The sequence below is a fragment of the Grus americana genome, chromosome 2 (assembly GCF_028858705.1).
Source record: "Grus americana isolate bGruAme1 chromosome 2, bGruAme1.mat, whole genome shotgun sequence".
In the NCBI taxonomy this organism is placed as follows: domain Eukaryota; kingdom Metazoa; phylum Chordata; class Aves; order Gruiformes; family Gruidae; genus Grus; species Grus americana.
The window spans coordinates 164,067,000-164,210,664 of record NC_072853.1 but is presented as its reverse complement, the minus strand read 5'-3'; the positions used below and the strand labels follow the sequence as shown (position 1 = coordinate 164,210,664).

Sequence of the window (143,665 nt, the reverse complement as noted above, 5' to 3'; positions counted from 1 at the left end):
CTGTGCATTCATATGCTGTGTACAGATACAGGGAAGCTTTGGAGATGGGGGCACTAGCTTCACCAGCATAAAGCCTGATCAAGGTATACAAGTCACACAATACTACCCTCATGTAATCCTGCTCTGAACATTGCAGCAATACTGTTGAAATGAAACAAAATGGTCCCACTGCAGAAATTCCTCTCTGCACAATACCTTCTTTTGGACTGGAAGAGACAAAGCATAACATAAGCAAGCACCATAGCAACTGAAGCAGATTTTTTTTTTTTTTTTTCAAGAAAGAAGTAACAGCATGTGGTGTGAATCCAAATTAAAGAAGAAAAGTGAATCAGAAAAAGAGATGACCTTGTATTTCATCTCTGATTAATGCAGGCTATTTATTGTTGAATAACACCACTAAAGACTGTACTTTTTGTTTAAGGTACTATTCTGTCTATAAATAGACAGTGCTCAAGGCTGTTTTAAAAAAAACACAGAAATAAAATTTCCCAATTGATCATGTCTTGGACAAATTAATCTCAGAGTGACTTCCACTGGAATAGGGGTCATGGAAGAGAAAGTACATTGAGATTTTAAAGTTGTGTCCTACCTCATCCCAGAATACTAAGATCACTGCTCTTTGGCTGGAGGGAAGCGGTCTCTGTGGAGATGTCTGAGATGACATCCTTTCTGATGAACAGTCCAGATGTTGTTATCGGCATGAGGTCTCACAGCCTCCTGAGATACTTGGTACCATACCCAGATCCAAGAAATCACAGTGTAGGCTTGGTACCTGGATCCCAGCAGAACTACAGTGCTTGCATGAAGAACGTGAAGGAGTCTTCTGGAACAAGGGCTCACAGCAGACATTGTCCTGCCCACAGCAGAAGGGGTTACCTGGGAGTGCTCTGAACAGAAATAGATGCTTGTAGACACATGTGATCTGCCCTGTTTGGGACATCTGCTTTAGGATGGGTTGCAGCCTAGATCCTATCATATGCATTGTGTCCATCTCCACTGACACTATCAGAGGCACAGAGACACTATATTGTAGATGACTGTGTCTTACCCTAAGCTTAATTCTTGCACCTGGAACTGGGGAACCATTGTCATTTGAAATACCCCAGGGTACTGCAGACCTACGCATGGAGCTAGGAGGTACGACTGATAACAGCCAGCTAGGATAACCCAGGTGGGATACCCTAGCGCATCTTCAATAGCAGGAGATGCTGTGTCTGGGCAAATGAATCAAGACTCCTGTGTCTGCGTGGTATACTGTCTCCTTATTTTCCTCCACATGGCATTTTTCTGTTTCTGTTAGTCCCACGGAGCCAAGATCTGTTAGGATCGTGAATTGGCATTGTCTCTACCACTGCTGCCCAAGGACCTCACCACCTGTAACATGCTTCTCCCAGGAGACAGAGTTGTGCTATTTTCTAAGTGTTGTAGAAGTGGAGACGCAGAAGGGCTCAGAGCATTTCAGGTACGTATTTCTGTCTGGATTAGGCATCTCAGTGACTTTGGATGTCACATTAAGATGACTCCTTTCTCACCTGCACAGGTGCAGACAAGCAGCACCACAAGCCAAGTTGCCTCAGAAAGGCCTTGGGAGATGCCAGTGATCAGCCCAGGGTACTAGAGGAACTACTCTGGCTATGAGTGGATCCACCCCATCCTAGCTGAAAGGATCCTTCTCCAGCATCAAAGATGCTGCATACATCATGAAGACCATGACAATGCCAGTTAGAAAATAATTGCATTCCCTGTGGTCAGAGGGCATTTGGTCTGGAAACACTGAAATCCAAATTTGAGCAATGCTGATCTGCAGAGTCACTTTTTCCCCATTTACACCACTGTATTTTTGCCCATGCTATTTAAAACTGTGGTTTAGCAAACTTAGGAGTGTCCATTACTCTGCAACTACTTCACCTACCAGTCCCTGCTCTGCCAAAGATAAATCATTTATCTGCGTGAGAAGGACATAGGAAAAGTGAGATGACACTAAACTGCTCATTATGTGGTGAAAACATGGAAGTACTAATTGGGAGCAAATCGGGGTGGGTGGGGGAAGCAAAAAAAAAAAAAAAGTAAAAAAGGCCCAAACGAAACACGGAGAGAAGAGAGTCCTGAAGATGAGACAGACCAAACCATGGTAAGCAGAGAATAGGATCACAGTTTTCTTACATTCTGGTCACTCACAAATCAGCAGAGCTGCCACTGCTGACCTCATCTCTCTCCCATTCTTTCCCATGAAGTGTTAGCCTGGTCAAACACAGGTTTTCACTTGCGGATCAGGTGGGTTAAGAGTAAGGTCTCAAAGTTACCATCTACCAGTTGAACCTTACTGCTGGATCGCCAGGTTCAACCCTGTAACCACAGCCAACAGACAGCTATGCTCTGCCTGCTCTGCAACAGCGTGTGTAACAGCTATAGCTGACTGAATCACTAGCAACAAGGCTTTATGATCAAGAGTTGTTTGAATGGTTTAACTGGAAAAATCCGTCAGTCGTTTCTACCACTCTGGACCCAAGTTACCCTTGGCAATGAAATACTGCATGAGCATCCACGGCATCCAGCTCATGGCACTTATCTGGGGTAGAAAAGTCTCTTAGTTAATTTCCCTATGCTCCTTCTGTGGTCAACAGAGAACTATTTAACATCATCAAGAGTCCATAACATGAGTTATCTCATCTTAAAACGGGCATCTGAAAGAGATTTTTAGGCCTCTATGAGTGTTCCTCTCTGTTGGCAATAAAGAGGGCTGAGGGGGACGGGTCCAGCTTTAGACATCTTGCTGAGGTTGTCAGATAAATCATGTCTGATCTGTCTTTCTGATGTGGTTGTGCACAGCCCGCATGAGACCTGCTCCACACACAGCTGAGGATCCAAGACACTTATTGAGACCAAATCTGCAATAACAGCAGCAACCACGACCACCACACGAGCTAATCTAAAACTGCATAGCTCTAACGAGCAAGTAGTGCAAGCCAGAAAATTGTAAGTAGCAGCAATTTGCTTGTACTGAAATGTTTTGCTGACTTCAGGCTATAGTAGAGGGAGGAAGAACAGTCCTGAAGGCTTCTTTTTGTCAGTTCAAGGTCTTGTTAAATATTTTCAGTTCAACAGGGCTTCAATGCAGCTAGGAAACTGGTCCTGAAAACCCGTTTTCCCTGGAGCAATGACAGTTGTTTAAAGTGGTTTAAAGAAAGAGAGCAAGAGTTCTCAGGAAAATCCCAACCTCTTTGGTGTGACAGTATGTGCAATTTAAAATCCATTATCCAGCAATACTTATGTTGTGCTTCTTACACCACTTTTTCCAGCGAAAAGCTTATATCAAAGGCTGGCAGCTGTCATAATGCTTTGATCCATGTTCAAATTGCCATTCTGAATTTAATATGAAATTGTTAGCTGAGTCAAAGCAAGAGAAATTTCCCTAACTCCAGCATTTAATAACCTTTCTGTCTGCTAGCCATCTATGGATGGAGGAACAGGGGAACAGTCCCGCTGGAGTCTATTCTTGGATCTATGTTCCTGTGCTCTGTGATAGACATTGGCCTAATCTTTGTGTTTCAGAGAGAAAAGTAAACCCATAATATTAGTGCCACCCCCATCCTCTGAGACTGTTCCCTGACTCACTTTTTTAAAATAAGAGATAAACAGCTTTGACAATATAATCCTATTTAACGCAACTGAAGGACCTGTTTCTCCAGTAGCTGATGAAGCCAGAGCCTAGCTGGATGCACTCACATGCACAACCGTCCTGAGATCAAATAGCCCTACAGTTTGCAGGGCAAGCCCTTGGCAATCCCAGCAGAAATGTTTTGGTTTCAACAAGTGACTCTAACCGGAGCTTGATAAAATCAGCAAACTCACTCCCCACTCACAGTGGTCCATCACTGCGCAAGCTGTGAGTGCGTTTTTGGAGTAAAGGAAGTTTCTCTTCACCAAGGGCAAGTCTTGCCTGACCAACCTAGCAGCCTTCTATGATGGAGTGACTACTCAGTGGACAAGGGAAGAGCTACAGATGTCATCTATCTAGACTTCTGTAAGGCCTTTGACACAGTCCCCCACAACATCCTTCTCTCTAAATTAGAAAGAGATGGATTTGATGGATATACTGTTCAGTGGATGAGGAATTGGTTGGATGGTTGCATCCAGAGGGTAGTGGTCAATGGCCAATGTCCAGATGGAGACTGGTGACAAGTGGTGTCCCTCAGGGGTCCGTACTGAGATCAGTACTCTTTAATATCTTCATCAATGACATAGCAGGATCGAGTGCACCCTCAGCAAGTTTGCCAATGACACTGAGCTGAGTGGTGTGGTTATCACACCTGAGGGATGGGGTGCCACCCTGAGGGACCTTGACAGGCTTGAGAAGTGTGCTGATGTGAAGCTTATGAGGTTCAATAAGGACAACTGTGAGGTCCTGCACATGGGTCGGGGCTGCCTCCGGTATCAGTACAGGTTGGGGGATGAAGGTATTGAGAGCAGCCCTGCGGAGAAGGACTGTTGGATGAAAAGCTGGACACGAGCTGGCAATGTGTGCTTGCAGCCCAGAAAGCCAACTGTATCCTGGGCTGCATCAAAAGCAGTATGACCAGCAGGTCAAGGGAGGGGATTCTCCCTCTCTACTTTGCTCTTGTGAGACCCCACCTGGAGTACTGCGTCCAGCTCTGGGGTTCTCAGCACAGGAAAGACATGGAGCTGTTGGAGTGAGTCCAGAGGAGGCCACAAAGCTGATCAGAGGGCTGGAGCACCTCTCCTGTGAAGACAGGCTGAGAGAGTTGGGGTTGTTCAGCCTGGAGAAGAGAAGGTTCCAGGGAGACCTTAGAGCAGCCTTCCAGTACCTGAAGGGGCCTACAGGAAAGATGGAGAGGGACTGTTTACAAGAGCATGGAGTGATAGGACAAGGGCTAATGGCCTTAAGCTGAAGGAGGGTAGATTAGACTAGATACTGAGAAGAAATTCTTTACTGTGCGGGTGGTGAGGTACTGGAACAGATTGCCCAGAGAGGTGGTAGATGCCCCATCCCTGGAATTGTTCAAGGTCAGGTTGGATGGGGCTCTGAACACCCTGATCTAGTTGAAGATGTCCCTGCTCATTGCAGGACAGGGTTGGACTAGATCACTTTTAAAGGTCCCTTCCAACCCAAACTATTCTTTGATTATAACATTTGAGTAGCTTGCAACTAGTTCCAACACAGCATGGAAAAACCTGCTTGTTCTGACACCTGTCTTGAAAATACATCATGTAACTAAATATTCATTATATTTCCATGTGGATGTGAACATTATAGGAAACAGAGACCATGCAAGAGGACTACAGAGGAACTGTGCTGAACAGCCCCATTTGGGAAAACAGCTAGTCTGACTGTGAAGCCACAGAAGGAACATGGATGTTTTCTGGAAACTACAAGGGAAGGATGGGTCAAGATTCCCCTTGCAGGAATATTCACACATGTTTACACTCAGCTTCCTCACAGAAGTCCAGGAGCCAATCCCAAGAAAAGCACATATAAATCAGGGAAATGAGAAAGCAGCCCATTAAGACTAAGGACTGAGTTTTTCTTGATGCTTAGTTACTAAGAGACAACAGGAGTTTAAAAGAGAAAGGTTTACTGGCTCCTCTCTGGTTTATAGAGCCAACAAATTGACACATCACCCATTTAGCTGTCTGGAGCAAGTACTAAAACATCAGAATGGAACATAAATTAGTCTGGTGAGTCTCTAAAAGGCATCAAGGTTAAAGGACAAAAATGAATGCATTAAACCACTAAGCACCAAGCGAAAACTGCAAAATGCTAAATACAAATTACAGATATGTACAGAAACCAGCCATTCCTCTGCGCTCCTCTGTCCCATCAGGAATGCCTTAATGACAGCAGAACATTCTCTATAAACACCCCTTGCCCAAGCTTCACTTGTCACACTCTTGACTCCTTGTCATCCAGGAGCTGTTTATTGTCCCATGAAGGCCCCGGAGAAAAGCAGGACAATCACAGATTCCAGGATTAGCCTGGTTTCATCCCAGAATGCTACAGATTTGTCTCTTCCTGATCCTCCACTTATATCTTCTGGGAGACAGTAGCCCACTATAAGAAGCTAGGAAGTGCAAAGCTGAGAGAAGACCCATCCTACCTAGGATAGGTTCACATCCTGAAAGCTTTGAGAAGACACTCCCATTATACCACTGAGTTTGAAATCCTTGCAGGATTTGCAGCATTTAACATACTGCAGGATCTGCACTCGAGGGGCCATCAGCTGCATTGAACTGGTGGGAATTGGAGTCTTCTGTTCTCCTCTCATTTGCTTGCGGACATGGACACTGAAGTTCTGCGATCTAGTTCAAGTAGGCATTGTTCTTCCTGTTCCTGACCCACTCCATGTCTCCCCTTTTAGCCTGTCGAAAAAGAGCTGCAAGGCCTCCTTAAGGATAATCCTAGTTGGCATCTCCTCAAAACACCTTTAAAAATCTCTTGAAGGATCCCAAGGGTCCAGATAACTAAGAAAGCACCAAAGAGAAAATTCCACAGCTCTCAGGACAATCCTCTGCAGACCAAATAGCTCCATGAATCATCTGCTGGCCTCCTGAGGGAGCATATTTACCCATGCACCAGTGTTGGGAAATTCACCGTACGGGTTAGAAACTGCTACTGCTGGTTATAGGGAGGGACAGCCTGTCTCTCCCCTAGCTCCAATGTGCTATCCCTGGTCTACTTCCGTGATCTACTTCCAGCGTGGGTGCTATGTGTCAGCTGACTGCCCCTGCTCCAAGACCCCTGAACCCTGGTATCTCCCACTGCAGTTGCAAGCCCTCCTCTTAACCTAAAACTCTCTGAAGGTCAAGCTGGCTCCAGTTTTTCCCCTTTCTAGTGAACTATTTCCTTCTTCACATCCTCTAAGGTCTCCTGAGGAGCTCTCTAAGGAGTTTGCAATGTCAAAACACACTCATAAATCAGTTCTCTGCAGCTTTCCCAAGAATGAGCACACAGGCGCCTCTGTGTCCCTCTGAGTAATTTCCCACCATTCTGTTTGAGAGACATGAAGCTGCTCAGTGGATTCTCAGCCCCCAGAAATTCCTTCTACTCTTTCTCATTGCATTACAGAGTGCACAAGTAGGTGTTTGCAAACAAGACCAGTCAAACACTGAGCTTCATGCTCCCCCCATCCTGACTCAAAACAAGCATCAACAGGGAATTTGACAAGCTGTGCAATGTATTATCTCATCCCTGCAGTAGCTTTCACCCACGTCTTGTCCAATCAGAAGCCAGTTTCCCCACTAAAAATGTCAAACCAGCTCAGAAAAGGATGTTCAAAAATATCTCGTTTCTTTACAGAATCTTATGCTGTTCATAACTCTTTTCAGCAAGTTTTTTTAGATTGTTTCACAATATTGACAGTTCAGTTTGCCCTGTAAAACTAAGCGATCAGTTGAGTAGTCAGCAACAACAAAGCAACATTTCTAAACTTGTCTTCCCGGTCACCAGGGCCTGTTGGTAGCAAAGTGATACCTCACACCTACATAGCTGAAATCAACTAATAATCTCCTGCTGGGCGATTGCTTTCTCACCCATTGCACCGTTCCGGCAGCATTACTACTGAGTAACTCCATGCCAAAATAAATGCCACTGAGAATTATATCTCTCCTTCCCTGGGCTTTTCAACAGAGTGCCTTGAACAAAAAAGCGGCATCAGGAGAGGAAGGGAGGCTAATGAGATATCCATATCTGACCCTGTAATTGCAAGGAGTCTTTCGTTATATGCAGGAAAGCCACTCAACACTGGAGAAGACAAGGAGGAAAGGGCGACCATATGTCTCACCTCCATGGCTGCCAGCACATTTCTGACTCATTAGCAAACCTGGTTCTTATCCAAGATGCTCTCTGTTGTCACAATTCTGAGCAAGACCTAGAGGGCACATCCTTGCACTGGCAGTCCTTGGTTGAGTGTGAGATCCATGCTGACTCCACAGACAGCACTAAAAAAGTCTTTGAGAAGTGCAATCAAAACAGAAATGTGGCTTGGAGTTGCTCTGATAGAGTAACCACTGAAAAACCAAAATCCCACAGCCTGGACATATTACTCTCAAATATAATTCTCAGAAATCTCAGCAATGTCTTTGTATTCATCCCTTTATCCTCTAAATATATCTCAAATTTTAGCACTACACCAGCACAACAGGATGTCTAATGCAGAACATGTGTCCATCTGTATTTTCATCCTGGAAAAATGTAGACTCAGGGTTGAGACAGGATATAAGAAAATGGCTGGTCCGTCACCCCAGTCTCCAGTTTCTTCCAAATGCCAAGTTGCCTGGGGAAAAGTGAAAACCCACTCACCTGTAATGATAAAGGCTGTGCCCAGAATTCCTCTTCTGGTGTCTGGAGGAAACTTGTATCATTCAGCTGCACAGGAGAGACTCTTAAAGCTTTCAGTGAGATAATCCCATGCCAGAACCCTTATGGTGAGACCAAAGTTGGTGCATCTGCCATGGCTTCACTGGAGAATGCCTCCATCATCAGCTGTGCAGCCCATACCCCAATCACTTAGGATAGCAGCTTTGATTTCCCTCACTTGAGCTCCACAGCTCGATACCAACATCTTCTCTATTGCCCCTCTGCCCCCATTGTTCATGCACAGTGTCCATGCTCCTGAGCAGCTTCTTAGCATCCTATCTGTATTGCTGGAAATACTGGAGTCTATAAGAAACCCTGAGGATTTTCCCTTTACCAGACCACAGATAAGTGCCTTCCTGAAGCCATTCCATTTCCAAAGCAGTTGTGTCTTTTGCTGCAGTAAGACCTGCTCTAAGGGAGACATCTGCACAAGGGTAAGTAGTTCTCCCATCTCCTTCTCCCCAAATCCTGACCCCATTTCCAGGTCACATCTATTGGATTATGTTGACAAAATTCAGGTAATTCCATTATCAAGGAAGGGATGGTGAACACCTGCAGGGACCTGCTCATGATAATATCCTGACGTGTCCTCTCCCAGCAAGCCTCAGACCGCTGTGCTAGTGGTGAGTGGATACCTTTTAATTCAAATTATCCTGAGGGGAACAGGATGCCTGTGAGACCCTCCCTCCTTTCCCTTTGCGGGAACTGGGAAGGAAGCCCTGTTTCTTACGCTTCAGACATACTCAAAGTAAGGTGCAGCTTCCTCTTATCCCTGCCCATCCTTACAGCTCCAAACCAAGTCCTGTCTGGGGGTTACCTCCTCTAAGGTTGCTCCTGCAGAGAGGGAAGTTGTTTCTTCCCTACCCAGATGAATTCTTCCCTTGAGCAGTGAGATGCAAGCAGACATCTTTTCCTTACAAAAGGGATAACTTACATGGAAGATTTGTTCCCAACTTCACCCCAGGCCATTCCAAGGCATATACTCAGTTTCCAGGTCTGCTTCACAGATCACATCCCTTCCATAAACCCTGTCTGCACAAATGGGCCAATGCTCATCATTATCAGGTAATAAACCAAACAAAAGTCATCCCTCTTCCTCTCCCACCTGCTTCTGCTTTTTCTCCCCCTATATCCATTACATTACACAAACCTGCTCCAGCAACAGGTTCAGAGCTGTTTCTCAGGATCAAAGCACAAAGCTGTTCCTAAGCAAACTCCATGTGAGGAAAAGTATGTGGCTGTGCACCCCATTCTGGTTTTTATCCCCAGTGCAAAGCCAGGAGCCATAGGTGCTCTTTAGCCACTGTAAATATAAAGGAACAAATCTCCCTGGCCAAAAAAGCTTTTAAATACCTGCTGAGCTAAGAAGTGTGTGTAAGTCACATAGCCTGGACTGTAAGCTGTGGCTTTGCACGCCCTGTTAGCCCAGGTAATAAGGTTCCCACAAACCCTAGCTTGGCCTTAAGATACTGCAAAGGGGTCCCTGAACTAGGCTGAACCTCTTTTAGGACAGCTAGTACTTCACAGACAAACATTGTCTAATATTAGCACTGGGAACGACTGTCATGAATAAAGTTCATAGGCCAGGGAAGAGTTGTAAGTAGAAACAATAACTTTTATTAAACTAACTGGTGCGTCTAGAGAAAGTAGACAAGCTGCTGGGTACACAGGCTGCTTCTTCCTGAAGCAGATGCCTTCAACCTGCTATTCAACCTTCAAAACTGAACATGATTTTGAGCAATCATGCAGATTGTAACCAATTGCTAAATCTGGCAGAAAAACAGGGCTTTCTTGTTTTGCCAAGTTCATATGAAATTCAGGATGCTTGCCAGGGAAGGGGGTAGATATGTCTGTGAGTGTGATGAGTTGGAGTGACAGGGAGAAGCAAAATGTTTCATGTTTATTTTTATCTGGGGTCAGTGTTGACTCAGAAGGAAGTCAATACAAACTTATGCAAACAAACAAAAATAAAAATAAAAATCAGGGTTTCTGGTGGCCTGGAATTGCCTGTGTCTGCAGATGTTGAGGGAAGCTGGCATGCTTGCTGGTCTCATTAGTCACTCAGAGGTTGTGAGGGCCCAATGCCTTTAGCCCCTTATCTGCAAAGCAGCATGGAGCTGGGAAACTCACAGCTTCCAGCACCCAAAGCTTGAAGTTGAGACCCTAGGGAAAGTTCACTGAAACCTAGATGAAATACTTCAGTCTTAGATTGAAGACATTTTTAGACTCAACTTTGTTTCGCTGTAAGTCTCCCACAAGCTTTTAACTTGATCGGCTGTCTTAAGGCATCTTCCATCTGCTTTGAAGCCACCAAAGGAAAAAAAGCTCCCTACAGAGTCTTTAAAGCAATATCCGTACTGTTCTGCACAAGGCTGAAGTGCTTGGACATACCCAGACCAATGATGAAAAAACCCACGCCCGCAGCCAGGTAGCTTATCCCACCTACATGTTTGTAGAGCCCTGAGAAGACCTTGATTCATTGCATTGAGATCCATGCGAAGGGACACAACCCTTTGCTCCAAAACATTTGTGTACCCCAGCTCCAGACCCAGAACCATGAAGGAAGATAAATCCTGGAAGTGCTGAGTCCATATTGCTCCTGGGACCCAAGCTTGCTTATATAGACCTAGCTGGTCTCTCTCTTTTCTCCACTGGAGATATGAAGTTTTCAGGGCTGTTCTGCCACCTTCTAAACTTCAACAGTTTTCTCCTCCCAGGAGGCCCTAGGGAAAAAGAAATCCATGCTCACCTGCCTGTACATGGCCTGGAGACATCTCGCTGGCAGGCAAGCAAAAGTCCAAGGGTAAAATTTAATCCCTACTGTAATTCTTCAATTAATCACTTCATCTGCAATTGGGCTAAAGCAGGTTCATCAGCTGTCTGTGTCAGACCTCCCAGTTCCACTTCCATCTACCAGGCTTCATCTTAATCAGATACAGAGACTGATAAGGGTTAGTCTCCAGTGAAGGGAACTCATTTCTATATGGTAATTAGAGATATATGCATTAAAAATGTAGTTGTACTTCCTCTCACAAGTTTATTGCTTCAAGTGACTCAATTTCAGTGAATCCAATGCAACCTAATGTGTTCATTAGTTTCCACGATGATTTTTCAGAGCTGTGACTGTGCATGAAGCTCTCCTATCTGCCCATTTATATTGTGTTTATCTCTGATGTGAAAGCATGTGAGAACAACACACATGGCCACAGCATCGCAGGATTAGAGAGGGCTCCAAATGATGCCACAGATTTATTTCTATTGCACAATCAGAGGGTGCTGGGATCAGAGCTGAGCTGTGCCAAGCATCATGCAGGAAAGCAGAACAAGGAGACCACAGAGGCAGAGAGCTCACAAGGCAGGATCTGATAAGGTGCAATAGGTGGATAAATGAGGTGGGATGGGAAAATTATAAAGACACAGCACTTCAGTATATAAAACTTCTCCACGGGAAAAAATAATTGTTGCAAGAGGTCAGCAATGCAACTGCTGCCTCTCAGATCATCACACCATCAGGGCTTTGGATGTGGGATTGATATCTTTTAGGAAAGTTCCTGGTAGACTCCCTGCAGAACTGATCTTTCCATATTTCCAGAACTAGAGAGAATTTCACCCTGTTACCCAGGGCAACTTTAATGCTCCTGTGGAAGGGAGTTGCCCCGTATCCACCTCTCTGTATTGGGGGGACATGCTCAAAGGAGAACAGAGCAGGTGAGGGATGTGCCTTGCACAGACTGTCCCCCTTGGGAGCAGAGAGGTCAGGGGACTGGAGCTGCTGGGAAGCCACCTGGTCCAAACTCTGATACCAAAGGGCAGGTGACTCAGAGGAGAAGACAGCAGATCCTGTACACACCTGTAGCATATCTTATCTGAGAGGAGGGATATGATGAAATGTTCATCATTACTGGTTGTTTTACGGATTGGTCAGTGACAATTTGGCTTTCTAGTCTTTACATGCCACATATGCATGTAGTCTATTACATATGTTCAGAACATACATTATCTATTTTATGGGTTTTTTTTATATTATATGCACTCAGAACACTTAAATACCAGCAGAGCCCAAATAAACTCTAATCCAAGGACCCACAAGTGCCACTACTGGCAGAGGTGGCAGACACCTTGCTTGGCAATAGCAGGTTCCAGCTCTGGGCTAAGTCAAGTACTTCTCTGAGTCATCTTACAGAATATTAATGGCACACGTTACTCTTCAAAATGCTTTTCATAGGCTGTCCATGCAGAAAGCAGGGATGAATCTAACAATGTCACTATTTAGGATAAAATTTTCTGGGTTTGATGGGAAGAGAAGACATGCCAGCTCTGGGATTCCCCTCCTGTCACAATTAAATCTACGTGGAAAGACAATTTTGAGAAAATAACAGACTGAAGTAAATTGCCGAGAGTGTGATAGTAGAGCCGGAAATATTTCAATAGAAATATTCTCTTTAAAAATAGCCAACCACAGTTGGGTAAATCTCAGTCTGCTCTACCAAACCACACACAACTCGTGTGAGTCTTTGCTGAGAAACAGCACCAGCTGGAAATATATGAGAGAAATTAAGTCTGGGTAAAACATCCTGGAAAACTTCAAGTTCCACCTCCCCAAACTTTGCAGTAGGCATAGTTCAGATCAGCTTGCGCTTTCCCACACTCCTAGACATCATTTGGAGGTTAGCACAAGGTGGGACATCTCCCCTGTAGGTAGTCTGGACACAGTCATCCTCTTTGGGAGAGGAAAACCAAAGGGTTTCAAAGTTAGAGAGCAGCCTCTAGCCCATTTAATTTGCTAGTCCAGCCTTGGGGACACTAACCCTGCAGTGTTGTTGTCCAGCTGTGTGAGAAAGGGGTGGTTCACCTCTCCCAAGGGCACAATGCACTCCACATTTCCCAGATTAGACTAAATTAGTATCTTCCCACAAAGTGTGATGTTAAGAAGCCAGTGAGAAGGTTTTGGGAATGGTTATAAGGAAACAGTACACCCCGGATTGCTGGTTAGTTAAAAGTGACATAGCTAGTGGGACAACTTTCTCAGCACTTAGAGAAGTGGGCTTTATTCTTTCATAATCCAATTCCTGTAGACATAGTCTTCCAAACAGGGACCCTAACCAAGAGTAAAGGTTTACCATAAGTATGTGTGAGTGCCACAGAGGACAGCATCAGATGAAAATTGATCCCTGTGTATTTCCAGTAATGCTGAATCATGAGAAGTAACTCAAACATCATATTTTCTTGCAAATTCCCTGCTATTGCAGCAGTCCAAATTAGTGCTTGAGAAAGCAAACCTCTGGCTGGGCAGAGCCAGACCTGGCTGGGCACCAACAGAAACAAAGAACCCTCCATCCACACCATGCGTGTGGACAGGCTGCATCAAGAAGATGATGTCCATCTCTTTTATCAGAGACATGGAAGATCTTCATCTCAGGAAAGAGTTAAGTTAGGAGCTTGAGGGTTTTTTCAATTAAGCTGTATCTTTTAAACACAAAGAATTTTAATCATAAAATAATACCTGCAGTGACATTAAAAAATAGGTGTTTTCTACTAGTCAGGATTTTGCACAATAAGACTTTTTGTTTGGGAAGGAAAATAATGATTCTGTTATGCCAACCTTAAAAAAGAGAAAGAGAGAAGGAGAGAAGGAGAGAAGGACAGAAAGAAAGAGAGCAGGAGACAAGGAGAGCAGGAGAGAAGGAGAGAAGGAGAGAAAGAGAGAGAGAGAGAGAGAGAGAGAGAGAAAGAAAGAAAGAAAGAAAGAAAGAAAGAAAGAAAGAAAGAAAGAAAGAAAGAAAGGGATTCTATTTAGACTTCCGTTGACAGAGATGGTTAAAAAAAAATCTTTTTAAATTTAATCATAGTACTCGGTTCATTTTAACTGTTATGAATAGTCTATTCTATTCAAAGATATTAACAACTGAAGAGCATGACTCCCTTCCCCCCACCTTTCCTCCTGTGCATTTATACTTTTGTCAAGGTCAAAGCAATTAAGCTTTACTCTTCCGACATGACCAGCTGCTTGGAAGCCCAGGAGAGGAGCAGGATGACAAGACAGAGTGTGATTTCAAAGGCGGGATGCTGAGGAGAGAGCAAAGAAGAAACACTCAGGTGCCAGTTCTTCAGATGAAATGGTATGCTGGGGGATGGTCAGCCCTTGCTCACTGCAGAATTGTGTATGAAACCTGGTGAATTTTGCCTTTATTTCTTACTTTTAGTGACTACTATTTCAATCAGCAGAGCAATGACTGAGCTGAAGACCTCCAGCACACTGGAGCACTGATAGTACCTTCTCTGGAAGATTTAAGTTCAAGACTGTGACTGTCTACAGAGTAAGGAAACAGGGTGGCCAACCAACATTGCCTTAGAAGTGGATTCATCTCACCTGAGTGCAATGGACTAAGCATCCATGGCCCACCTTCCTAGCCCATGGAGGCCTAGGGACCATCTCCTTAAACAGAGGTTTCGGGTGTTATTTGAGATGACTTAGAGCGTCCTGCCTGGCTGCTGATCCAGAAGGTCATAAGGCTTCCAGGAACAGGTGTCATCTCTGCCAGCCTCATATGAATGTTTCAGACACCCTTATTAGCCTCCAGCAGGACTAGATTCCTTCATTAAGGTGACTGAATCAAGCCCTTGGACTCCAGGGACCATCCCAGGCACTTGGACACTTAACTCATGAATAAACTGCGTTTGGCCTTTGAAAACTCTTCATCTCTCCCAGAAGCTTTCATGTGTGCAGTACAGACAGCTTCAGCTGAGTTAGACACCTCCAGGACCTATTTGTAGTCATCAGAGAGAAACAGGCTCTTCTAGGGCATGAATTATCTAGCCTGGGTTTGGATGAGAGAGATCTTTTTCCAAATGTCTAATCCAGAAAATATTAGCTTATAAATTATTGTCTCTAGCTACGTGCAAACTGCATATTCTCTTCCACTTCCCAGCTACCGTGAATGATTTAGGCAAACCCTTCTGAGACTTCTCTTCCCAAGGGAAGGGTTCATTAATGCCTTTTATCCAGGACTCAGTATTTCTTGACTCAGAAGACCCATAACTCACAAGCCAGGGTTTCCTCCAGCCCATACTGCTTCTCAACAGAGTAGGTGCCTCAGAGGTAAGCTGAATGCCAGGACCAGGTTAAGGTAATGGAAAAGGGGATTCAATAAGATGATTTAAAAAGCCCTCTGAGTTCCCCACCATAAAGTGGAGGTATAAGGGAAGGAGAACACATCAGCCAGGGACTGGAGTTCCCCTCCTGGCTCTTGCTGGCCTTCAGCATTATATTGGTGAGTCCTTCTCTTCTCTGTTAATTTGCTTCCCTCCCTTCACAGGTGAGCTGTGCTTCCTGGGAGGAGAGCGATTGTCTCTCGCTGAGGTCTGCATCCCTTACTGGGTGCTCCCAGCTCTCAGCTGGAACCTGTAAATGTTCTTACACTACAAATAATAAAAACATGCTTGAAAGGTGCAAAAGTCTAACACATCATCCGAGCACACAGACTCCTCAAAGGATAATGCAGAAACCTTTCCCAAATAATTCCATCCCCTGTCCTCATTTCCATCACTTCTTAATATCTCCATTTTTCATCCAAACCTTCCATTTGCCTAAAACCACAGATCTCACGTCTGGTTTAATTCCCTAACAGTGGATCTCATTGGTATGTAAAAATATATCAAATTATGTACCACTGGTTTTAAAGAAGTTTACTCTGTTTTCATTCTAACATTTTTTCCTCCTACTGTCAGGCAGCTATTATTGTCACAGTTGTTTAATGTACAAGTAAAAAGTACTGAAAAATGGAAGAAAGCCTGTGAAGCAGCACCCTGCCAAAACCAAAACCTTGTTTTTCCTTCCTCCAAAACTATTGCAAAACCAACAATTTCTCACCAAGTGCCCAGCCACTGCTTTAAAGGGTTTGGTGGAACACCATTGCTGATTTCCCCTGGTGTAGGAGAGCAGCTGGCCAGCATGAGAACAGTTTTTTTCAGAGTCAGGCACCAAAGGAAAGTCATCTTGTCTAACTTTGGACATCTATGGTATGTGTCTGAGTATTGAGTGTCTTATCTAGTGTCCCCTTTGTGGTACCATGGAGATAAGTGGACATTTGCACAGCATGTGTTCTTTTCTTGAGGTCTACCTTCAGGTGAAATGAATCATGCCTTAGAAATGTCTGAGGGGAGTTACTATAAGGGGATTCACCTGTGTGCTCTGTACATATTTCATTCCCCTCTCCCCAAAATCTCATTTAGGTACCTTCCTTAAGCATCTCCATCCTCACATACCAGATGTTGGCCCAGCCAGGTGAGCTGGACACACACCGTGAAGCACTCGGGGTCTTTCTCCCTTCAGTGGAGAGGTCACTGCCAACAGAGAGTGTTTCAGAGACATAAATAAGGTTTCCACTGGCTGTGCAGAAAGCTCAAGCATTTCAGTGGTCGCTAATACTGAGGGGGGAAAGGAATAGAGGCCACAGGTAAGGAAACAGCAGGAACAAACATGTGATGGAAAAGGGTCCCTCAAGACCCAGTGTGCTCCTCTGGGAGTCACCGCTCACCAGGAATCACAGGCAAAGTGTGTCTGAAACCCTGCTCCTTTCCTCTAAACTCAGCACAAGTCCTGCCAAAATTCCTTCAGTGATCCATCCCTTGAAATGTGAATGATCATGTAAGGCAAAATAAGAAAATTGTCTCTGAAAGCAGCTGGTTAATGTTTTGCCATCCTCCTACATGTTATCTTAGATTTCTCTTTAAGCAGCTAGTTCTAAAATTACACTCCTTGAGGCTTTTTTTTTTTTAATCAGAGAAAAATGTTTCCCAAATGAAATAGATCCCTAACAAATCACCACATTAAATAATGTCTTCTAATGTTCATTATAAATCAGGCTGTTTGTTGAGGAGAACAGCACATGCATTTTTAACTGGAGACTCTTACAACCTGCATACAACAGGAAACATCCCCATAATTCAGATGCATTCACTCTTTCAACTCTTTCTGTATGTTTGTGAGCTGGAATGATTGACCCTCTCTGCAAACATCACCGCCACGATAGACACAACCTGGCAACCTACTGCGTTTGTCAATTGGCTCCTGTTGTGTTCACTGTCTGAGGATCTTGCAGGTAAAACCTGCCAAAGTGAACAGTTTTCTGTCTTATCACAATGTCAAGACCCCACAAGGGTTTTGTGAAAGCAAAGGTTTGCCTTCCATGCTTTCCCCCTCCTGTATTACATGGTATAACTACTTCATGTTTTAGGAACTCAACTCCGTCTCTAGAGTTTTTTGAACTTTGGTAGTGGTAAAAACCTAATAAATGGTGTACCTGCTATCACGGGCCGCACATCTTCATGTCAAGGCCATGATGCTGCAACCGCTTTTACCAGAGGACAGCTGGGATGTGGAAGTTTTCAAGGTATCAATATGGAAATCATACTGAGATTTGCTGATGCTAATTATAAATGCATCTGTGAAATCTGCAGATTAAATTTCTAAATTTGGGTATCACTGTTACACATTTGAAGGGGACGATTCTAAGCAGGATTTTGTCAAGTCCTTACATGAAATCTTGAGACTGAGCCCGTGCAGTCCAACGGATGGCTAGGAGAAAGGATGGCTAATCATGTGGGTTTGATTGTTCGGGGAGAGGGGTTGAAGGTTATGTCTTTCTCTGGTTTATGCCACTGCCATGGATGATTGCAAGGCAGACAGGATGACTGTAATTTCTAGAATGGATGGGTGTAAAACTTGATAAAAAGCTGACTGATTAGAGGCACTTCTCAGCTAATGACCATCAATTAATGCTAATCTCCAATGAGTGGCAAAGAAAATAATGGATTCCTGCAGGCTATACTGTGCCGTCTACACAAATCAAATTGCTTTCCTCTCTGCATGGCTGAATAAAGCAAAGAGTGAGGAGTATCAGAGCATAATTCAGAGACAAGGCTGCTGAATCTGGAGCATCCTGTCTATGTTTACCTTGAGATACTTTGCGCGTACCTGGTCCCACTGCTTGCTCACCCTTTGGCAATTAGGACCCAACGCTTCAGTCTTCCTAAATCACTGGTTACCATGGAAAAAATGTCTTAAAGATACCTTCTTCCCTGTAGCATGTAACATCTGCTATGACATTGTCATCTCCTGGGGTGGTGGACTTCATATTTTCCCTTGGCCAAAGCTGCTACTTATCTTAGTAAGTCTCAGGCTCCTGTCACTCACAGGACAACCACATCCAAATATCTTCCAGGGGGATGGCTCTGGCACAGCAGAACAGCTCTCTACTAGACCAAGGAGCAGGTATTCTGCTGTTTCATGGCTCCTCTTCATCCCCTCTGAACAAGAGACAAAGCTTCAAGTAAGCAATACTGCCTGCCCTTGGGGCAGGCAATGGCAGGACCCTTCTGAGAAGGGGGCCATGACACCGTTACCTTCTTGGCATCAGTCATGCAGGGTTGGCACTGCTGGGATGCTTCAGAGGTGGTTCCAAAGGCTCCCAACAGACCCTACAGCTGGGGACTGGCAGGAGACTCCAACATCCAATCTCCAATACCCAGTGCAAGGGCACAGACTGAATCCTCCAGAAGCTTCCCTCTTCAGCTGGAGTTACTACGGGCAAAGTTTCCATGAATGGGCCTTAGCTCTTACACTGACTGGGGTTTAAGAAGGGAGGGGACAAGACTTTGGCTTGTTCTCCCTGAAAAGCTCCCCTGTCTGCAGCAATGATGTCATTAGTGCTGAGAAATTTCCTTGGAGGTTTCTAGGGGAACCTCTGAAGACAGAAGAATTGTTGGCTGAGAGCTCAGGGAGCCTATAAATAATGTCTGCACCATCAGCTCAGACTGCCCAGGCTGGGCTCACCAGGGCAGAGCACCATGTGGCATCACCTTGGTCCGGCTGGTGGCTCTGAGTAGGACAGATGTGCCACCTGCCCAGCTGTGCCAACTTTTCAGGAGCCAGCTTGCTCCAGAATCGGTTATCAGATGTCTTATCAGCTTCTGGGGAAAAACAATGTGCTATTCCCAACTGGGATCAAAGGAAATGTCTGTATGTGCTGTCTAGCACTAATTAGGAAGTAATTGTTCCTAATGGGTTACGTTATGTTGAGCATGTCAGCTATGATCATCACCATTTTGGAGTGCGGATCATGAGTGCACAAAGTTTAACAAATAGTCTTTTTTCCTACCAACTGGCTGGTACCTGCCATTTGAAATGAGAAGGACGGAGCTGAATATGGATCTTTGTCTGAGAGCACCTTAGGTATATAAAAGAAGCCAGATGGAATGAAATAACACAGAAGAACTGAGATGTCACATACTTGGGAGCTTCTTAACTGATTTTTTTTAGTACCATGGAAATGGGTTTTGCAAAGCCCTTTGCTGCTAAGGTCTCCTTGTTGATCACACATCCTCCAGGGAGACAACGAAAAGAATGAGGAAAGGCTTTACATTTCTTGGTCATCACCAAACACACACAGATAACCAAAATAGCTCCTCTGAAAAGATTAGCACTGCATACCCCACCCTGCATTTTCAGCCTACTAATTATCAGCATTTTTCTCCCTGTCAGCTTACTTACCACGGGACATGGCTTTTGTTGCACAGCGTTAGTACATGAATGCAGTCCAAGACAATGCAGGAGAAGTAGAGTTGACGAGATCATGCTCTCCTCCCACATTCCCGCAATTACTGTGGGTCAAATAAAGAAATAGGAGGCAGTTATTGCAAACGTGGTTAAATGTGACTTGCAAATGCAGAAACAGGGACACGTGGGGCTTCCGTGCAAAATGTCCAATGCACGAAGGCTGAGACAGATGGAGGGAGGCATATTCAGTTGAAAGTAAATATCTGGCAAGTAGCTGTCTCCATCTGCGTTAGCTACATTCAGACCTTCTGAAGTCAGCAGAGATCTAGTCAATTTGGTCAGGGTGTCCTGAGGCACAGATCAGACATGAGCCAAAATAGGCCAGATGAATCATGACGTGAAAGTGACTGTTTTCTCTTTTGATGACAATAGAGTCTACAGTGATTAAGTCAGCTGTATGCTTTGTTAGGATGGACAGTTGCTTCCTATATGTTGGCTTTATTTTACAAGAGTCTTGATATTTCTCACTGTCTTGACCACTTGATTCCTCTATGCAGTATGACTAAACACTTCTGATGTTCCTGAGAACCTCAGTTGTTCTGTTTCACTCACTACTACGCTGCTTGGAATCACGTTATTATGGAGAATCTCAGGTTTCTTTAAAAAAAAAATCATGGAAAAACCTTTTTTAAAAAATCTTTTTAAACAGATTTCATGATTTTAGAAAGAGGTTTAACTCAAGCTTTTAAGCTTTGGCACGTTCAACCAGCATCTCTGTCTTTGCCTCAGCTGACATGAGCTCAAGTCTGACTGATTTCACACATCCTGTTATCTTTGCTTTGGGAAAAAAAAAAAAAAAAAAAAAAAAGAAGTTTTCAATCCACTGATAAAAATATACTGGGAAATTCTAAATCCTGACAAGTATTTTCATTCCTGACTGTTGTTTTTCTCAAAAAGATGTCGAAGTCTACAAGTTACTGATAAGAACCAGCTTGTCAGACTCTTGCCAGAACCAATGTCCTCACTTGGGTCATCCAGTGATTCCCCAGGAAAACGCACTTTTCTGCGCCTCCATCAGTGAGCAGAGAGGCCTCCTGGGTGCCCCCGTGAAAATAACCATTTGTGAGGAAATTTGAATCACACAGAAGTAATTGGCCTATATTTTGTATATGCACACCAGATCAACACTTTCACTTTCACTCATATCAAAGAAAATTCAAATTAGGTGTCTAAATGTAGGTGTTTATTGCCTTTTGCGCAGCCTTGAGATATTCGAGATAGCCACAAAGGGAAGAGAGATATGAGACAGAGCCTTTAGAGACGTGTGCTTCCCTGGAGCAAAAGTTGGAAGCTGCTGGGGCAGACCATCTCAAAAGACATTAAATATTTGTGTTTAATCCACTGAGCCAAGGCCACATTATCTTTCCACACCAGCCTTACAGACATCAATGCGACCCTTTGCAGACCAAGGCTAGGACTTCATCTTCCCTCTCTTTGGCGGTCCAGGTGTCTAACCTAAGCCAGAAGTCCAGGGTCCCCGAATAATAAATGGAGAGAAAAAGGATGTTCTAGAGGACATCTCAGCCCACTTATCTTCAGCACATTATCTTGGGGTGGGCTAAGTCTTTACATCTTTTATTGACAACAAAGGGACCCTAATGACTACTGCAGTGGGTGTGCGAGCAAGACTGCCTCAAAAGTATGAAGTTAGCTCAGGTGATCTGTATCCCAATGTGCTGCTCAGCATGAGCAAAGTTATCAGGATCTGTTCTGTGGCAAGATTCAGCAGACCTGGAAGGAGGAGCCAAGGCAGCAAGAAGGAGAAATATGGAGGCGAAACTTGGAAATAGTCTATGAGCACATGTCTGGGATTGTGCCACCTCTGTGGATTATTGTTGGATAAACAGCCCCATTTGTTTCAGAAACACCATGTTTCCACTTTGCAAAAGCAGCCTGGAATGTGCTCTACTAAATAGACACAGCCCAGCACCCCTCACAAAGAGAAACGTTAGGAGATCATTACCAAGCAAAGTCTCTGACACCTGATTGCCAGCCTGTTTGCTTTGTAATTAACTTTTATTACCCAGCCTGTGATACATCAGTGACCAATTGCTTCGTATGAAGAGCACTGCTCAGTATGATTACACCAGCTACTCTTGCAAATAAAATCACACACTGAGATGCTGTACAGGCTGGTGAGGTTGTATTCATCAGGAGCAACAACAGAAAAAAGGCTACACTGCTTGACTAACCGCACCATAGGATCAGAAGGACAGGATTTATTATGAAAGAAGCCTCTTTCAATGGACAGACTGAGGTGGCATTAGAAACACTGACATAAATTCTGCTCCCTCCTGAAAGTAACACTGGGATTTATTGACTGGGGAGGCTGGAGCTTCTCCATCACTGGAGGTTTTTAAGCAGGTGTTAGACAACCCAGAATAATGTAAGCAATCCATTTCACACAAGAAAGATTTAAAGATAAGCTCATTTCCATAAAGATATCTTCATGCAAAACCCTGAAGGAAAAAGGAATGTAGTGGCACTGCTGCCAGTGCAGGAGTATGTCAAGGTAACAGAAAAGAGAGGGATGCTCCTAGCCAGGATGAGTTACTGATTTCTGTTTAGCCTTTCAGAAAGAACTGATCACTAGCAACAATATAAAACTCTTTTTAAATCATTCTTAGAGTGAATTAAAGCACTGCAGCCTAGGTATTCTAACCTCCCCACCACACGCACTTAGGAAAGTGGATGGAAATTTGGGGTTAAGTTGCAGCACTGTGTTACTGCTTTACAACACGGAGAAAAATTGTTTCCCTGCTCTGGGTCTTTGTTTCACCACTGGTGAAACTGGAGATACTGGCACTGACCTTCGTTTCCCAATCCTTTGTTAGGGAGCAGCAAGAGTGGGGCATCCCTGCAAGGGCTTCAGAGAGGATTCAAAGCGGACCGAGGACTGCAGTGGTTTGTAGTGCCACCACTTTAGGACTGCCTGTAGAGATACCTAAGAAAGACTGAGAAGAGCAAACCCATAGAGATGTTTTCCCAGGCTACAGTGATCTGCAGTCCTGGGACGCCGGAGGGCTCCTCCATATGCAGCAGCTCTGGTTCCTGTAACAGCAGGATCCCACCCTCCTGGGACACTGTCCTGTACAAGCAGATCAGGCATGGGTACTGAAATGTTCCAGTTGCAAGGATGGCACAACCACACACAGGTTCAGCTCATGCTGTGCTGACTCCAGGGGTCAGGTAGGAAGAGAAACGTCTGTATTTCTGGGTCTGGAGGCTGAGCAGACTCCTACCCAAGGAGGGTGCCCCATGACCCTCTTCAGCCTCTGGCACCATGCTGGGTGTAGGACTCAGCATGGGCTGTGGATTGACACTTTGCAGGGCAGACACTTGTGCAGATGGAGGCTACCTGAAGCACAGCACATACACCCAGACAAATTACTGTGACAGAAGATCTCTAACCTAAGCAGATTTGGGGGACTGGAAGATCAGAGTCTATCTTCTGCCTAAGTATATGCTTCAAGATCAATGGAGAGAGCCTAGTTCCACTCCAGCAGAAGCCAGTATTAAAGTTCTCATTGACTTCAATAGCAGAACAACAAAGCTCTGGCACTTCAAAGGATTCTTTTATGGTGCTTATGCTGTTAATAAGCACCATCCGTTCCTTTCAACAAGGGAGCCATCCACTGATTTGCTAACAGCGCTTTGCTCTCCAGGGACGTAGCCTGTGTTTATATAATCATGGCAGTTCGCCTACACAGGCAGAGAGGGGACTAACAGCTTCCTACTGCGCACAGAAGGAACCCTGGAGAAGCAACAGGGGGTTTAGCTTTCAACAAAGGCGTTGTGCTTGTGTTGAAAGTCCTCCCGTTTTCAGTTCTGCCGCACAAACCGCTAACTCAGCCTAGTCCACAGCACAGGAGATGAGTGCTAATGAGACTAAATGAGACTGAGTATGACACAATTAGCATTTGGATCACTTAGGGAGTTGGAGAAGTCCTCTGTAGAGCCCAGAATAGAATGGCTGAAGAGCCTCCAATCTCACCATTTTTAAAGCTGGGACAACTCTTAGAGTGCAATAGCAATTTTTTTGGACTTAAAACTGTAGAAATTGGAGATATTCAAAAGTCATTTGAACATGGTTCTGGGAAACCACCTCTAGGTGGCCCTGCTTGACAGAGGGCTTGGACCAGCTGACCTCCAGAGGTCTCTTCCAACCTCAACCAGTCTGTGATTCTGTGAAATCCCTTTGAGTACAGGAACAAACTACCTGTTGAACTTCTGTCAGTTTTACTGGAGAACAAATTTGACATCACTGTGGACACCCCAGGGTTTTATACATACACACAAAAAGTAAGTGTACGTGTGGACTATGAAAGAAATGAAAGAAGAGGTAGAAAAACAAGTCTTGCTCTGAATCCTCATCTCAGTCCAGAGCAATACCAGATTCCCAGGGAAGCAAGACAGACCCAGGTACCAGCGATGTGCTCACATGCACCACTGCTTTACAGGGCTTCTCTTCAATGAGGGGGAAGAAATATCCTTGATATTTGCTATTATGGAAAGATGACCACTCACCACTGCAGAATCACACTGTGGTGCTCTGCCATATCCAAAGGAGCAGATGCAGGCATGGGGAAGCAGGTCTTGTGCATCATCTATCTAAGGCAAAAGGTGTTCTTAACGGCTCACCTACATTTCACAAGCTGTAATTTGTGATCATTGCTGCTGGTTATATCATCTACCATTGCTGGGAAGAGCGTGGCTCCAACGTCTTTGCGAGTAGTTGCAGGTAGCGGGTAGATGACTCTTCAGCCTCACTTCACCTGGCTAGATAAGCTCAGATCCCTCAACCTCTCTTCAAGGTCCCTCCGAATTGCAGTTCTATCAGGCCCTTAATTTTGTGTTACCTACTGATTTTCTGAAAGTAACTCTGACAAAATGTTACCTAGGTCGTAGGATCTTAGGATCACAAGATATTTCAGGCTGGAAGGGATCTCAGAGGTCTATAGCCCAACCTCCTGCTCACAGCAGGTTCAGCTATGGGAGCAGAGCAGGTTGCTCAGGGCTTTATCCAGCTGGTTCTTGAAAATCTGCAGGGATGGACACAGCACTGCCTCACTGGGCAGCCTGAAGATCATGAACATGCTGGACAATATCGGACTCAGTGGTGACCCTTGGTGCACTCTGCTTATCACTAGCTGCTGGTTGGCCATTGATCCATACCCTTGGCTTATGATGTATGGCCTCCCACTGCAGATTAGTACTAAAACCCCATTTATTTCTCTTGCTGTTGCTAGATGATAACAGGTCTCTTGCCCTACTCTGATGCTTGTGAACAAGCTGATTCCAAGAGCTTCAAATTAATTGCATAGAGAATGAAATCACACATTCAAAGAGCAATGCTACTCAGATTGTTTTCACATCTACTCCGCTCTTGCAAAGAATCAGTGTTGAAAGTCAGCATTTTGTTAATTTTGAAAGCCAGTGCTTGCTAAAGGTTTTGCTTCAAATCAAGGGTTTGGCTTGATCCAAAAAAAAAAAAAAAAAAGGGGGGGGGGGGGGAGATGTGTGAAGATGTTTCTAATGCTATGCAGAGCTATGGCTGCCTGACAGCATGTCATTGCCCACACCGACTGAGCAGCTAACAAGGAAACAGGGCTTTTTTCATTCCCAGCCCTCTTTTCTGACCTTTAAAGCAACCTCTCCTTTGAAGTAGCAGATGAAATGTAAGAACCAGGATGCCAATCATTTTCTCCACCTCTAAAAGAAGTGTAAGAAAGCAAGACAATAAACCCTTAAATGTCAAGGGGTGCCTGAGCAGGCACCCAACAAATCCTTGTGACTACTGTAAGTTCACGCTGCAAACTCCTGCACTCTGGAAATGTGGGCACCTTACCATGACTCCTCACCTGGGAAAGATGCTAAATATTTATAATCAAGTGTTAAAAGCCTCCTTTGATGGGTGTCTCATAATGGCTAACCAGCAGTGATGTGGAGTACAAATAATGGTCTGGGTGTTCCCTTTCAGGGTGGTGGCTTAATCACTAGGATCATGAAAGCTACTGGTCCAAAATGCTCTTGAGCAGGAGGGCTCCCGGACATTTTTTCTTAAAGCATTGGCTTTCACATCCTGCTGTAACTCCACAAGACCCTGTTTCTTCATCAGTAAGTTTGATTTTTAAGGCTGCTTGGCTTGAATCCAAAGGGTTTTCTGGATTCATTGGCTAAAAGCACACCCTAAACATGAGAGCAGCTACGCTTGGAAGACAGAGATTTTAATTCCACTGGCCTTTCACATCATTTAGAGGTAAATTTGTGAACTACTCTCTAAGTCTTTGAGGAAGTCACAAAAGCTGATGAAAGGTCCTGCTTGGATTGTCCTCTTCACCAGACAGTTGGTCCTCTGTAGATAAAAAAACCCTTTGAACATGTGTTGCTACCCTCTAAAAATGACTTTCTTGTCCTTATTAAGTCTTGCAGACTTTAGGTGTGTGGAAATCCTGATTACCCTTTCTCAAGTGGAGTGAATGAGTCTGAGGAGAGGTGATAGAGGGGATCAGAGAGATGAAATCAAATTGCAACTGAAAGAAGAAATAAGTTCCCCATGCCAAAGGGCATCCTCTAAGCATAGACTGAGCATTTCAATGTGGGGTTACTATTCTCCTTGGTTCAGGGGACTGGGTGATGCTCCTCTCTTAGGACGCATTCCTACTGCATCGAGGATGTATCTAGGAGGCAGTGCAAGGAGGGAGAAAAACGTCCTTTAAACTAAAAGGCAAGGAAAGAGAAAGCTCAGCGCAGCAAGCTCTCTCCAGGCAGCCAGAGGGATTTAGTTACACATTTATTAGCAGCTCTCCCACAGCCGTTCACAGCTCTCAGGGCTGTATGCAGCACGGTGCAGTGGGGTTCCCCCAAGCCCTGCATCTTGTGACATGGGCAGCATCAGAGGAGGGATAACACATCCTTGACCTCCTGGTGGGTAAATTCATACCTGCCTCTTTCCTTTAGTCTCCACTGATGAATCTCAGAGAGGAGTGGGGTTGGCAAGAGTCAGGAGGAGAGGGGAGCCAGCACATCAGTGTTCAGTCCTTCGGGCAGGCGGCTGACCGCAGGATTTACGCAGCAATATGTGCGCGTCTATGCCTAAGCCAGGCTTCCTAGGTAGCATGCAGAAACCAAATCAGGAGGGCCCGGGGTGTGATTCATCTCAGCCTAAGGCAGATGTTTAAACTAGAGCAGATGAATCATGCCCTTCAAATTCCTCCACTCACTACCAGGGAGCCTAGCTCTGCTGCAGGTATTTGAAAGCAAAGGCTGCTTCTTCTCAGCAATGCTTACAGCTGAGTTGTTTGCCTACACTGCTCTCCAGGCAGGGAAACTGAGGCACCAGCACAGGACAGGCTCATGCCCGGACTCCACTTTTATAATTTGGACTTGGAAGACACCTACCAGTCCTAGGGATAAATGCTCAGTTCCCTCTCAGTAGGATGTGGGGAATGAAAGACATTAGAGGGCAAGTAGCACTCACTACTCGAGTAGCTACAACTCTATTGTGATTATGGGCAGGGAGGACCTACGGGATTTATCTGTAGAGGAAGGACAAGGCCAGGAGGGTAAGAGCTTTGGAGAGCAGCTGTTGTGTTAGGAAGGCATGGGGAAGGCTGCTCTGTGCTGCCTTACACCAACTTCGGAGATGCTTCTCTGCTCTGCTACTGATGTGCTGTTCAACCTTGGGCATGTCATTTAGACATTACTAGGTTTTTTTAAGTTTTCTTATGATGGGGTTGTCACTTTGGCAAAGAAAGTTGCAACCAAGGTGAAGAGAGTGGGACTCAGGGGATGAAAGGGCGACTGGTGCGAGGCTAGGTCCCAACGTCCTGGTAGCATCCCAGTTCCCTGCTTACCATGTAGCAGATCTGGAGATGTTTGATCCCTGCCACAATGCTGACGGCACTTGGGGAACAGTGAGCAGGGCAAGGAGGGGGTTCTGATTTAGGGACATTACCATAACCCTTCCTTCTCCCCCCGACAGAAGCCCTGCAGTCACCAGCCCTGACAGCAGCTCTCCCCAGGAAAACAAAACCAAACCACAACTGAGTCTTTACACATGAGAAGCCCATCGCTTGTAGGGCAAGACAGGTCACTGTGATCTGGTCAGGCTTGAAATCAGTGCCGGACCCATTTGTGCTTAAACCAGTTTTTCATTTCAAGCTCTTATCAGATTAGTATGGTGGATATGGAAGCGGCCACAGACGCTGCAGTTATTTTAATGGTAGCAGGACGGGAAGCCGCGGGCTTGGGCTGCACAATGAAGCTGTAGGAGATGTGGGCCAAAAAAAGAAAAGCTTTCCTTCCTAATCAGATGCTCAAAAGCAATTAAAGAAAAGGAAGGGGGTTGGAATAGCATGAAAAATTACTTGTCATTTAAACACTTTATTCTCCTTTATCACATTTGCCTTACTGTGAGAGTTGTTTCCTAAATTAATAAAAACAGTCTATAGTGTAGCTGGCACCTATCATGTCTGCAAATCTTGGGAACAATTGCAGACTCACCTGAACAAATAATTGTTTGGGCTCCCTTATCTCTCCATGTCGCATTGTCCAGCTCTCCTGCATTGTCTGTACCCAGCACAACGAGCCACCTCGCACCCTCAAGCCTCCTGATGTGATTAACTGTGGCATCTTTAATAAAACCTGTGGCAATATTTCTTTCTAAAGCAGAGTGAAGATTTCATTTCCCCCTCCTCCTTTATTTTACCAAATTCCATTTTTATTCCATTGTATAATTAATCAGGCACTGGAGCATATGACAGCTCAGCTTAAATTTAGTTCTCACTTCTCCTATGCAGCCTTGTCAGATACAGTTGACCAAACATAGAACTGGATTTGTCTGAAAACACAACACAGAAATTACCAAACTGGATCAGGCCTTTACTCCATCAGGGATAACATCTTATCTCCAATGGCAAGGAGCATCAGGCACTTCAGAGAGCGAGAGGTGCACCGGGGGCTGGGGGAGAATGCGACACCAAAACACAACTTGCCCAAAGGGGAAGACGTTCCTAACCCTGGTGGTCCTCTACCGTGAGAGGGTGGTTGTGCCCAGCGCATGAAGAACAGACACACATCCCTCCTGCAGCCTGGATAGCCGCTGACCTTTGCGTTCACACCAGGAGCCCATGAGATAGTCTGATCTACTCGGACCTTGACCAACCAGGTGAAAAAGAAAAAATGGTGTGTGCAAAGTTTGGAAGCCGCTTGAAGGCTTAGACCTTTCACAAATATCAGTGGGTAACATGTGCAGATTATGTTCTGCAAAGTGCAGAACTCCAGGCACTAAAAGCTAAATCAAGATTGGTTTTGGTTCTATACTGTGCTGCACCGAGGAAGTGCAACACAGAGCTCGCGGGCATACAGGACTGTGGGCTTTATTTTTTGCCATTTCCCCATGCAGAGTTTCTTTCCCAGTATCTCAGTGTCTACAAGTGTTATTCATTTCACCTTCCCACTAAACACCAAACGTCTGCAAGCTGGTTCTCTGTGCTACTGCACTAAGTTCCTTCTGCTCCATGATCCCCTCCCCAGCTCCATGCAGGTCTGTTCCTCCAGGCTGTTATTCCCATAGCTGGATAAGCTGGAGCTATGTCTTGCCTCTTGGTCATCTGATACGAGGAAACATCTCCCAGAGCAGGACAGGGTTTGGACATTCCATGCCAGCACCTGTATGTTTCTTGGACTGACTGTCCATGTCAGGACATCAGGTCATGATATGGTGGCTAGAGGATTTGGCAAGTGAAGGGAGTTGGGGTGTTTGTTAGGAAGGGGGATGAGGAAAGGATCATGGGGGTGAGATCTGGGTCTGGGAAGACCATGGGAAGAAGTGCAATAATAGCAAACAAAGGCAAATATATATATATATATATGAGAAACAGAGTGAGAAACAGCGAGAAACAGAGAGACAGGAGATACACAAAACATATTCAGATATATATTTATACATACTACCCAAATTCCCAGATGCAAAGACACCTTATTAGATAAAAAGTGAAGGATTACTTTTTAAAAAATACAATAAAACAAATCAAATTGCCAAAAATGTGGGATTTTCTAAGCGGGAGCAGGCTGGGAAGAGCTTTCACTGGCATCTAGTGGTATGTTGCAGAGGCAGAGTCACTGCAGCTGATGGCACAGCTTCACTTCCAAAATGGGTCTCCCTGACTTAGTGGAGACTCTGTTCAGATTGGGAGGTCACCACTTCCAAAGTGGGCTTAGGAAGAGGCATTTTTGGACAGTTGGTCTAACCCTTCCCTGACAACTTTTTCTATGAAGCCCTTTTGGGGATGAGCATGAGGCTGAGTTTATTTTTGACCGTGTGAGCAAAACCTCGGGGTTATACCAAGGCAAATTCAGTCTCTTCTTTTCTTGGACTTTGGGGCTTTGCATGAACTTCAGGGGACAGCGGGCAGATCTGGTCTGTTTGAAGGAGAGAGTGAGCTGTGTGGGGACTCACCTGGGAAAATGCAGATGTCAATGGAGAGAAACAGCTTTGAGGGCACAAGTCATCTGTCTTACTGAGGTGTCAGCTTTAGAATAAGGTAAATTGTGCTCCAGTGGATGAATGGACACTGATACAGCTGAAACGGCATGACCTTGGCAGCAAAGGGGTCACACGATTATTCACCCTAGGTGTTCCAGGTGAGCCCCTCATCCATGTCCCATCTCAACCTCTCTCTCTCCGTGGCACCACACACCAAGATGGGGATGGCTGATGGAGCTGCTGACTGGCACCGTCCAAAGTGCTGGGTCCCATGAAAAGGCAGGATTTGTGGGAAGGTATGGAAGTGGGACGGATGGAAAAGGGAGACATGTTGCCTAAGCAGTCCTGCACATGATGAATCTCACTTCAGCAACCTGAGTTCTACTTCTGGCCAACCACCATGGACTCTCCTGGCTGTCTGGGACCAGCTGTGGCACTTTCATGCATCAAGACCTTCAGTAAAGCAAACTGAATGAGGTTTGTATATGTTCTGCTGTGCATGTACTGGTATAAAGATGGCTAGTTTTGCATGACTTCTTCCTTCACTGGACTGGGATACAAGCTGGCATGCAGGAGCACCTTCATAGTGGTGCTGCTGCCACATACTGCTGGTTGGTACTGGGGTGGGAAATACATCAGCAGACTTTAACCAAGGCACATACAGTGTGTAGAGCGGATCTGAACTCCAGGGACCCTGTAACCTTGAACTTCCCTGTGTGATCCAAGCCAGGCACCTCACCATCTCCTGCCTCAGTTTCCCTGAATCGAAGAGGGGGAGAATAGCTTGCTTGCAGCCTTGGGTCGCATTTAGGGCAGGCTTGGAGATGCTGGCTTATGCAGGTCTGAGTGTTATTGTCCAACCTCAGAGACACAGGACAGCCCCTAATTGCTGCCCCAGGGAAAGGTCATGCTGAAGCAGCTTTTCATCATGCGTTGTGCTACTAAACGCCTGCCAGAGAAGCATCTTGCTGAGTCTCTAAGCCTCATTGTGCAAGGCAGATCCAGATGTGGGTGCTTCCTCGTGAGGTCCTGCTACGGCTCAGCCTCTCCCAGGTGGTGCTCACCCCTCTGCTACATCAAGTCCATATGTCTCGGTGTCCACCCTTGTCAAATCTGCACACGTCTTTTGTGCTTTCACCGAGCATTAAAAAGGATCCTTTGCTGGTAACCAGGCACCAGCCTTGCTTGCTACCTCCCCCCAGGGGGATTGCAAGCTGCTATGGACACAGAAATGCGCCCTGAAATGCATCTTTCCTCTCCTGATGCTTCCTGGAGCAAGCCCCAGACACTCAGCCTGCGAGGGAAGAAGGATGCTTGCAGCGCTGCGGGATGTTTTTCTTCCTGCAACAGAAATGCAAACACTCTCAGCTGGGGCAAGAGAGAAACGGCCTGATCCTGACCCGCTGGCTGCCAGGGCAGAGGAGACAGGATGGGGGACCAGAGCTGCTGGGGAGAACTACAATTCCCAGAAGGCAGTGCGAGCCGGGGACCCTTCCAGCTTCCCACCAATATAGCGGTGCAGAAGAAAGGCACATCAGGGAGAAATTCCCCTCTTCTCCCTCCCCGCACTCCCGCTAACACCTTGGCGGTGGTGTGAAAATGCCTCCCGGCGGTGCAAGCGGAGAGCATCTCCCCTGTCCTCCCTCCGCTCCTTCAACCTTTGCTCTTTGTCTTTGTTTCGCTTCACCCTTCCTCCGGTAGCTCTCACTGCACTGGCCACAGACTTCCTTTAGGTCAGCCCAGCTGCTGCTGCAACACAACTTGCAGCCAAGTCGAAAACACTGTTGTGCCATTGAGCCTGCCCCGGAGGAGAGAAATGCCAGCCCGAGACTGATGGCCAGCTCAGGTAAGATGCTTTCAGCCAACCGCCCTTGATTTGTCTGGGTAGCCCAAATAAAAGATGAAGCAACTCCCTGGGATCTGGTTCTGCCCTTGATTCAAACCCTGAGCCCGGGGGATTGCAGAGCTGGAAGTAAAGGCAGGATTTGGATCTGTAGGATCTGGATACTGAAAAAAAAAAAAAATAAAACAAAATAAAGGAAGAAAGTAGACAGGGATTTCTTCTTTTACCCTGATCTGAATTTAGGGATTTGTTGGTTTTGCCCAAACCCAGAGGCAACTGAAACGCTGCTGCTGGTGAGATGATTCCTCTAAGGGACCCGTGCGAGCATCCATGGTGAGGAGAGAGGCTGTGGACCCCACAGCACCCTCTCCACGTGTGGCTGCGGCTGAGCATGTCCCCTCAGCACCAGCCAGACGCAACGGGAGGGTCCTTGGTGGTGGGAGGCTAAATCTGCTACCCGCTCAGGGGGTTAATGACCTTCCTCGGTAAAAATACACTAATGAACTTTTCTGAGTCCTCTTTCCAGCCTGGCTGCTGCTGAGGCTTTGTCTTCTGAATCAAAACCTGTTGTAGGTGTCACATAGCTGCTCCCCCACCTAGGGAGGGGGCCTGGCCCCCTCGGAGTCTCCCCTCCACTAGCAAACACTAAACCCAGTTCCTGCTCCAAGTGGGTGTGTTTTGTCTCTCCTGGCGCAGTATAACTTTGCAGGTAGTTGGTTTGGGGATTTTTTATTGTTGTTTTTGTTTTCCTGTGATTCCTGGAGAATTCAGCTTGGACAGGAGCACCGTTGTGCTTCGGTGGTAGCTCGTACCAGCATCAGTGAGCAACCAGATGGGTTAGCTGAGGGTGAAACGCAAGCAGCACAACTAAACCTGAAGCAAATTTCCCCGTTATAGCTGTATAACTGAAATCTGAAACAGCTGCCCACTTCATTTACCACTGACCTCTTTCCTCTGAGGAACGTGTAGCTTCAAACTCCATCGCAGTTGTGCTGGAATGTTCATACTCCACATCTCCCATCGCTGGTCCTCTGATCCTTGGCATTGTCTCTCCCCAGCCCCATACACTTCGGTGACAGGCTCCCCAGGGACTCATCTTCTCAGCCACAGCCTTCCCAGAGATCCAGACCTCCAGGGACAGATTTCACTGACAACCCGTGTCCTTGCTGGCAGCCTGCCTCGTAACTGGTGATTTTGGCAGCAGCAGCTTCGGCCATCAGTACCACCAGTAAAAGCTTGCCCAGCCACGTATACTCTTCTTGACAGGCATCTCCAGCACCGCTGTCTTCCTCCCCTGAGACTTTCTGGCTCTTTTCCCTGCTGCAATTCAGAGTCTTGATAGAAGATCTTGCTCACATCTCTGTTGGCCCTGATTTTTTTTCTAATGGAAATACATAGTACTCAGACCCAGCTGTCAGTTGAACCCTCTTGAAAAGGACAAGGTCACTTAAGGTTTCAATGTCTCACTTCTCCAGCTGCCCACTGAGGACACCACTGACATTTCTGCCCCTGTGCACAAAGCTCTGCCAGTACAAAGCAGCAGATTCCAGTTTGCAAATGGTGCCCAGTTTGGGTCTCCTCTAAGTTTTGGGGATTTTGGTTGCTGCATAGTCGTTCCTCAAAAATGGGACTAATTACAACAGTTGTTGCAAAATGCATGAATTAATTCACTTATTTACTTATAAATCTTCTTGGTAAGAGGACAGAGGACTATTCTGAGAGCAAATCACTAGTGCAGCAGTAGTAGAGCCGAAAGCTCAGTGTCATTGCAGCAGTGAGTACATCACAGATCCCCCCCATTGCGTGTTCCTGCTCTCTCTGCTGGAGTCCAGATGAGCCTGTGCCTTCAAAGGTCTCAGGTTCAGTCTCCCTTGGAGCACCAAAGTGCCACCCATTGTGTTTACATAGAGAACACAGCAGGTGGAGGAGAAATAGCGACCTAACAATTTTCCCTTTATTTTTTCAGTCCAGTAATCTGAGTCTCCAGGAATGCCAGGGAAGCCTCTTCAGGAGATCAGAGATGGAGTTACAAACATTGCGTCTGCAAGCTGAGGTGGAAGGAGGCTGAGAAATGAGGAAGACCACACACTCCTTGTTGGCCCAGAGCTGGCGTACAGCAGCAGGACCCTTTCCCTTATGGGGAATAAAGTGCATCCACTGAAGTACGCTTTGATGTGTGTGTCCTGATGTTTTTTGCATCCTCCCAGACAGTCCATCCCCATAACATTGTGGCTTTTTTGTACCTGCTGGCTGCTTGGCAGCTTCATCACCCAAAGCTGGGTACAGGGTGCTGCTGCCATGAGGGACTTGGTTCAGCGCATGGTGCTAAAGACACACCCGTGTCATGAGTGCGGCAAATCCTTCAGCAAGAAGGGAAACCTGAAGAGACACCAGCGGATCCACACGGCAGAAGAGCTCTTCACTTGCGGGGAGTGTGGGAGGCGCTTCACCACCCAGGGCCACCTCACGACCCACCAGAGCATCCACACAGGAGAGAGGCCCTTCTGCTGTGGGGAATGCGGGCGCTGCTTCCGCCTGGAGATATGCCTGGCTGCCCACCAGAAGACACACACCAAGGGTGGTCCCTACCTCTGTGCCCACTGTGGCAAGAGCCTGAGCACAAAGATCTACTTCAACATCCACATGCGGACCCACACGGAGAAGAGGCCATTTGCCTGCACAGAGTGTGGGAAGAGCTTTGTGAAGAAGGGGACCCTCACTGCCCACAAGGAGATCCACAAGAGGGAGAAGCCCTTCAAATGCCCCGACTGCAGTAGGTGCTTTGGGCAAAGCGCCACTCTACTGGCCCACCAGAAGATACACCTTCGCGGGGGGCCTTTCATTTGTACTGAGTGTGGGAAGAGCTTGAGCACCAAGCGGTATTTCAATGTCCACCAGAGGAACCATGCAAAGCAAAAGCCACCCAAGGGACACATCAATGTTGTGTCTCTCCAGGCCATCCAGATTAAAGAGGAGCCTGATTTTGCCTTCAGGTTAGAGGAGAATATGTTGGAGAATATGTTCTGTGAAGGAGATGTAGCCCAAGGGTGTAGCATACCTAGAAACCCATGTCATGCAAAAAGCCCTCCTTGGAAAATTCAGATGAAGGAGGAACCAGAACCACCCACTGATGACACAGAAAACATTACTGCAATAGCCTGCCAGAAACTTTACATCAAGGAAGAGCCACCAGAAAACCCAGACTATGGAAAGCTCTTTGATCCAGAGATCCCACTGATGGCTTTACAGGGGAGACAGCTTAAAAAGGAAGAAGATGCTGATGGGCAGCATGAACGGGAAGTCCCTGTAGCCTGTAACCGGGTGCTCCATGTGAAGGAAGAACCACAGGAAAGCATTGAGTTTGGGATGCATTATGGACACAAGCCAAACCTCAGTGCTATCCAGAGGATCCAGATTAAAGAGGAACCTGGTGTGGAGGCCAACCACCAGGAGAGTCAGAGCCCAAAGAGGAAGCAAGAGAAATCCTATCAGCCCACCAAAGAGGAGATGCTGGAGAACCGCGAGAAATCCACATCCAAGAAAGATCCTTCAGCAAAAGGAGCTCTGAAAGGTGAACGGATATTCCCCTGTCCCGAGTGTGGGAAGAGTTTCAATCAGAAATCAAACCTGACCAGACACAGGAAGATTCACATGAGCGAGGGGCAGTACAAATGCAGCGAGTGCGGGGAGAGTTTCCGCATGAACCGCAAGCTGATCCGCCACCAGCGAGTCCACATGAGTGAACCCTTCAAATGCACCGAGTGCGGGAAGAGCTTCACCCAGAGGTCGAATCTGGTTCGGCATCAGAGGATTCACACCAAGGAGGAGCCCTACCAGTGCCCTGAGTGTGAGAAGACCTTCAACCAGAAGGCCAACCTCTTCCGTCACCAAACAATCCATGTCCGCATGGGGCCTTGCAAGTGCACCAAGTGTGGGAAATACTTCCCCCATAAGCGCCACCTGATTAAACACCAGCTGCTCCACTCCCGAGGTGGGGCCTACAAGTGTGGGGTCTGTGGGAAGCGCTACCGGCTAAAGAAGTACCTGAGGAGGCACCAGAAAATCCATGCACGAGAAGGAATTCCTCCCTGTGCAAAATGGGGGGGAGGCCACAAGGACTGACAGTGGACCCCACCACACTGAACAGAGAGCACTGGCCCCCATGAAGAGCGAAGAGGAGAGCTGAGCAAGTGTGGTGCCTGGTTCTGGTGGAAAGTCCTTTGGGAAAGGGGAGGGATGGAGACAAACTGCTCGTCTTAGGTGTGCAGTATCTGGGGGTGGGGAGGCCAACCTGAGGGGACAGTGAGGTTGAGGGGGCAGAGCACTGCTGGAAACTGGTCCTCTGCAGCTTTTCTGAGGACAACCATAGGGGTATCATTTGCTTACAGCTGTGGGATGGGGCTGGAGAACCAAGCCTCTACAGAGCACTTGGAGATGGAGGAATAAGAGCTTGGCATCCTTCGTAATGGTACTCTTGTGCCTCTAAAGCCTGCCAAAGTTATGGATGCTGAAATTGTCTCATGTGGGCATTATATAACCCCAGACAGGGACCAGGACCAGGCAGGATTTATTTTTATTACATTACTGTGTTTCTGAGAAAGCTGAAGGAAACCTCTCCTATCTAGGCAAGGGTTTAAAGCAAGGGCCAACTCTCTTCTCTCTCGTGTAGCTCTGGTCCACACTTTGATCTTACTGGACTGACAGACCCTAGTCAACTGGATAATACAGATTTGGGAGAAATTACTGCCAGCCAGACCAGGGTTTTAAGCCTTGAATTCCCCAAACCAGGCTCCCAGATTGGCTTAAGCCAGGTCCCTAAAAGTAAGTAAGTTATGCAAAATCAATGACTGTTTTTCCAAAGCTGGCCCAGAGGCCAGCAGATTGAATTCTGGTTTGTGCCCCCACAACCCCACTGCGTGGATGTAAATGAGAATGGCTTTTCTTAGCATCAGAGAGTTTTATATCTCTGAAGTGCAGGTGGCTTTGCCACCACAAGTCCCAGAGGCATCAGTGATTTCACCAACTTGAGCGACACTGGTGCTGCTTCTCAGCCACCTGCTTCCCTACCTGTTACTGCAAAGCTCTTGGTAGGATATTGACCTTATTCAGCATGATTTAGGGAATTCAAACCAAACAGCTGGAATAGTTGTAACAGTCTTCAGACTTTATGGACTAGAGAACTGGAAACTGTTTCCCTGTTGGGATGTTTTCTCTTTCTCTCCCTGGTGTAAAAGAGATTGTGCAGCTACTCAAAAGCATGGACAGTTCAGCAGGTTTTTTTTGCTCACCGCTAATGATTTTGTTTGACTGTTCCCTAGTCAGATGGATCTTTGTGTCTTGAAAGTCCCTGGTGAAGCAGAGATGTGGAGGGAATTCACAATCCCCTGAGCCATTCCCCAAGATTTCTCTGCAGCACTGCTTCGTGGCCACCTGGGCACTGCAGAGCAAAGACGCATATTAGGGTTCGTTGTGTTGCTGTAATATGTAGAGTCCAAGAGGCAAGTGGAAAAGTGTTCCATGGTGAAATAGTAGCTCTACCTCTCTGGTTTTGTGCAGGAAAAGAAGCCCCGTCCCCGAGGCACACACCACTTCCTTTTCCCAGGACACGTTGCAGATGGCATCCTCTTGGAGGCATCTGAAAATCATGCCCAAGACTTTGGGCAGCTACCTGCTGTAACGCTTCACACCCAGGCTGCGGTTGTCTGCACTGCCTACTCTGGAGCAGCTGCTTCACTAGGCAGGGAAACTGAGGCATGGAGAGAAGGAAAGGAACAGGACAGATTGTTCTTGAGCTTTGTCTTTACTAGCTACATGGACACCATTGTGTAGAGGTGCTTTGTTGTAGTGACTCAAGCACAACAGCTGCCAAACTCCAAAAGCACAGAGTAATTTTGGTGTTTAGACTCCCTCAGCCTTTGATACAGTCAGGCTCAGGACATGATTTGAAACAGCAAAGCAAACTCAGACAGCTTCTGAAGGAGCATAGCTCTGTCCCCTCACCTAGAAACCATAGCCAAATTGGTTGATAGGAAGTTTCTCCTCAATTCCTTCTGACCTGGTGGAGGTTCATTTCAGGGACAGAAAAAGCAGACATATAGGGGAAAACAGCAAGTTTAGGGTGTTCTAGGGGCATCTAAGGGACACCCTTGTTAGAAAAACGGGTCTGGGCTATACAGTGGGTAGATGCTTCACTGAAGGACTAGAAAACCATGTTCCTTGGGAAGAATATGGCTGAGCCAAGCTAGCGAAGCAAAATGACCTCTGTAAGGCTTGCTGAGGGGCACAGGTTCAGCAGAGCACTTCAGTGAGGAGAAAGTAATCACCAGATGGTTGGAATTTATTTCCTTTTCGTTAGCGTAGTGTAGGGCTGGAGAAATTTTTACCATCAAGAAGAACTGGTATGGGAGTTTTGCCATTTCTATTACTGTGTCCCGGCACATATACAGGGAAGTGAGTTAATGTCAGTAGCTTTCCTGGATATCACTGGATCTTCTTCTGTTGACCATGGCTAGTGTGGGTGTCCCAGCTTCTGGGGAAAACCAGGGCTGATAGTTTGTAATATCTCCTCAATAAAGTAAATATTTAAAGAAAAAAGGAAACAAAGTGAGCCTCTTTTCTGGTTTGTTTTTGTTTTGGTTTATTTTTTTTTCATAAGCTATCACTGAGAGAACTACACTATGTTCTATCCGCAATGCAACACATGAACAATGCCAGAGCAAGCTTCATACTAGTGGTTACCAAATGGATGTTGCTGGTGAAGAGCCCTCTGGGCTTTGCTGACTGCATTGACCAGCTCTCCACCAACTATACTGAGAGCTCAGATCTCCACGTACTGACGCCAGGGCTCCAGTTGGTGACCCACACATAGGTACCGCATGAAGTGCCCTAAGGTATCTGCGTAGGGCTAGAAGGCCTTATGGGAGGCCTTGACCTTTCTGGATGAGCAACTGAAGGCCAGGAAGGGCATCTCAAACTACACCATGGTGTGAGAAACTGAAATGATGTCCTAAGTATTGGTGTTTTTGTCCATGAATTAAACACCCTCCATGTCCCACCTGTGAGAGCACAATGCTCAAAGTGCAAAGGGAGTCTTCCTTGGGTACTACTGAGATCTGCCTGGGGCATTACTCTATGACTTCCTCCAGGACATCTCCAAAGACATGCCTTGCAGATAGTTTGGGCTGCCAGCTCTGGTGCCTGCTGCTGACAGTTGTGTTGGGTGTGGTCCAGGACCATGGAATAATCCCAGCTCCATGAGAAAAAAATTGATTTAGCTGTGGATTGAATGGAGCCAAATCCTCACCCCCCAGTAGAAAAATAGCCTTCATCCTTTTCTCCCTAAATCCATTAAAAGGGCTCCCAGATAATAATAAAATGTTTAAAATCTAAATCATTGCCCCATTCTCCACTGCATGGATTTTGTACAGGAAACCATATCTGTAAGCACTCACTGAGCAGTTTCAGTCACCAAGAGAAAAGGATGCCCACAAGGTTTGATTTTGCCTTCAGGTCTATACAGTAAATTCAGTGTGGTCAAGCTGAAACCAGTGGAGTTAAGTCAAAGTAACAGTTGTGTTAACAAAGAGAGATCCAAGCTCTGATGACTTTTAAAAAGAAATCTTCTGGTCTTGCACAGTGGGTCAGGTAGAGCTTGTCTTGAGATAATTGCTGTCTATTTCTAGCCAAGGGGGGGATTTCAGGGGGAATTTGGCCGTGGGACTTTTTTTTGATCACCTCGTTGACTCATTGACTATCTGTGTGTATCATCTCAGCATCAGTTCTGTCTCCAGCATTCGGCATGGCTTATCTGGAGGAGAGATGGAGACAGGCTATGTTGGGGAGCACTTGCACAAGAGTGTGTATTTCGTGCTTCAATGGGACACATGGAGCTGATTGGCGCTCAGCATGTTCTGGTATGGTGGGAATGAGAGGGTTTTTGGGGCCAGAGCAAACATCTACTCGGACATAAGTGCCCTGGGATGTTTACTTGCCCTTTGAGAACGTGATAGTTCCCATGAGAACTTCTTTGAGAATCCCAGGCTGCAGGGAGCCTGGTGTCCCCACAGATGGGGAGTGAGGAGAGGAAAAAGACCAGGGTGAAAACTGGGTGAGCAACAGGACACTCAATATCACATGCTTCTACACACACTTTATCTGTTCACTTTCAACGAGCAGCCTCCATGGGGAATATCTCCCACCACCACCTTAGCTTCTTCTCATCTATCCAGAGCCAAAGTAGGTAGCACCACATGGGACCAGGTTATCAAGCTGAAGCGTAGCCAAGGTGCACTTGGAGCCACTGCCTCCATCTCCTGACCCAAAGCACAGTCCCTCCCTTGAAAGTGATTTCTTGTGCTGGAACAGAGTTCTCCACCAAAGGATCAAAGCTTCTGGCTAGTCCCCACCTGCAGATTTTCTGAACAAGGTCATAGAAAAATCTGTGCTCTCCTTTTCCAGGGTCAACGTGAGCCTGAAAACCAGAGCAGCCCCTGGGATGGGGTGGGTGAGGTGGGCAGTGCTGGCCTGTGGCTCTGCTAATTGCACAGGAGGTGATTACAGCCCGTTGCTATCCTTTGCGATAGGACTGCTGTCCCATGGGGGACATTGCAGAGCCCCACTGCTCACTCTTTTTTTCCACCCCAAGCTGATTTCTGTCTCTTCTGCCTCTGTCTGGCCTCTTCCCTGGGGAGCTGCCGTTTCAAAGACACCGACCTCCTCCAAGTCGCTGCAAACTGAAGGCAGAAGCAGGAAGCAGATATCTGGAGATCCTTTCCTACCAAGTCACAAGATTTTTCTCCTTTTTCGTCATTTGAAAAATACAAGATGCTTTGCAAGTGGAATAAGATACAGACTGTTCTCATTTCTTCATGTGCGCTGGCCTCTGAGGAATAAAACAGACTGAAGAGTGAGGGTCTGAATGTAGAGGACAACTTCTGCTAGGAGAGTAACAGGGTTTTGAAGTCATGAAAGAATAAGTCATCATTATGCCTGTGCTGAAGTTCACTCGTCCTTAGACATGTCTGCAGAGCAGAAAACCAGTCCCTGCAGGAGAGCTGGGAACAGCACTGATGTGAGCTCACTGCACGGAGGAAGGACTGAGGAAACTAAATGTTAATCTTGTGAACTACATTCTAAGCAGCCCTGAAAACTAGTTATTCCTGGTCACTGCTCAACATGTTGCCTTAGGGCTGCAAGCAGACATTACTAAGAGCTTTCCCATCAGAGAGGACAGGCAAAGAAGCAGGAAAAAAACTTGTGGTGAAGAATGTCCTATTTCGATCGAGTTAACTTATAATAACTTTAACTAGATTGAGGTAGGTTGAAGAGCAGAGAGGAGGGGGGAATATGAAGTATGGAAGAGGTGACTATAAAGTCTCTGACCAGATGGCAAAAATGAGTTGTGCATCAGATCTAGCAACGTGAAGGAGAGACACAGAGCCTGGGAAACGCCATGAAAACCTGCGCTTCCCTGCGGGAAGGTGTTAGATCCAGATCAAATCTTACTTACAGCTTTGCCTCTTTGTATTGATTCAATGTATTATCAACAACTTCAGGCTATATTAAAGCCCCTCGTTGGGTGACATTTGCTGCTCATGGCAAGGTGAGGGAGGAATGAGTTTGTGGGTGTTCCTGCACCTTCCTGGGTTCTTGCTCCTCTCTTCAAAGCATTGCCTGCTGTTGTTTTCCTAGGCTGAGCATCGGGGTCCTGAGGGCACCAGTAAGCCTTAATGGCCCTGACAAACCTCAAATGGAGCTTCTGCCTGATGCGTCCAGCCCCGGAGAGACTTCACCCCATGGGCACTGCGTGCACAAGGTTCCCCATGGCTCCCCACCCCTCGGGGAGCAGCCAGCCCTCGCTGCTCCCAGGCAGAGTGGCGGGGTGCGAGGGGCTGTCAGAGAGGGGCAGCAGGAGAGACCGGGGTTGTGTGGGCACACAAGTACCACGGTGTTCCCAAAAGCACTTGTAAGCCTCTGCATCTGCACACAAGAGCTGAAGTGCAGGAAGGAAAGACAAATTAGGAGAGGTCATTTGCTGAGCATGAGCACACGTGTGCTCATTGTTACAAGCTGATTCTTAATTGCAAAACCCACTAACCAGCCCCTTGCATGCCTGCCTCTGTCCCCAGCTGAGGGTTCAGGTGTGATCAGAAGCTGAGGAGCTTGTGATGAATTTCCTTGGATGGACCACCCAAAATCAGGTGGCTCACATGCACACACCCCAGCCCTATGGATGGGAAAATAAATCACAGCTCTGCATCCCTTTGCTCACTCTGCAGGCAGCAGCATCCACAGGTGGAGCACAACTGGCCTCTCTGAGACTTTCCTCCTGTCTCTACAGTGGTGTATGGTAGAAATCACCCCAGACCTTATAGATGTTCCTTACAGTTTTTCTCTATTAAAGCCCAGGGGGACAGAGCATGGGGAGCTCCTGTTCCAAGCAGGACCTGCAGAGTTTCATCCTTTGTTTTCCCAGCCCTTTCCCTGTCTTATGTCCTGGGGAAGCGCGATGTTCTCAGGGATGACAGACACACCAAGCCCAGATGGTCTAGGAGCCCGATTCCTGCAGCGCTGTCTGCCTCCCTTTGAGCCCCTTTCTCTCCTCTTTTTCTGGGTATTTTTTGCAAGGGCTTCCTGTGGCTCAGCACTTCCGTCCCTCAGAGGATGGATAAAGGTGGGGAAGAGGCAGTCCTGGATGTCTGCACTCCTGTGGAAGATAGGCTTGGATTGCTTCCTTCACTAGCAAGACCTTGTCTGTCTGAGAAACTCCTACCCGGCTAAACCGTAGTGAAGGTAAATGGGGCTGGAGGGACATTCTGCAGCCGGGACATTCCCTGTCTCTCTGTCCTTTGCTACACTGACAGCGGGAGTCAGCAGGGAAGGAGTAAGGGAAGGGAGAGATTCTCTGATGCCTGGAAGTATTTCTCATCAACAGGAGACCATATTCCCAGCAACATTTCCATGGGGTATTTCCCAATCCTCATCGAATGCTCCTTGAGTGTGCTCACTTTGGTTTTTATGCTAAACACTCTTGTGTTTCCCAGGGCTGAATCAACAAGGCCACCCTGTGATTAGTTGTCTGTCAGAATGGGACTTCTTTTACCTCCTAAAACCTTTCTTGTTAAATATTGGGCAAAGTCTGTAGCAAAGAAAATAACAGTGTACTTTTCATTTTAACATCTCCATCCAAATAATAAGCCTGATACAACTTCAGCTCAACATAAGAGGGCTCCTTTCTGCTCACCAAATTGCTTGCAGATGCTGGGGGCTCAAAAACAGCTCAGCTGCTAATGCGCAGCCTAACTAACATTGCTGAACTCCACTCTGCTTACGTTTCCTGTTTTCCGGGAAAAAAGGTTGAAAAAAATTTTTTTTAAGTTTATATGTGGAAAAAACTCTTGGCTTGACAGCATATCAGACACTACCATGTATCCATCCAGGTCTACTTTGAATAAAGGGCTCTTGAGATTTCCTAAGTGCTTAAATTAAAATGGGTGAATGAGCAAGGGGTGTAAGTGCTTTTGATGGAAATAACAGCATGCATATTTCTAAGAGTGCAACAGCGAGAAAGGGTAGCGGATGTGACCAAGCCTGTTGTATTCTCATGGTTGTCTACAACCAGAGTAGTGGTCAGGAATGAAAGAACGAGTAAAACAAGCACTCTCCCTTCCAAATAAATATATAGGCAAAACTTGGAAACGAACTGAAGCAGAGGCAGGGGCAGAGGGGATAACTCAATGCCAGGGCTCAGAGCTAAACATAGGGGTCCCAATATCAACCTCTTTTTGGTGCTTACTACATCAAGCCCCAGTTCCTGCTCTTTACTGTAGCTAGGGCAATTCAAGCACTTCATAAATGACAGCTCTGTATGTGCTTTTTCTCCAGCTTTGGCACTGACGTGCAGTTTTATTGTTTTGTTTCATGTCTTGCCCAGTGTGGTGGGTTGACCCTGGCTGGGGGCCAGGTGCCCACCAGAGCCACTCTCTCACTCCCCTCATTCACTAAACAGGGGAGAAAAGGCATAACGAAATGCTTGTAGGTCGAGATAAGGACAGGGAGAGATCACTCACTAATTGTTGTCATGAGCAAAACAGACCAAACTTAGAGAGGGAATTCATCTGATTTATTACCAGGCAAAACAGAGTAGAGGAATGAGAAAATAAAATCAACTCTTAAAACACCTTCCCCCACCCCTCCCATCTTCCCGGGCTCAACTTCACTCCCGGCTTCAACCTCCTCCCCCCTCAGTGGCACAGGGGGACGGGGAGTGGGGGTTACGGTCAGTTCATCTCACGGTGTTTCTGCCGCTTCTTCATCCTCAGGGGGAGGACTCCTCTCATCGTTCCCCTGCTCCAGCATGGAGTCCCTCTCACGGGGTGCAGACCTTCAGGAGCAAACTGCTCCAGCGTGGGGTCCCCCACGGGGTCACAAGTCCTGCCAGCAAACCTGCCCTGGCATGGGCTCCCCTCTTCACGGGTCCACCGGTCCGGCCAGGAACTTGCTCCAGCGTGGGCTTCCCACGGGTCACAGCCTCCTTCAGGTGCCTCCACCTGCTCCGGCGTGGGGTCCTCCACGGGCTGCAGGTGGAGTCGCTACACCCCCTCATCCTTCCTCCACGGGCTGCAGGGGGACAGCCTGCTTCACCATGGTCTTCACCACGGGCTGCAGGGGGATCTCTGCTCCTGCGCCTGGAGCACCTCCTCCCCCTCCATCTGCACTGACCTTGGTGTCTGCAGAGTTTCTTACATCTTCTCACTCCTCTCTCCGGCTGCAAAAGCTCTCTCTCTCTAAGTGTTTTTCTTCTTCTTAAATATGTTATCACAGAGGCGCTGATTGGCTTGGCCTAGGCCAGCAGCAGGCCCGTCTTAGAGCCGGCTGGCATTGGCTCTGTCAGACACAGGGGGAGCTTCTAGCAGCTTCTCACAGAAGCCACCCCTGTAGCCCCCCTGCCACCAAAACCCTGCCACGCAAACCCAACACACCCAGCAGGTTTACAGTGGTGGTTTGAAGAAAGTAGAAGCATCATGAAAGGGATGCTAAAAATAGGAACCAGACCAGGAATTGAAATGAGGAAGGAGAAGTGAGAGCTTCTACCCTCAAAAAAATCTCAACAAAGCTGAATAAAGACAAGAATAAACATATGTTGGCTGGAAACACAGTAGCTGTAAACATTTATTCCTTGGCAGCAAAGCACCTGGCTCTGCACGTCAGTCCGCTCTGCTAGGGAAAGCTGGGAACCAAGAATATGGCCACGTGGCCTCCAGACACTCATCCAGGTCTGTACACCCCATGTGGGAATAACAAATGCAAGGGTGCATGAAGGGGACTCCACCAGCAAAGCCAGAGCAGGGAAAGCAAGAAAGAGAAGAAAAAAAAAAAAACCCTGAGCATTGTGAGGAGGTACTCCGTACCAAGCCCTGAAGACACACAAGTGTATCAGTGAGGTACATGTGGGAAGAGCTTCTTGAAGAAGAAAAGTGCCATGGCCCACCGGAGGAAGGTCCAAAGTTGTCTACAGGGTTGGAAGGAGATGCACTAGGACCAAGGAGCATCCTTGCAAGGAGCAAGACAAGCAAGGCCAAGGAGGTACCATCCCCCAGGCAGGGATATCCATGCCAAGGATAAGCCTTATGAGACCTTTGCTGTTGGTGCACCAGGTGGTGCAGGTCCACAGATAAGAGTGGGGGTATAGTAGGCTAAAATACCCACCATGAAAGGTGGCCCAGGCTGCTCATCTCTGCAATAGGCTGTGCTTTCTCCTCTCTGGGGTCACTGTCCTGGAGTGCTGAAAATCATTGACGCTGATGGGACTTTGATCCCCTTCAGACCTTGAACCATGTATCCAGATTTCTTCATGTCTCCCACCTCCACCACATGTCAAAATAGAGAGAAAAGCTCTTTGAGAGGTGATCCAGGATATCTGACTAAGGGTTTTGTCCCTGAATCACCTTATGGAGAAACTTGTCCCCTCTCCATGGACCAGAAGGGACCCAAGCACTCAGCCTGTGCTCTGGAGGTTGGGCTGTCATCACCTCTGGGCCTCTCTTGCTCCGTGGATGACAGTAACAAAAAAATCCCACCCTTGTCCAGGACCCAGCAGAATCAGTCAGGCCTTTTTGTGTTCTTACATTGTATTTTGGTTTTCTTGTGCTTGTAATATAAACTAAGACAACCTTGATCCATACCTTACTTTCAGTGATCATGGTTGCAAAGTCTGGAATGAATCTGTTCCCAGAGCGATGGCAGCTGCAGTGTCCCCAGCCCTTGCTCCTTGTATCTGTCTCCCCGGCTAGTTAGTCGTGTCCTTGCTGCCCAGTTTTGTGGCAGGTAGCCTTTAAATCACCCTTTGCTCTTCCACCCCATTCCCTGAGGTCTTTGCCTGGCCTAGGTCCATAACACTTGCAAAAGAAATTAGAGCAGACCTTGAGAATTTGAGGTGGGAGAGATGGAAAAGAAGACTCAGCTGCCTGAAGCAGTGGAAAGCTCTTATAGGGTTTTTCTCTTTTTTTGTTGGGTTTTTTGTTGTTGTTGTTTTTTTCAGGGTGTTTTCCCAAGAAGTCTAACTAACTTGACTCATCGTGCACCCATAGTCCCAAGAAAGCACGGGCACAGATGGTGGCAAGGAGCAGAATCGCCACTTTCAAAGGCTCCTCGCCACTAACTGAGCATAACAGCAGCATGAAGCTGCTACTCCCCATCCACCTGCATTAGAGCAGATGATGTCTGTCTCCGCACCTGGTCTTCACCAGGACAATTTGTCAACCAAGTCACCACATATCACCCTCACTGCAGACAAGAAAGGTATCTGGTGCAACAGATATCACAGGTCTTCACTTCTCCTTTGCCTGGGGCTTCCCCTTCAACTAGCCAAGTGTTTTAATCTGCCTGTGTCACCTCACCTCCTTAACTAAAAAGAACCCACCAAACAAAACAAAAAGAGAACATCAAAATATCCATTTTCTCCTGGGTTTTGTCCTTCTTCTTTATTTTGTAACTGAGAAAGGATAATCAAAGAGGACGTCAATGTCACTCCTTTTTGTGGTCATTTGGCAAGCCACTTGTGACTGGATGATCCAGAGGGTACAACTTCCTACCCAAAAAGGTCAAGGAAAACTGGACCTGTTTGTTCCAAGGTTTCAAAACTGGGATATAATAACATTTTTTTTTTTCCTGAGGGTACTAAATTCCTGTAAAAGACAGAAATAATAGTTACAATATTTCAACCCAATTTTAGAGATGGGGAAACTGAGGCAAAGCTTTGGCTCTATGCAAAATCTCACAAACAACCTACATCAGATGCACACCCTCATTCTTCTCTTCTGTTCCCCGTGTCATGCTTTGAAACAGTTGTGGACTCATTTCATCTAAACAATTGGTTTGGCTTCTGAGTGACACCAGGGAGCACATATTTGAAATCAGAAAACACAAGGAGCACAAAATATGCAATGACCAACACAGGCTGAACTCCTTTTTAATGCTACGACTATTTTAATTTTAAAAAAATTACTACTTTTTAAAAATATCCTAATTCTGAGAGTGTGTCTCCCCAAGACTTTAACCTTTGCTACCCAAGTCTGCAAGGTGCTAGTGATAAATAGCTAGGCAAAGTGGCTTTGTCTGAGTAATTCAGCTGAGCCAAGGACACTTCTCCAGCCCTGAGGGCACCAAGTTGGCTTGCATCCATACAGCTAAAGTCCATTCAGCATGGCATCATCCAGCTCTGCCCTGGGACTCATCCTTCCTCCAGCTCTGGCTCAGGCTAAAAGTTTCAGGTAAAGACATGAGAGTTGAGAAAAATTGTGCTCCGTTACCCAGGGACATCACCATTTGTTTCAGAGACATGGCTTGGGTTGTCCATCACCCTGACTTAGCACATGTCCAGAAGCCACCAAATGCTCTAGGACCTGCTATGTGACGCAGACTGGCAAGACCATGGATTTACTGTGGATTTCGGTAGGCACCGGTGCTGCTGGTTATAACCACAGCCTAATCCAGGCAGCCTGCTAACTGCTACAAAGCACCCAGGAACAGGCAGTCTGGGACTCACAAGGAGACTCACAGCCACATGGATGAAACAATTTTCTTGGACTATCTGGGTGGAGACCTCCTCCACTGTGTCTATCAGAGGATGCAGACCTGGTCTTTGCCACTGTCTCACCAAACATCTCAAGTCATAGAATCATGTAGAATTACAGAATGGTTTGGGTTGGAAGGGACCTTAAAGATCATCCGGTTCCAACCCCCCTGCCATGGGCAGGGACACCCTCCACTAGACCACGTTGCCCAAAGCCCCATCCAACCTGGCCTTGAACACTTCCAGGGATGGGGCATCCACAACCTCTCTGGGCAACCTGTTCCAGTGCCTCACCACCCTCACAGTAAAGAATTTCTTTCTAACATCTGATCTACATTGACCCTCCTTCAGCTTAAACCCATTCCCCCTTGTCCTGTCACTACATGCCCTTGTAAACAGTTCCTCTCCAGCTTTCAAGTCATCTCACTGCATTTCCCTTTTGCAAAGTGTTTTGAGATCCACAGACAAAAAGGTCAGGGAAGAGGAGGGTAGGATGGCTTTCCTTGCTTGCACAGCTCTGAGGGGGGCAGCTGCACGAACAGAGAGTGAAAGCATCCACAGTGAAGGCTCAGACTTACGTAATGGGGACTTCTAATGCAAAGCAGTGCTGTTCAACTGCTTAAAAATAGCAGTTAAAAAAGAGAACTGATGTAAATCAAAAGCTATTTCCAGCCTGCTGCAGTGTGGGCACCGCGTTTCCCTCAAACAACCGCCAGCCACCAAACACAGGCATCCTCCAAAGCGAACGGGGCAAGCAGCATCCCCGCCGAGGACTACAGCTCCCAGGAGCCTGCAGCCCAGGCAGCGCCTTGTGCGGGGACCAGGCGCTGGGCAGCCAGGCAGCGGTACAGGCAGGGAGGCAGCGCTGGCCGGGGATCCCCCACTCATGCCCGAGAGGTTTCAGGGCTGCTGTTTCCTACCCCCAAGCCCCTTCTCTCCCTAACCCAGCTCCTCTTTTTCTGTCTCTCCTCCCCCGGTAGTTTTTACATCACTGACACAGACTTCCTGTGAGTCAGCACCAGCAGACATGAACGAAGTAGCTGGAAGAAGAAGAGCTCAAAGTGGGTAAGAAATAAGAAAATTTGGTCAATGACACTTGGGCGCTTCCATAGCCGCGTGCTGCTGAGGGAGACGGGAGACAGGTCAGTAAACGGCTGAGCTGGGATGTCTGGGGCCAGGACGGGATGTTCGGGGCTGAACCCCTCTGTGGTGTCTGCATGTGTCCCGCAGCTTCCCAGGCAGCAGCAGGACATCTCTGGAAGTTGGGGTCACTGCTGCGAAGCTGGAGTGTTTGTCAAGGTTGGCTGCGGTGGAGCGAACTGCCCTGGCTGGGACAAATCTCCTTGCTTGTCCTTCTCAGGCTGAATCCTGCCTGAGAGATCTGCCTTGCTCCCCTGGCTGGAGGCGACCGATGGAGTCGGAGGTCCTGCTCGGCATGGGAGCAGGCGGCTTGGCTAAATGCAGGGAGCAGGAACAGCAGCACAACGCAGGAAGGGGCATCTGTCCTTTAACATCTGCCTAAAAACGATGCTTCTGGGGCATCTGTGCGACAAATGCTTTCAGGAGTGATGGAGGCATGGGTGGGAATGGGTTAATAAGTCCAGCCTCTGCCTTGCAAGGAGGAGCTGTGCCTGCATTTCTGTGTGTGTGTGCTGGCGTGCGTGTGCTGGTGTGGGGGGTTATTCCCAGTGAAAGGAGCAGAGCAGCAGCTGAGGAGCTGCTCCCGTTCACGTGTTTCACAAGTGAAGTTCAGGCAGCTGTGCTGACATGCAGCTACCTCTGGGAAAAACAGCCCAGCACATGGAATAGCCAGAGAGAAAAGTTTGCCCAGACTCACCTCTGGGCTCAGAAAAGTTGGTTGCCACAGAGAGTAAAAGCAAACTCCATTTCTCAGCCTAACTGAAAGGTCCCCAGAGAACATCTCACCCAACACCCTTCCTTTCTCTTGGTGAGAAAGGAGCAGAGGAGCTGCAAATTCCCTGGATGTCTGCTGGGATGGTTGGGTCAGGGCTCCCTTTGCCCAGCTGAGAGGTTGGGCAGGGGCTTCTCAGGATGCCTCATCACTTTGGGGCACTTGGGAATCAAGAAGCAGGGGAGGAGAGAGTTTTGGCTGGCTGGACCATCGTCAGGAACCCCTCCCCAGGAGCTGCCCCAGTTAAGTTTGGTGCTGGTTCTCCCATGATGAAAGCTTATGACAAATGGGGTTCTTCTTCAGCCTGGACTTTTCATGCAGTTGGGTCAATAATGCTGGTGGTGTTGTGGCTGCACCCTTCATGGGTCAGGCATGACAACCTGCAAAGTGAAGCTGACATCAAGGCAAAGATGGACTTTTGGAAGTCCAGCCACAGAGCAAGGGGACAGGAGAAGGACTCGACTCCTTGCTGTCCTCCTGGACACCAGGAGGACCTCTTTGTCCGTTCAGATATTTTCCTGGCCACCAGCCCCAGCAGCCTTGCATGGGCTCTGGTGTCTGCCCTGGTGCTGCACAGGGAACTGAGGACATCAGTGTGAGTTTCATTTCTGCCTCCAGCCTGTCTGGCTGAAGCAGTGACCCAGATGTCCCTGTCCCCTCACTGCACTGGATGTGACACAAAATCTCTAGCAAAATAAATGTGGCACATCCCAATAAATGGGAGCCCCACAGGGTTCACACAGCCAGATGAGCCTCAGACAAAGCTTGGGCAGTTCTGTTTCACAGATGTGAGATTTCGGTGCTGTCTGGAGGCCAGGGAGCACAACCTGGTATGTCCCAGAGACAAGCAGCTGTTTGCTCATCCTCAACATTTCCCCCTATGGTCCCAGAAAGTCCCTCTCTGCCAGTGTACTGAAGGTGATCTCAGTGACCACCCTTCACATGGGACGTGTCTGGTCCTGGCTGTGGCCCCAGCCCCTGATCTGGTCATCCTGGCTCAGAGCAGGGATTGCACCACCCAGAAATGGGTCTGGGTGTGCCCCTCACCAAAGGAGATTTGCTTCTAGAGGTGCCGATGACCGTGAGTTGGTCCGTAATGGCCTTTACCACCCCTCTGGAGGAAAAGTCGTGTTGGTCCCTGCTCAGAAATCAGCACAGCAGGAGGAGACCCCCAAACCACAAGTTTCTTGTCATGAGTGCCTGGAGATACGGAGAAATTCCAGCCTGTGCCAGGCAGTTCCAGCAACCCCCTTCAATCCTCTCCTAGATTTTACAGTCTCTTGGCCTTTGGTTTTACTAGAATTAACTAAGCTTGGCTAGGCTTTTATTTATGATTTTCTTTTCCACATGACAGCTTACCACACTAAAAGTGGTTTGTTTGGTTTCGGGTTTTTTTTTCCTTTTCACCTTGACAATAACACCTGTCTTGGTTTCTTCTCAGGTTGAGCCCTCGTGAAGGAAAACATAGGCTTTCATCTAAAGAAGAGTAATTCAAACCAGAGCTGGCACTTTCCCATGTTCGCTACCTCCCAGCAGCCCTGGCAGGCAGGGAAAGCTGGTGGCAATGGTTGGGAGGAGTCCCAGCGATGCTTCACCTAGCGAACACCACCCAGGCTCCCACCTCTGAAGAACCAGGTGATGGAACAGCCAGCCATGATGACTCTGGAGCTCTTGGAGGTAGAGAATTTTCTCAGCCGTACTCGGGAGAAGTCGTACACTTGCATGATTTGTGGGGACAGTTTTAAGTACAAGGGCATCCTGGCAGCCCACCAGAAATTCCATAAGGAGGAGATAGAGGCTGAAGGCTGTGAGAAGGAGGATGATGCTGGTCAGGCTGGAGAGCTGCATGACCAGGAAACCATCAGAGCTGCAGGGAAGGCCAATGGAGAAGGCTGTAGCAAGCACAGTACACATAGTGATCCTGAGATAAGGGAGAAGCCCCATGCCTGCACCGAGTGCAGGAAGAGCTTCAGGGTAAAGGTGGACCTCACCAAGCATCTCCGGACTCACACAGGTGAGAGACCATTTCCCTGCACCAACTGCAGCAAGAGGTTCATCACCAAATCACAACTCAAGGAGCACCAGAGGATCCACACGGGGGAGAGGCCATACAAGTGTCTGGACTGTGGGAAAAACTTCACCCAGAAGTCACAGCTCATTGTGCACCACCGCATCCACACGGGTGAGAAGCCCTACCAGTGCAGCAGCTGCAAGAAGTGCTTTGTGAACAAGTCACAGCTGGTGGCCCACCACCGGATCCACACAGGTGACCGTCCCTTCAAGTGCGGGGTGTGTGGCCATGGCTTCCGCCAGAAGATCACTCTCATCAAGCACCAGCGGGTCCACAGTGCCAAGGGTGCCCAGCAGGATGCCACCAGGGCCATCATGGCCAAATCCACTCCAGCAGGGGAGAAGATCTTCCATTGTAGCACTTGTGGGAAGGAGTTCAAGAAGAAGTCAGTGCTGGTGACCCACCAGAGGATTCACACAGAGGAGGAGCCCTACCCCTGCCCCATGTGTGGACGGTGCTTCCGGCAGAAAATCCACCTCGCCCGGCATCAGTGGACCCATGAGCAGCCCAATGCCCTCGTCTGCAGAGCCTGTGGGGACCACTTTGGCAGCAAGAGGGAGATGCTGCGGCACCACCAGGGCCACCATGCCCAGCAGGCCCCCCACACCTGCACTACCTGTGGAAAGAGCTTCAGCCAGAAGGTCGGCCTCACAGCCCACCACCGCGTCCATGTGCGGGAGGAGACCTCCAGTATTGCAGAGGGTGGGCAGTCCACCACCACTCTCAGTGGTATCCATGCATGTGGGCAGTGTGGGAAGGTGTTCACCAAGAAGGGCAACCTGGCCAACCATCAACGGGCTCATGCCGAGGGCCGGGGTCACCACTGTGGGGCTTGTGGCAAGGACTTTGCCAAACGGGGGGAACTTACCAAGCATGAGCGGACCCACACCGGGGAGAAGCCCTATGGGTGCAGGCAGTGTGGCAAGTGCTTCACCCAGCGCACCCAGCTGGTCACCCACCAGCGTGTCCACACTGGTGAGCGGCCCTATCCCTGCAGTGAATGTGGCAAGCGCTTCGGTGACAAGTCACGCCTCACCGTCCACCAGCGCATCCACACCGGTGACCGGCCGTTCCCTTGCCCTACCTGCGGCAAGGGCTTCCGCCAGAAGATCGCCTTGGTCAAGCACCGCCACATCCATGAGCGTGGCAGGGACAAAGGAGGCAGCAAAGGCATCAGTGCCAACACCAACGCCAATGCTGACACCAATGTCAATGGCAATGCTAATGCCAATGCTAATGCCAATGCCAATGTCAATGCCAAAACCAATGCTAGTGTCCAGACCAACACCAATGCTAATGTCAATGCCAAAGTGGCTGGCAAAGATGAGGAGAGTCTGGCAGTCCCCTGTCAGCAGCTGCCCATTGGCAAGCAGCCCTTTTCCTGCAGCGAGTGTGGGAAGGGCTTTGCCCAGAAGGCCCAGCTGGCAGTCCACCACCGCATCCACACTGGGGAGCGCCCCTTCTCCTGTGCCGACTGCCCCAAAGCCTTCATCGACAAGTCCCGTCTCATCGTCCACTGCCGCACCCACACTGGCGAGCGCCCCTTCCCCTGCGCTGCCTGTGGACGAGCCTTCACCCAGAAGGTCGCCCTCACCACCCACCAGCGGGTCCACATACGGGAGCACCAGCCACCGCAAGCCCCAGTTCCCCTCGGACCCCAAGATGAGAAGTGGCCCTTCACCTGTGCTGTCTGTGGGAGAGGTTTCCTCAAGGAGATTGCCCTCATCACCCACCAGCGAGTCCATACCAAGTATGAGCCTAACCGCTGCAGCAAGTGTGGACAGGTCTTCCCTGACCGGACCCAACTCCGGCTCCACCAGCCCTCCCATGCTGAGGACCGGCCATTCAAGTGTGCCACATGTGGGAAGGACTTCAAGAGGAAGGAGATCTTGATTACCCACCAACGGGTCCACACAGGAGAGGCACCCTTCCAGTGCCCTCAGTGCAGCAAAAGCTTCTCACAGAAGGCCAACCTCATGAAGCACCAGCTCACTCACACCCGCCGGGGCCCATTTATCTGCTCAGACTGTGGGCAAAGCTACACCACCATTGGACATTTCAAGAGGCACCAGAGAAGCCACCTCAAAAAGCAAAGCCCTCCTGGTGAGGTAGAGGAGGCCCCTGAGGACCTGGCAACCAGCCGTGTGCCACCAGAGCCAGCGTGTGGCCACAGCAGCCCCATCATTGTGGTGAAGACAGAGGCCGATGCTGATGACTATGAGGTCCTACAGATCCCATGATGGCAAGGATCAAGCACTCAGGGAGGGAAGGGCTGATGCCTGCTCACTTGGGATGGGGATCCTGTGTCTGCCACCAAGGTCCACAGTCCCCTGGGAGCATCTCACAATATTTGGTGGGAGACAGGAGTGAAAAACCTGGGAGGATCTGGACTTCAGCACACAGCAATCCCTGATTCAAACCTCAGTCAAAATTGGCTGACACAATGTGAAATTTGAGGGCAGGGGAGGGATATAAATACATATTTTGAGGGAATTTTTATATCTTTTATATGAGTCCTCATTTCAAGAGGGTTTTTTTTTGTTTTTTGCTAACAGGAGGGCTGAGAAGCTCATTTTTTTAAAGCAAGTAAATGAAATCTGTGATTTCGGATATATTCACATGACACCAAGAGCTGGAGCTCTAAAAAAAAAAAAAAAAGAAAGGTCCAAAAATCTCACCAAACATTATGAGGCTTAGCATCACCAACTTCCTGGCAGGAGCCAGAGCAGACCATCGTTGGTCCTAGCCTTCCAGCAGCTGACACCAGCACCGACCATCCTGCAGACGTGTGGAGCAGTGCAGGGTGTGCTACTGTGGAAAAATTGTAGCCAGAAATAAGGGAGGATGTCATGGCCAAGGGACTCAGGGATGGGGACCCCACTGGCACCTGGGGAAGGGCCACTGGGCTCTGTAACACTCCTCGTGGAGGACAAACACCCACCCACATGGCTTAGTTTACAGATCCAGAGTAAGAGCCCTGGCTGGGAACTAATGCAGAGTTTATATGAAGACATCATTTTTCCTAGTTTAAAATAACCTCATGCATGGGTTGATTGTGCAGGATAATCCCTGGGCATATTTATTATGGAGTTAGGGCGTTCGTTGCACAGCCACAGTTTCAGAGCAGCATTTGGGAGGTTGCCAGACTGGTTTCTTGCACCACGTGCTCAGTTGCAACGCCGAGATGTGGCTCCTAAAACTGGAGAGCGCTGGTCTGTGGCACGTACAGCTGCACTGAGGTAGGGAGAAACCCTCTACAACTGTCCTGTGTGTCACACATTTGCAGTCGTGACCAGAGTATGGCACCAGCAAAAGGTGCGTTTAGTTGCTCTGTCAAGAAAAGGAGGCGTTGGGTTGCTCCCAGCACCCCACCAACCCAGGAGGAGCTGGGGGTCAGCAGAGGCTGTGCCCACCACTGGTGTGGATGAGCCTCACCACATCTGGCGTGGACTCTGGCCCTTTGGGCTGCACTGTCCCATAGGACCCCTGTGACCCAGCTTAGTGACGCGGAGGCCACCTCCAAGGTGCACCTCGGAGGCCACCTGGCCAAGCCAACTTGCTGTTCAGAGTGGTTTTGGGGGAGAAGGAAGGGCTTTGCTGGACAATCACTTAAAGTGCCACTTCAGACTTGCTGGGGGAGTTCAGTTGCTTTTGCACCCTGGACATTACTGCCAGAGCTCGCTTCCGCACCAGCAAGAAGGGGGTTCGCCACCCCCTCCCCAGAGCTGGGTGCTCCCTGTACCCACAGCAGCACCCTCCACCCTCCCGCTCCCTCCTTAGCAGCCAGGTTTTGCCTTCGAGGTTGCTCGAAGGCGGCGAGGCAGACCACCATGTCCATGCAATGCTAACTTTCGGTAGCTGCACGTGCCTTCGGAGCTCAAGCAGCCCCCCCATTAGAATTACGCGGTGTGAAATGATCCCGTTCCCCCCCGTGCTTACAGCAGCTCTCACCGCTGCTGGATTCGGCGTGCGCCCTGCGCTCCATCCCCCAGCGCAGCCCCTGCTGCTCTATGTCCTGTCCATTAAATTAATATCCTGCCATTAACGACGGTAGAGAGCTCCGATGCCACGAAGCGATAGCAGGAGCTGAAGGAAGGATCAATGGCACTAATAGCTTGCAAAAACTGGGCCAGTTTGTCTTCAAACCCTGCGTAATCACCAGCCGAGCCAAACGGATAGTTACACAAAATTAAGGATCGTTTTCATTTTATTCTTTTTTTTTTCCTCTCAGTAGATCAATTTGATTTTGAAGATTTCCTTCAGCATTTCTGTTGTTTTAATCGGCTTTTATTTCCTCCATTTGTTTCGCCGGCAGCAAATTCATCAACTCTAAATAGGTAGACTGATAACAGACCGTGATAACAGTACACTATACTATTACATGAAAAGCAGGGAATTAAATCATTCACTGGAAAACAGGCCATGGTGGAAGACTGCTGCTTCCTGAAAGCCTTGTATCCTTTTAAGCTTGCTTTTTTTGTGCAAGATGTTCTTGCTCCAGTAATTTTTGCACCGTTGTGCCCTATTTCTGCAAGCTAAAGGGACAGCGAGCGGGCGCGTAGGCTCAGCCCTCACTGACTGGTTGCCCCCGCCTTGTCCCTTACTTGGGTGTTTTCTCTCAGGAATTAAATGACAGGGAGGAATAAATTATCCAGCCCCCCCTTTTCTAACTGATCCTGATTTCTTTAACTCACATTATGTCTTGCTAATAAACCCGCTGCACATAAACAAACTCGAGCTGGGGATGATCAGAAAGCGGCTACGTATGTCGCATGGAAAACTTCTGCCCTGATTAGGTGACTGCTTTTCCAAACAGGGGGATTATGAGTGATGAGTAACAGACCATGTTACTTGGAGCACGGATACAAGGAGAAAAGGCTTTGCCTAAGCAATTTTCAAAAAAGACCCGGGAGGACAAATAGTAGAGCATGAGCACGGCCCAGTTGGAGCCTCCTTTGGGGAACAGGAGCAGCTCTGTGTTTAGGAGCTGTGGATGGGAAGTTTTCTATTGGCTTTCTAGGAAAGTTTGACTGCCATGGGGTGAATGAAGAGGAGTTCTTAGTCTAACAAAGTCTCTCACTTGCAAATCTTCCCAATGTCAAGTAAGAAAATAAAACAAATTGGGAATATATCTATTTTTGCCTAACTCAGTGGTCCACCATGCTCTGGGCCTGGCTTCGTCTCACCTGAATTCGTGTCTCTACAGCACAGGTGTAGACATCTGAGCCGGTCATAAAATCAAAGGAGAGAAAGAGGGAGATGGAGAAAGTGATTTTTCTGCCCTATTTAGATGTCCATTCTGAGATGAGACTCCAGGACTTCATTGACGCTACTGGCTACATCCCCACGGGCTGCAAAGGGGAGCCGGGCTCAGAGGGAGACATCCCCACCGGTTCATGGTGGGTTTAGCCCACGGCAGCCAATCTATTTGGGAAAAGAGCAGGGGCTGTAGGGGCACAGGCTGCGACAGTCAGCAGTTACTAGACATAATTGGCGCACAGAGTCAGCGCTGCAGATGCCTCTGATGCAAGAACATCCCAGCCCTTAACAATTTGCTTGCTGTGCTGCACCATGCAGGTGAAGTTCAACCTGCAAACAGTCCTGGCTGCGTGTGGCTTCCCAAGGGAGTGAGCTGGTGCAGACAGGGGTGTGGAAAGGCCAGTATAATCCACACAGAGGGAGATGATTATTTCCCAGGTATATTTTTTATTACTTTGCTTTTATTTATTGGTAGGCGGAAGGGAGCCGTGCAGGAGATGGAGGAACTAGCAGGAGTTGTGGACACCCACTGAAATATTAACATATGAGCTGATGTTATTTGCTGTTCTTCCCAATGCTTTCTTTAAAAAGAAAAATAAATTACATTTTTGCAATTGTCTGTCTTTTTAATATCACGCACCAGAATGCTTTTGCGGCATAGGATCCTCCAGCTATGGGATTCACCTCTTTCCCCTAGATTTTTTCTGTATTTCCTCTGATTTGCAGATGGTTTGCCCCTGCTGTACTGAACAAAGCTGTGCTTCAGTGCTCTTGGATTCAAGTCATCCTGAATGCAATGGAGGTGGGGAGGTGACAACTTGGGACAGAAGCATCCACCTGGGACCAGGACACCAGCATCTTCATCTCAGTTCAATGCTTCAGTCCACAATCCCTGCCAGTCTGAACGGGGGACTGTGTGAGCCTGAGGTTTCGCTATGGGAATCACTGAGAAGGTATTTAACTTTTCAATTCTCCACAAACATTAGGAAAAGCACATGCAAGGTCCTCACTCATCTTGATATAAATCAGTCTGCAAAAATCAGTCATTAACAGAGGCAAAATACAGGTGAAAACTGTGACTAATGAGAAATCTTGTCTCCAAGCGTCTGGTGCCTCCTGCTTGTCTCCTCCTGAGATGTTCCTCCTTCCTGGTTTTTAATCAGCTCATCAACGGGGAATGAGCAGCAGGACAGGCAACAAGAGTGAGGTCTTTTGTTTGCGTTCACACCGTGCACCACGAGCATCCTAAAGCCACACTTCTCTGTGCCAGCCCAGTGCCGTGCTTCCTGGGGCACGAGAAGACCCTTTCTTAAGAAGTGGGACGTAGGCATGGTAGAAAAGACACAAAACACTTTTATTTAACAAATCCTCTGCTTGTGCACTCAGCTGACATGCTGGTCCCCAGGCGCTCCTGTTCCCTTCCCATGGTTTGCCCCAGACCTTAATTTTGCTTTGTGGTTTGTGATGGTACCTGGGCTGCACGTTTGGGGACCTCTCTGAGCCAGACGTGTGTCACAGGCCGTTCGGTGACACAACAGGGTGGTTTTTTCCAGCGTCCCTTAGCTATTTTCTGAGCAAGTCTCACTGACCAGGTGAATTGCCGGATCCTCCAACCTCCATCAATCCCCATTTCTGTTTGCACCGAACAGCCGGTCGAGAGAGCAGACTCCTGCAGAAGGACAGTTGTTATTCAGAACAAAATATTATGTTGCCGTGTTATTTAATCAAGTCAAGATTCATAGGCAGCATCTGTGCGGAAGATAAAATGTTTCGGGACAGTTTAGTCCTTTTCTTATCTGAGTGATTACGATTATGTAAAGACTTTTCATTCAAACACGGAGATGGAGTTTCATAAGCGGGGGACCAAAATAGTGCCAAGTAGCCAACCATCTCCCCTTGATCACACTGGATTAGTACAATTAATCTGTAGGTATTAGTGACCAGCAGGGTTTTGCCTGGAGGATATAATATATATTTATTATTTCATATCTGATTTCCCCCAAGAGGCAGAAAATTCAATCGTGGGCTTTTCCTTTCATCATTATAGTTTTGCAAATGGAGTTGCAGGATTTGGAAAATTACCAAGGGGCTCCTGATCAGAGCAGGGACAGTTAGTAAAGGGAGGAATGAGACCTCTGCTCATTTTTTATGTCTTCTGAGAGTGATGCAATTGGGAATTGCTTGCTGGATGAGCCCAAACTGGCGCAGGACCCCAGCCAGGACCTGCTGGGGTTAGTGGGAGGGTGGCAAACGCCACCAGTATAACCAGCCCTAAAGGCACTTTCCAGACACTACCGCTATCGCTGCCTGACACTGGAGGAAACCACAGCTCAGAAATACGGAATTATTTACATGGGAGAGTATCAGGAATCCTTATTCTCATGCTCCTGTTCAGTTGCTGTAACAATGCGTCTCATATAAATACTCCTTTCACTACCGTGGAGCCTTTGAAGAAAGAGCAGAGCTTTGCTCTGTTCCCGAAATGAAAACCGAAAAGGAAAGTCCCTGACAAGATTTCTTTGGTTTGGCTTTTTTGGGAAGAGATGCTGAGGGTTTCTCGCTTTTCTTGCTGCAAAGCAGCTGCATTTCTCATCAATTTATAAAGGAAGATGTAGAAGCTTGGTCTGAAGCAGCGCCTTTTTAACCCGGTTACCGATCAATTGGCTTAACCGCTGCCCTCAGCACCGTATCAGTTAAAGGTTGGCGTGGATGGATTTCGCTTGGCTGGGTTGATTTGCGTGCTCGCCACTGGGAAAGCAACTGATTCCGACTCCGGTTCTTCCCATACCTCCAAGTCTTCACAGACCAGCCAACAGCCACCAGGAGATGCAAAGCAAAGAGATGAAGAACAGCACAAAGAGAGAGTATCTTTCCCCCAAGGACCTATTTCAAAGCTGTCACCTGCTAATTTTATTGATTATTCACCACTTCTTGAATTAGAAGAGAAAATTAACCTTTCTTTTCTATTCCCCTTCTTCATACACTTCCTAAAAGTGGGGGTGACCCTAAATCCTGTCTGAATCCACAGCTAGAGTCCCGGGGATGCAAGCTGAGTTACTACTTAGAAAAGACCAATGGGCTTTGGCAGTGCTTGTCATTTTTCATAGCTTTATGAAATGAATGAGCAATGTTCTCCCATCCCCTTGCAGGGGAGATAGCTGCAGATTACAGCAGAAAGCGGAGTGTTACATGATCGGCTCGGATAGGAACATGGAAATGAGTGTGGCAGAGCGATGCGGAGTTAGATTGAGGTTCAGCAGCACCCGCTTATAAATACTAAACTCTGCCTATCTGGTGCAGAAGGTGAATTGCAGGTCAGAGCAAAGATAGGAATCAAAAAGGTTTAAGCTGAATTTCCAAAGTACATCTGTTGGAGCCGTCTTTGTTAGGACAAGCCCGTCACCTTCAGCTTTTTTTTTTTTTTTATCAGGGGGATTTTGGCAACGCGCAGGCTAGGCAAGCTTCACGCCATACCTTCAGGCGTTGGCTGTGCTCCCTTCCCTGGCGTCCCCCTCTGCCAGCCGAGCAAAACCAGCGGTTTCATGACACGTGTTTGCAATGCCCACTTAAGACTGACACCAATCCCACCCCAGCTGATCACGGAGACTGCCCATGAGGCTACAACTGCCCGTGCTGTAAATAATTGCATTTCATCAGATGGACCCCCCCACCCCCAACTCCATAAGCTCATGGCAAGGGGATCCGAACTTCACTCTTACACCCCAGCTATGCACTCCCCTGAAGATGAACTACTATAAACTACATTTCTAAGACTTTCTTAGGATCGTCATCTCACTTGCATTAAAATCCGGGCTGCAACAGCATTTTCAGCCACTGAATTAACAACAGCATCAGAGCAACGCAGTGCTGGAGGTCCAGGGCTGCAGCATAACTGAAACACCCAGAAGAGTTAAAAATAAAATATACTGTTTCAGTGTCTAAATACTTTCCTGACTCTTGCTATTTTCTGCCTGACAGCACCCTCTTCTGGGAAGCGGGTGCTGCTCGCTGAAGGGTGCACCCTGCTCAGCTCGCATCAGCTCCTCAGTGCCTGAGCACCAGCAAGCCAAGGGCAGAGCCCTCCCGGGGTGAATTTAAGTGGAGTGGCACTGCACAGTCTGTTCCGAGCTATTTTTTGCAGCTCCCTTTGAAGGAGTTTGAAGATCATTGCATGATCAAGTGTTGGTCAAAGTCACAGCACCTGGTTATTTGGTACCCGCTAGCTGATGGGTGCAGCTCCCAGCAGCCAGGAATCAGCACAGACACCGTAAAGCCTGATAAATTACTGCTTTGCACTGCTGGAGCAGCAGGGAAAATCTGCACTGTACAAATTTTTAATTAAGTATGTCCTCAGACACCTCCCAGCTTTTTTATTTGTTTGCTTGAAACACAGGTGAGCAAGCAACTTTGTACAAATTATGTGCTTATTAGTCAGGACAAGAGCACGTGTGTTCAGCTGGCTACATCTCATAGCGACATGGCTGTGAGCTAAGAAGGGGATGAGCAGCTCGGCTGTCCAGGGACGCTGGGCAGGGCCAGGGCAGCCACTGTCAGCATCTGTCTGCCTGGGCTCCAGATTGCACCTCCTCCAAAACTGTCCTCATCTCTCGCCCTCTGCAATGGCAGGAGCCACCTTGCTTGTGGCTAGAGTTGGTCAGGTCTCCACTTGAATGGATTTAACATCATGCAGCTGGTTCCAGGGCTTGTTTGTAGTTTAAATACCAAGGTTTTTATCTACAAACCACATGCAGGATTTACCTGCGTCCTGGGCTAACACTCCTCTTTGAAGGCCAAGCAGTGAGGTTGAGGCACAATTTACTAATTAGTTCCCTGGTGATGGTTTCCCACTCATGGCTGCAAACTTTTAGCTGTTCTTACATTAAGGAAATAGTATTGATGCATTTGCTGGCAGCGTGGAGGTGTTTAATTACCTTTTTCAAGCATAGAGAGGATGGACAAAAAGGAGTTGACCTGTTTCCAGCCGCTGCTTCAAAGGCAGCGATGGGCAGCAGGAGCGGCTGGGAGTGAGCAGGTCCGAGTCCTGGCAGGTCCCTCGGTGCAGCCCAAACCCCAAGTCATTTCAGGGCCCACTCGGATCCTCCAAAACAGGGACACCCCAAAGCGCTGATCACTTTGGAAAGCCCTGCCTGCCCTTCAGTACTCTCTCCCTGCCCACAGGCAGGGTTTGTACAGCACCTGGCATGCGGGCACCTTGGCTTGTCTAGTCCGTGTTTCACTCAAATTAATAAGCAGGCTTAATTTATTACATCAACTCTGTGCTTCTTGGAGCATTTGCCAAAGATGATGACCCTCGCTTGCCCCAGCACAGGGGAAACTGAGGCTAAGAAAGCCTCCCAGCAGGGACCCATGGGCACACATCTCCAGGCTCACACGTTGCAGGTACTTGGAGCAGCCCCAGGTCGAAGAGACTCCCTGGGGCGTTCGCCCTGCTCCAGGCCAGACAACAACTGCCATCAGCCCATTTCGGGCACAAGGCAGACCCATAAAACTGCCAGTTTAACTCGAGGATGCAGTCTGAGGAGGAAAAGGATGATTAAAATGGTGACAGCGTGCCCGTTGTCACCACCAGGATGAAGTCACGCAACCAAGCCCAGCAAAGCAAACCAAAATCAGCAGTGCAGTGATTTACAGGCACGGGGAAACCCTCACCCTCCCCGCCTGTGTCTGTCCCTCCCTCTCCAGTGCCCCCAGTCCACCTGCTGCTGCAGAAGTTTTAGCTAAAACTAAAGGAAATTACTCAGAAACATTCACTAATTACTGTTTGCCTGCCAATCTGGAAAAGGCATCAGCCGCTAGCGCAGAGAAAGCAGCTTCCAGTCACACGAATCAAGGGATGTTTTCAAGCATCCTCTTCCACATTTCTTTTTCTAAAGCCTTGCTTTGCTGAGCGTCAGACCTGCTTATGCAAAGCTTCACCACAGCTACAGCTTCTCAGAAGAAGTTTATGCACCTGCAGCCGACAGAGCTGGCAGTGGCAGGCGCCTTATTTACACCAGGGCTGAAGAAAGGTGGGGATCAGGTCTGGGGCTGAGTTGTCAGGGACAGACGGGCAGGCACAGGCAGGTGAACTGTAACCTGCAGCTACGCTGCTCGGGTTCTTCCCCTTGAAACACCAACTTTACTTCTCTCCCACTGGGAAATTTGGGAATTTTTTAGGGCATCTAATCAGAGCCTCTCAAGAGCATCTGTTTTATTTCATATCTAATACATCATGATTCAGCAAAATTTATTATTATTATTTTGGCTAAAGCTCTCAGGCCATCATTTCATTTCACAGAGCAGCATTGTCCGCAGTCACATTTTCAAGAGAGCTCTTGCAAACGTACAAAAGACTCAGCTGGTGCAACAATTCCCGGCTTGGCTTCCCCAGCAGCCACGTGCCGGTGGCAGAAACGGAACCAGAGGGCTGTGGGAGTCACTCCTGGGAGCCAGCCGGGCACGGGGCAGGAAGAAGTCCCAGCTGAAAGCCATGCCTGCTGTCAAGGTTCCCCAAAGCTGCACAGCACCCAATCTGCCAGCCCAGGACATCACCTATCCTTGCAGATCTCCTGTCAGCCACATCCAGCACAACACTTGAGTTCATGTTTTCTAACTTGTCTTTAAACGAGCGTTTTAAGCCCAAGCAAAAGCTTGGAGGAGGAGGAGAGGTTTCTAGCCTTGAGATGGAAATCCCTGCGATGGCAGTACTGGAGCCCTCTCCGACGCCTAGAGGACATCTGAGCAGGCTGGGATGAAATGACATGGAAGGAGACAAGACCTTCCCTCTGCTTTTCAGTAGGATGAGAGCCTGAAACCCAAGTTTAACGAGTCTGGGTCAGGCAGGGGTTAGTGCTCCCCGACCACTAAGGTGCCATTCCCAGCTCCAGCTGTGGGAAGACAGTCAGGGCAGGAGTTTGAATTTCCCCAGGGCCTGGGGAAAAAAAAAAAAAAAAAACAACCTGGCTCTTTTCCTACCTGCTTAGGGCAATCTCTGGTTTCAGCTGCTCGCCCTCTGAGCCAAGCAAACCAATCATGCCAAGCAAGAGCAAGAATCACAAACAGATTTTTTCACTGCCCCCCCCCCCATTCTCCTACATACAAATGCTCCCAATTCTGCAGAAACAGGTATTAAATATCTGCAGCCAAAAGAAAGCACAAAACCATGTCTTAAGGTAGCGGGCTTGAAGCACTGCACAATGGTGAAAGGACTCACACCTTGATCATCCCTTCGTAAACACGAGGCCAAACAACTAGCACCGTCTTGCACAGGAGTCCGAGCTGATCTGGATCCAGATGAAAGGGTGTATGGGGTCTGCCTTCTCAAGGGGCTCTAATAAACCTGTAACACCCACAGCCATAAGCAGGAGCGGGGGGGAAATTAAAAAAGACATTTCTGAAGAAAGTACAAGGCTGCATGAACACAGAGAAGCAGGCATATATAATGGCGTTTTTATTCGTAACACCTTTAACTTGGACTGCAATTATTTCAGTTTTTAAAGTTAAATTCGGGCAGCAATTGAGGAAAAAAAAAACACAACAAAACAAACAAATAGTCCCTGTGTGCACAAACAATGCAGCTTTGAATAATACATGATAAGTTTATTTCATATTAACATGACCAGTAAAAAGTGGATATTTGACGGGATTTTACTTCAGGTCCTTTTCTTTATTCCTCTATCGTGTCCTTTTTGCCAGTCTCTTGTCCCTCAAACTGTGGATACTTTGCCTCAACGTCAGCCCAAGTTAGATAACCGTTTGCCAGGTCACGAATGATGGCAGGAAGTTCAGAGATCTGCAGGCAAAGTCACAAAGACATATGAAACACGAAGTCATCAGAATCATGTTGCTCTGTTGCATATTTGAGGAACACAGGTAATTTTTACATCCCAACAGGTGCAAGATCTTCCTGCAATATCATTTTTGGGGAAGAAAAACCATTAACTAGGAGGACATCTTAAATCACAGCCTGTGTCATCTGAGCAAAGACTACTTAATTATTCAGGGTGACCTGTGAGGGAAACACAACTGTCACTAGTAGTGTTATGTTACAGTTTTGGAAGGGAAATAAAATACATACATCCGAAAGATGGTGTAAGCCAGGATTTAGCCAGGCCCTATTTACTGTAGCACAGAATCACAGAATCCCAGAACGGTAGGGGTTGGAAGGGACCTCTGGAGATCATCTAGTCCAAGCCCCCCTGCTAAAGCACGATCACCTACAGCATGTTGCACAGGATTGCGTTCAGGCCAGTTTTGAATCTCTCCAGAGAAGGAGACTCCACAACCTCTCTGGGCAGCCTGTCCCAGTGCTCTGTCACCCTCACAGTGAAGAAGTTTTTCCTCATGTTCAGCTGGAACTTCCTGTGTTCCAGTTTGTGCCCCTTGTCCTGTCACTGGGCACCACTGAAAAGAATCTGGCCCCTTCCTCTAGGCATCCACCCTTTAGATATTTATAAGCATTGATAAGATCCCCTCTCAGTCTTCTCTTCTCCAGGCTAAACAGCCCCAGCTCTCTCAGCCCTTCCTCATACGAGAGATGCTCCAGGCCCCTCATTATCTCTGTAGCCCTCCGCTGCACTCTCTCCAGTAGTTCCCTGCATTTCTTGAACTGGGGAGCCTAGAACTGGACACAGTAGAAATGAGCAGCACAAAAGCAGCTGACAATTTGCCTTTTCTTTGCTCTTCATAGCACGCTGTCATGGTGGGAAGGATCAGCTAGAACCTAGAAAATTTGCAGAAACTGAAGGATTGCAAAGTCTCATCTCTGCTACTCAGCAGTGAGAGGTCACCCAGGTGACACAGAGACAGATGGGTGCCCTGAGGAGCTGGCACTGCCTGTGACACTAAACCAAACCCACAGCCAGCTCAGCAGCCCCAGACAGTACAGGTGCTTTTGTACAGAGCACAGCTAGAACAGCTCGGTGGCAGATCAGCACCAACCCTCCTCCTTCAGAAGCCAAGCTGTGTTCCTGGGGGGACAGGGAGAGAAGGCCACAACTGAGGTGCCAAGACTGCGTGTCCGTGGCTCGGAGCAGGTTTTGCTCACAGACGATGAGACCCCCACAGAGAGGTTTGCCGTTCCAGTCTCTGTATTATGGCCGTACTAGCAGAGCGTGTTTAGGATAGGTGTGGCTTTGGGACAATAGTTCACCAGCTTCACCGGTGCTGCACAGGCAACACCAGCATGAAGCAAGCTTTGAGGAGTTAGGTTTGTGCTGCGCTCTGCTAGCCAGCAGCAGGCAGAGACCTTCTGCCTTTTGGTGCCCGTGGATTCAGAGGAGCCCTGCCTTTGAAAGCCAGACACAACCCAGCAAATGCATTTACTCAGCAGCCTTCACTTGGAAAGAGGCACTTTAAAGAGAAGTGCAATCAGTGCAAGGCATGGCTTTCAAGTAAGATCAACGCCTCTGCATCCCAGGAAAACAAAAGCCTCTTCTCACTTTAGCAGCAGGGCCAGCATCTTCTGTTTGACCAGTATCCCTTCCCTGGGGATTTCTCAGAATAGCTAAATTGCCTACGAGAGCTGGAGGCAGCTCCCGCATAGCCCAGAGTCATTCCTGGATTGGAAATAGCAGCTAATGCTCTGCCCTAGCCCGTAAGAAACAGATGTGGCTCTGTCAGCAGCCAAACCCATCTGCCTGCCCTTTACCTCGGCTCGGATCTGGCGCATCGAGTCGCGGTCTCTCAGGGTGGCAGTGTGAGGCGTCCGGTTAACGGTGTCAAAGTCAATCGTAATACCGAAGGCCACGCCAATCTCGTCGGTCCTGGCATAGCGCCGGCCGATGGATCCAGAGGAATCATCCACTTTGTGAGAGATGCCATTCCTGGTGAGTGCTTCAGCTGGAAGAAGCAGAGAAGGGGGGGATCGCAAGGACTTGTTACATACTCAGCAGGCAACACGATCCTAGCAGTGACCTCCCACAACATCACAGCACCACCTGAAGTGAGGCACCATGCATCCTGGTTTCGAGCAGCAGAGATCTTAATTTTTATTTTGACAGAAGATCCAATGTTCCGGTCCCTGCCAAGGCTACAAGCTCAATCCCACCCTGCAGGTACACCGCTCCTCTCACAGCTCTCCACATTGCATCACTCAGCTCTCACCCAAAGAGCAAAGTCACCAACTTCTTCCACCTGTCATTACAGTCCCACAACTCTCCTTGAACTCAAAAACACACCAGCCTTAGGGGCATGTCCAGCATAGGGAGGCGAGGTCCGGAGCAGAACTGATGCCGACAGCAAAAGGCACTGTCTGACATGCAGCCTATGTTCCTGTCCTTCACGTATTCTCTTTTAGATGGTACCAGTGGGCATTTTGACAGAATGCTTGGAGGCTCAGCAGCTCTGGGACTAATTCAATAAATTAAGTGGCCAACAAGAGCAAAGAAAAGAACTTTATTAAAAAAAAAAAGCCAACCACAAGCAAAAAAACCCCAACCACCAAATCAAAAACCCACTGCTCCTGACAGCTTCTTCTAAGCAATGGGAAAGATTTCTTTTTGACACAATAGGAAAAAAAAGAAATGTCTTCTACACTGTAAACCAACACGGGGCAGGGCAGGGAGCTGGGTTTTTTGAGGCTAGACTGAAGAGTTTGATAGATACCCAAAGCTGACTGATACCAACCACCTCAGCTGTTTTAGTTCAATGGCTCTCCCTTTGCACGTGAGACACCCACGTGATCCCGATGCTATTTTCTCCCTACAGTACTGAGGAAGAAACCTCCCTTCCCAGTGCACATCCCCATTGGAGCCACAGTGCTTAGTACACTTACACAATTCCTTGACAAAAGGCATGAATTCCTGATTCTGGCTTAGAGGAAGAACGGAGCACTTGAACGGTGCTACAACAGCTGGGAAGCTGAAAAACTAAGGAAAAAAGAAAAAACACAAATAAATACAAGTTTAATGGTTAGGGCAGATTCTTAGGAGGTGAGACTAAGCTCTGACTGAGGTTAGAGGCAGGGTGACTGTTCCAGGGGAGTAACTGGCTTCTGTAAGACATTAGCATTCAGGGCTCCAGCAGTAACACTCCACACTGCTGACACAGGATTGATTTTCTCCAGCTGTCCTGCACTCCCCTTTCCCTCCTCACAGCCAAACATTACCTCCCACCAGAAGAGGTCTACCAGTGCCCTCCCTGAAGAAAGTGAACCTCATTTGAATTACAGAAAAGTGAAGGGTAGAAGGGTCTTTTCAGGAGTTTTAGTCTTACACACAGTCTAAAGGAAAGAGTTCTCACAATCATCTCACTCCCTGTTTGATTTCCACAGAGACTACACACACAGAGCATGTGCAGCTCAAAAGGTTTTCAGAACCCTCCACAGTCACTCTCAGGAAAAAAAAAAAATGTGCCAAAAGGAGGGGGGAAAAAAAAATAAAATCTTTCCTGGCAATCGGGAAGGCTTGTAAGGGTGCAGAAGTAATGCAACTGAGACACATCACAACACAGAGCAGCCCAGTTAATGGGTACTAGAAGGAAGGTAAGTCCAATATTTTAGACTTCATGAGCAGTTTGTGATTTAAGCCAACTGTATCCTAACTCTGGGCTCCTGAATCCTGTTCCCCCACTAATCACATCCTGTGGCAACCAGAGACACTAAGGAGCACCATTATTTTTCTTTTCTACAAACGCAGTCTAGCAGCCAGAAACAACGAACAGGAACCAGCATCAAGTTTACAGCCAGCTTCCTGTGGGCCACCAGCAATGGTGCAGAGATCACAGTTTGGGCACTGGCTGGAAGAGGCTGGCAGTCTGTATGTAACACACTTCCCTCTGGCCTCTGCTACAGCGAAGTTTCAGGCCAAGATTTTAGGGATGCCCAGAATCAGAGAAGGGGATTTTATTTCATGGGGGACTGAGGAAACAGTTAGTCTATTGTCCATCTTGCTGCACGGAATGATGATTCCAGGAAAAGCAGCAGAGAGAGAGGAAATAAAACACTGAAGAGATGCCTTTCTCTGAGTGATGGGTCATTGCCAAGTGTGAATCCAGAAGGAGGAATTTCTCACCCCCTTGCCAGTAATACAGTGAGGGCCTCATGCACACACGGCCCCAGAATGCTCTCAGTGCACATGTATAAATGACACGTACGCTGGCAAAACCAGAAATTCAACAGCCCACCTGGGTTTTCCCATCTCTACTGTGTATTGTGCAGTCTTATTTTAGTCCTCCCCCTGGATGTTAGGAAAGGCAAATGCTTGCAGCTGGTTTTAAGCTGAGGCCCAGCCACAGGAAAGCTCACCGTCCTCTGCTCGTCTCCTTCCCGGATGTGGAATGTGTGTTCAAACACTGTGTACATGATCCTTCCAATACCAAATGAGGGTTCAATTACATTTGGGATGATTTCTTCCACTGGAATACAAAAGAACCCATGTCATCATTAAAGAAGAATTTATACACAAAAAAAAGATGTGTTTACTGAAGCTGCCTTTCTGCTCAGAAGTTCTGATTACATGTAGCTGAGCACATGGAAATAAGAGGTTAAACATTTCTGCTCTAAATACAAATACCTGAAGTAGACATTTGGACTTAGTCCATGTACAGAATGTATTTAGGCCGTAAGTTACAAGTCAGGGCCCCTTCTCTGGCCCTGAGAGCAAACAGCACAGCACAACTTGCATCCACGCAGATAAACCCGCTTCCACTTCACAACAGCAAAGCCTCATCCAAACTGTTGACTGGGAACAGTCTCTGCCCCACACCAAGCCACAAACTACGTCCAGGCATTGTCTGGGAGAGTGCTATTTGGCATAGACCAAAACCAGGGAATATGCTAGCAATTAAACAGCCTGAACGATGGCAGGGTAATGCTCAGTCCCTGGCCCACTCAGTTTAATGTACAGACACGGCCTCAGTACCCAGCAGTCTGAGCAGAGAAGCATGGAGCTTCAGATCCAACTCAAATTCCATTAAAGACTCCCTCCGTATTCTCGAGTCGTTCGGCTGCCTGCTTCAACGTTGCTCCCCTCCCTCTTCTCCATCCCCCTGCAATGTATCACGAGAGTGGGAAAGAACAAGGATCAACTAGTTAGTGTTGGCAAAATTTCTCAGAAGACGTGATGTGCTACATTATTATACACCCGTCATTCTCCCCAGTCCTTGCCACACATCTGTCAAAGAGGCTTTTTCCTCCTTCTCCACTCTGTGTATGGAAGGAAGGAGCTAAGTGGACAGCTGTCCTGCTCAGACAGTGCAGCTTTTTAGAAAAAGCCCAGACAGCAACTGGACAAGAAACAACAATTATAGGCATCAGCTGCTTTTGAAAATCAAGGGTAGAATCCAGCTCTCTGGCACTGCACCCTGTCTTGCCTCCCACTCTACATGCCTAGAGAGCAAATCCTCCTCAATTAAGCTGGGGTAGGACTTTACCTTCCTAAAGGATGGTCTTGTTTTATTTGTGCATTGACCAACCAGTTTTCAGGACAAGAGAGGGGGAAACCATAAGCTTTGGCTGCTGTCTGCAAACAAGAGGCAAATTACCAAATGTACAAATTTAAAGGAAAACCAGCAACTGGGGTTCTACTTGCTGGCCCCAGCAATACTACAATCACTAACAGTTACGAGTCTGATTCCTTCTTTGAAGTTGTGACAAAGCAAAGCCTGGCACAGCAGCAGCATGTGCTGAGTGAAAGGCACGTGGACATCTCAAAGGCTCAGCAGCTGCGCAAACAAATATATTTTGCACACTCCTTCCTAGGAGCATTTATCATGTTCCCAACCTAGGGCAGGATGATCCACTCGTTACAGTATGAACTGGGGAAAAATCTACCTCAGTCTCCAGCTCTGTCAAAGACTTCCCAAACGACCTTGGGTGAGGCGCTTACAGAGCTGGCTGGAAAGACAAGACTTCTTTGAGGAACTAAATCCATGCATTTTGGAAAGTTACCTTCTAGCCCCGTTTCCCACATCAGGACAAAAGCTCTGTGGAGATGCAGTTGCTGACCAAAGCTGACGCAATTATCGACCACCAGAGGAACTGACTGGACTTGTCAGCTTAAAGAGCCTGGTCAGCACTGCAGCCTGGTGAGCTGGCAGATGCCGGAAGACCTGACTCCAGGCAGTGGAGTGACAAGAGGAGCTCTGAGCGCAGAGATCTGCTCACAGCCCTAACCACAGACTGCCACAACCCATCTGCTGCACTGCAATGGACTTGAAGATGAAAGCTCCCAAAGCTGGTGCACCTTCCCCAGCTCTTCCATCACTACAGCAGCTGGTTCTCTGCAGCACATGGGACCTTATAAATCCTAGAATGTGCAACTGAAGCAGTATGAATATAATACACCACCCAAAGTCTATTACATGGGTTACTGAACAGACCAGGCGAGAAGCAGGCAGACAGGCCTGCATCAATGTCACTGAAATCCTACTGCTGTGCGAAAGCTTTCCAACTCTCTGAAATTGTCAAATTTCACGGAAATAACATCTGGCCTTTTTCCTGTGCCACTGTACAATACTAACAGCACAATGCAACTAATACAGTTCACATTCAAAGTGTATCCTGATCTGCCTCTTATTTTTCATGACTGAACAACAAAGATACAAATTTACCATGTAATGTTTTCTGAAATCTCTTCACAGTAACCATGTCCTTTGTTAATTTAAAAGTTTTCCCTTCAGTTTCTACAGTGAATTCCCTGCAAAAGAAAAAAGAAGTTACTTAAAAGCTACAGCAATAAATAAACAAGTTATATTTCGTAACAGGTTGGTTGACTTTAAGAATGGGACAATAGAAGCCAGGGCAAATCCCAGAGATGAAAGAAATATGTGTCATAACCATTAAAAGAAAATTACATTAATAATAAAATTACTGTATCTACAATAAAAGCAACCACCTTCATAATCACAGTGAACTTAGTTGTGCTTAACAGCCTGAAGCAAACTCAGTTAGGAAATGGAAGAATCTCAGGATCAGGCATATACACCAAAAGAAAAAAAGGGAGGCACACAAACAGGCACTTGCTGCAGACTGTATATCTGGTCAAGTGCATGGACTTCTCAAAAACTGAGCTGTGTCAGAATTTTCACAGATACCAAACAAAGGGGAGGATACAGCACAGTTATTTTATTGTTTGTTTCTAAAGCTTTTGATATTGTGGTCTTCTAACTACTTTCTCTTGCTCCTTGCTAACTTGCAATTAGCACACGCTCCTTGCCGAGGAGAACTTAGGCTGTATTGACCTATCCCACTTACAGGAAGCAAATGTCTAACAGAAAACTACTGCTGTGAACCTGAGGGCTTCACATCATTCACACAAACATGGTCATATGAAAGGTAGGTCTAACATACTGACACTGTATGCCGAAGCATTCAGATCAGTGCAATATAAAACCCAATGTCTTTAAGAAAAGTGTGTGCTCATCACCTACGTTTGGATCCGATACCAAACAAGCTGAAGTTTATAAAGGCTTTGCTCTGAAAGCAGCTACGACTGGATGCCAAGTTTAAATGCAGCCATGATTTGCAGTCTGCTATCAATTCAAATCTGGGATACTGCTTATAACTCATCATTGAATCATTTCAGTGATTGTGAACAGAATTCTGGATGAACTAAGTTCACTTTCTTCTGGTTCTGATGTGTGTACATGTCACCATATTCTGTAATAGTTTCTCTCCCCATTTTGAGTGCTACTGTTTTTTCTACACTTTCATATTTAGAAATGTAAAAGAAATAAATCTTAGCTCAGGGGGGAAAAAAGAAAAACAACAAAAAAAAAAGACGTAAATGTTACCATTCTGGAACATATTCATTGATCCTACACCTTCTGCACCATTTCAAGCAGGAAATTAAGTTTAATTTTTATTATTGCACCATTAGCATTCTCTTAACATATACAGCTGTTGGCCTGCTTTAGCCAAATTTGACAACTGTAGAGGTCTCTTACATTTCCAGTTCCTGCATGTGTTAGGAATACAGGCAGACAGGTCGAGGGAAAAACGTACAAATTGCTGCTCCAATAAGTCAAAGGCTGTATCACTAACACTGGAGGATGCCCACGCAAGTTTTGGTTCTCATTTAACTATTTTGTTCCATCATTCACAGAATTATTTGATTAATTTTAAAATGAAGTTCAAAACCATCTGCCAGCCCTGGTCAACTCTCAAACCAGAGCAGGGAAGCTGGTAAACATTTCCCATTTCACTGAGGTCTCTCTCTTATGGGATTGATCCTACTAAAGCCAAAATCTCATTCCCATGCAAGTAAACAAATATTTGAATACTACGGTTACACATTTATGTGTATGCATCAAGAGATTTTATATGATGTCAGGAGAGCACACTTTGGCCTCTTCAGGGATCTGCGTGGTAGAATGCCATGGGACAAAGCCCTGGAAGGAAGAAGGGCCCAAGACAGCTGGCTAATATTCAAGGGTCACCTCCTCCAAGCTCAGGAGCGATGCATCCCAACAAAGCGGAAGTCAAGCAAAAACACCAAGAGGCCCCCATGGATGAACAAGGAGCTCCTGGGCAAAGTCAAACAAAAAAAGGAAGCCTACAGAGGGTGGAAGCAAGGGCAGGTAGCCTGGGAAGAATACAGAGAAACTGTCTGAGCAGCCAGGGAGCAGGTTAGGAAAGCCAAAGCCCTGAGAGAAATTAGTCTGGCCAGGGATGTCAAGGACAACAAGAAAAGCTTCTATAGGTATGTTAGTGAGAAAAGGAGGATGAGGGAAAATGTGGGTCCCCTCCGGAATGAAATGGGTGACCTGGTTACCCAGGATATGGAGAAGGCTGAGGTACTCAACGACTTCTTTGCCTCAGTCTTCACTGGCAAATGCTTGAGCCACACTGCCCAGGTCACAGAAGGCAGGGACTGGGAGAATGCAGAACCGCCCACTGTAGGAGAAGATCAGGTTCGAGAATATCTAAGGAACCAGAAGGTGCACAAGTCCATGGGACCTGATGAGATGCATCCGTGGGTCTTGAGGGAACTGGTGGATGTAGTGGGCAGGCCACTCGCCGTCATATTTCAGAAGTCCTGGCAGTCCAGTGAAGTTCCCACCGATGGGAAGAGGGGGAACATAACCCCCATTTTTAAGAAGGGTAAAAAGGAAGACCCAGGGAACTACAGGCCAGTCAGTCTCACCTCCGTGTATGGCAAGATTATGGAGCAGACCCTCCTGGAGACTGCTCAGGCACATGGAAAATAAGGAGGTGACTGGTGACAGCCAACACGGCTTCACTAAGGGCAAATCGTGCCTGGCAAATTTGGTGGCCTTCTGTGATGGGGTGACAGCATCGGTGGATAAGGGAAGGGCAACTGATTTCATCTACCTGGACTTGTGCAAGGCATTTGACACCGTCCCGCACAACATCCTTGTGTCTAAATTGGAGAGACATGGATTCGATGGATGGACCACGCGGTGGATAAGGAATTGGCTGGATGGTCGCACTCAAAGAGTTGTGGTCAACGGATCAATGTCCAAGTGGAGAACAGTGACGAGTGGTGTTCCTCAGGGGTCGGTACTGGGACCGGCACTGTTCAACATCCTTGTCGGGGATATGGACAGTGGGATCGAGTGCACCCTCAGCAAGTTTGCCGATGACACCAAGCTGTGTGGTGTGGTTGACATGCTGGAGGGAAGGGATGCCATCCAGAGGGACCTTGACAGGCTGGAGACGTGGGCCCGTGCAAACCGCATGAAGTTCAACAAGGCCAAGTGCAAGGTCCTGCACGTGGGTCAGCGCAATCCCAAGCACAACTATAGGCTGGGCGAGGAATGGATTGAAAGCAGCCCCAAGGAGAAGGACTTGGGGGTATTGATTGATGGGAAACTCAACATGAGCTGGCAGTGCGCGCTTGCAGCCCAGAAAGCCAACCATGTCCTGGGCTGCATCAAAAGAGGTGTGACCAGCAGGTCGAGGGAGGTGATCCTGCCCCTCTACTCCGCTCTTGTGAGACCCCACCTGCAGTACTGCATCCAGCTCTGGGGGCCCCAGTACAGGAGAGACATGGAGCTGTTGGAGAGAGTCCAGAGGAGGCCATGAAGCTGATCAGAGGGATGGAGCACCTCTGCTATGAGGACAGGCTGAGAGAGTTGGGATTGTTCAGCCTGGAGAAAAGGCGGCTCCGGGGAGCTCTAATTGCGGCCTTCCAGTACCTGAAGGGGCCTACAGGAAAGATGGTGAGGGACTGTTTGTCAGGGAGTGTAGTGGCAGGACAAGGGGGAATGGGTTTAAGCTGAAGGAGGGTCAATGTAGATCAGATGTTAGAAAGAAATTCTTTACTGTTAGAGTGGTGAGGCCCTAGCACAGGTTGCCCAGAGAAGCTGTGGATGCCCCATCCCTGGAAGTGTTTAAGACCAGGTTGGATGAGGCTTTGGGCAACGTGGTCTAGTGGAGGGTGTCCCTGCCCATGGCAGGGGGGTTGGAACTAGGTGATCTTTAAGGTCCCTTCCAACCCAAACCATTCTGTGATTCTATAACCAGCCATGATGAGGTGGAAGGGACAGCACGTTTCAGATGATCCACTCAGCCTACTCCCAGGAAGAAGCTGGTTTCCAGCGGCTCAAATTAATCTAGCAGCACTTCAGGAACCCTCATCAGAGGTGTCAGAGAAGGGTACCACACACACACAGCCAGCTCACCCTTTCTCGTTGAGCAGCTGCTCCATCTCGGTGATGTAACACTCATCACATATGGAAAGGTATTCCATCACCACCTTTGCATCCTTCTTATAAGCTTTGCCAATGGCTCCCTTATTTGCCTCAAACTGAACAATGTTGACTGTTCTGTACACAGCAGTTAAGGAGTTCGAGATGACAGAAAGCAGGGACTGGTTCTTTTGCTATGTCAAAGCTAATTGCTACATGACACAAAGAGATCTCCTCTGCTACTGGATTAAGGAACTTCCCTCCAATAGAGAAAAGCAACAGTAAAAAATACTGAAGGGCAAAAGGTCACAAATTTTGAAAGAATACAACTTTTTTTACAAGTACAGCTAGCAACAGAACCATGGAATGACATGAAGTAACCTGGAATAGGAACCCCACATTCACATTTGAACCATGCTTCACAGTCAAAACAGAGCCTAGCATTAAGCTAGGAAAAAAACCTCAAGCACAATAGTAAATCCCTTTTGCCCACCTGAGTGAAGTCACCCACATGCTCAGTCCTTTCCAGGTTATTTCCCAAAGTCATGCTCATCTGCCACTCTAGGTTTACCCTGTTAAATTTACAGATCTAACTTAAAACAGAGCTGCGCAGCTCTCCAAAACTGTCAAATCACTTTTCACTTCAAGAGAATCTGGTTTATTCTGAAAGGATATAGGTTCTTTGAGAGGCTTCTCAGCTATAAGAGGAACTTTGGTGGCACGGGCATGGCAGGAGAGGTCATAGCAGGAACGATCAGCACAGCCAACGATCTCAATCCAACCCTGAAAAAACAAAAGCGGAAGCTTTTACCAACTCACTTTTTTGTCCACTTAACCATCAAATATGTTTATTCACCCTTAAGCCCTCCCTGCTCCCATGAGTGTTTTTTCTACATAATTAGCTCTGTTACAATAAGCAGCCCTCACTTACTAGTCGCTCCTTCATTTGAATGATTCCATTTGTTTCCAGAGGAAATGATCAGTTATCTAACCAGCGCCTGTGTTCGGGGCCGGGTTTTCCACACGACTTGGCAGAACGCAGCACTGTGCCGATAGCTCGGGGCTGGGGCCAGAGTACACAATCCTATCACTCACATGCTACAGGCACACGAAGACATCGTGCCCTGGGGGCTTTGCTGCTCCGCAAATACGAAATAGACAGCAGGCAACCAGCCACACTAGAATGGCCAAAAGCTTGGCCTGCGAGCTAGTAAGACACAGCTCATATGCAAGGGAAGCACTTCTTTCAACATCTCAGCATGCATGGCAAGGAGGAATCTCAAAACACCATTCATGCACATGGAACTGATGAAGCCTTCCAACACTTGCAGCAAATACAACCACCACCTGGATTTTCTAAAAGATAATCCCATAAAAGAAAAGGCAGATGACCTGCTTTCCATTCACTCCGTCACATCAGCATGAGCATACAATCAGATGCTGCATGGATTTCCAGTCTGCAGTGATATAGCAGGGTGTCAGGAAAGGTATGTGAGCAGAAGAAATCCCCGTGCTGGAAAAAACACGGTGTTCCAGAACATCTTGGGAAATTTTTAAACAAATTGAACCATTAGGGTACTACAGCTACTTCTCAGGAGGTTTATTTAACAACTTTATAGAATGGATTTTAACCATTCAGTGTAGTTAACTTCTTACTACAGAGTGCTGAAGGCTTGTATAAACGTTTTTGGTCAGAGTTAAGTGACAAACCAAAGCGTGAGTCCAGCTCACAAGGTGGTTTTGTCATGCCCCTGGGACTGCTGTCTTCACCTCTGGATGAGGCTGTTGGACATACTGCTCTGTGAGTGTTGTCCTGATCTGTGACAAGGCTTGCAAAGTTTGTTAATCTTATTGTGACCCACACATGTCCAGCCTGTTTTGGGCTAGCTGGAAAGAAAGGCTGCTAACTACAGTCAGAAGAAGCCATTCCTTCAATTGTTTCTACAGAGCTTTTCTATATGAAGACAATCACTCATCCAAGCTGTAGGAATTTTTTTGTTCATATTAAGTTTTGTGGAATTTTACTGGCTACTATGGCTCTAACTAGCTGTAATGAAACATTACTAGTGATAAGCCTGTTTCAGCTCCTTAAAAGAAAAGAGAGAAAACAAAACAAAAAAAAACCAACCAGAAAACCCTGCATGGGCAAAAACCATCATCCACGCATAACCTCCTCAGCCCTAGGTTCTCCCTGCCCATAAATAAGGCTGTCTGAACCATTTGAAGCCTTGACCCATTCCCTGTGTGGACACCTTTGGGCCAAGCATGCTACCAGTTTGGCTATCAAACTGGTCAGGACTGTGGATGGTGTCTACCAATGCAAGGGTCACTGCAATGTCACAGGCTAACCCCGTAGACCAGCAAAATCCCTTCGATCTTTTGATCCTTTATTGGAACAAGATCACGCAGAGTTCTCTAGCTATTTTCAGGAATCTGCACACACCCCAGACGCCTTGGAAAGGCTAACCAGGAAGAAGAACACGCACTTCACTACACAAGGGAAAACTAATGAAATAACTTTTTCTTTCTTTTTTTAACTCAGATTCGACTAAAAAGTAGATTCTGTACCCTTAAAGAGGGGAATGACTTATTAATCAATACAGTCTAGTTACTATGCCTTCTAATATTTCTTTTGAAACTATCATTCCAACCGATATACTTGGCTGAGATTTACTGAAGAGGCAGAAAGCTCTCCAAGAGAGCCTAAAATGAGTCTAAGAGCCTTGCCCCTACCTACCTACTGCTGGTTTACTTGAAAGAAAAAAAAAAAAAAAAAGACATTTTTCAAAATCCAGCCAATATAAGAGAAAAACAAAGCATCCAACAAGGCCTGAACTGAAAAGCTCTTAACCACTCAACAGGAAGCTAAAAAATCCTTGGGAAATTTTTCTCCCAGCGCCTGCTGTCTGAACTGGTAGGAGTGAACTCTTATTTCTCACAGCTTGGTAGTGGAAACGGAAAAGCAAGCATTCTAGCAGGAAGGAATCTGCCCTGGAGTAACACCTCCAGCAAAACAAATCTTTCCCCACTGCTTTTACAGGGGTTATAGTCTTTGGAAAGCACCGGGACCTTTCCTTTAACTCCAGGTGAAATTTTACCACCGCAATGTCCACGGGCAACTTCAGGCTCCACCAAAGGAGTCTGAAGCATGGACTTACAAACAAGCATGAACAGTTTAAAGACTTTGTAAGGACTAAGGATTCAGAATATTTGCACTGCAGTAAGTGTGTTGATACCAACGTAGGGCTGGACAGAAACATCAGACTCATAGCCTTAGTTTTAAAAAGCAAGAAATAAAACAGAGCCCCTCCTCACACTATCAACAGATCTGACAGGGAGTGCAACTTGCTGTTTCGCTTTGCCACTTACATACGATGTTTTGGACTCTGCATCCCAGCAGTCACAGGCATAATGAGCCATCTCATTCTCCATGTGCTGTCGGAAGCGCAGCTTCTCTGGGGATACACCGACCTTTGTAAGGAAGAGGTAGATTCTGCCAATGTAGTAACCGAGAATGGAGTTATTGATGACACCCTGGAAAGGGAAAAAGAGGAAGAAAACAACCTCATAGACGTTAACTCCTAAGGAAGCAAAGTCATGATCTGTTGTACTTCTGCAGACAACTTGACACATTAGAGAGAGAACTTCCTGCAGCTGCCTGTGATAAAGTACTATGTCTCCCCTGAAACTATTACATCTTTTCAAATTCACCTACTGCCACTGGCAGTATCTCCATCTGAACAAAACAGCAAGTTATTATTGCTCTAGGACTCATCACTGATTGTTTCTGAAGATCACCCACTTGAAAATACTCTGCTGTATCCAACAGTGCAGTCACTGGTATTACAGCAGTGCATGGGAATTGCAGTTACGGTTCAGGACCCCACAACAGCTGTACCCTACAGTTCACAGTTACAATACAACAAGGGGGTGGTGTTCTTTTTGTTGTTGTTGTTGTAGTTTATGTTTTGGGAGGGTCATTTGGGTTGGAGGGGCAGAGCAGGGTTTTGGTATGGGGTTTTTGTTTGCAATTTTGGGGGAATGGGGGAAGTCAGTAAACTTAGTTATTCAAAATTTGTATGCAAGGAGAATCAGGTAGCGAAACCCCAACATGCAAGCTACGTACTGATGGGGGGCAGCAGCTGAGAATTAGATTCCCAGTCACTGCTGAGTTTTTGGTAGATATTAGTATTCCTTACCATTCCTCTCCCATTAGGTAAGTGTGAAGCTTAATCTCTAACCACTATCCCAGCACCACTTGCAGCCTTTCATTACTGATAACAAGGGCCAGGCTCAGATCTCAGTCACACTGGTTCACTGAAGAGAACTGACTCTTAAATCTGGGAGCAAACACCAGCTGGCACCGACACAACAGTTTGTAATTTAGCCTTGAGAGCAACCTTTAAGAGAGCAAGCTCCATGTACTTGCAAGAGGAACGTTACCTGTTGGACAGCATCTCCCAGCCGCATTACATGGGCGGACTGCCCGCTGACCTGCGCCTTGGAAGAGTACAGGAGGATGTTGAGATCTGCCACATTCTGAAACTTGGGGTGATTTTTCTCACTGGGATCCACAAAGTGCTCAATTTCTGCCATGGTGAATTCCCTAATGAAGACATAAACAACCATGTGTATTAAAGACTTTCTGTGGTAGCCACAGCCCTTCTAATAACTGATTATGCTTTAGCTTCTCACAAGCGAGTCAGTAGTTTAAAAACATATGCAAACTCAGAACCAAGATGATCTATAGACTGGAACATGAACCAGTCTTAACACTGGATTTATTTTCATCTTCAAATTCCTAATAAAACTTTCTACAAATTCATCTAGGGATCTCCAGGCCACGGTTACCACCACTGTGATTCAGAGCAGAGAATACCACCTTTGGAGATACTTCCAGAAGTTCTCTGGAGTTCTTCCAGACTGCTGTGATGCCCATATTAGAAGCACACATTTCCTACAGGGTCATGAAGACTAATCCACTGATTAATTCAGTAGCCTTAACTCCTATCAGAGATGCCTAAAATAGCCAGGTGAGGTGATAATTTCTTGAAGATAATTATACTGCTAAATCAGCAGTGGTGCACATTCTGTTTTAAGAATTTGTCTTTAATACATCTATACTCATACATTGATTCTTAGCCTTCTTGTCTGAAATCACTTTACATTGAATTAGCTTGTTATCAAGAACCTTTAAAAAAACTCTAGGTAATCATTAACTTTAAATCACAGGCATCAGGATGTAATTTGCTATGATAGCATAATAACACAGTCTCCAATAAACGCACCACAAGCATATAATTTATATTTGACTGAAAATGCATTTCAATGAGAAAAGTTCTCATTTCCAGATGTGCAAGAGAGAACAGGAGGGCTGAGAAAATTCCACAGAGGTTCTCTAGTGCTAATGCTGCCACTGCCTCTCAGTGACATTTATGGCACCATATTAACCAAGTTTACAACACATACTGCCTGTGGTATAGCAGAACCACACTGACTGTGCATGGGAGCTCTTGTTCCAGATTAAGACAGAGGAGACTTCGGTTCAGAATAGTTCAGTTGAAATACAGTTCATCCTTAATGAAATGCAATAATCACTTCCACCCTGAGACAGAAAGCTTTGAAAGTAATTCTCAATAACATTGAGCTTTCCTGCTTGACTGTTCCTGGGACACAAACACATGTCCTGAATCAGGTTATCTCCCAAGTTCCTCTCTGTAGTAAGTCGCAGAACTGCAGAATCTGCAGAACTGAGACTGGAAATACTTTTGCAAAGTCAATCACATTTTCATTCCTATTTCAGTTTTCAAGTAAATCACATGAACGTAATTAAACAAGCAAAGTTGCATATCCTGTAGAGAACACAGCTACCTTTAATATGATTTGTTTAGATTATGATGGAAGCCAAATTATGTTAGTAAAATTGAGTTTAATCTAGGTGTTTCTACTACAACAGCTATTTCAGAGATCCTACTTTTCACCAGCTAGGCTTAGACAGAATTCTATAGTTAAAAACTTAATCGAGTTCTTTGCCCATGAACCCAGAGACTCACTAGGCACATTATCGGGAGTCCTCTGGAAGAAAGCACTAGCGTGGAACAATCATGTACAAATGCTGGAAGAAAAGAAAGGTGCTACCTGCTCTCAGGCACCCTTCTGTTGAAAGAAGAAATTTGCAGTACCTCACTCTGATAAGGCCGGAGCGGGGTGAAATTTCATTTCTGAAGGAATTTCCAATCTGGGCAGCAGCAAAAGGCAGTTTGCCTTGGTTAAACTCCAGAAGACGTTTGAAGTTGAGGAATATTCCCTGCGCAGTTTCCGGCCTCAGGTAGCTGAAAGGAGACAGGGAAAAAAGGAAAATTCAGCAAGATAAAAGGGTGGGGAAAGCAGTGAGAAAAGAAAATCCACAGTTATTACAAAACTTAAAGGTGGTACTTTTTCTCTTGAGTCTTTTAACTCCAGACACAAAATAATGAAGCAATAGACTGAGGGGGAAAAAACAAACAAACATCAGCTGCAGCCCAAACACAGCACTCCATAGTTACTCCTAAAAGTAAACTGGATGACTTGGCTGCTTTTGAGATGCAAGCAGGGAATGGAAAAAGGCATTTGAATGAAATACAGTGGCATCAAGAAGGTTGCACGGAATGCAGCCTCCTTGCCTTTGCCCTGTACCAGGCTGTTTACAAACATGGATTTTGCAGGCAAACTGTGACTGCACCTCTGCTGTTACACAAACTGTGAAGTGGCTTTAGTGTAAGGCCCCTACATGCCCTACAGTGATTTGAGACTTCCACAGGGGACACCACCTACACAGACTATTTCATGTACTACATATATGACACGTATCTCCAATCCCATCCCAGAGCACATGCAAATATCACATTTTCCACTTTTCACTGGGGGTTCAGCTTTAGTTTCAGAGACCCCAACTCAAGACAACAGCCTCTACAATCTCACGCACTAACTACAAACACCTAGTAAATGATGCTACCACTGGATCACCCTGCTAACTAACTTCATCCTGAAACAGGTACGCTGAAGCAGGTTCTCTATAGCCATGAAGTTGCTGACAATTGGGAACCCAACATTAACTGTCTTTATGGAAACAACTCCAAGCAGTAAGGGCATTGCTGTGATCCAATTAGTCTGGCTGCTTCAAGGATTTTCGTGACTCTGCAACAGCTCCTTGCTTCTCCTACCTTGCACCAAGAGTACAAGGTGAAACGCCAATGCCTGTACAATGCCAGCCTGCCAGAGATGTCTTGGGACTGAAAGGTAGGGGAAGGCTACTCAAGAAAAAACTGAGTATTTCAATCCTGTTGAGACTTCATTTTTATTCCAAGTGATCTATGAAGAAGGGAGAGTGTGAGCAGAACAAGATTAGTACCTACCCAGGCATGTTTCCTCCAGGCCCAATGGAAGTCTTGAACATCAGATTGAAAGAAACAGGAGGGGACAAGTCATTCCCAGTGATGGGTGATTTCACGTTGTAGTTCACAAAGAGATCTGCAAGTTCTTGCTGGCCGTAATTGTCCAACTAATATCAAAACACAGGAGAATTATTACTAGATAACAGGAATGAATTATGCCCTCTTCATCTTTTAGTGAGCACAATCCACAGCTCTGAATCACCTGCCCAAAATACTCCCATTTAACCTAAATTTTCAAGCAAGCTGAAGTTTGAACCAATGGTAAAAGAATACACTGCACGTCTGCAAACCCATTTTAGTCATATAGGTCCACAACTCAGCCATACCACAGGAAGTCTGAAGGCTAGATAGAAATGCAAGCACTGAGCATGAGAGTGGGCGTAAAGCAGAAGAAAAGTCATTGGGACTGCATCACCACCCACCAGTAGCTTCTTTTGAACAGTTTCAGCTAAAACCTGGGGAGCAGTGTGTTGGGAAGGAAAAAAACACAGCAACAAGAGTGAAAAAAGCTGAAATTTCTGCAGGGCTTTGTCTGCACTCATTTCTCTTTCTTCTGCTGCATGAAACACAATATTCATTCAAACTATGTATTGGATGCTTCCTTTCAGAGCTGTTCTGCATTTTAGTTAAATAGAGCAAATCTGCAGCACAGGGCTTCTTGGTGAAAGATTTTCCATTTGCTCTGAAAACAATTTGGTAACAACTGGACATTTTCACAAGTGGGATAATGTCAGCCCCTTGCAGGACCCTACCTTCCTCTCTCTCTGAAAGATGGGAATCAAGCAGTAGTAGAACCACAGATCTAACTGCAATCTAACCACACAAAAGCTGCAATTTCTGACACTGTTTTGTGCATTTATGTACTAGCCTTTTGCATATGTACATTTAAACGTAGTTTCTAGACTTAAGTACCATAGAGGATCTATACTGAACAGTATAGCAATGATTTAACACTCAAGTTTAAAATCAAATGAGCTGCTTCTAGCATTAATTGTCATGATCCTTCACACATCAAAGAAAACTCAAGACGGGAGACTATTAATAGAGGGATTCCCCTAAAGGATGGTCAAAGTTCAGTGTTGTAGCGTGGAAAACCAAATGACAGCTGCTCAGTGACGCAATACACTGAAAAAAGTTGCTCCTTCTGGAAGGAAATATTCATTCTATGCATGGCTCTGGAAGCATTTATCTTTGAAGTCATGAGAAAAAAAACACTAAAAACAAAGTAAGAAAAACAAATCACAAAAATAAAGGCAAACATTTCTACAGCTGCTCAGGAATGTCAGCCTGGAGCACCAACTATTCTCATGGGAATAAAAGCAAATATCTACACAGGGTGCTAGAGACAGAGGAGCAAATCTCAAGTGTTTCAAAGCTGAGACAACTTTAAAACATACCAATTCAGTGCTATGGTGATTCAGAAAAACCCTGACAAAACTTCTTATCCATCTCTGTTCCTTTGTATCATACAGGGTGGATTCAGAAGAAACAGGCTTTTTGCCAGGGTGTGAGGTGGAACACAGCAGACCAGCTCCAAGGACAGAGCTTCAGGCCTACCAATGCAACATTCAAGAGACTAATATAATAGCAATAACTCCCCAAAAGAGCAGAAGGGAGATGAAATTCACCAGCAAGTTTACAGTATTTGTTAACCAGTAAGTTTTCGGTATTTAGGAACATGTACAGCCTACGAGATCTGTGAGGTAAAGATTTCTGAGCACGTTTCAAGACACAGAAGAGACACTGCCTCTGGACTAGGTGCACTGCACTTCCTCTGTTACACACACATCCCTGAAGCATTCACCTCCTCATGCAGGCACCTACCTGCGTTAGAACATTTTCCATTTCTGCCTTTTTTTCTGCTGTGCACTTCTTGTCAGACATAAGCTTTTTCAGGTGAGCTGTAAGCAAGAAAAGTATGTAGTGAGTTTATACTGCAACCCCATCACTGACCCCAATCTAAAGGTAGACAGATCAGAAGGATCCTCCAGCATGAGCGTATGTCCACCATTTGCCTTGCTTGTGTCTGTCAGGATAACTCCACTCACGTCAGCAGGGCAACGCTGACCTACAGCTGCGGAGCTGCACCAGTTCGCTGTACTGTGTGCCACAAGGAAAACAACAGGTCCTTATCTAGCTTCTTTCCAATACTCGTTCCTCTAAACCCAAGCAGTAGCTTTGTAGTCCCTTTCTCCTTATTTTCTTTCTATACAGACTGGAAATTAAAAGCAACATCTGATCCCAAGCCAGCAAGGCTAATTTTATCCAAATGGACTCAGAGGCACGTACTGAGTTGGTACAGTAGGGTTAGATTGCATTCTACTTTAAAGCATAACATTCTCCATGAGATACAAAGGCAGACAGTGATGCCAAGACTTCCCACTCTCATTTGAAAAAAAGCAATCTGACTTTTTAGTGGCAGTAACAGCAGGTGGCTGTTCACCAGTGATGGGCTGCAGAAGAGACAAGGACAGTCATCTTTGTGATGCTGTTCAGCGTGCAGAGTGGGCAGAGGTTAGATGGGCTTCTTTTGGTTTTTTTAATAAAACAAAAATTCTGACTGAATATTATGAAAACAGCTTTCATGCCAATATAGATATTTCTACATACTTAACTTCCAAGGAAAAGCCAGAAAATTAGGGACCACCATCCACTTAAACATAGAGCAGAACAATCCTTTCTTTCACAATGGAGCGGTACATAAAAAAGTTTTCAAATAGGTTTCTTATTTCTAAGATTCCTTCATGTGATTTTTTTCGCTGTGTTTTAAACAAAATTTAATCAATAACCAGAAAGAAGTGAGAGGACTTTGCAAACCTAAGAAATGCCTGAAGTCTGTTTAACATTCCCAAAAGCCAGTTGAGTTCTAAGGCATATGAAAGTCAGCAGCTGCCACGTAACTAACCTTTGCATAGGGAAGCATGCTCTGTCTCCTTATACCATCATTACATCATTTCTCAGTTCTGAACAAAAAGCAACTGAAACTCAGGAAAACTAAGATCAGAACACGGTAGAGAACAGGGACCTTGTTATATAGGGAGTCCTTAGCTTACACAACACAGTAATCTTTTATGGCCTGATGACAGAGGGTTTTACAAAAAGGGACCCAAGAGTGTTTTTATTAGAGATCCTGTACTTCATTTAAGACACTAACACAGCGTTTGAATGGAACTGAGAACTTATGGGATCTTTGTTATGGTACAATTAATGAACTCCAAACACAAGTATGAAAGACTGGCTACACCAGCTGGCATTCCTTGAGAAAGATACTCTTTTCCCATGTTTGTACCACTGCAAGGAATCCCCAAGCCCACCTAACCTTGGAACATAACCAAACCTTTTAAGAGATGATCAGCACGAAAACATTCCCCATTCTTCACATCTTTCACCATGAAGTCAGCAAACTTGTCTACATGGCCGGAAGTCCTAGAAAAGATGATACAAAAAAGGAACATGAAAGCTGACACCAAACAGCCCCAGGTCCTGTGTGATCCCAGCGGACAGACCACTATCAAGAGAAATCCTTCAAACTATGTGTCAAAACTATGCGTCCAGAAAATCTCATCTGTGAGAAAGTATCAATACATCTAAATCTTAAAATGTGTCACCAAGATGACACTTAGCGCCTTTAGGGACTGCATTGTGATCAAAGCAAGACGCAGATGTAGTTATGAGGAGTAACCAGTAGTTCAGGTGGACAGATTCCCACTATTTTATAATAGTGATCTGTGAACGCTTCTGCGTGTTATGCCGTGACCCAAAGTAACACAGTTGACGCAGCTCAGACTCCCATTCCAAAAGCTTCTGACATATTTAGCAAACTTGTTGGAAGTCCTCACAGAGATAGGTGGAGATGAACAGCTTCAGAGTCTAAACTATGCTCTCACCCTTGAAGATGGCCCCTCTACCTGGTCTGTGGATAAAATGAGGGCTACAATCCCCAGGGCTACAGAAGCATCATTTGCATTCAGAGCTCAATTAAGACATTGTATCTTGCCATCCCTTCACAGAGAAGGGAAGGATGGTCAAGCAGGCTGGCCACTGTCCTTAACTATGACCCAGGTGTCCCAGATTTAGGCAAGTCAGCTAATCCTTTTTTTTGTCTTCTTGATCTTTTAGAAAAAGGAATAATGGCAATTTCTTACCTAATGGGACTGCTAAGACATTAAGACATTAAACTCTCAGACACGAGTCCCACCGCTCTCTCTGATTTATGGAATAACAGTTTGTCACACTGACCTGTGCACTGATATCTAATTATTTTGCACTGTAACGGGTATTAAATTGGGTGACCCAGTCTCAAGATCCCTGTGGGTAACTTTACAGAAGACTGTAAAAAGCAACTGTGACCAGAAATTACATGCTGCAGAAAAAAAGACCCATATTTACTTCAGAACTGGCTCTGGCGTGAGCATAGTACAGTCAATCTCCAAGATTTGCTCTTCCTGAATAAAGTGCTGCCTCCATGCCTGGATGATGTTGTTCTTCAAAGCACACCCAACAGGCCCAAAGTCATACAGACCACTGACACCTGCAAAGAGAAAAAGGTAAAAAATGTGGTTGGTGCGAGATTGTATGAACCCACACTGTTTGGAGGAAATGTCCTCCCTTCTCACTGTTTCCATCCGTTGGTTTAAGTCTGAGGTCATTTTATGAGCATGAAGCGTCAGCTTCTCTGTGCTAAACAGAATATGGAATGTGGCTCCCTGTAGAGAGCTTTTTACATAAAGACCCATAACATAAAGGCTGAAAGTAAGCTTCATGAACCACCTAGGCAGACACTGCCCTATACACTAACCCATACAGTTCAGTCGCAGAGTGCACTGGGGTGTCAGGTAGTGGAAGAAGCTGAAACTAATAAATATCTGCAATCAACAACTGTAAAAGCTACACTTCCTCCACTAATGGATTCTATTTTGTGGAGAGTTTTGTGGGACCAATCTATCTGAAGGAGGAATCTGAATACAGAAGTGATAATGCATGTGCCAGAGCAATATGTTATTGTCAGCAATAAAGCTTATCTGCCAATCACTAGTTTAGGCACAAAGTTGAAAAAAGAAAGAAAAAGCCAATAAACAAACCAGAGTATTTATTTTAGTATCTTAGGTGAAAGAGCAATAACCATACAGGCACTGTGCTGCCCCAAGCTGCCCCAAGCCAACTATCTGAAAAGGCTTAACAGCCAAATTTGTTCACGTGTTCAATAAAGTTCATTGACAAAGTTCATTAAGGTAACAGGTTCTAAAGGTCACAGTTGTTTTCAGCATTATCTTGCCAAGAAGGGCTCAGATAGAAATGAATTGTTACAGAGAAATCAGCTGATCACCCCCTTAAACACCAAACCATCCTACCCCTCTGCAAAGAAACCATCTTCTACAATGTAATGCTCAGAACATGCATCCTAAAGTCCACTCATTTACATTCAGAAAGCAGAAGACAAAATTTGAGCCCCCTCCCCACCTAAAGACTTTAGGAAGGGGGGACTTTTGAAAGGCTTACAGACTCAAGCAGGAAAGTTTAAAGCCAACTTTAAAAAAAAAAATTATTTTATGTTGTACTAATATAACATTGCAAGAGTACAGCATTTTGCACAGCTAGAAAGACTGGAACATTACCCTAAAGGAATTAAAATGTAAATTTCTTCAAATTCGTACCTCCATAAATAGAAAAGGCTTGATCATAGAAAAACCTCCTTTTCAGGGTGTCTTCCATTTTAACTCTGTCCACAATGTCATCTTTGGGCTGTAAGGCCAGCTCCTGTAATTCAAGCAAACCGAAAACAGTTAATAGCTCCTGTTTCTGGCAGGAGCTGAAATCCTCTCAATTCACCACTATGAGTCAAAAGTCTGTAAAGACCATTTTGAAGTAAAGGTATCCTGCCAACACGCTCCTTTTCTAAAGAGGAATGGTCACACCGAGATTCAAGCGCTCAGTTACGAACGTGATTGTCTGAATGCAGCATTTTAGACACTCGGAGGTGGACTCATCTGCCCTAACTTTCAGACAACTAAGTCTGAGCTAGTTATCCTCAGCCTTCTTTACAATCAGCGGAGAGAAATGGTAATTTCTAAAGCATTTCTTCTGATCCATTTCCCTCTTCGGACTGTAAAAAGACCTTAAAATGACTAGCTTAGACTACAAACATCTAACTCTGAGCATATATGAAGCCTTCAATAAAGTGGTCCTCACATGAAAAAATTTTTACCATGAAAACTATGAACACCATCACCCTTGTGCTCTGCCAAAGGTGTGTATTTAGCTATTTGTACAAAGAATATCTATTTGCAAAATGTATTCTTTAATAAATATGGCCCCCTGCTCTCAGAAAATTTAGAGTGCCTAAATGCCCTGATAAGATTCCATGAAAATGTTTTACAGCAGACTATTTCATTTGAAAACCTACGATTTTTGCAGCCAACTCCATTAGTAAAGTCAACAGATTTGAAAGGTTTTCTTCAACAAAGATGTTTTGATAATTAAAGCAGAGTTAAGCCCAGAAGTTAAATAAATTAATTCAGATCCTCCTAAGCAACTAACGCTATCATTTTGAACAGCCTTTCAGTAATAAAGAGTACTGTATGACCAATAATTTCAAACTTTTTTTAGCATCTATGAAGACAAATAAACGTGGTCTAATATTAACAGCACTGTACCTCTGCTGCTCCCATGAATTAGCATAAGCCAAGGAGTAACTTTGCACAAGAGGCAACAAGTCAAAGACAGGTAGAGAGCACACACACAAGAGCAAGCACCAGAACAGTACTTTTAAAGCAGGGAAAGGGAATCCATTTGGCACTCTCTGCCCAAAAACATAGAATCACATTTCACAATGACCAGCAATTCTTAAGAGAAAGAACAGCTTTTGCCCAGAGACAGACAGAGAATAACAGTGACACGGCCCAATTCAGAACTGGCAGGGAGAAATGGCCAGCAGCACAGGAGTAACTGGAGTAGTTACAGAATCCTGCAGAGCCCCTCTTCTACCACCTAAAGACAATAGTTAGTGAAAACTGGTGCCGAAGTCACAGAAACAGTCTCTTCTATCCAGCATAAAATCATAAAACATATTCTAGAAGGCAGAAAAGTGCCTGTGTTAGCCTTCAAGGGGAAGAAAGATCCTGTATAGCAGCAGAATCATCTACTGACTTAAGATACAGTTTGAAGACATAAGCCAAGGAATTGTAAACATTCAACTGCTCTGCCCTGTTCAAAACTTCAAATTCAGTGCCACTCTGCTACCTTTAAGTAGGAATCACAGAGCTTTAGCAGTTGCTGGTACAGCTTTCAAGCCAACAAGCATTCACACTGCTGCTTTCTGCAAAAGTTCCAAGCGACTATGATGCATCACTGGAAACACTGTCAATAAAGAAAGACTATATTGGAGTGCTGCGCTCAAAAGGGCAGACGCAGGGTTTGCAAGGTCGTTCTTACACTGACAGGGATACAGCCCACACAAATTGTGTAACTGGCAAGTACGCCTCTACGCTGCATCCTACAGGCACTCTTCCAACATAAAGGTGAGGCTAACAGGGATACCCAGACTCCTAACCTGCCTTGCTACATCTCTCTGCGTTGAGCTTCCGACAGCTGGGAAACAGAATTGGGAAAACATTTAGAAACTATTTACGCCAGGACAACCTAGCTATCAGTACAGGTTTCATGCGATGGTTTCAAAGCACAGTTCTATGCCGTAAGTAAAAAAAAAAAAAAAAAAAGACATCTTTTTACTTGGGTTAAATGTATGCAGACAGGTAGCCACAATGCCAGACCTGAGAGAGTGTGCTAACTGTTCGTCTCACACTACTCTGAATTGAAACCAGTTGACCCTATTTGTCCTACAAGTATACTCGCATTCTCACAGTAAGTTAGTTGCAAGCAGCAGTGTATCTATTTTAAGAGTACCACCAAAGCACAACTACAATCATTTTTCTATGAAATACAAATTAGAAAGAACCTCACAGCTTCCTCAATCATTATGCACATCTGACTGTTTTTATGCTTGGAAGTTTCTTTTTGTTGTTTCAGTCTGAGGGTGGAGAGAAGCTTACAGGATAAGGAAGTTTATTTTTACTTGTTTATTGATCTAGAGACAAAACAAACTTGAAGTTCCACAATTTTGTTTGCAGAAAGACATTTCAAAACACAACAGCATTTAAAAAAAGGGGCACAATTTCAATACACCCCTCTCTAAAGCCGAGGAAAAGCATAGGCTATTTGAAATGGCTCCAAAAACTTTGTTTAAACTGTAGCAAAGGAAATGGTTGTTAAAGAACGATGTTCTATGCCAGTCTGGGAATTTAACTACTGAACAAAGAATCTGAAGATGAAAGTCACTACAGTGAACAGCGTGTACTCTCACTGTGCACAAAAAAGTAAACAAGGATTAGCAACACATACAGTGAATTTCAGCTTTGACTATGAACAACCTGAACTCATATTTATGTCTTCACACACTGTGATTTAATGCTAACATGTATTAGCGTAACAAATAAAGAAGGAAATTGCCACTAGTTGGAAACTTGCAAACTGTTTCAGAAGTGATTCAAACGGTCTACCCTGCTATGATTGTTCAGCCCAAATCACTACTGTAAAAAAAGTATTAAGTAGAGATTTCGACGCTTTTCAGACAAAACCATGGAACTCAAATTTAATTTCCAAACTCACCTTTGCTTCTAGGACCCTCTTCCGAGCTTTGAGCTCTGCTACAGCTTTGTCTACATCCACCTGGGGAGCTTTCTCTTCCTTCAGCTTCCTTACCAGCTCTCCCTAGAAGGAGGAGACAAAACACAAGATACAGATTCTTTCTTTGAATGCCATAGAGAAGAACTCTCCTTCTTTCAGCTCCCCTGGCAATCCAAAGGGAGGGTTTTGTCCTGCCTCCACACAGGTCTCAAGAGGCTGCTGCAATTGGTAGAAGTGAGAAACACTTAGGCATTTGAGAGTTAGCAGAACTAGACAGCATTAGAGAAATTCCACCCACACACACTATTGTTAAGTCCCAGACCTGTTATTAAATCTCAGCGTGCAAATATACTCCTGCATGTACCACTTCACAGAGGATTTCCACAAATGCTAGTTTTCTATCTTTGAGGATGAACTATACGGATTCTCAAACGGTTAATACAGACTTTGTGCTCTCTTTCTCGGTAATAAGGCTTCTCTTCCTTCTATCCCTCCCCTTTCTTCAAAATTTATGACCATTTTAGACTTCTTTCCCTCTGTCATATCTCTTCAAAACTGACCAGTAAGCACACAAATTTTAGTTATTGTTTTTAAAACCTGTCCAGTAACTGTGGATAAAATGGACTAAAAAACCAAACCACCAAACAACATGAAAAAAAACCCCAATGCCTAAATATTTCAGAGCACCAAAACCCTGCAGTGGGCTGACACCAAGGTCATGACCCAAGTCAAACCACCATCACCTTGTTACAGTTCCAGAAAGGTCTCTCTGCCCTGTGGGGACGATTCTCGATTCTTGCCTTTCATCCCAGGGAAGTGCTCAACCCCTAAATACCCAACAGCACACTTTTCTGAACACTATCCTCAGCAGTCGTGCCCAGCTTGCTCTTGGAGATACATTAATTAAAAGTCCACTCTTCTTCAGCCAAAACCATAGTCTGTCCTGAATTACTGAGAAGGACAAAGGAGCTGACCCAGGAAGAAAAAGCACAGAGATGTCAATGCCTTCTCAAGTGGGATGTTCTAAGAATGGGATGCTCCAAGTTCAGCATTTTTCTTGCATCTTGCACTTTTCCATTAAACAAAAAGAAAAAAGAAACCCAATTCAAAGAGACTACAACATTTCCACAATACCAGCTTTTTCATAAATGCTAAGCTTTTCTGACATGCATATTACAGGCAACTGAGAAACCAAAGAGAAGAGAATACACAGATTGTCATTCAGTAATCAGGTTAGAAAAGCTAAAAGCACTTCAGAGACTGAGGGGCTCAAAGGCTAATTTTATTAATAAAAGGAGGAAGATTCAACAGACTGCATTCAAACAAGCACACAGAAAAAAAAGAAAGAAAAGTAAGAATCCTGTCAGGCTTCCTAACCCCATTGGCTACAAGAACAGAACAAATCAACTGTTTCCTTCCTGTTAACTAGTTACACCAAAATGTGAAAGTTTCACTCTAGGGCTGAGGACTTCAACTGCCATTCCTGCATAACGTGGCAGAGGGAGGGATCTGATCTTTTTTTTTTTTTTCTTTTAAAGTAGTAAGTCCAAATTGCCTTTGTTGAGCTAGGGGGTCGGCAGTGGAAAAACATCAAGGCAGCAGCAAAGTAGCTACTGCTGACTCAACAGAGCTATCCCCCTGCTCGTTGCTGAGCATCTAAAAGCAGCATACAGCAACTCTTTGTCCTGATCTATAAGTAAGAGGACTCAGACATACGCGAGGAGAAAGAAAAAAAAAAAAAAACCACAACTGAAGCAAATAATTATGTTTGCTGACAGGTCTCAATCTAATTAAAGCTACAATCTTGAGCCCAACCCAGAAGAGGAGTGCACAGCAGCACTCGATGTGGCAAATTTTGCTGCAGCTTTGTCCCATAGACCAGTAAAGCAGAGAGGGATCCACCCCTGGATCACGGCAGCTTATTGCATCAGGCAGTACTGCAGGAAGATATGCTGCTCACTTTCCTCTCCATAGGTTAAGAGTCCCTTGGGTTTAATTAAACCGATTCTCCACAAGCTGACAGACAGGGTCCCCTCCATCAAAAGGTATCAACTACCCCAAACTTTGTTACTCCCTGCCTTTCCTCTTGTGCAAACATCTCCATAAATTACTACTGTCAGCTGTACGACACAATATCCGTGGTCCCAGCTATACAAATCTACCCACAAACCTTCCTTGGCACCCCACACTCCTGTCCCAGTCCCATGGGCAGCCAGAAAGAAAGGGGGCATTGATACTTTAAAGGTAAATGATAGCACCCAAGATACAGGATTTTAAAAAATAAATTGGCTAGTTCCAGAAATCGTTTTATTTACAAGGAGCCCTCTTGCCAAGGCATTATGCTGTACAATGATTCATAATAAAAACTCATTGAAGTGCTGGTGCTGGTATAATTAGAGGGCCATAAATCCACTCATTTAATGGGAAAACACATGCATGAATCTACGAATACATGGGACACACACGTAGCTATGTGTGCAGCTAAGCAGAAGACTATGGATTCAGCCACTTAAAGGAGGCATGTGGGGAACCCACACACATATAGGTCTTGCTGCTAAAGCAAGGAGGAAGGGGAATTTCCATGTGCTGCAAGCAGGCTCCGCTGCCATTAACATACACAGCAAGGGTGCCAAGATCAGGATTTACTTAGGAAATAAAGACCCAACCAAATCCTTCACAGGTAAGAAGGAAGCGAAAGATAATAGCTTCATCTGTGAGGGAGATGGAAAGAGAATATGATGCAGTACCAGCTAATAGCAGACAGCTACATATCTAGACAAATAAGAATGATGAAATGGAAAATGTGCAAGGAAATTAATAACCTTTACTGCATCAGGCAAATATGAAACTCTAGAGAATATCGTTGACCTCCAACACACTCAGCTCTAAAGGGAAGTCATCATGTGACCCTATGGAATAAGGAAATCTATGCAGGCTGTTTTATAAAGAAAACGTGCAGCTGCGGGGCCCTAAAAGCATGACAAAGTCAGCCCTAGCTTGGACACAGAAGAGCCATCAAGCCCAGGAGAGGAAAGCCAGGTAGACTGACGCACCGATCCAGTTCTGCAAGACAGCTCTAACACACACCATCACTACGGGGAGGGGAAAGGGCAGTCTACTGGAAACCTACACAGGCAGCCACCCACGCACTCCCCGCCAGCCCACTTCTCTGGGGTAGACAGAGCACGACCCACCCGAGGGGAGACACCTGCAGACCCTGCACCCAAGGGAACCGACCCTGGCCAGGAGCCGCGGGCAAACCCACCGGCACCCCCCTACTGCGGGCTCACCGCTGGAGCCCGCAGGGTACCGCAGTGCCCCACAGCGCGGGGCCAGAGGGTCGCAAAAGCCGGGCCCTGTGGGGCTGAGGGGAAACACTGCATTCACCCCGCAGGGAGGGGGACAAGCCCCCCCGGGGCACACCCCACGCAAGCCGGCAGGGCTCAGGGGAAGGGGGGCACGGGGGGACGGCGACACCTCCCCACAGACCCGAGCCGAGGCACCGGCCGGCCGCCGCGGGCACGGAGTTCCGGGCGGCTCTGTCACACAGGCGACCCCCTCAGCGAAACCGCCGTCCCCCAGCCGGGACCCCTCCTCAGGCGGGTCCTGCCCGCCGGGTGATCCGTCCCACCCCCCCTCAGCGGGGGTCCCGGGCCGAGGCGGGTTACCTGGAGCCGCACCGCCTGCCGGAGGGGCGCGAGCAGCGCCTCAGCTTGCGGACCGTCCATGGGGGTCACGGCCGGGGCGGACCGGGAGCGGAGAGGGGCGGCGAGCGGGCAAGCGATGAGGCGCAGGCGGCGCAGCAGGGCGGGCAGGACGCTACGGGGCGGCAGCGGCATGGAGAGGCGCGGCGCGCCGCCCTACCCCCCCCCGCATGATGAAATCCCGCCCGGCGTAAAGCCGGCCCGCGCCCCGCCGCCGCACTTTCCGCACGGGCAGCGGCCGCCGCCGCCGTTCGCCCCGCCCCGCCGCAGATTCGGCACGGCGCGGTACGGCGGCGGGCCGCTAGGGGGCGTGCGAGAACGTGTGCGTCACGCGCACCCCGTCGACACCCCGCGCGCCTGGGGCGGGCTGCGCGTGCGCGGGCTGCGCAATAGCTGCTGTGCTGTGCAATAGCTGCTGTGCCGTCCCACCCGTGCGTGTGCGTGTGCGAATACCTGCTGCCCCCCCCCCGTGTGTGTGTGTGTGTGTGTCTGTGTGTGTGCGGCGCTTGGGGCAGGGGGATAGCTTCTGCTCCCCCCAGCTGCTGTGCGTGGGCAGTACCTGCTGCCGCCCGCGGTGTGCGCGGCCAATATCTGCTGCCCTATCCCGGGGGTGCGTGGGGCAGGGGGATAGCTTCTGCTCTTCCCGCTGTGCGTGGGCAATACCTGCTGCCCCCCTCCGCCCCCCAGTGTGCGTGGGCCAGAGGCGATACCTGCTGTCCCCCCCCCGGGGGATACTTGTCACCCCCAGAAGTGTACACGCCCCCCGGGGAGGAGAACACCCATCGCCCTATTGCAGCCCCAGACACCCCCCTGAACAGCCCCCTCGGGGCTCTGCACCGCTAGCACCCACCCGGGCCACCTCGGCGCTGTGTCCCCTTGTCCCTGAGACACGTCCCCAGCCCGCGACCCCATGGGGGGAAGCGCTGGGGGGGGGGGATGGGGATGGAAATGTGATTTTTTTCCAATCAGCTGCAGCATTTGATCTCCAAAAGCTTTGTAGTTTGGGGACTTGGCCCTGTTCTGCTTTTCACTGATGCGCGGTCTTCCCTCCACTGCCTGGGCACCGCGCCGGGACGGGCAGCACCCTGCTGCCAGACCCCTCCGGCCGGGTTTGGGGCAGGAGGCCAAATCCTGCTTTGCCCTGCAGGCACCAGCGTGGTGGGGCTGTGCGGGGAGGGAGGACAGCCCCATGTCAGAAAGAGGAGCCGTGACGAGCACTGGTGCCACGGGAGAGCTTCCCATCCCTGGGAATTAAAGCCCTCCATGAAGGAGAAGCCGAACAGTGGTTACATAAAACAAAATTTAAGACCAATTAAAAAAAAAATATATGCTTCCCATGCACGCTTCCCCATTGCCCCTTCCTTCTCCCCTTCGCCCCTTCCCGACGCCTGGGACCCGGGAGCATCGGCGCTGATGTGATGTTGATGTAATTGGAGTATTCAGGCTGCTATTTTGTACCTGTCTGTTTATTTGAGAGACAACCTCAACCTCGTAATGAACGCATCTGAATATTTATCTGCTTGTTCTGAATGGTATATTTGTATTTCAAATGCTTAATTGTTATTTTTATTTAGCTGCAAATTGCTGTTTTTATTTCGCTGGCGTACCTACTTGGAAACCGCTCTAGCGTGAGGTTAACGCTGAGCTTTTCTCTATTCCTGATTAGGTTTTTTTTAATTAACCCAATGCTGATAAGAGCATAAAGACGCTGCACCCCCTTCTAGCCTGTCATGGCGATCTAAGATGTGAAGGTAGTGGAATCGGCCCCGGAAGAAAATGTCTCGTGTGGGGGATTGGGGAGAGCTGCTGCAATGCCGGCAGTCGAGGGCAAACTGACTGGGACCATGGAGGAAACCGGGTCAGGACGCAGGGAGATGGGAAACCCCAGTGACCAGGAGCAGCTCAGTTCTCCTGTGCTGAACCTGGAGGACCAGGTAGCAGCACTTCTCCAAAATACTTTTTTTTTTTTCCCCTTCCTAGAATACTTCCTCCCTTCCTCCATGGCTGAGCGGGCTTGGCCCCCAGGGCGGCACCCTGCGGCCCTCCATCAGGAGGATGGAGATGGGTCAGGCTGATGCCTCGAGCCTTTTTCCCTCGATAAAATCTTGCCTTGCACACACTGCTGACCCCAGCAACGTCTTTCCTTGCAAATTAAACATGCCTGGGACTGGTTCCCCACACTGTGGCCGGCTGGTACAGGACAACCTCAACACAAGGGCCAAAAAGGCCTCCTTCCTGCCCATTCTCACCTAGCTGGGGGTGCAGCTCTTCCCCCAAAGGACTTTAAAAAGCACGTGGCTGAGAGCACCTATGGAGCAAGACCTAGCCTTGTGAATAAATCCATTGCACATTTGACTGCCCGTGCTCTGGGCTTGCACAAGGATTGGACTGTACAGTCAGCTTGAACTTCTACAGTCATGTTGGCTTTTTGGATGAAGGATCACAGCAAATAAAAGAAGAAAAAAGGGAAGAAAAAGAAGAGTGGATACATTTCCTGAGCAAGGTTAGAGGAGGGTGAGTAGGGAGCGCACAAGGAAACCCCGACTGCCCCTTTTGCAACGGTACAGCGTGATTTAGGGTCCAAGGCACACTGCTGGATCCTTGCTAGGTTGTGCAGGAAGGGAGGAAAATCAGGCAGTATTTTGTACCAAACCATAGCTGCAAATGAGAGACGGTAGGCAAACTGGACCCCCAGAACTGGGTCACACCTGAGGCTGGCTGGACCCCATCTCCAAGCCGATTTCAGTGGGAAGGGCTAAATATTTCTGGGTATCATAAAGAAGCTTACATCGGAGCTAAAAATAAAGCTTCATATGGAGCTGCGTGGAAGGGCTTTGTGCATCCACCGCTGACGGAGGGTCTGTGGACCAGGGCATACACCCAGCATGTGCTCATGCCATCTCCCCCATCCCTTTGGGTCTCAGGGTGCTGCCAAACTGCTCAGACCGCCTCCAGCACAGAGGATCTTTGTTGATCTGACGCTGCAGAAAGCCCTGTGCCTTGTGCTGGTTTGCAAGGAGGACCCAGCACTGGCTTCATTTTTGACACTCTCACAGGCGAGTGAACCACCGGCGCTTTTGGCACACCATCGCCACTGTGAACGTCTCACGACTGTCCAGAGCCCAGCTTTTCCCCTCCTTTTAAATCTGATTCCAGCTCTGTGCTGCTTTGCATTCAATAAGCACCTTGAGGGGGAGCAGTTTGAGGATGCCCATGTTGGGTCTCTGAAGGACCCCATGGGGCTGTGGGGCAGGATGGGGTCACAGGGAGCACATTACTCCACCCTCTTCTGGGGTGGCCTTCGAAAAGCCACCTCCATTTCCTTCAGTGGGTATGAGGCTATTACGTGGGGATGAAATGGGACATCAGCCCCATGGCACAGGGGATGCCCCAGCACAACAAGAGGGGATTTATTGCATGTGGGAATTTGCAGAAAGAGGCAAAGGGAGAGGGGGTGCAGGCATCACACCCACCCTCCCCTTCAGCTTGCAAACTTTTGGTGCAGAAACAGAGAGGTATCAGCACCCCCCAAAAGGTCGGGGGGGGGGAGCGTTAAGAAGATATGAGGTCATTGAAGGGAGAACAGAAATGCAGCTGTGTCCCCCCCACTGCTCCCCCTCCCTGGGTCCCCATCGGGAGCGGCGAGGCCACAAAATGGGAGGCAGGAGGGAGGCTGCAGGAGATGGGAAGGGATGGAGAAGAGAGGAGAGCCCTGCTCCAGCCACGGGGGATTTCTTTTAAGGGAGGGAAAGGGGGAAAAAAATCCTCTGCAGAGGCCTAAAGAGGGGGAAAGGAGCCGTGCGGAGGGGGAGAGGGGGGGATACACACCCAGGAGTACATGGCTTCTTGGTTCAGCCTGGCTCGGCCGTTTGCAAATAGATTTATGCTCCACCGCACTCACATCTCAGTGCACTTTCCTGGCAGACGCACAAGACCCCGCTGGCAGAAACCCCCTCGAAAGCCCCCGAAACAGCAACCGATCCTCCTGCGTGCAGAAGGATGTGGGGCAAAAGAGTGTCGGGGGGGCTGGGGGGGGGGTGTGTGGGGTGTCTGGGCTTTGCTTTGGGGTGTTTTTCTCTGCCCGGGCTGCGAGGGTGGGCGCCCCGGGTCCGATGCCGCTAGATGGCAGACGGCCCCTCGCCGGCCGCCCGCTCCGCTCCGCTCCCCGCAGCCCTGACGCTCTTCCCGGCCCCGGCACGGGGCCTCCCAGCTTTCCAGCATCCCCGCTGGCTTTTTGGGAGGTGCAGCGTGGGCCAGAGTTTCCGTGCCGGGATGCTTTGCAAAAACCGAGGGGCACCCGAGCCCGAGCAAAAGGATCTTTCGCAACGCGGGGCGACGGCACGGACGGGCTTCCGAGGCTCCGACGCCTCCGGGGCTGCCTTTCCCCGAGACAAAATCCTCCCTTTTCCTTCCCTCCCGCCCCCGCTTTTGGTTTCTTTCTGTTTTTCTTTTCTGGGTTTGGGTTGTTTGGGTTTATTTTCCCCTCCTCCAAAAGGCTGCCTGCTTTTCCCTAGCTCATTTCAAGCATCAAGGTAGGAAAATCAGACAGATGCATCCCTCCAAGCACAAGCGGAGCTGCTGCAACGTGCATACAAGGTTCAAGATGATTTCCCAGCACTTGGGGATTTTTAGCCTTGCAGTAAACTACGCAGGGCCTGAGGCATGCACATAAATGGCTTAACCTGGGTTTCTTCTATAGGGCTGCATTTTTTTAACCTCCAAAACAGGGTGGCTCCATCCAGCCTGCTTCTAGGGCACAATCCCCAGCTCCTGGTTTCCCCCAAGCTGTGTTTGAGGGCTGTCTGGGGAAAGAAACAGCTGGCCCCATCCAAACCCATGGCACAGAGCATGCAAATAACCATGGCATAAATCTGTGCCGGGGCCCTGCTTTTATCTCTGGGTGTAAAGTTAGCTGTGGCAACCGTCTCTGCTCCGTTCAGTGCATCCCTCTTCCTATGAACCGTTCAAAGGGTGACGGTGCTCTGTCCCTGGGCTCCGGGATGCTGACTGCAGGGAAGGATGCTCTGAGGATGCATCTGCACTGTGGGGCTTCCACGTGCTTTACTTTTGTCATCCCCATTCTGGATATAAAGAAATAGGCTATCCGGTGGGGGGGGCAGACACGCTGGATGTTACTGAAACTCACCCTCTCTGGGACAGGGCTTTTTTTAGACTGAAATAGGAAGCACAAACCTCACCCTGAGCTTCCTTTAGGGTTTGGTTCTTCCTAGAGGTTTCTCCTTGCCAGAAGTTTCTTTTCTGCACCCCTGGCCCTGATCCAGCCAAATGCTTAAGCACACTCCTAGCTTTACACTACCTTGCCCCCTGCACTCCCACAAGTGCCTTCTTGGACGAGTCCCTTTTTCCCTTCTCACCTTGGGAACGCTTGTTCCTCTCTATGCTCCTGCTGTGAGATGATGGGTTTCCTCCTCTCACTGTCAGCAGCAGGAGGCAGGAGTATCAGCGTGTTTTGCTGTGCACCGGCCACAAAATTAGCCCTGTACCTATGCAGGGAGAGAGTTATCAAATCTATGGCGTATGCTGACAGGGCACCTGAATGCTGGACGTGAAGATCTGGGGTCCCCAAGCATGAGCACCTGCAGCCCTGAGAGCTAACATCTGCGGCTCAGCCCATCCTCATCCTTTCTGCTCTTCTCACCAGGGGATGGTGAGGTAATGCTTAAATGGCCAATAGTGCCTATGAATATTTGATACTGGTTGAGATGGCCAAGCAAAATGCCAGTTGCTATCACCTTCAGGCACTCCAAGACTTGTCCCCATGTCAATGATGTGCCACAACATCCATCCTCCAGGGACTGGGACCACCAGTTCATTTTGGCACAAGCCACCAAAAAAGTCTGATCCATTTGGTCACACCTGCCCGACAGCTTGGCGGTCTCCCAGGTTTGGATCTGCAAGAGCTCTGGTAGAAATTCAGGTTCCTTTTCTGCCCCTTTCACTGCTGTGAATTTAAATTCTGCAAACTCTAATGCAAGGAGTTGAAATGCATATTAAGGGCCTTTTATGGATGCCTTGCAGAGCATATTAAAAATAATTTAAAACTTGCATTCCAGTATTAATGACTCTTGTCTCCGGCACTTTGCAGTGATTCAGTCTTGACTTTTAATTGAAACGCTTTAGTTAAGACAAATTCCTTCAGCCAGAGAAGATGAAGTGCCCCTTCAGATGTGTGCTGCTGAGGTGCTCTCAACCTCAGGGTTCCCAAATTGCAAAGCGGCTGTGGCACTCCTGGAGAGGAGCCTCTGTCCTTCAAGTGGGTGCATGTGGGTTGTCCTCCAGGGAGCCATTTCTTTGGACTTCCCCTCCAAGTGCTGCTGATTTGAGTGCAGGGTGTTGCAGAACAAGCGTTTTGCTGCTCCGGCACTCAAGGCAATCACAGGAGAAAGATTAATGACCTCCCTCAGCGGGGCAGTAACTGCACCCACGTGCAGCACTCAGAAAACAGTGGCACCTCAACGCTGGTGATGCTCTTAAATCCCACTTCTGACAGCACCGATACATATACATGAGCTGAACAACTCTGAGCCAATTATTGCTGTCACCATGTTGAATATGTTTTCATACTTTCTTCTGCCTCTACATCTGATCCCAGGTGGCTTGTTCCTAGCCTTGAAGCTGAGGTCTGAAAGGGCACCTTGGCTTGAAAACATCCCCCAGAGAGGATGTGGCATTTCGTAGAAGGAGCAGCAAGAGATGGCATCTTGGGGCTGCCAGGATGAATATGGCCCAGCTTGGTAAAGACAGCAGCTTATTTAATGTTTGCTGGCTACATAGTGGCTGACATAGGAGACGGGGGTCTGTGTTGTGGTTTGGTGTAGAAGAACAAGATCTTGCATTTTACGGAGACTTATTTCAGTGTTATCCTCCTGCTCCATGAGTGGAGCCTTCAGCATGGCATGGGACGGGGTTTGTCTTTGTATTCCCTTTGCCCCCAAGTAGAGGCAAGCCCATAGTAAGTGCAAGGACCCAGATGGGTGGTGTGATGTCAGATCCAGTGGTCAGCCCACCAGGGTCAATGACTATGTAGAAAGCTTGAGCCCCGGCAGTCCTCGTTCTCACTGTGAACAGAGAGACAACTGCATCTGCAAATCTGCCTCCTCTCCTGAGCTCTTACAGCAAATCAATATTTTCCATCCAGTCTCTGGTAGGACAGGCCATTGAACGTCAATCAGTGCCTTCACCCCTGTGCCTGGGGGGAACTCCAAGACCACAGGGATTTCTAGGCTGTCACCCACCACGTGGCATCAGAGCAGGACAGGAGAGTCCCCCATGCATCGGAGGGGACCTCTGACCGTGACAGCTAGAGATTAGTGACTGGCCATGACCTATTATAGTTCTGGTTTAAAAATCACCCACTGATTGCATGCTAAATGACCGTTTGATGTTTTACGACTACATGTAAAAGGTGAACCAGCTGGGATCTGAAGTGCTTCTCTCCACCACGAGTGGCTTTCCTGTAGGTCTCATCAAAGCCACCAGTCACCAAACACTTCCCCAGGGAAGTTCCATCCAGGCCATCACACGTGCAGTGCAGCAGTGCTTCGTATGTACATCCTGAGAGGAGTCACAACCTCCAGTGCAAATCAGGGGTGAATAACCATTTCCCCAGAGAAGGATATACAGACAAAATATTTTGCCAGATGCTGCAGGGTTTTTTTTCCTTAAATATTCATTTTGCTCCTTCTCTGTTTTTAGCTTCTTAGTGACTTCCTTGTCTCACTTGTCACAAAGAAAGCCCCTCATCTTGTCAACCCAAAAATCAATTTCTTGACAACAGCTGGGATGAGTGCCCACCTTCACTGTCCTGCTCCTCAAAGGGAGTCTCCTGAGGCGATACAAACCCATTGCTCCCTAAATGGACCTAAACTGATCTGGCAGAGAAGCTCCTTGTGGGGCACCAGGGAACGCCTAAATTTGAAGATAAGCTCCAAATCTATTTAGGCTGAACCTGCTAGAAATAAGCACTGGTTTAATTTCATATCCAAAGAGGGTCCATGCTTCCTTTCCTCCCAGGTGGTAAAAATACTGCTTCATATCTGATTGTGCCATTGTGGCATTCTACAGGGCAACTGAGTCAGGCTGTGTTTCCAAGGTCGGTTGTTGTTTTACCTTGTGAGTCACACAATAATGGGCTTGACTCTCTGGTCAAAGACTTTGGTGGAAACCATGGGGTTCATCAGACAGCAAAGCAAGTGTCTGCCCATGTGATGTCAAGGAATTAAAAATCATGAGCTAAATCTCCAAACCCCAAGCTGAGGCATCCTCCAGACCCAATGTCCCCATATTTTCCTAACCAGCAGTAAGAACTATAAACTCCAAGAGTAGGCGAGAGTGCGTTCACATATGTCTTGACTATCTTGAGGAGCATGTGCAGTGCTGTGGTTTGGGTGTACAAAGAGCGTCTTGCCAAAGACTGCCCAGACATTCCAAATTGTGGTGCTCTTCAGATCTGAATGTAGCCCTCATGAAAGAGTCTATCAAATAACTAACCACATCCTACCCTCTTCTCACCCCCACGCTCCAGTGCTTGCAGATGACAATGGCATTACTGCAGGGCAGCCAGTTATGATTAAAAATGGTGGTTATTTATAATAAATGGAGCACTCAGATGGAAAAGTTCGAGTTACTCCTCTAATCGGGCCCTAGGGTGGCTGTGTGCTTAGGGACACCCGCCCCTTTGCTGTTGTACCACAGCACTGTACGTCATCTTCCAAAGTGATTTCAAAATGCAGTGACGTCAGTTTGCTTTTGCTTGGAGTCAAAGAGTTTTGTTGTTCAAGGAGAAAGTAAGACTTTGGCCTTTTTTCTTTTTGAAGACAACAATTGGACTTGCCTTTCTGTGCAGAAAATAAGGATGCTGGTGGTAACCTTTGCAGAGACAGTACATGGGCCAGGATGCTGCTTTCCTTCTCCCTCAGGTGCTCAGCAGCAGAAAGTGGTAGGTGGGATGGAAATGACCTGCAGGTGAAGGACCAATTGTAGGATGTCATGTGTAAAGCTGAAGAACAGTCATGCAACAACATGTGATGTTTTCATCCTAGTGATTCTGAGATTTTTTTTCCAAGTCTGGTGAAAGTTTCTAGAGTGGAGATACAGCCGCATTGCTATACTGCTAGGCTTATTCAAAACTGAGACCTACATGCAGGTCCATGTTTGCTGGAGGATCTCACCCTCCTAATGACCCATGTCAATGTACTCAACCCAGACACTCCTCACCACTTAGGGCGATTCAGAAGCCAGAAGTGAAGTGTTGTAGCTTGAACTCATCTTTAATTATCTGGAGATTGTTCACACTAAAATCAAACAATCAGAGTGAAATGTCCTACCAGCATAGCTCATAATTCATGACTGTGTTGATTTCTCTCCTAGGCTACAGTGACATCAGTAAATAACAAAATATTGGATCCTGTCAAAGAAATCAAGGAGGAGATATCAGAGATATTGGGCAAATGCTTTCCAAGGGACACGATAACTATAGCAGCCTGCCATCACCCTGCAAGAAAAATAGAGTGAAAACACATGAGATTTAATTCATCAAAAATGTGACTTTAATGCAGATTTGTGTCTATATATTGTAGCATCTGGAGTTTCCAATGTGTGTGACCACATCCTCCTTGAATTCAGTAAGCCCTTAAAAGTGAACCACAAAGGAAACAGACAACTGATTTATTTAGGGAGAAAGAAAAGCTTTTGTTTTCTGTTATTTTGCAGAATGCCATTCTGACACAACCCTGCTTCTTCTGGGACCTGTGCTACATAACCAAACCCTTGTTGTCCCAAAGGACGTATCCCAGTCTCCTATCTTTAAGACATATTTCACTCCCCTGTCTTTAAGGTAACAATATTTTCCTGCCCCACCAGAATAGAGAGGAAACATTACTAAATATTTGTGTTATTGTACTGCTAGATGATCCTAATAGTGTGGCAGAATAAGGAAACCAGATCTCACCTGCTTTTTTTCTCTTCAAACTAGTGACAGACCACGTCAGGGCATCTTCTTTGATTTTCCATCTCCCAGCCTCCAACGGCACCTGTCAGCAGCCCATCTGTTGGAGAGAAAACCCATTTGGCTCTCCTCTGTAGTTATTGTAGGAAAGGGACCACAAATGCTTACATCGTTCAGGAGTCTGAGTCCCATGGGAAACCGTCAGGTTTTGATTCTTAACTCACAGCATAGACAGGCAGGTCACTGAGACCAAACTTGAGCATTACCTGGTGGTACAAAGCTGGTGGGATATAATGTGTTCCCTCATCCCACGACCATACTTTTTTGCCAAATCCAGAGCAGGAGATGCAGTGTTCGTGGTGACTGGCAGTCTGTCCATCCTGCCTGCCATCACAGCCAGCACTGCCACGTTCCCCAGCACACCAGAACATGTGGGTGCTCTCACATGGTGAAGAGGTTTGTGGAGGGCATTGCTTTGAGGATAGGCTGATGTTTCTGAGTCGCTACCTTAGCCAAAGCCTCAGAAAAAGCAGTGAGACAGGATGCCATTGCATTGTCAGAGCATAGCATAGCACCATTGTCACAGCTCCACTTCCCAGATGTCATCTTCAGCACTGTCATACAGGAACAATGACCCCAGAAGTGGCCTTTTCCCAGGAGACAGAGTGGTGGAGATAAGCAGGGAGTCTTTGTGCTGGGGATGGCTATCATGAACAGCAGATGGTGCAAGAGGAAGGAGAGCCGGCAGGATCAGCCAGCATTTTTCCTAGATGATGATGAATCAAAGCCAGCAAGCTGCTGGCTCCTGCCTTGCATGATGTCCAGTCCAGGAGACCAGAGAGGACTGGTGGCAGAGGGCTGGGCCACGAATGTGGGAAGATCTCTGGAGGAGGGAGAGCCTTGAAAGCAGGAAAGTGAAGCCTGGGGAGACGTGCTGAACTCACTCTAGACTGGGTGGGGCAGAAGACCAAAACATGAATCAGCTACTGAACACTGTAACGAGGCTTGTCTTGGTCATTTGGAGTTGGCTGCCACTGACCCACCTCATTGCCAGTCAGTTCAACCCAAGCTGGACAGGATATGCCTGGCAAAGAGCCTGCTGAGCTGATTAAATCACCACGCTGTTGCTGCCTGAAGGCCTTCCTATACCCCTTTCTGGAAGGGCTTGTGCAGCAGTACACTAGCACCCTTGAGCATCTCCCAGATGTCTTCTCATTCCTCCTGGGTAGTTGTAGGACAGCAATGGAGTGTGCACTTGGTTAGTGTAAAGGAAGACAGACCATTATATTGATTGTTGCTTCTGTACTGTGATCTTTTCTGTTTTGCCCTGCAGGATGTAAGAGCAAGAAGGACTGGAGGAATGAACCACAGCTGAGGAGAACCAAAACCACCAACAGCTTCTCTGGCTCTCTCACTGCTTCGTGGGAACCAGGAAGGACGAATCATGAGGCATGACAATCTGCTTGCTCGCAAGACTGTGGATGCCTCATGCCCCTGAATAAAGTGATGTTCCAGGGAATCCCTGACCATGCTCTGGAGCGATACATCTAGCCTAACATAGTGAACAAGAGACCTCTCTGTGGCGGGGTCAGGGCACCCCACTGGTCCCAGCATATCCTCCAGTGTCCTTGGCCTTCAAACAGATCAGCCATGACTATGTATCAAGGTCTACCCTGGAGGACGTGGGTAGAGGTGGAGCAGCAGTCCTGTGTTCCTAGCCAGCACCAGTGACCGGTGGGGAGGTGGCCAGGAGGGACAGCTAGCTGAATTCACCTGAGCCAGGTAGCTCTGCCTGGCTCCTAATGGGAACTTGGTGAACATCAAGGAACAAGATCTCCCTGCAAGTCCTGTCCTATTGCTCCACAGGCCCTGGCCTAGGCCACTCGCTCAGACATACCAGCTCTGCCTCATTGTTCTTTGTGTAGGTGGGTTGAGTTGCTCAAGAATCCAAGTGTGTGGGATGCTCTTCCAGTGAGTTTTGTACGAAGGAGCACAGGCAAGGGCAGTCCCATCTTGAATGTGAGCAGAGCACTTTATTGTGGCTGGTGGTTATAAAAAGTGGGGAAAAAAATGGCAGTAGGTCAGGAAAGGTTGGGTGAGTATCCAGCAGAAAAGGGCAAACCCAAGCCAGCTTGCAGGGAACAACAGAGGTAACTAGAGATTTGGAGTACAGAGAGCAGCAGGATAGGTGGAGGGCTTGGGGAAGATGAGTCTGGGCTAGCTCCAGGGTGTCCCAGCAAAGAGGTTAGCAGAGCAGCAGAGAGATTTTATGGTAGAAAATCTTTCAAACAATACGAATTCTTTAGAAGCAACAGAAGAGTCACTTTATACTGGGTTAAAGACCTGGTTCATGTGGCCCTAGTGTTTAGATCTGTCCCTAAAACTCAAATTACTGTGCTGTCTGATGGTGATGGCTTTAGGTGCTTTGAAAATCTCACATATATTCTACAGCATAATTGGTCTAAAATACGTTTTTCTCATTGTTCTGGTGCCAGCGTCAGAATCAGACCTCCTGGATTCTGTAACCTGCTTGTTTACACCGCTTCAACTGAGATCAGAGTCAGGCCCTTGAATGTGGTGGTGCCTTTCACCGCATTCGTCCTTTAGTCTTTTTTTCTGACTTTTCCGCCCCATTCCTGACAGGGGAAGCACTGTTCTTTCCGCGCTCCTTGTATCTGTTTGAAGCAGTCATAGAAAAAGTGACAATTAGGAAATAAAGAACCTACAGTATCTGCTTTGGCAGGGACAGCACATCCAATTGCCGAGCAGTGCCAAGTCAAGCCAACAACTGCCTGCCTGGGTCGGACGGAGATATTACTGCCTTGGATCTGCCCGGGATAGCATGGTGCACTGCCACACTGCAGAACGAGCAATAATCCAATGTTAAAGTCAAGCAATACTCATTTATAGTAGTCCTGTAAAGAGCAGCAGGTTGAACTCGATGATCCTTATGGGTTCCTTCCCACTTGAGATATTCTCTGATTTCAGGATGCTCAATAGCAATTCGGAAAATAATGCTGATTAGGAGCAAATGGCAAGGCCAGATAACTTATTATTTGGGAGATCAAGTAACCATCTGAGGCAGGGTAACAGATACAAACTTCGGCCTTCCCAGATTATTTTTCTCTGCCAAAATGATTAAAGGTTGCTAAGCAGTGTCAGTGTATCTCCCCCAAATTGAAGGAGTGTAACAAAAGCAAATGAGTTCACTGCAGTTGAACTGAACTTATTTCAAGCCTAAGATATATAATCATTGCTAATGATGATTTCTGTTCCTTAAAGCATGCTAGGCACCTGAAAGATTTAATGAAAGCCAAGATCCTGTCTTCGCGTCATTTATAGTGCAGGTGTTCTGGATCAGTCAAGGTGGACCTGCAATGCCCTCTCCAGGTCTTGTCTGGTGGTTGTAAGGCCCTGGTTCAGTGTCCAGGGCTGTTGCTAAATGCTGCCTCAAGCCCTCTTTTCCTTCCCTTCCAAATCCAGGGGAAATAACCCAATCTCAGATCATTCTGTGACTTCTACTTCCTCCACCCCAAATGATAGAACAGAAAATCATGTCAACGCACAACTTTATGAAAGGGAAGGCAGACAGAGAGGGGAGAAAAAGAAGATAACATCCTAAACCATGAAGCAAGCCTCATCTTCCCAAGGATCCCACGCGATAGCCTCTCCCTCCTTATTTTTACAAGGTAGCTACCAGCCCCTTTCTGTCAACACAGCACCTTCACATTTTGGTGGGACCTCCATCCTCTTGCCCAGGGGAGGTGCTGGGTCTGAAGGTCCCCCTGGAGCTTCTGCTCTCTTCTAGTCCCTCCTGTCCCTGCAGGTCACCTCTGTCGTCTCCACGGGACACTCTCAGGTGCCTCCATAGGACCACAAGCCTAGGGGGAACCCAAAAAACAGGATTTGCCAACAAAGGAGGAATTTCCCAAAGAGGCTCTTGGGCTATGTTAGAGTCACAGTAGGAGTCTGGGACTGCATATGGAGGTGACATTGTAAACCAAGGTTGTAGCAGATGACAGAGGGTCTAGGATAATAGACGAGGACCTGAAATTGTCCCGTCACCACTCACAGGGACACAAAAAGGAGCCTGAGGTGCACAGCAAAAAACTATCAGTGGCACAGGGACCATCCATGCTTGCTGGAGGTTCACCTGCCCCCTCCGTGTGAAGACCAGCCAGCAGTGGAGACGTTGAGTAACGTGGGGCTGGTGCGCACTCCCCCGCTGCAGCCAACTCCTTGCAGTTCATCTCTCCAGACTTCCTAGTATTTGTTCTCTTGTTCTGGGAAGAGGAGAGAGCTGCAAGAGGCCCATCTCACAGGGATGTTTAGAGAAAGGAAAGTCCATTGTGTGAAAGAATTTGGTATTTCAGGGTTTGTTTTCCTTCTGACACAGAACAAAACACCACCATGTCAAAACCCTCCGTAAGGCAAAACAGAACAAAAAAAACCCCAAAAAACAACAAACAGTGGTGTTCGGTTTGGACATGGTCTGTGGAAGCATTTCTCTGCTTTTTGGCTTTTCGGTCTCAGTATACCTACTACTGCAGTTATTTCAGGAAAAGAAAAAAAAAAATAAAAAAAGGAAAACAAAATCTATGCCAGAGCAGAGAAGGGGAGCCTCTCCCTGCGCCAGGGTCCAACCTCGCCTCAGTGGGTTTTCTGTGCGGTGGCACCGGGATCAAAGCCGCTCTCCTCTTTCTGCCCTGGGTGGGACGCAGAGCTGCAGAGGAGCCTCCAAGTCTTAAAAACAGGGAACGGGCAGCGCAGAAACCCTGTAAGACATCAGCAGAGTTATTTTGCACCAGCTTTTCTTGAGCAGAAGGTGTCAAGAAATTTTGGAAAGGTTGGATGTACAGGTTGGCTCCCAGCAACGAAACTGAGGGAGGGTCACTCATCTGGGCTGTGCTTTGGGTCAGACCCTGCAAACGTCTTTCATGTCAAGAGCTCCCAGCCCAGCTTTCCCAGCCTCCCTGACGGCCCCGGATGGGCTCGTGTCTCTCCTCATGCTTTTAGCCCCCTGGGACGGTGATACTTTGTGGGTACTGGTGCTTGGATGAGTTTCCCCCATGGGGCAATCCAGGGTGTCGATGCCTTCGGCAGCAGCAGAGAGCAGCTCGCCACCACCTCTCTCCGCAAGCGTTTTTCCGAGCGCTTGGCGTGGCGCCCGGCCGCCTTTCACTGCTGCCTTTTCATTCGCGTTAATTCACTGCGTTTCCTTTCTTGCTCCTTGCGAGGAACAGAGGGAAAGCTTGTTCCAGCAGACGGGCCCCATCCGCTCCACCCGGCTCTGCTGGAGCAAGGGCTGGAAAAGAGGGATAGAGGCGAAGGGGTATCTCCCACCCCTCCGGGGCCCCGCGTGCCGCCTGCGTGCTGCTTCCCAGCAAATACGGTAAGCGTTCAGCCTAAAAATGTAAGTCTGATCTCATGACACAGGGTGGCCCTGCATTCCTCACCTCTGACATAACCCGCTGGGAGTGTGCTCCGCAGAAAAACACAAACAAGATGTACTCGCGGGCTGGCGGCAGGGGCCAGGCGGCTGGCAGATGTGCTCCAGAGCCCCTGCACAGCCCCCCCCCACGGGTGCTGCAGCCCCACTCCGGCACAGCCTGTCCCCTCGCGGGGAGGGCAAAACCACAGCCCTTGCTGCGAGGACAGAGCCGTCCATTGCTTCTTGCACCGGGCGATGCAGGGGTACGTGCCCCAGCCTCCTCCCCAGCCCCACAACCCAGGAAGGGTGGCGGTGGGAAGGTGACTTGCTGTGGTTCAGCGTCATCCAGGGGGGCAGCTGAGCTCCCCTGGGATTTTGCTTGAGGAATGCCTGAGGGTGTTTTTAAGGACCTGTGGTGCTTTTGCGGTCAGTTGGTGGTTGTTCTTTTTTGCCTTGTTTTTGTTTCTTTCTGCATCTGAGTCTCTCTGCGACAGGCTCTGCCCTGGGTCTGCCATGGCCATCGCTGGTGCAACTGCTCCGGCACCGGCCTCTCGTCCCTGTTAGCCTCCCGTTCTCATCAGCAGCTCTGCAGTGATGCCAACGGCCCGTTCGCTCTGGGTGCATCATGCCCCAGTGCAAGCTGTGCCCCACGGAGCTTGGCACCCAAAGCCTTGGGTGTCACGGGGCAGTGATTCCTCCCTGCATCCAGACAGGGCACTGGGATGAGATGATTTGCCAGGGATCACGCACAGAATCAGGGCAGGGTAACGATCCAAGTCCCGCTGCCATAAGGCTGACTTCCCTCCTAGGAAAAGCCAAACCCTCCTGCAAGCACAGCCTTGTCTCGAGCCAGGGGCAGATCCAGCTCGGCGCGGAGCTGACCTCCCATCTCACCCAGCCACGCCGCACCACTTGTTTACTTTCTTTAGCAAATGCCCTAAACCTTGACAATGACCTATTTTCCCTTCTGTTGCACAAAGCTTCTTTCCTAGAAAGAGGCTTTGTAACGCTCAGTCCAACCAGCCCAGCTCTCCTCCGTGTATGTAAAAGCAAACTTTAAATGACTGGCAGGTTTAGCTTAGCTCAAACACACCCAAAAACTGCAGGCGGATGAGTTGGGACACTCGATCAGATGCTACCTGAAACTATCCTGCGAGACTGCCAGCCTGGTTTGCAGAGGAATCTGACAAGTCAGCCTTCAAGTCCAGTCCTCAAACTTAGTTTATCTTATTAGTGCTTTTGATCTATCTGCTACAGCATTCAACAAAACTAGGAGAAAGCTTTTCTTTTCTCCAGACATTTCTCCTCTGTTTCTGTCCTCACCATTCCCTGGCAGTGAAAACATCCGATTATTTTGTTTTCTAATTTCACATTTTAAAAAAAGGGAATTTTTAAAAAAATAATGCTCCTCCTTACTCCACAATACTTCCAAGCTTTCAGGATTACTACTCCTCTGGCAGAGGATGGTTTGCAAGAGAAAACAAGACAAACAATGGTAACAAGAAACAATGGTAACAAGAGAAACAATGGTTCAAATTTGCTTCTGCAGAGCACACACAGTGTGATGCCAGAGCAGAAAGAGAGCGCCTTTGCTCATGGGTCCAAGCCTCTTTTCAGCCCTCTCTTCACCTTGGGGCTCTCCATCCTTTCCTTTTTCTCAGGGAGATGCCCTGGCCGTGCTCAAGCTGTTGGTAGCGTGGGGTTGTCTCCTCCCCACACTGGTGATCATGTACAGCTCCTTCTATGATTTCTTCTCCATCTCTAATCTACAGCCCAGCTTTTTAAGTTAACCCAAAGTCAGTGTTGGTTTATTTTAATGTGCCAGGCTGTAAACTGAAGCTAGAGACATAAATTCAGCCTAACAAGTTCCCCTTGGCCAGCTGAGAGCACAGGTTAGGGATTAATCCAACAGCAGCAGATGGTCTGGGTTGAACACTTGCTGCTTGCCCACGGCCGCTCCTTCCTGTCCCTTTGGTACCTGCAGCCTGGCTTGGCATCTAACCATGCTCTCGCCTGGATGGACAGGCTGCTCTGCATGAAAACAAAATGCACCACTTGAAGATTGATGTGCCAGGGACGGGGTCTGGTTCAGAAGCAGTTTGAGCACCCACCAACACCTACACATGTGCACACATGCATTTTCCAGGGATTGAAGTCACTAGACTTTAAATCACTGCCAGTGGTCCCTAACATCTCAGTTATCTTGTCTGTGCAGGAGTGTGCCTGCTATTCTCATCCATCCTGCAAGGATGCTGGTGAGGACCCAGTTCAAGCTGGAGAGGCTCTTCTTCAGGTCTTATCCCCAGTCCAAACCAGCCTGAGATGATACAGTGAGTGAAGACACTGGGGCAGGTAACAGACCTTCTTGCTCCTTGGGAAGCCATGTGACATTTCGAGGAATGAGTGATCCGATAAGTGATTTGGTCTTCCCTGGACGTAAGACTTCAGGCTGAACCCCTGGATGAGTTCTTATGCCCAAAAAATAATAAATCTCCCTTTCTCTCTCTCTCCCCCCATTCTCTACCTGGCTGCCTGTTTGCACAAACCTTGTAGGCTTCAGTTCTCCAGGACTGCAAAGCTACCTTCAAACAAAGTCAGAAATGATCACTGGGTCCATGAACGGTAAAGAGGAGGCAGATAGAGAAATAGCTTGATCACATCTGCCTGATTTCCTGCCAAAAACACCAGGGACTACTGGGATGGATATTAAAAAGCTAGTGCCCTCCCAAGGTGGTGATGAATACTTTGGGCATGTTACCTGTAACAGTCTATGGCAAAGCCCCAATTTTCCATGCTTCTACACCAACATGGGCACTGTGGAGGCAGCTAGAAAGTCAATGTGAATAAAAGACATAATTTTAATTTACCTGGAGATGTATAAATCAGGTGAGGAGGTGGTGGACATTTCTTCCTGCTGTGGACCTGATAGGACACTCCAGGGGCCATATAGGAGCTATAAGGAAACATTTCCCTGATGTGGGGGTCATGTGAGACTGGCATAAGCCCTGGCATGAGGGCTGGAAATAAAATAGGGACAATGAGGGAGATGCTGAGCTACAAGAACAACGCAGATCAGAGCAGGTCCTGGACACTCTTCTAAGTTTTCCTGTCCTGGCTTCTGGATCTGCCTAAGAGAGATGCAAAGCCATGCTATGATACTTTGTCCCAACATCAGCTGGAGACACTCAAGAGGAGCAGCCTGGACAGTAGCCAGGTGCCTGTGACAGAGGGAAAGACCACTAAAAAGGCCACATGCAAGAGAGCTACAAGTATTGCATTTAAAGGTATAGTGGATATAAGTGCACTGAGAGACTGTACAGATCCCTCTTCCGTCTCTGCTGGAATGAAAGGGAGCAATAAATTTCATTAGTAGTTCTGAAGAGGATCATGGGGGTTTTTCATTACTAAGGGAAAAACTTGGAGAGGGTCACCAAGGCATGGTGACTTCCCTGATGCCTTCTGCCTGGCTGAGCAGAGCTGCCCTGCTCCTCTCCTCCAGTCCTCATCCTCCAGCCCCTGACCAAGGCGAGGCGTCTCACACGTGGCTGGAGCAGATTTAACATGCTTGGAGGAGGGAGCAGCCTACAAGGTGGGTTTGTAGGAATTGTTTGACCTATTTCAGCAGACTCTTTTGGGGTGAGATGAGCTGTGCCCTTAAAAGGGTTATCCCTGGCTGTAAGGGGCACATGGGATGACTGATGCAGAGATTGCAGCTGTGACCATCTGACTTTGTGAGCTTCCCAGGCGATGGCCTGGTGGAGCATCAGACAGCCCATGGCAGTGCCCCTCATCATCAGGCCATGTCTGCAGGCTCCTAAGAGCTCAGTGAGTCATAGAATCATAGAATCATAGTTGGATTGGGTTGCAAGGGACCTTTAAAGGTCATCTAGTCCAACCCCCCCCTGCAATGAGCAGGGACATCTTCAACTCGATCAGGTTGCTCAGAGCCCCATCCAACCTGACCCTGAATGCTCCCAGGGATGGAGCATCTACCACCTCTCTGGGCAACCTCTTCCAGTGTTTCACCACCCTCATTGTAAAAAATATCTTCCTTATATCTAGTCTAAATCTAATGCCATTACCCCTTGTCCTATCGCAACAGGCCCTACTAAAGAGTTTGTCCTCGTCTTTTTTATAAGCCCCTTTTAAGTACCGAAAGTCCACAATAAGGTCTCCCCGGAGCCTTCTCTTCTCCAGGCTGAACAACCCCAACTCTCTCAGCCTGTCCTCATAGGAGAGGTGCTCCAGCCCTCGGATCATCTTCATGGTCCCCTCTGGACTCTCTCCAACAGCTCCACGTCCTTCTTGTACTGAGAACCCCAGAGCTGGATGCAGTACTGCAGGTGGGGTCTCAGGACAGCAGAGTAGAGGGGCAGGATCACCTCCCTTGACCTGCTGGTCACGCTCCTTTGGATGCGTGGTCAGCTCTTCACTGTCTCTGTGATCAAGAAGATGCAATAGGCTTCTTGTATTTTTACATAGGGACTCAGGGGAAAATGCCTGGGTCCTAGTGGTAGGACACGAAACTGCTTTCAGTGTCCACCAGTTTTCCTCTCTGAAACTCTTTCCTGAAAAAATAACATTATCCCTATGTTAACTACATAAGCCCTGCCTGGAAAACCCAAGGAATAAAGGGCCCTTGACTGGAGCTATTCTTCGAGCTTCAGTAGCCCTGCAAATAATTTTCTCGGGTTTGCAGGCAAGTTTTGAATGTGGCATTAGGCTGAGGTGGTACAAAATACAAGTGGTCTTCAAGATAGTGTTATCCAATCACAGTATTTTATTTTTTGCCTGCTTCTAAATGCGCATTGAATGCAAACAAGTAAGGAGCTGGCTGGCGGGCTGATGTTTGTGCTTGCTTATACAGGGATTATTGGGCAGCTGGGTTTTTCAGTGGCACGACACTGATAGGGATAACAGAGAGTGAGTGTCTTTGGGGATCTTGGCTGTGAGCAGAATCAAGCCCCTGGCAATGGACTGCTTCAGTGTCCCCATCACATGCTGAAATAAAGCATCTCTACAGCCAGTCAGCTGTACCGCAGCAGGATCTATTTTTTGTAGTCAATATGTGCTGTGTATGGTACTTTTGCCCATAATGATGAACAGTCAGTCCCAGCAGTCCATCTGCAGAGACAGAAGTTAAAATTTGGGTGCTATGAACAGACCAAGGCAGGTACCTTTACCACTGAGACAGCACTAATATATTTCCAGTTTCATTAGCTTTCTCCATTTTAAAGCTGAAAGTCTGGGAGTCAGCAAGTAGGGGAACACCAGTGTTAGAATTTAAAAAAAAAAAAAAAAAAGCCTTCTTTTGAGCACCCACAAGGCACAGCAACCAGAGGGAAATAAACCACGTCCCAGGGTTATTATCTTGCTGTAATTCTGTGCACAGCTACAGGATAAATAGCCTATTCCTGGAAGTGCTCTTTCCGTGGTTACGTCTATGGGCTTAGATTTAAGGTCAGACTACCTGATTTAACAAATTGAGGAGTATCAGCTGATCCACGGTAACTAAGCAGGTTCACGCAGGAGTAATGCAGTGCCTCCTAACCTTCTCCTTCAGTTTCTGAAATCATCTCTCAAACCAGTAATTCTCAAACCCCAGTTCCTGGGCTGTGACCAGGAGCATCCTAAAAGAGACCCCCCAAAATATTCAGGCATAAGCTAAAAACCTACGCTTGGTGTCCATACCAAGCTTGACATTTCCTTTCACATTCACTTCAAGGATGCAAGAGAAAACACAGCCCTGTCTACAGTTGCTGCTGGACAGAGAAGTCTCATTACTGCCTCCTCCATCAGGCAGGACAGACCTTCAGATTGACGCTGGAAGGCCACATATTTCGTTACTATCTTGTTTTCCACAAAACTGCGGGCCACTGCTTCCCAAGGCTGAGGATCCAGCCTTTCTGGGCTTGCCTAGGACGTGTCACAGACTTGCTGCCATCCACAGGTTTCTCTGATGAGGAGAAGTCAGCTGGCAAGCTGCTGGTCCTCGTACCACTTGTGCACTGGGAAATCTGTTCAGCTTTACTAGAGAGCAGGAAACCAGCACAGCATCATGAGCCTAGGATGAAAACAGTGGCACCGCAAAGGTCTGGCATTTTTAATTTTTCACTTTGATTTCCTCTTTCTAAACCCAAAAGTGACGATGATTGGGTTTTTCCCTCCCTAAGTCTTCAGAGCCATAGGCGTGCAGCAGTGCATATGAGAATCAATGAGGTTTATGCAGTTAGCTGATCCAGGAGAGGACTGATGTGGATAGCAAGGCAATTTTCAAGACCTGCAAGGAGAATTGCATGGCCAGGATCATTGTGTTCAAATAGTAATTTGGTTTCTAAGCCTCCTATAGAGTGCTAAAATACTACCCTGGCCATCAGAGGACCTGGGATGTGTGACATGGAGGAGACCTGGAGCCAGCAATCCTGACATCCTCAGCTTGTTGTGCCAGATGTGATGTTGGAGGTTGGAAAACCTATGGGTCTGGCACCCCGGGAAATGCAAAGCCCTGGAGTAACCGCAGTTACCATGATAACAGTAGGTACCCAAGTCTGGAACGAGCTCCACAGCTGGCGGTTTGAGGAGAGCCCCTGATTTTACTGTGTCTGGTGGGCAAATTTCTCTCAGCACTACAGGGTGACCAGTTCTCCCCTGATGTTTGCAGCTGGAAAACTGCAAAGAGAAAAGCCTCATAGTACAATATCTTAAGCCATTTGCTACAAAATAAAGCAATTAAGGACCGGAAACACTTCCAAACAAAGTCCTCCAGAGACATGACGATGTTGTTTGTTTTGCCTGGACCTGAGCCCAGGGCCTGTGACTAGACCTGTCATATGCCCACACCTTCAAAGCCAGAGCCTGGGCTGTGCTCGTCTTCCTCTGTCACAGGGAGAGAGTTTTCCTGGAGCCACCGAAAGAGCCCAAACACTTTCTTCTGGAATCTGTCGTGACTGTCGGGATGCCAAGAGACATGCCAGACCTAGACCCTGGGCCAAAATAGCTGTGTAGACATGCCCAGAAAGGAGAGCTGGCACAAGGTATTATATAAAGTGAGATATGTGAAGCTGCAGGCAAATAGTTTGGTAATCACACGGGTAGGTTAGGTTTGGCAGAGGGCAGAGCATGTCTGCTCATCAGGAAAGGAAGAGGCAAAACTTTATCAGCTTGGAAAAGGGTTGGAATCCTTCTTAGTGAGAGCTCAGGAGAGCTTCAAGGGGTTAAACGAAAATAATTGCTCCAGAAAGGTTGAGGTGAAGGACTCAGTGATGTCCCTGTGAGGCCACAGACACCTTTTCAAAAGAGGTTTTCCCGGAAAAAGAATAAATCACGTTCCCAGTAATGAATCCCATTTCATGATAAGGTTCAGGAGCGAGTGGAGGAAGGAGTGTGCACCTTACTGAGTGTTTGTACAAGGGAATCCTCCATGTGTCTCTTCACCTCGGTATTGACCTAGAAAGGGTGGAGGAGGACAATTCAGTCCCTACAGCTGGGGGTAACTATGGCACAGTGACTCAGCGAGGCAGACCACGGACACACTGCACGAAAGCATTGCACCTAATTAGCTCAGGCGAGATGGGGATGTATTCCCAGAGAGGTTGTTACCGGTGCTCACGGCCATCCAGTCCCCTGCTGAACATTTCTGATCAAAGTCTTTCCAAGACGATCTATTTTCAGCCCAACCCACTCAATACCTTGATTGCTACACAGCTCTTTTAGCTGCTCTTAGGTAAACATGCTGTCGCTCCTTGGCATTTTGCCTTGCTAAGCCCAAAAATACAAGTGGCACAGAAAATAAGAGAAGCTGTTCTCCTTCGCCAGGAAAAATTATGCTATTTCTGAAATCAACTGTTTGTAATACGCCTCACCGGCCATGCACGTATACACGTATGTATAAATACACTTGAACTGGAGGTCCAGCTGTTGGCATAATGGAGACAGAAACAGAAAGGGAATTATGTACATATAAACCTGGACACATCTTCAGTCCAGCCTGTGTCTGAATGCAGAGTCTTTGTTATGCTGAGATACCAGGGTCTGACTCCCATTAAAACAGGTTCACATGTACTGGTCCAAGCTCACACCGGTGGGTTATGGTCTGTTCTGGAGAGCTGCTTCTGCTGTGGCTGTCCTTGGGGAGGGCGACCGCTGTGATGTCCATGCTGGGATGTGCTTTGTACCCCACGGTGGAGTGGGGGGCACGGAACAGGTACTCTGGAGGCCCTTCTGAGCTAAAGACCTGTAACTTCACTGCTGGTGGCTGTGCACACCAGACTGCAGTTGTTCCTTCTTGGCTCACACCCTTGGTTCTCCACAGGCTGAGGTGGCCCCACAGGAGATGCAACACTGCACAAGAAGCGTTTCACAGGTCGTCCCTCAGTCAGCATCCCTGGGGCTGAACCAGAGCAGGCTTGAGCAGATCAAAATCAGAGCTCAATCCAAGGCAGACCTTATTTTTGAGGAATGACAGTGACACTGGCCAGATCTTGAAGTCACGTTTTCAGTTTTTCCCTTAGTAAGTAAACACATAGAAGTCAACAACAGATGGAGCATCACATGGAGTTCTGCAGGTCAGCACAGACTTCAGAGACCCTGCAAGTCTGAAGAAGAAATAATTTGGAGGGGGGAGCATCTGGGAGATTATTCTGAGAGACGGAGAAAGAAAGCAAAAAAATACTGACCTGAGCTGCCTCCTCTGCAATACACAGCTGAAAGTTTTCATTTTGTGGAAGAAGACAAAGATGGGCAGATAACAAAGCAAGCTGACAGCTCCTGGGTAGGAAAGTTTTTTGTGTTTTTCTTTGGCTGGAGACTAGAGAATGCAAGCAAAAAGGTGTTAAACTGATAACAAAACAGGCAGGAGTAAAGCAGGCAAATGCAAAGCAAAACCAGATTTTGTGTGACAAGAGCAGATTGAAGCGATGCAACAGAGAAGGAGAGCTTTTTCAGTAGTTTATATAGTACTGCGGGGAGTCTGGGGTGACAAACGAGGGATTCAGGCAAGTGGAGTGCTGCGGTAATGGGCTGTTACATGCGGAGGGAGATGGAAGGGAGGAAAGGGAGCAGAGGACACCTATTAATAAAAAACCCACATTCCATTTAAGATTTATTGATAGCTCAGAGCCAGAGAATCTTCCATGGCTTTGCATCTTTAAGCTAACATTACCCAGGAGTGGGTAGTGGCGGGGATCCGTTATGAGCCATTGAATTCAAGTGGAGAAGAGCTCCAGCCTTTAATATGCAGAAATGAAAAGACTTTGGTTAATAGAGATTTCAGTCCAAGAAACCTGCGCTGTAATAGCAGAATGGCATTAGTGTTTCTAAAAACACAGCTGGTCATTTCTGAACACGCAGCATCCGGCATCGAAAATGAAATCACTTCAGTTGAGGACCTCGGTATGGTGGTTATGGATGAATTTAAGGCTGAACGAGAAATTAATGGTTGCCTTAGGACCAGTGTTTACTAGCTAGTGCCATTCAAAGAAAGGACAGTCGCATCTGGTCGTGGGGAGAGTAGTGGTGATGCAAAAAGATAAAGTGATCACCGTGGACAGACAGCCGGCCATGAACTCACCCCAAAGGAGGGTCAGAAAGGTCTGGTTTCATCTTGGAGTCAATACGAGAGGGATGCAGAGGTAAGGTTGCTTCCACGCAGGGTGTTAATGAGACAGGTACTGAGAAGTTCACGTTAGAACCAGTCCTGGGAAGTTGGGGATGGTGAGTCACTAAAATAATCTGAGAGCTGGAGGTAATTATCACAGGGAGAGGGTTAACAAACACAAGCTAAAATTGGGAATAGACTTAATTACAGCTGAGGATTGCCTCCAAGGGGAGAGGATACAGGATATGGGGCTGCCTAATGTAGAGGATAAAACTGTGACAATAGCAGAGAGCTGGAAAGCTGAGGTCCAGGTGAATTTGCATTAGAAAGGAGGCAGGTTTTTTAACATCAGTGCTGACAAACGATTAGGACACACTGAAAGGGCAGCAGTGTATATTCCCCCACACCAAACCTTGTGTGCAGCTAGCAAACACCTTGGTGGGCCATGGAGGGAAAGAGGCACCTTGGAGGCACCATAACTCATCTGGTCCATTGTGGGTTTCTGCTGGAAGATGGGACGAGTGTGTCTTGGCCTCCATCGACTGCTCCATCAGGACTTCAACAGATTTAGGTAGATAAATCCAGCACCTGATACTTTCAGATCAATGCTGCTCACATGGCAAATTGAGCTTTAAGCCAGAAGACAGGGTCCCCAGAGGGGTAACTGGTATCTTTAGTAGCCTGTGAATGGTCAGAGGTTGGGATTTTCCTGGCTCCGGCCCGTGCATTCCCGCTCACGCTGTGTGAGACACGCTGGAGGTAATGCCAGGCAATTTACCTATCGACAGCTCTTCATGCTGAGCAGATATTTGTCTTATCATGGTTTTAATGTGCCCATCTCAGTGACAGCTAAATGTCAACAACAAAATAAAGCAGTGTTGCCTGGGAAAGACCCCGCTCTCTGCCACGCATTCCTTGTGTAGCTCGAGGTTTTAGCAGTAGATCGGGTGCAAAGTCCAACAGTGAAGAAACATGAAGAAGCTGTCTATTTCCAGAGGTGGTGTTTGATGAGAATTTGGGGCATTTTGGCCCATGGAGGCTGCTGTTGCGGTCCCTGGAGTATTAATATTGGGTATGCCGATCAATAATGATCCCTGAGACCAAGCCCCCAGCTTTGCACCGCTTCTCCCTGCTGTTCCCAGTGGCTCTGTTGTTTCTGACACTGATTCGGTGTTTGAAGCCAAGTTTCTCGTCAGGTGACGGAGTGTCCCCCCTGTCCGGAAGGGGCTGCTGTGGGGTGCTGCGGCTCCACAGGCCACTCTGACATTTGGAGTGACCGGGAGGTCGCTCAGATGGAAGAAAACAAAGGCAGCGACCGTACTGCAGCGCACAGCAGCCACAGAGCTGCCCCTGCAGAGGGGAAAACACAAGCAGCACATTTAAGACCTGCATTTTGCTTCACACCACATTCCTTCTACTTTCTATAAAATATTTTTAAAAATCATTGGCAAATCTTTAATCTTTTCTTCTTTTCTTTTTTCTCTTTTATCTTTTCTTTTCTTTTCTTTTCTTTTCTTTTCTTTTCTTTTCTTTTCTTTTCTTTTCTTTTCTTTTCTTTTCTTTTCTTTTCTTTTTTCTCTTTTCTCTTTCCTTTCCTTTCCTTTCCTTTCCTTTCCTTTCCTTTCCTTTCCTTTCCTTTCCTTTCCTTTCCTTTCCTTTCCTTTCCTTTCCTCTCCTCTCCTCTCCTCTCCTCTCCTCTCCTTTCCTCTCCTTTCCTCTCCTTTCCTCTCCTTTCCTTTCCTTTCTTCTCCTTTCCTCTCCTTTCTCCTTTCTCCTTTCTCCTTTCTCCTTTCTCCTTTCTCCTTTCTCCTTTCTCCTTTCTCCTTTCTCCTTTCTCCTTTCTCCTTTCTCCTTTCTCCTTTCTCCTTTCTCCTTTCCTTTCCTTTCCTTTCCTTTCCTTTCCTTTCCTTTCCTTTCCTTTCCCTTCCTTTCCTTTTCTCTTTTCTCTTTTCTCTTTTCTTCTTGTATTTTCTTCTTTGTTCTTTTCTTTTTCTTTTCTTCTTTTCTGTTTTTTCTTTTTTTGTCTCTCCTCTCTTCTCCTCTCCTCTCCTCTCTCCTCCCCTTTTTCTCTCCCAGATGAAAAATAAGGACCGTGAGGACTCTGCCCCCGTGGACCTGGCTCTGTGCTGTGGACGGAGGAGCCGGGGCAGCAGCAGGGAGGACTGACCTTGCAGCAAAGGGGGAAGCGGCTGCCAGCTCCGGTTTGATGGCAGCCAGTGTTTGTGTTACAGCAAGAAGGCGGAGAGGCAGTTCTGGGAAAGGGCTGGGGAGGGGTGGGTGGTGAAGGAAAACAAAGTGGAAAAGAGCTTGAGAGGGATGCGGCAGGGCTGAGATCTCTTGTGCACCTGCCTATCTTTTGTCTGGGTGTAAAGTCCCTGTTTCTCAAGCCCGTTGTAACTCCCTGGGGAGAGAAGGGAAGGAGAATCCATGGAGATGATCTGGAATATCCCCAAATGAAGCCAAATTCTGCTGGAAAAGTCTGTAAAAAACCAACACTGTAAGGGGGACCAAGCCCCTGCTGTAGGATCCTTGGAGCTGTATTAAAAGTCTGAAGAAAGATATGCACCATGGACTGAATTAATTCCGATCTTCGCTTGCCACATCATCTTCGTCATCCTTAACGTGTTACATACAAGGACCCTGGTGAGCACATTGACTTGTGCTCATAGGATCAGAGAATAAATCAGGTTGGAAGGGACCTCAGGAGGTCACCTAGCCAAAGCTGCTGCCCAGGGCAGGAAGTCACCAGGCACTCGTTGTTAGGTAGTTTTCCTCCTCTCAGTTGGCAAGAACTGCTGTAAGTGTGTTCATTTTATTAACAATTTGTATCTGCTATTTCAGGCTGTACCTAGAGCCATACAGACAGACTCTGGCCCTGGCACCTTGCAAGCTGCTGTACACATTCTGCACACTTGGGTGACTTCAAGAGAGGACTATATCATGACCCATTCTTGCATATGAGCAGAGGAATCACTGCTGCTCAAGCTGAACGTATAAGCTCCTTCTAGCCACAGTTAAAGGAGACTCAAAAGCCAAGAATAAGGGGGAAATAGAGCCATTTACTGAGTGACCATGGCTTGAAGACTACATCAAGAGTATGGGCATGAGATCCATGGCTGAGGCATATCAGGCCATTAGTGACTTGCCATGTCCCACACCAGCTTGCTCACTGGTGGCTTTCCCACCCTCACTGCCTCTGCTCCTGCCCCTTCCATGCTGCCCTGAAGCTCCTTCTCAGGACTGATGATCATTCACTCTCCCTGGACTCCTAACTCAAACCGCATATGTTTCTCCTCGTGCTCTGGGCTACCTTCTCCTTAACTTCTGCTTTGGTTTAAAAATATTTCTGAGTATATACAATATGTTTGCAACATCTTTTGAGTCAGAATACTGTTTGTTGTTACAGCTTCTGTCCACGTTACCTTCCTCTTCCTTTGACTCCTCTTATGCTTTCTCCTTGAGACATACTTTACCTTGGAAAGGGCTCTTCTTTGCAACTTCTCAAAGTAAAGCAGGAGAAGAAAGCTTTGGTAGGTTTTACTGTTGTTTTTTTCTCCAAAGTATTCGGAAAGGTTTGTGGTGGTTGTTGCCTTTTAAAATTTTAATGGCAAATTTCAATACTGAAGCTTTCCATCCTGGTAATGGTTTTTTTACCAGAAAAAGAAAGGGAAGGGAAGCCTGAAGGAGCAGTGAAATTTTGTTTTCCAACTTCATTGCATAAAGAAACACAGACAGCTTTTACCAACATTTTCACTTGCAAAAAGACAATTTGTTAGTAATTTCTGGGGTCTGTTTTTACTATAGATGAAGATGAATAAGAACAAAGTCTTTGCTACAACACAGTAAGCTTATCTTTTCTACTTCAGGCCAGGGGACACGCTCCAGCCCAGAGGACAAGGAGCCACAAGCAGGCCTGCCCCTTAGCAGTGGAGCAAGGTATTGCTTTAACACCAACAGCACTCTGAATTCAGGTCCGTACTCCACATCTCCCTTCGCTAAGTCTAACGAAGACTACAGGCTGTCAGGAAGGAAGCAGGCCCACAACAGTAGAGAGAGAAAACAGAGTTCAGGGCTTCCAGCTGCAAATTCATCAACCCAGGACCTCACCCCTGGTTCTTGGGCTCATGTGAGGATGCTCTTCCCAATGTCTGACCCATCCCTCTGCTGTACATCAAAAGACTTCCACCACTTTCAGCAGACTCTGTATTAGCTCCATAGCACACTACAGTAAATTTTCAGGAGAGGTGTTCTGCAGCTGGCACTGAAACCCTGCCAGGAGCTGCTGGATGTTTATGGGCACTGCTTTGAGGGACATGAAGTTCACCGTGGCTCCAGCTTTTGAAATCCTAACTATGCTCTTGCTAGGAGGTTACTTAGGCTGTGGTTTCACAGACATCTCATGGAATCACAGAAAACAGGGTGTATAAAGTGATACCAGATGTCTATGAGAAGCAGCTTCACCACCTCTGTGAGGGTGGTGAAGCACTAGAGTCACCACAGGGAAGATCATGGATCTCCATCACCAAAGGTTTCTAAGGATAAGGAGAAGAAATGTCCGTCAGGATTGACACAGGCTGAGTCAATCCTGCATGAGGACAGAAACTGAGTCCTCCCCCTGCAGAGTCCAAAGGGCTGTACATGAGCTCAAGGTCTGCCTTCCCATGATGGTCATTGGGGACCATGGCAGGAATCAGGGCCCTGTGCATAGGCATTGAGGTCTGTTGGAGGTGCCTTCAGAGACCCTGCTGTGACTCTAAACTGTCCCCCTCTGGCCTTGGGGGACACTTACCTCAGCCAGGCAGAGTGACTATACCAGTCAGCACTTGGCTGTCAGGAGATGTGGGCAAGTTTCCTGACCTGTGGCTCTTGGAGAGATAATCTGGACAAGGTAACACACACCAACAGCAACCCAGTTGCTTCTGTCCAGGAGATGGGAAACAGGAGGTGGCATATGAGGAGCCCAGGATGAAAGCCCACCCAAGAACCACAGGCGAGGGCACCCATAATAAATGGGGGTAGCTGAAGAAGCAGCACCCTTGGGTATGTCAGTGCAGCTGCGTGTAATCTCCAGCAGTGTTGTATGAGCCACGCATGGCCTGACCCAAAGCCATTTGGAGCAAATAAGGAAGAGCATTGCTTCCAGGAACAACCTGGATGGGGTACAATCAGGGAGAAGGGCAAGAAAAGTTGTGCAACCATCTGCCAAGCATTTTTATGGAAGAAAATAAATGCCAAGCAGTGTTTGTTCCCTCCTCTGTTCCCTTCCCCTCCTTCAGGGACATCTGGCCCAAAAGGAAAATCTGATGGTTTGGGATTGGGCCTTCTGGATGGAGACTGGACCCAGCGGCAAGGCAGCCAGCCCTCTGCATGGTGCCCATGCTGGGATGCAGCAGGTGGCTAGGTTCAACTGAAATATTTCACAGCAATGGGACTGATGGGGCTCACAGGCACAAGAAGCAGGCTGACCTATTCGCAGACAAATTAGTCTTATAAATAAAATGAATGTGTGCAGGACAAACAGTGAGCCTGTCAACCGAGCAAGCCATGCTGGAGCGCTGGGAAATATTTTATTGGGAAATAAAGTCTTAAATGCCATTCTCCACGCATGGGTGGGGGCTGTGTGGCTTTTCTACAGCGAGCCCTTGCCCGCACGCCCTCCCTGCTCCCTGCTGCTGTATATTGATTAATGGCTGAACAGGAACCTTCAATTCCCTTCGGTGGCTTCAGAGAGTGTGATTGACACCTTGCAGGACAGGGTCTGACTTCAGCTCCTCTGGTGCCCCGAACCACAGAAAGCAGAGCTCAGGTCCATAAGAACATCACTGACAGGAGCCATGTCCTCACCAGGCCAGGCTGCAAGAGCCCTGGCGCTTCCCACGTCTCCATCATACCATCTTCTCTCCACTGATGCCATTAGCATGGGGGCAGAGGGGACAAACCCTTCCCAGACACATTCTTCCCATCTCCATCCTCATATCCTTCCTTCCTTGGCCAGAATCAGGAAGAAAAAAAAAAAAAAAAGCTGAATTCCCATCTTTTTCCCATCAAGTTGATTCATCCTGCAAAGGGCTCAGCCGCTCTCACCCTTTCTGAGGATGCAGGGTCTGGGGGTGTTCAGCAGGGCCAGCCCCAACCTCCTGAAACCCCAACATAGGCCAGGTGGGTGTAAAAGAAGCTCTGCTGACGCCTCCAACCCCAGTAGACATTTAATGGCACTTGTACCAGTGCTAATTACATCTTAACATTTTCCCTCTGTATTTTGGTATTTATTTTGGAAAAACTCCTCCCTGGAGTCATTTTCTTCCTCAGCTTTAAAACAACAACAATAACACCACTGCGCTTGCTTTTCCCTTGGCTGTTTCCCTCATTATTATAACTCTGCCATTCTGCTCCTGTACAGTCAGCAGAGGAGTTCAATCAGGCTGATGAGTAAAAGTGCATAATTTTATGGCTGCATATCAACTGCCTGTTATTAAACTAATCAATCAGCTTCAGTGCAGCTACCAGTACAGCATGGGAAAGGACAAGGCAGAGGAATTGCTATGCTGTTATTTTTCCAAAAGGACAAAAAAAAATAATCCAATCTGGCCAACCAAATTCTTCAGCTTGTCCTTCTTTGCAGGAAGAAATGACTCCAGTGAGTTATGGAGTAGGTGACCCTGCAGCGAGGTAGCGAGGGAGCTTGCCCTGGAGTTTGCACTGCCCTTCTGCAGTTGCCATGCTCCAAAGCCCAGGAAAGTCATCAGGGTCTCTCTTATCACGTCCCACAGTGACCCACTAGAGATGCCTCAGACCTCCTCCAGCAAAGAATTTAGGCATATGTTAAGATAATCTGGTTGAAACCAGCAAGATAATCACTTGTACTCATTTTTGCTGCACAGCGCCTAGTTTTGGCCTTCGGGTCAGCAGTCATGGAAGAAGTTAGGGAGCTGATTTCCAGTGTCATTACCCTCAGCGGTCTTCTCCCCTGATGGCCCTAGTGAGAATTATGGGGCGGCAGAAGGAAGGAAAAGATGCATGAACCTCCTTTCCAGGAATAAAGCTGACTCCTTCATGTATTCACTACCTGGAAGTGCAGAACTGATTTCACCATCCCGTGTGGGGCATAGCACAGGGGCCAAGGTCCACTTCCGAAAGGCTGCTGCAGGCACTAGGGGACAGTCTGTTCTTCATGTCCCTGAGGGGCAGGACAAGTAAGGGACATTGCTGCATTGCACCAAGGGAAATCTAGGCTACGCATCAGGCAATGCTTCCTGCTGGAGAGGGCTGAGCAGTCAGCTGGATGCATTGCCAGGAGATTGTGGAGGTCTCCTAGAGGTTTGTGGATTGTGGAGGTTTCTTCTATAGCAACATCTGTTAGGGCTGGTCCTGATGAGGTTCTGCTTGAAGCCACAGATGGGCATGGTGGCCTTGGAGGTCCCTTGCAGCTCGGAGACCACAGGAGAGAACAATCCATCTTTCCTTGCCTTCCATGAGAAGGAGGAGAAGGTGTAACAGGACTTTGAACCTCAGAGCAAGTCAGTGGGATCTTCTGTGCGAATAGACATGACCAGAGGGAGGGGGGGAGGGGGGGAAGGAAGGAAGGAAGGAAGGAAGGAAGGAAGGAAGGAAGGAAGGAAGGAAGGAAGGAAGGAAGGAAGGAAGGAAGGAAGGAAGGAAGGAAGGAAGGAAGGAAGGAAGGAAGGAAGATCAAGGACAGGCAGACCACTTGCTGCTTTTTCCTACTCCCACTGCAGCTGGCACATCTTGTGCTTCCCTTTCTCAGCTGTGATCCCTCTGTCTCCCACAGGTAAATTGAAAAAGTCAAGTGGAGTGAAACAGAGCAGGCAAGGCTCTCTGTGCTGCATCCTGTAAATGCTGCGATGCTTTAACGTGGACAGGCATCCTCAGACCCGCAGAGAAAAGGAAGGACGTCCTCGGCCACCCTGAGCATCCTTCCCCAGTTAACTGTATTCACTTCTACAGATTAAATTGCACTGGCTCCTTCTTGGTCTATTATTTATCACTCGTTTTACTGTCGCATCCACAGGTGCAGACTGTTCTGTGCCTGGCGCTGTGGAAGCATACAAATAAATATGGTCCCTGTGCTGGAGCTTGCAGCACTGGCTGACCGAGAGTAACTCGGTGTGGACCCGACCCAAAGGCTCTTCCTGGGCAGGGAAGGCAGCCCTGCAAGCCCCCACACCGTCCCGCCGGCCGGGGCTTGGCAGCGGGGGCTGTGGGCTGACAGCTGACGTCCTCCGGAGCCCATTTCCTCCTGCTGCTGCCAAGCCATTCGCAGAGCACTTCTCAAAATGAATTTTCTGGAAAACAAATTAAAGGAGGGGTTACATCACGCAGCAGACAGCCCAAGCGGCGCTCGGCTGCGCTGACAAATCCTGCCTGTGCTTTGGGCTGCGCCGCACGCACCACATTGCTCACAGCTGCTGCTGCTGCTGCTGCGCTGGAATTTGCAGCTTGCCATCTAAATGTACTGTAACAATAAAGTGATCAAAGCAGCTAAATATTATTGTCTGCTCTCTGATGGGCGACGCAGAGTATGGTCTCCTGGAAACCTCCAGTTACTTCGTTTTTTCCCTGTGCAAAACCACAGACCAACAAAATTGGGGGGGTCAAGGCGGGGGAGGCAAAGGAGACTTCAGTGGGTGTTAAGGCAGCGCAGTCGAGGTCTCAGGAGTCACGAAATTCCAGTCCCTGCAGGCTGCTGGTCAGAGCACGTGGAGGGCAGCAGTGGGCAGGAGGGGTCGGGACACGCTGCCTGCTGGGAAACGGTCCTGAGTTCATCTGGGACCACAGTGATCTGGGCTCCTTCCCCAGCGCTCCCACATCCTCCCCGTGCAGCTTTGGGCATATTTCTGTAGGTTGTTTTGGTAGGAATCGTTACCCCCCCCCCATCAGGTGTGCCCATCCAGTAATAGCTTCCTTAGGAAACCCAGTTCAACCCCCAAACCCCTCTCCTGTGTGGATACTGGCACATAAAACAAGCAGGGATGGCTTCCCCGTGCCCTCCGGCACAGCGCAGCCGTGTGAGGGCACGGCAGGGGCAGGACCAGCACTGGGACGGGGATGGGGTCTCCGGTCGAGCAGGGCGCACCCGATGCCTGGTGCGGGTGGACTGTGCCGGCACACACCTTTGCTTGTGCAAAACCTTCAGCCATCGCTTCTCCCCCATAAATCTTTATTCAGCTCATTGGTGCTGCCATGGAAAACAAGCGCTGCTGCAAATGAGTAGTCATGAATAATCATGCTGGCTATTTTGAAAAGCTTTTTATCCTTTGCATAAGAGATTCAAAGAAGTGCTGGTTTTAAACAGGAGGCTACTCCTTTGAAATGTTTGGTTCAGCCTCCAATCAAGAGATGTGGCATCTCACCCCAGGGACGGCCGAGTCCCTGCCATGCCCCGCTGCAGGGTCAGTCGGGGAAGCAGGCAGGACGGCGCAGCAGTTACAGCACCAACTTCTGATCGTGCGTCTGCCTGCTAGCGGCTGCCTGTGTGACGCTGGGCTTGAGCCGCCCTGTTTCAGCTCCCCAACTGCAAAATGGGAAACAGAGCAATGTGCATAGACGTTATGATTTTACAGCCATTAAAAGATGATTAACTTCTCTAGTACCGTGGGGAAGAAGCTCTATAAATGGCTGAAAATGAGGAATACAAATAACTTTTTCATGAATAAAAGCCTAAACCCCAACCTCTACTTGTGCATTTTACAAGGCTCTGGTGAGAGGCTTCTTGTTGCCTGTTTCCATTCAAGCTGGGTGCATTCCGCCTATTATTTATATAGATAATTTCTTTTTTTTTCCCCCTAGTTGCTCCTCTCATTGCCCAATACACCCTAACCAGGAATTAAGGATACAAAAGCAAACCCTCTCCTTCTTTAATTTCCTTCTTATGAGCACTCACTTCAGCTCTCCAGCCTGCCTTTGAGTCAAACCTGGGGAAACACCCAAAAAAGGCCTGCTAGCTGAGAAAAGGAGAAAACTGAAAATGGAGAAAGTGTTCGCCTTGCTGTAGTTAAGCCTGTAGCAAAATATTTCCTTTGCTACCTATTTATTAGTATTCTGGTACACCAGGGAAAGGGTTATCAAAACAGTTACTGGACCATGGGAAAACTTTTTTTTTGCTGAGAATAAGGGATTTTTGGAGAGGCGCCTCCAGTAGCTTTATGCACTTCTTCTGCTTTGAGGAATATTTTCATATTCTTATTTTCAATGCAGGACGACTGTCACATTGGGCCATGCAGTGCATGTCTGGTCTACACAAAGCAGAGACATGCAAGACATGTTCTCAGTGTGATCCTCTTTCATTACACCTCCCCTCGAACCCAAACACTTGCCATCGTGTCCAGTGATTTGAGCCAAATGAAGCCACCTTTAGAAAATAAAACCAGACCCGACTGATGTTAGTGAAAAGGAGTAAAAGCACAGGCATTGAAATGTAAGCTGAGAGAAAGTGGGAGGAAGAAAAATGCAAAGAGCAAATAGCTGGAGAATGATCCAAAAACCACAAAGCAGCAGCCCCTTATTTGCGAATGGCAAAAAAAAAAAAAAAAAAGACATAGAGAGCTGGTAAAACTGGTAAAATTTGCAGACGGTATGAAAATGAGATTGGTGGTAAGCAGCAATGGACACAGGCTGGTTGTGCAGGCAGATGCTGATGGCTGAAGGGGGAACCACTGAACAACTTATTTCAGTGTGGCCACAGGAAAAGTCAGATTTTTTGGGGCAAGGGATGTGGGTCACACCTAAGAGATGGGGGAGATACATCCTGGGAAGCAGTGACTCAGAACTGAATCGAATGGTCCTGGTAGACAATTGCTCGCGTATGAACTCCCAGCAACGCCTTAGCCAAGAAGGTTGGAGTAATCTTTGGCTGTGCAGCCAGCAAATATGAAGTGGGAGTGCTGAAGTGATATTATCTCTGTAAACAGCATTAGTGAGACCATTTCTGAAAAGTTATGTCTAGTCCTGATGTTCACATGTCCAAAAAAAAGATCTTGAGGAAACAGCAGAGATTTGAAGCAATCATGCCTGATTTCAGGCATTGGAAACCTGCTTTAGAGTGAAAAAACATATCCAAGAAAAGTGAAGAAGTGACTTTACTCCAGATTACCAATAACTGCACAGGTATAAATGCTGGCAACTACATCAAGAAAAGTTGTAATGAGATGTTGTCTGAGAAACTCAGATTAAATCCAGGTGAGAGATCTGAACCAGTTGGGCTGAGGTCAGGTTTCCCTCACCAAGTCCAGATGACTACCCATCATCCAACATGGCTAAAGCTTGTCAGGCTTTTGATGCCAACTGTTCATCAAGGTCGCTAAGATCATGTCTGATTGACTTGGTAGTTTGCTGATCCCTTGTTTAGAGAAGTAAATAGGACTGACTTTTGGTGCAAAAGCTCGAGGCTGTGCTATTGGTATGATCCAGAGATGTGGATGGTCCTAATGCTATAGGTCATCATTCTGGGGAGATGTGGTGGGACTGGGTGAATCACAGCACACAAAGTCACTTTGTGTGTTGAACAGAAGGCTCACTGAGGGAGACTTTTCTTAGATTACTCATCTAAAAAGGTAGCAACCAAGGTAATTTGGCACAAAAGCTCTTTTTTTGCTAAATGTTAAAAAACATGGAGTAAAACAGATGGATCAAAAGCTTGTTGACATTGATGGGGATCTTTCCAAGTGACTTCAGTGGGGTTTTGGCTCAGGTACATATGCTCTTGGATATCAGTAGGCTGATCTCAACAGCAAATGAAATGGCCCCTGGATGTCACTGCTGTGCTACAGTACAGCAGCAGAAGAGTCTTATGCTATGGGATGTAAAGAAGATGGAGTTAAGACCCAGAGAGAAGGCCTGGATAACTCGAATCATTGGCTCAGGCCTTTGGTCTGCCTCCAGCACAGATTGCAATTGACTGCAAGTTATCATTTGACAGATGCTCCATCATGGCTCCAGTCCATTTCCTACTGCACAAGTGTATACATCACAACCTGCGCTGTCGTCAAGCCTGCGTGGTCAAACCAGCCCTGGCTGCCGATTTTTTTGCAGTTTCTCCTCTTTCCCTTTTCAAACCTCTCCCTCCTCCAGAAAAAAGAAAATAAAATCCACTATCCACCATAAATTTAATTGATTTCAGTATAAACTCTGGGCCTTATGGTTGTGTAGAAGATGTAAGAAGCCAGGTCATTGATGTTTCCTTCAGTTTGTAAATTTTAGTGTGAGCAATGCTGCTATTCTTAGCTGGTTGATAACAATGAAACCTAATGATGACATTTAAACATATTATTTTTATCAACAGTTTGCCTGGGGTTCAATTTAATGGAAAACCTTCAGATGAGTTGCTTGGTCCTGGGAAGGCACAGGACTTGATTGTTTGGGGTGGAGGAGAGATAAGTACCCAAATTCCTCCCATTACCCCCACAATAATTCTCATAAGGGAAATATGTGTAGTCAGCACAAGAACTTGTGGGAAGCACAGACTGTCAGGGTGGAATACAATGGTGTTAATTTAATCTCAGAATAAGCAAGACAAGGAAGAGCGGGCCGATTGCATCACTCGTTTTCCTGTTGGCTGCACTAAAAACCTTTAATTTAGCTCTGAAATTTCTGCTGAATTCTTGTCCACTGCACTAAAGTAAAACAGCCTTGCTTCAAAATTGACTTTGACTTTGCAAACAAGTCTGCAGGAATTTCTACCCAGCTGGCCGCTGTCATTTATTTAAGCAGCTCAGTACAGGATTAAGTAGCCCTGGAGCCTGGGACAGCCTTTTATCTTGAAAAGTGACTGTTCCAGGTAAGAAGCAGAGAGGAAGCAGTGGGAGATGTGGGATTTCTCTCACCTGACTTCATATATCCACAATGCAGACATTTCCAGCAGAGCCGGTCACCCCAGGCTCCCTTTGTAGTCAGCAGAAACAGGCACTTTTAGGGCATGATTCATCTGCCCTATTTTCAACATCTGCGCTGGGCTGTGATGAATTGCAACCAGGACTCCGGAGCCTGCATAATTAAGGGCCTTATCCAACTGTCCCCAAATATACTTGGAGCTGTCCTGGGTCCCCCAGCCCTCCAGCTTCTGCTCCCTGTGGCTCCTCCGTAGACTCACCATTGTCCTCCCTGGGGGTACTCCTCTGGTTCCTCGGGTGGTCTGAGAGGGCACGAGATGCCTGCGAGCCCGCATGGCTTCTCATTTTTGCCTTATTAAAGTTGTGACTCCTAAAATCTCTGAGCTTTATCACCTAGTACTGGCCATGAATTCTCCAAGGTGGTCAAGATTCAGCTCAGGATTGATAGAGGGGGGTATTTGGCTGCTTGTCCCCACTTTGTCTTAACCCTCTTTAGCCCAGGGGGAGGCTGTTTCTTAAATGCTTCAGTGCTTTATTCTGTATCGAGACCCCAGGAAAATTTAGGAATATGTGGGACACTTTCAGGTTGACACTCAGATCTTCTGGCAGAAGGAGAGGAAGGTGCATCGCTTTGTGGGAGAAAAAATATCTCTAACAGGATTATTTGGCTCTAAATGGGCCATGGACCCAAAGTCATCCATGGAAAGTTATGTGGGATTTAAAAATTACAAATCCATCCCAATCTATTCTATGGGTTTTGCTCAACCAGCAGGTTCCATCCTGTTTCAGGCTCAAGTACCTACTCCCTAATGAATCTGAAGCATGCCCTGGCCCATCTCTGATGGGTTTTCAGTCACCTCCTCATGTATATTCTGTGAACAACCTGACCTAGTTGAAGATGCTGCTGCTCATAGCAGGAGGACTGGACTAGATGACCTTTAAAGGTACCTTCCAACACAAAACATTTTATGATTCCATGATATTCCTGCTCTGGTTCTTTGGCTTTCCAGCCACACTGAAACTCAAATGAAAAAGAAAAACCCCACACAACCACACACACACCATTTCAGAGCCTTTCTGCCCTAAATGTGGACTGCTTGCCTCATGGCGCTCCCTGGACCTTTTCTGCTGGCAGGAACAGTTGGCGTGTGGTCTGCCCTACACTGAGGCACCTTCAGCTACTCTTTCTTCCAACCATTGCCTGGGGGACCTTCCATGACTCAGGTCTTCTCCTCCAGCAATGGGTTCATGGCTGCTTCCAGCATCCTATTGCACTCGTGCAGGCTCCTTGTACAGCTCAGGTGCTTCTGAAAACCCCATCATGCATCCTACACCCTGAGGTGGGTTTGTCCATCCGTTTGCTGCTGCCACACTTCACCTTCCCCTGCTCCACCACCTGGGGATGGACCATGCATGCCAGGGAAGACACGGAGGTAGGACAAGATCTTTCTACATGGCCAGCTTTGTCTGTGACAGAGCTGTAATTAGAGTGTAGTTATATTGCAGTTGCTATGCAAACAGCTGCTCCTTTTGCTTTTCAATATGTAATTATCACTAAATCATCGAGGTGGAGGTTTCACTACCTAATTCGTTTACTTTCTTTGCCCCTTGGCACTCTCACTACATCAGCTGTTGGGACCCGACCATCCAGAGGACTCTGTATGCGCAGTGCAGCCATGTGAGGAGTGCCCCAGGTCTGCAAATAACCAGGTGTCAAAGGAGATAGCCACAGTCAAATGCCATTAATTGTGCTAACTTAAAACTGCTGTGGCTCAAAATTAAAAATGCTGTTGCTCAAAAATCCAGCCTATTTTTTCCCTTTACAAAATCAACCAATAACAGAGCTGGTGCATGCCCGGGTCCTCAGTCCTCCCTGCAAACAAAGCACGAAGGCAGCATTTCATCTTGAGAAGAGGCTAAGCAGCGGTCAGTGATCCACAGCAGCCAGCGGACGGACAATGGAAGGTCAGATTCCCCCGGGGCTGCATTAGCTGTAAGAAAATGCTTCTCCAGAGGAGACAGGGTCATCCATCACCTGCACGTAGCTGCACCCATCTGGGCTCTCTGTGAGATTTGGACCTGCAACCCCCCCCACGCCTCTGCTGTGCACGTTAATAGCAATGTCTCCTACCCTGGGGGTAAGAGAGAGGAGCTAAATAATTAACTTTTGCAGTGAGCTGGATGGTGGACAACAACAAAGATCCCCTTAACTGAGGCCTTTTAGCCTGCATCTTCTCGCTCCAGGAAGGTTTCAGGTTTGCCTGCGTATAAACCATTAACAAGGACATCCAAGCATCCGCAGCAGCGTTCCTCGACTACACGGGGCCAAGAAACCATCACCTCGTGCCCCGCGCATGTCCTCCATGGGCAGCACTTTAACACGGCATCTACTGCGGCAATTATTTTTGTGACACAGACACATGTTGAGCTGGCACCAAACCACCGTCTCGGAGCTGAACGAGCTCCAGAGCCATTAACAACCTCTGGAGTCATGCAGCCTCCCCGCTGGCTGCCTTTTACGATCCCTTAAATTGTCGGCTAACAAGATGGCGGGGACAACGTGGGTTTAATGATGCTCTCATCATTAGCAAGACCCAATTAGCAGGGAAGCCTAATGAATCCTCAAATGCTAGCTAATTTAAATACAGATAATTCATGGCACCAGTTGAGTGCTTAAACAAGGATTTCAAAGGCCTTTCTTTGTGTCAATAATATGACACAAGCCTGATTGATCTTCACGAATGATAATGGATTGGACTCTTCAGCACATTTGTGAGAAATTTAACACAAATTTGTCTGCAGCAGCAAATCCTTCAATAAAGCTCCAGTTAAGAAACAGTCAAGCTTTCACAACCATTTATCAGATTATCATGCAAGAGGAAGGGAAAAAAAAACAGAGAGAGAGAGAGAGAGACGGACCTAAGCACAGCTGTAAAATTTATTATCGTTTTTACCCTGAAACAGTATTTCTTCTTCCTATTATGCATGTGACTAGGTTATTTTACCAACCAATTCCTGCATCTCAGAAGCACTCAGTATCACAAGGCAATGGGACTTGGAGTCCAGGCTGTCAGCTGAACTCGGGAAGTTAATGGGCCAGGCAGCTTGCGTTGGCGGGAAACATTCCCGGAGAAAACATCTTGATAAAAGAAAAAACGTCCAAAGAGTGACAAATGGCCATATAAGGCCAGAGAGGGAGCAAAAACAAGACAGTGGAAAGAACATAGCACTGGGAGGAAAAGAAAGGCACATAAAATATATGTATTTATGTATACATATATATGTCTAATAGAAAGCACGCAATAAAAACAGGCAGCCAGGCATGAGGGATGCAGAAGCAGCTGTGGTTTTAGACAGATTTATCTCAGAGTGGGGTTGGGCAGTTTAAAACTTGCAGGAGAAAAAAGAGAAGAGAAGAAGAATTTGATTTGATGATATAATTATGAGCGGGAGAATGTGATGGAGAAGGGAAGGCTTCACAGCTGGCAGGCAAATGAAAAGGCTGAACAGATCGTCTTGAAAAGGATGGAGATTTTAGCTCCCTTTTTTCAGCTCTTCACATCTCTCTCATGGCCTGAGTGCTGCAAGGGTCTTTGCCCCCATGTCTCTTTTGCTCAGTTTGGCAGGCATGTCCTACCAAAGTCCTCCAAGCCTTAGGAGGACAGCAGCTGTATCAGTGCGTGTTGTAGATCCACTGGATATTTTGGGTAAGTCTGATCTCTTTTGTCTCTGTGCTTAGTTGCATCTGCTTTCCACTGCTGCCATGGATGCCATACACTCCCTCCCCTCTCAAGCTGCCTTGCTGCCACCCGGCTGAGGTTGCATGTGTACTGAGGACCTCCCCAGACCCCTCCTGGAGAGCACAGGAAGGTGAGGGTGCAGCTCTTGACCTGTGGGATGACAGCATTTGGGATTAAATGCCTGTTGTTCATGGGAGACAGTCATCATTTGGCTCACAGTACCCCATCCAGGCCATTGCTGAGCTCTTGGTTTCTCTTCTCACAGCTGACTACTGAGGAATGTCCAGGATGTCCTTCATTGCTCACACCCGCTGACTTATTGATCAAAGAGGCAAGATCCAAAGATTCCTTAGTTGTTCATACTCAACCCTGAGAGGCTGGATGGGCACAGCAAGACACAGGATAAAGGATTGCCCCTATCAGCTGCAGGCAGCACATCAAGAAAAGGTTGACCTTGACATGGGACTATGATTCAGTGCCTTAAAAAGTGGCCAATGCTTATAAGAAGCTCCAGAGCATTCAAGACAGGGGGCTGACAAGTCTGGCATAAAACCTGCAGAAGACCTGTGCCATTCTGGCCCAGTTGGAGACCAGATGGGACACTCCGGGCCACCTCAAATGGCACCAGACACCTTAGAGGTGGGGGGTGACCCTATTTCACATACAAGCATTTATATCATAGACATACACCTAGATGACAAGTGAACCAGCAGAATCCCACCTTACATCTCCTGACTATTAGAGCAGTCCACAGAGAGGTTAAAAATTAACTTCCCTTATCAGTTTTGCTGACCTTGAACAGACAAAAATCAAGGGCCAGTCCTCAGTCCCACTCCACCTCCTTCTGTAAAAAAGGCTGAGATATTAAATTATCAATTGCAACTTCTTATTGGCATCCATGTTTGCATATCTAGAGCCTTTTAGCTGAATGCTGAAAGCTGCGATTCTCACATCCTCATAGGACTCCTATGGCTGGACATTTATAAAAACACGCAAGAAAAAAAATGTGACCTTCATGAAAGTCAAAGATAAAATTTTCATTGCCTTCCAGGCGACTACCATTAACTTCCCACCACCACAGTAGCATGAGACTTCAGACAAAATCAGGAGAAACGGAAGGGTCAAGTTGTAGCATCTTACCTAGTCTTGCCCCCAGAGCTGAACCAAAAAAGCTCTCTTTAGGACCCTTGGAGATCAAGAAAATTCCATATTTTCTTCTTCCAGAGAAAGTCACACTCAGTTTTCACTGACTTTGTTGGTATTTTGTTGGTCCTGTTGGCAGATCAAGCTTAGGGGTCTCTGTGTTGGATTTATTCTCTGCAGTAGCACAGGTCCGTAAAAAGTGTTTTCAGACTTTTAGGCAGTCAGCTGAGTTGTTCCAGAAGTTAAGGTCTCTCATTTTCTCCAGAGATGTGTACTCTTGACCATTTGGAAAGCTTTTAGTTGGTCAGAAGAGCAGTAAATAAGGTTTTACTGACAACACGAGTCCTGTTAGCAATGAGGTACTGTCACCATAAGAGCCAAACTTATCAGTGAAATAAGCTACTATTTCGTAAATAAATGCTTCTAGGAGTGACCATCCGCCACTGATCCCAAACCATGGGTAATCTTTTTGAAAAGGTTGGTTAAATGACAGAGCCAAACAGCGTATTAATTGACAATATCTTTATATGTACCTAATTTTAAAACCACTTGACAATCTAATTAAAATTAAACTCTTTTTGAGTAGTTGTATGGTCTTGTTGGTCTGAAAGCAGAAAGCTCACAATGAAATTTAGTATCCTGGCATGTGATTTATTGGTAGATGTGCTCAAATATGGAAACTGGGGCTTTGATCTTTTCATGAGAAATAGTTTTCCCATCTGTAGTCCAGGGGCATTTCTATCAGCTACTTTATAACAATGAAATAGCTGTAAAATATGAAATGAGTCTGAATAACTATTAAGGAGGTGGGATTTTCCTCTAATCAATTAACATTTGAAAGCCCTCATCCTCCAGCACCTCTGTGAGCACCAGTCCACAAATGGGATTGCTCATGCAAGAAAAGAACACACACCTTTTTTTTTTTCCCCCACAAGCCTTGATATCATGATGGATCTTCCTTTTCAATTAATTTGAAAAAAAACATGTATTTACATGTATGTGTTTGGCATCACCAGGACTAAGGACATTCCATCATTTTTTTTTCCTCTCGTGAGCTATGTTTAATAACATCAAGATAAATCTGCTCAGGGCAAATCACTTGATGCAAGTGAAAGCAAAGCCTTTGATCCATGAACCTTCTGCCCCACCAGAATATCTCCCCAAGCTTGCTTAGTCTACCAAAATGGGAGCTGAGATGGGATACAGCTGCTGTCTGCACATTCATCTCAGGGGTAAACATGAAAGATCAAGCAGAGGGCAAATGAACCGAAAGTGAGTCAATGAAATCTAGTAGCTACAAGAAGGTTTCTGAACTACCAGAGCAGTGATGTTATGGGACAGCCTCTTGGGAAAGGAGAAGGGGCCAAGAAACCTTTCCTGATTTAACACAGAGCCTGGATGTCTCTGCAAGTCCTTTCCAGATCCCTAGCCCTTTGTTCTTCCCTTGCTGGCTCGTCTGGAGGTTGGTGAATTAAATGCAGCATCACTGTTCCCCCCGATCACCTTGGCCCTTGCAGAGGGAGCCTTCTCCCCCGGCTGGCACCTGGGAGCGGAGTCGTTTCTGTGGGTGTCTGGGTACTGAGCGGCTCGGTGCATGGGGAGCAGGAGTGAGGAGGCTTTCGTGCCAACAGTTTATCTTGCCAGTTGGCCCTGTTTTCTCCTCTCCCGTCCTTACTGCTTCCTGCACCGAGCAACGGCCTTGGCCACTGAATAATGAAAGAGGGAGGAAACCTCAGAGGAATCAAAGAGAGCACACTGAAGAGATTAAAAAGGACAGCACAAGTTATTGAGAGCCTTAGCATCCCCTGGGTAGGGGGTTTCTGCAGCTGCTGGGGCTTGCAGGGCTGGATGGATGGATGGGGCAGGGATGGCTGTCACAGCACGGCTGGACGAGGAAGAACCTACTTGGGTGCAACACCCCAAAATACCGTGATAGTTTCCCAGCAGCAACAATACACTTTCCCATTAGCACTCCACAACTACACGGTTCACCCCTCCCGACAGCCTCAGCACCTCTTTCCCTGAGTCCAGCATTGCCCCTCCATTCAGGTGGTCCTGCAGCTTTCAGAGCCGAAGCCCCTCACGTCAGCAGCATCGCCTTGAGAGCTGAACGTGCCTGTGAAAGCGATCAGAGATGCTCTTTGAAGAGTCGGCAGAATTTTTCATTGCAGATTCCCAGCTGCATTTTCCTGCTAACCTTGCATTCCTGAGGATGCAAAGTGAGATGAGAACGTATGTACAGAGAACGTGTTACCCATCACACCGGCTACTCCCACAGCCAGGAAAATATTTCCTGTGAGTTTCCTCCCTTAAGAAGGCCAAGAATCAAACCAGTTTTTCCCCCTGAATTTTCCAAACACTCTCTGGGCTGTTCCTGACTATAGAAAGCTTGTGTTTCATCCCACAGCTTGCAAAGGGTCTGGCATGGATATATGTCATGATAACATTGCCATCATCATCTCCACTGCAGTTACCATTATTTAATTCTTATTTACAGGACTCAGCTCAGACAGGAGGTGCTGGCATTAGCACACACACAGAGCAGCTATAAATGGCTGCTGATAACCACGTTAAAAGTCCCTGGCAGGACTCACCACTACTATATTAGGGGAAGAAACTGGCATCTTTTTCTATGTTCTTGCAATGCCTGACACGAGGTGGACAGCAATGGATAAGGATGGTTTTCCAGCTTTTGTGGTGAAGTTTCTCTAACCTCTACTGGGAGGACCGCAGGAGAAGACATGTTTGGGCATGGTGAGGGATGGGACAAAAGGAGGAACAGGAGTAAGTACGGGAGTCCTGGAAGATACCACCCCCACATTGCTCCTAAACCATGATAATATCTCCTGCTCCCAACACATGTTCTGCCCAAACCAGAAACCCTCACAAATCCACAGTCCTTGAAGGATCTCGGTGATGCCAAGGTGAGGAAGGCAAAGAAAGGCTGGATGAGGTGTCGGGAAGGTTTCCCTGGGAGGGTGCCCCAACCCACCTCGGGGATAGCCAGCAATGATCCAGGGTTGATCAGCTCCTGTGACCGTCCCCAGAGCGTGTTCCTAATCACAGTGGTGTCAGCACTATTACTGCCTCTCAAAATACAATCTATTGTTAATTATTGTTCATTAGCAATAATATTATCATGACTATTATTGTATGAACATATATAATTAATTATTCACTTTCTTAATTAAATACTTAATGATATTAATGGTTTAAATCAGGCCACTGATTCACAAGCACTTACAGCTAGTATAAAATTCTACCAGCAGTAGAAAGTAGTCTTCATTTGCACCAAGGCCCGTCCATTTGCTTCTGGCCTGATCCTGCCTCTTGACTTGTGCCAGCCCAGGTTTTTACGTAGCCACACCAGGAACAGAATCAGATAAACTATTTGGGTTAAAACCAGTGTGCTTTGGCTCACCATGACATAATCCTATCACTGAGGCCTCTGTCTTCATGTGCAAAGTCATACAAACTGAAAAAAAGATGAGACTGTGGGACACGTGTTCTGGGTGCACAGCTGGAGCTACTGCAGCATCCCCCCAGCCTGTGCACATCCGAGGGGGAGCGGGCACACAGGCAGCGGTACTTCCACAGGGTTACAGTTGATAGAGGAATTCACTCCATCATCAAACTGGCCGAGCAGCCTGTAACGTGCACATTTTTGGCTCTCCCCTGGGTAAGCCAGGACATGCCACGTTAATAAATTCGGCAGTGGATCCAAAGCAACCAGCAGTCACCAAAGTGAAGAGAAGAGCCAAATCCTGGTGACTTCCTCTGCTGCTCCTGTGCTGATCCTCTCCCCAGATTTAGGGGTTTGATTCTGCTGCTTAAGCATAGGGTGCAGTTGAGATGCCACCAGGGATCTGCAACATCCACGTCGGTACGATGCAAGAGCTACAGGACATCTCCAGTATCCTGGAGTTGCGGAGGAAGGTCAGGAGAGATATTCCAGGGCACCACAGCAATAAGATATGTGTGTGTTTGTGTGTACATACAACTGTGTCCCATGCACGATATCCAAATCTGGAGCTCAAACCTGACTTGAACATACAGAAACTAATATGGCAAAGAGACTAGATGCAGGTGGGAATGTATCCAGCCATTTTATCACTGTTTTCTTCCATCTCTCTGCACATTGCACAGGAACTTGGTTCACTCGGGACAGAAGTGAATCATCCGGTGCCTGCTGAAGAATGAGAGCTGACTCTGCCACCCATCTTTGTACCTCTTCAGCACTGGATTCCCACACTGCTAGCATAAATATGGGGATCACACCACCTGTACTCTTGAGTGCTTGTGCTGTCTGCTGTGTCTCTGCCTCCCTGAGCTGTTCAGTAGTGATTTCTGTACTGATTGATTTCTGTAGCAATTCCTGCTCAGTGTTTTACAAAATGCCGCGCTGAGCCATGGTGGCCTATAGGGCAGATGTGGCTGGAAATTGTAGACTTTTTAAAGACAGTGGCATGAAAGGGAATGACCTACTTGCTACCCTGTGCTGATAGATTTAACTCTCCATCCTACGCTGACCTCGGCACAGGGTTCAGCCTCACGCATCTGCACATGCAATAAAATGCCTTAATATCTTTGCACCTGCAAGTTGTACTACCTCTGTCAGATGGCAGCGCTTTTTTTATTATGGAGCAAATGCAAAGAGTTTACATGGGTTGAAAACAATGCTCAGCTAATTCATGGGAGAGAAATTCCTGAAGGGCTATTAAATGCAGAAACAGCACTTCTGAAAGTCCAAGAGCCGCAAAATGAAACTAAGGACTAGTGTTCAAGGCAATACCACTGAATGTTTGCCCTGCTCTCACACTCTTCTCCAAGCTCTTGATCCCTTGATCTTGATCCCTTGATGGAGCTAGGACCTGAGCTAGATGCGCCATGAGACCAA

General features: G+C 47.3%; 2 protein-coding genes and 1 long non-coding RNA gene across 3 annotated transcripts; 2 read left to right on the top strand and 1 right to left on the bottom strand.

Moving 5' to 3' along the window:
* Positions 1-34,291: 34,291 nt before the first annotated feature.
* LOC129202409 (zinc finger protein 850-like) lies at positions 34,292-58,256 on the top strand. The gene is made up of 2 exons (XM_054815067.1): positions 34,292-36,442; positions 51,907-58,256. Exons 1-2 carry the CDS (start codon positions 34,622-34,624, stop codon positions 54,616-54,618), a joined length of 4,533 nt encoding a protein of 1,510 aa, XP_054671042.1. The 5' UTR covers positions 34,292-34,621; the 3' UTR covers positions 54,619-58,256.
* Positions 58,257-65,054: 6,798 nt separating this feature from the next.
* Positions 65,055-96,242, bottom strand: GARS1 (glycyl-tRNA synthetase 1). The gene is made up of 17 exons (XM_054815215.1): positions 96,012-96,242; positions 92,326-92,427; positions 89,316-89,418; positions 88,051-88,192; positions 86,999-87,087; positions 85,486-85,562; positions 83,623-83,768; positions 82,411-82,560; positions 80,672-80,834; positions 79,598-79,762; positions 76,899-77,011; positions 76,223-76,363; positions 72,188-72,273; positions 69,882-69,991; positions 68,412-68,505; positions 67,287-67,477; positions 65,055-65,429 (listed from the first exon to the last, which is right to left on the bottom strand). Exons 1-17 carry the CDS (start codon positions 96,180-96,182, stop codon positions 65,304-65,306), a joined length of 2,169 nt encoding a protein of 722 aa, XP_054671190.1. The 5' UTR covers positions 96,183-96,242; the 3' UTR covers positions 65,055-65,303.
* Positions 96,243-111,232: 14,990 nt separating this feature from the next.
* On the top strand, positions 111,233-129,036 carry LOC129202814 (uncharacterized). The gene is made up of 3 exons (XR_008575841.1): positions 111,233-111,406; positions 123,117-124,976; positions 128,830-129,036. It is a non-coding gene; the product is annotated as an uncharacterized LOC129202814 (long non-coding RNA).
* The last annotated feature ends 14,629 nt before the right edge of the window (positions 129,037-143,665 follow it).

Bases quoted from the DNA above. Each gene is read 5' to 3' on its own strand.
- LOC129202409 (XM_054815067.1), top strand. From the start codon at position 34,622: ATGAGGGACTTGGTTCAGCGCATGGTGCTAAAGACACACCCGTGTCAT. The intron at 36,443-51,906 runs TGACAGTGGACC...TGCTTCACCTAG, and splicing joins GGGGGGGAGGCCACAAGGAC to CGAACACCACCCAGGCTCCC.
- GARS1 (XM_054815215.1), bottom strand. From the start codon at position 96,182: ATGCCGCTGCCGCCCCGTAGCGTCCTGCCCGCCCTGCTGCGCCGCCTG. The intron at 80,835-82,410 runs GTACTGCAAATT...TGTCTTCATTAG, and splicing joins TCCGGCCTTATCAGAGTGAG to GGAATTCACCATGGCAGAAA. The intron at 67,478-68,411 runs GTAAGTGTACTA...TGCTTCTTCCAG, and splicing joins GCCTTTTGTCAAGGAATTGT to CTGAAGCACTCACCAGGAAT.